Here is a 144,179-nt window from a genome sequence, read left to right as displayed (position 1 = left end):
AATCTTCCATCACAATAAAATATGACTAAAGACCTCATCAATACTCATTTAGCATATGCTTTGGACTGAACCATCTTTTTCTAATACTTAGGAATTCCATTATTTCTTATTTCAGTGAACATGGTAGAAAAAATTAAGTGAAATGGGATTAGGTTTGCCATTTGTCATTTACTCAGAGTAGAATTCCCGTCTGACATGTGGGCACTCATACCAGGGGCTTAATGCTTTTACTAATTATAAGGATCATGTAGAGTATGTTGATTGGTGGGGAAAAAAATCTTTATTAACTGCTCAGAAATAGTTAATTCTTCATTAGTCAGAGCACTGCTCTAGAGGCTGCTGCCTGTGAACCATGGATTAGAGTTTATGATAGTAATAACCTCCATGAAAAAACATTTGTTACTATACTTAATGACCAGATTTTAGTGCATTAACCTTCCTTGGGAGGTCAACTAACAAAATGGATGTTAACTGCTTGTAACAACCAATTCCTCTGAAATTAATATTTAGATGCCTTTGGTGTCAAAAAACCTTCCTTCCATATCTGGGCATTAAAAACACTTCTAAATTATTAATAGCAGGCAGAATTCAATGCCTGAAAGATTTCCATTCCAATGCTGTTTATCCTCAGACTCTTCCCATTTTCTCCAACAGAGTTCTCTTATGCAGGAACAAGAAAGGCATTGAGGAAAATTAGGTCTCAAAAATGCATGTGGGTCAACAATGCACTGCAGTTTTGAAAAGGTCACTCTTTAAGTTCAACAGAAATAAATATACTAGGAGTGTGAAGGCAGCTCTGAGAGCACACTGAGAACCTGACAGGGACAAACTCCCTGCCAAGCCTCAGGCTGCACCGCCACAGCCCTATCACCACCTGTCAGGAACTCCTTAACGACATTTTTGCATCCCTTTTGCTACTGACCTCCTGGCTTGGCTCTCCGGCCCCTCCCCCTCCCTTTAAATTGGAAACAAACCACGCTTATGTCAAAACAACTTCTGAACTAGTTCCTTTCTGAGCAATCCCAGAATATAAAACATGTTCTGAAAAGCTGCACCATTCCCTGGAGAAACTTTATGATTCGGTTACTGCAGCAGGGCGAGCTGCTCCTTGGCCGCCGTAGCCTTGAGTCCATGCCAAACAATGAAGCAACGCTATTATTAGCCTTTCCATTCAATGGCGACAACACAGTCCATGTTTCTATTTTCAGGCTGTTCTCTTCTGGTGCAATAGATATGCAGAAACCTAAGCCTCAGGGCTAGCATCGGACCAATAGGGCAGAGGAGGCACCTAAAGCCAAAACATGCACAGTGGCATGGATGTGAAAATATTTTAATGGTAGTAATTTTCCGCAGAGGTACAATACTGAGAGCTGGCCAAAGTCTTGCCTGCTGAAACCTCTGCTGGTTTTACAGAGGCTTACTGCTGGAGTTGGGATAGAATACCTGGGATCTCTACCATGAAGCTGTCCAGTTCAATAATTTTCTCAAATAGCAACTATGTAGTAACATTTGTGACTCTATTTAAAACTGGCCGGTTGGCTGGGCACGGTGGCTTGTGCCTGTAATCCTAACACTTTGGGAGGCCTAGGTGGGCAGATCCCTGAGCTCAGAGGTTCGAGACCAGCCTGAGCATCATGGTGAACCCCAACTCTATAAAAAAAAATACAAAAATTAACCAGGCACGGTGGTGGGCACCTATAGTCCCAGCTACTAGGAAGGCTGAGGTGGGAGGATCTCTTGAGCCTGTGGAGGCTACAGTGAGATGTGAACACACTGCTGCACTCCAACCTGGGCAAGAGGGAGACCCTGTTGTGAAAAAATAAATAAATAAATAAACTAGCTGTGTGCTGGCACAGAAAGATAGACCAACATTGCACAGAGTTGTGACTTGGATGATACACATGACAAAATAAAATGCCTGTAAGGGTGAATTCCTAATGATGTAATCAGTTACAAGCCCACCAGGATACTTCCAGAAGAGTCAGGCAACTTGTGGGCATTCTTGATTGTTACTTTCTGATGGATTACTTTTGTAATATTGGAAATGTCATGTATGTAGAGGTTCATAACATTTTTGGCCTGTTTCCATTTGTAAATAAGATGTGCAGTCTGACCATTCGAGCAGTGCAAACTCTGTATAATAATGATTTGAATTTAATGGCCAGATTCTTCATTGCATTGGGAATACTGTGCTTGTTAATTGAAAGGTCATTATATCATTATGTATATATTATTCCTCTTTCCTGTTGTAGCTGATTTTTTCCTTGTTTATGTTGGCTTAGGAAAGAAGCATTTGCAAGCAGAAGTAAGCAATTATTTCTTTAAACTATGACAGATTTTGTAGATTTAATTGTTAAAATCTCAGATGGTGGTATTACTTTTATGGTTTGGTGTTTTATTCTTGCATTTAAAAATAAAAATAAGACAATTAGGCTAAATTTATACAAGGAAAAAATGTGATGATATCTTGGTTTCTCAAATCTCTTTTTAGAAATTATTTTTAACTGAGATATTTGGAGAAAGAGCTCTTCCCAAATATAAAACTAAAATATGAACTGTTGACATTTCTTTCACCTCCTCCTCCCCCATTTTCTACGGAAATATCATTTATAGGCTGCTGGAAGCCAGCTTTTAGTCACAGTGTTTTCAATAGCAGGAATGATTAAAATACACTTATTGCCTTGGTCTGCTTTATCTCTAAACTGATAAGATTTCTGAAAGCTATTTAACTGTCATGTGAATCATTAACTTCATTATGTTTACGGAGAATATGTTATTTCCCCTGCTTCTTGGGGACATGGATCCTTCATCATCGACCTGGAATAGCGCTGAATCTGATGCAGGTAACGTACCTGTGCAATTTATTAGTGGCGGTAGAGTTTTAAATCAGGATGTTGATTGTAGTGTTGTTCACTTAATGAACTTCCATGCACTGCTTCCTGAAAACCCTTTTATGGTTTCTGTTGGCTCCATATGGCATTCTGATGAGCTTACACTTCTCCTTAAGTGCTTCTGTATCAGAAAACAAGAGCAAAGCTGAAACAAAGTGAGTCATCTGGTTTTGTCTTTGCTTTCACTGCATGAGATAATGTGGAGGTGTTAATTACAAGACTTCACTGAGTCTTGACTAATAACAGTGTGCAAACAAATGTATGTCAGGCTCAGCCACAGAAAAGCTTCTACTAATAAGGTAAAACTAGCAATTAGAGCTGACAATGAAGTAATACTTTCCGTTGAATATTCATTAATGACGTTCTTGTTTGGGAGAAGGGAGGCTTCTGATTGTTCAGACGGAAACCTAGAATAGGAGCCCTGGTCATTCCTTTTAAATGAATTAAACACCATGTGGTGAGCAGGCATACTGGATTAATTCCCTTTTGTACTAATGCACTGACCCTTTGCTTCAAAAGCAGAGCCTGGATGGCCACTAAGATTCCTCAGTCTGTGACCTTGGCTTAATAGGGACAAATTGAATTCCCAGAAAGAGAAAAATGATAGTGACCATAGAACATCACTAACAATGTGCTGGAAATACTACATGTTTGATTGAAATTCTTCACTGCAGCTCCTAGGGTTGTAAGAAGAAAGAGTTTGATCAGCTCACCAACCCATATCACTGATTCTACTGTTCTCTTTCCACTCCCCTCCCCTTTCCTTCCCTTATCCTTTCCTTTTTTTTTTTTGTCAGAAAGCAGTTTGACATGCATGGTATAATACGAAATACATTTGGTCTATGCCCCTGGTTTCTGTCTAGAGCTCCTAACCCCCCCTGGCATTTCCTGAGTGATAGGAGTATCTTTTGTTGTTCATAATAAGCCCCTTGGATAATTCCTGAGTGTATGCTAATGATTACTTAGGGAAGGGCCCCTGGAAAGCCTCAGGATGGGGCCAGATACCAGAAAAACCAGGTGATTAGAGGATTAGGGGTTTGGAACTTTCAGCCCCACTCATGTATCTCTGGGAAGGAGAGGGCTTGAGGTCAAGTTCTATAAAAACTCTTGAACAACAGGATTTGATGAACTTCCACGTTGCTAAATGTGTGGAGGTGTTTATGGAAGCTCCATGCCGCTTCTCCCATACTTCGCCCTATGCATCTCTTCATCTGGCATTTCATCTGTGTCCATTATAATAGCCTTTATAATTATCCAGCAAATATAAGTGTTTCCCTGAGTTCTGTGAGCCATCTTAGCAAATTAATTGAACCCAAAGAAGAGGTAGTGGCTGTAGCCAGTTGGTCAGATGTATAAGTGGCCTGGATTGGTGATTGGCATCTGAAGTGGGGGGACAGTCTTGTGGGACTGACTTCTTAGTCTGTGGGCTGTGACAATGTCCCCAGTTAGATAGTGTCAAACTTGACTTGACATAGAACATCCAGTTAGTGTCCAGAGGAGAACTGCTTGGTGTGGGGAAAAATCCTCACATAACCAGTCCGAGTTCTGTGTTGAGTGTGTTAAAGTGTGCCCCCAGCTGATGGATGAATTGGACTCCCTGTGGCTAACTGAGGTGCTCAAAATTAAAACAGAATCAAGTGGTCATTGGGTGAGGGTCACATATTCTGTGTCCTTAGAAAGATATTGGGAAAGTGTCATAGGATCTCCTTTTCTACAACAAACCAAACCAGTTTTGGTTGTCCTGTGTTCCATGCCAAGATAAACTGTGGCTGGAACCCTCCCCACCCCAACCCTCCATAGCTATTTGAAAGAAATATCTGACCGAGACTTCTGGTTTGGGTCTTGGAAACTACGCCATCAGGGATTGACTATTTCGGCCAATTAGAACTGAACAAGTTTGAATCCTTCATTTGCATAAAATAGACCTGATTGAGAATCAGGGTGAGAACGTTCACTGTCTAAGCTGAACCTTCCCTTTGATCTTTGGAGGGCTCATTCTCACTTGTACTGAAGGCTGTGTCTCCCCAGTCTGCAGATTATTGTTGTAGAAGATACAGCTCTCTCTTTTCCCCCGAAGATCTCATGATCCTTCGTTAACAAGTGTGAGGATAGAATAAGGAAAAATGGTTTGTGTTTTTTCTTTTACAGTCTGTTTCTTTGAGCACATGAGAGCCTCTGCTTTCAGACCAAAGGAAGCCTTCCAGAAAGGGGAACATTAGGCATCTGTGCCTCTTTCATACATGACATTATTTCCGAAACATGATCACAAGCAAGTTATACTATCTGAATAATGTATATTGTTTTAGTGTGTCAGTGAAGATGCCAAATGAGAGATTCTGTTGATAAAAGCATTTCATAGGTGGTCTTTAATCATTCTGTATGTGTGTGGGGAAATATAAAGGGAATATATTTCTTGGATGGGGCCAACACAAAATCTTCCATCAGAATAAACCCTTAAAATATCTAAATTTTAGAATGGATCATGACCTGTGTGAAATAAAACAATCTCTGTTTCACTCTCTTGACAGCCAAAATCCTGATTTGGTGGAAGTGGCCCTGTGCCCAGATTAAAAAGCCACAGACTCAGACTTCTTTGTAGTCAGAGATGGCAACATAGCACACATCTGGCCAATAGAAGAGGAAGTTACTTACAGCTACTTCAAATAGGACAGAAGCAGGTATAGGTGCATATTTTGCTCTTGTGTGTTCTCCTGTAGTAGCTGGAACCAAGTGGCAGTAGATCATGAGAAAAACGTAAGAGAATCAGCAAGTTGGCAGTGATGGTCCTCTGGGACTGTCTTTATGTAAGCCACCCACTCCCTACCCCAACACACACACACACACACACACACGAGTTCAAGCCACTAATTTACTAATTTCCAGGTCTCTTTTTGTACAGCCAAATGTACTTCCTAACAAATAGAATATAGTATCACAACTGATGAGAATTGTGGGAAGAGGTTCTTCAAGTACTGGAATATTGAATGTCTCATTTCCGTAATGGAAGAAGTGGAATAGTGAAAGCAGTTATTGCAGGCAGGCAGGTAAAAGCAGGTGATTGTATTAAATGGGGCAAAACATTTTTGTAGACTCTAGGAAAACAGTGTACTGACTCACACACAGAATGCTGGCATTTGCTGGACTTTCTTGTTGCTTTTAATAAAGCCCTCAGACAGAGACTACCTTATTCAAGAGACATGCAGTATATAACACAGATATGGAAGAAAATATACTATTAAGATAGGTACTTTTGCCCAAGTCCTGCAATCTAAGTTGTTTGAGAATTCCAAAAGTTGGAGCCTTTTATTTGCTGGGATGTATGTTTGACCACTGGAAAAGAAACCTAAAATACCATGTATAGAAAAGTAGAAGCTTAGTTCTCTCTTAGTAATAGTCTAGGTATAAGCAGGACAGGTCTGGTATATGGCTTCATGTTGGCTTTTCATCTTACTGCTTCTCCATCTCCAAAGTATCGTCCTTATCTCAAAGATCTCAGATAACTCTAAACCATAGGAAGCGGAAAGAGAGAAAGGGCCCATCTTTCCTTTATAGGCATAATCTGGAAGTTGCACACATCATTTCTACATACATCTCTTTAGGCAGAATTTAGTTATAGAACCATCCCTTACTATAAGGATTTGTATTGAAGCTTCTGTATTCTCAGCTAAAAATCACGAATTCTATTTCTGTGGAAGGTGGGAAGAACTGAAATTGGCTCCTTTGGTGTTGAAAAGCCAACAGTTCCTCTACCCCAAGCGGAAACTGAAAGGGGAAGAGTTCTCTTGACTCCCTGCAGGGTGTGCGAAGCTGGAGTGGCCCTCTTCTTCAGTGTTCCAGGGCCCACGCCTCTAGGAGAGCAGACAGACAGGCAGGCTGCGGGGCTCCAACCCCAGAACAGTGTCCGGCGTGAGCGTTCACAGCAGAAGCCCCAGGGAACATGCGTTACCTGGTGCTCCTCTAGTTCAGCGTCTGTAGGTGGCTTGTGTCGGCTCAATTAGACCCCTGCCTTATTGTAAGGTCAGAGGGCTTTCTTTATCCCAGGGGTTCCTGCCTTGGTGTACGGGAGGAATCGGATCACACGTGGGCTTGGAGAATGAGGGCAAGTTTTTTTAAGTGGAAGTAGCTCTCAGCAGATGGAGGAGCCAGAAGGGAGATGGTTTTTCCCTGGAGTCAGGCCGCTCAGCAGCCCGGGTTCTCCCACCCCCCTGGCTGAACTCCACGGCATTCTGCCGGTCAGTGGCCTGCCAACCTGCCGGTGCCTGTTTCTCTCAATGGGCAACCGCCTGTGTGTTCCTCCGCTGATGTGCTCCCAGCCTCCTATGTGTTTGCCCGCTAGGATCCTGGGTTTTTTTACTGGCGCAGGATGGGGCTGTGTCCAGGAAAATGCAACATTTGTCCTCACCTAGATTCGCGGGTACAGGCCCCCGGGTGGAGTCCTAGACAGGGATCATGCCCTCTTCTTCCCAGCACTTCCCTTCCCCCAGTTCTGTATCATTTAAAGGGACCACGCCCATCCCTTCCCTTCTGTATCAAAACCGTCATAGGTATAGGACCATACCATGCTTTCTTTTTCTGTTCTAAAGCAAACAAACAAACAAAGAGCTTAAAAAGCTGTATGTACTGTTCTTGCTCCCTTTGGCTTCATATTTTAAAAAATTATAATGAAATTTTAACAAGATCACAATACATGATATTTGTATTTTGTGTTTCCATTTGGAAAAAGGGTGACGGTGTAGGAATATTCTTTGGCCATTCCAACGAAGAAAAACAACAGCACCTAAAACATCATTTGAAGAAATCGGAGACAGTGGAAATGTCTCAAGGTTTAGTTCTAATCAGCATCTAAAATTGTTTTTCCTTGAGATTCTACTGCACAGACTAAGTTCAGACCTTGCACTCCGAGACATTTCATTTTGTCTTGAATGAGATGCATTGATAATTTGCTACTCAATGAGCGAAAATTGCATTTGTCAAACAGCATAATTGTTCTTAAATAAATATAATTCATAGGTAATTGTTAAAAAATAATTTACTGTTACTGGACTAGATGTTAATTATATTCCTTGACTTGTAGAAGCATCTTATCAAATAGTAGAAAAACTTTGCTAAAATCTACATTTTAAGGAAAATAGGTAATATCCATTTTAGAAACCACGGATCGTACAAATCAGTTGATTCAACTATTATGTAAGCAAATAGGTTTCTACAAGTATGTTCACTCAGGCATTTTTTACAGTTCCAAAATATTTCAAGCAACTTAAAATATCCATCAACAGAAGAATGGTTAAATACAATATTATACAGTTATCTTAAAAAAAAATACACTGTAACCCTCAAAAGAAAACAGATCTACCGAGCAGAACTGAAGGAGATAGAGACATGAAAAAGCCTTCAAAAAATCAGTGATTCCAGGAGCTGGTTTTTTGAAAAGATTAACAAAATAGACTACTAGCCAGACTAATAAAGAAGAAAAGAGAGAAGAGTCAAATAGACATAATAAAAAATGATAAAGGGGACATCACCACTGGTCCCACAGAAATACGAACTACCATCAGAGAATACTATAAACACCCCTATGCAAATAAACTAGAAAGTCTAGAAGAAATGGATAAATTCCTGGACACATACACCCTCCCAAGACTAAACCAGGAAGAAGTCAAATCCCTGAAGAGATCAATAGCACATTCTGAAATACAGGCAGTAATTTATAGCCTACCAACCAAAAAAAGCCTAGCACCATTCAGATTCACAGCCGAATTCTACCAGAGGTACAAAGAGGAGCTGGTACCATTTCTTCTGAAACTATTCCAAACAACAGAAAAAGAAGGACTCCTCCCTAACTCATTTTATGAGGCCAGCATCATCCTGATACCAAAACCTGGCAGAGACACAACAAATAAAGGCAAATTTCAGGCCAATATCCCTGATGAACATCGTAGCAAAAATCATCAATAAATTTCTGGCAAACTGAATCCAGCAGGACATCTAAAAGCTCATCCACCACAATCAAGTCAGCTTCATCCCTGGGATGCAAGGTTGGTTCAACATACACAAATCAATAAATGTAATCCATCGCATAAACAGAACCAATGACAAAAACCACATGATTATGTGAATAGGTGTAGAAAAGGGCTTCAACAAAATTCAACACCCCTTCATACTAAAAACTCTCAATAAACTAGATATTGATAAAATGTATCTCAAAACAATAAGATCTATTTATGACACAACTAATATCATACTGAATGGGCAAAGCTGGAAGCATTCCCTTTGAAGACCGGCACAAGACAAGGATCCCTCTCTCACCGCTCCTATTCAAAGTTCTGGAAGTTCTGGCCAATCAGGCAAGAGAAAGAAAGAAAGGGTATTCAGATAGGAAGAGGGGAAGTCAAATTGTCTCTGTTTGCAGATGACATAATTGTATATTTAGAAAGCCCTATCGTCTCAGCCCAAACTCTCTTTAAGCTGATAAGCAACTTCAGCAAAGTCTCAGGATACAAAATCAATGTGGAGAAATCACAAGCATTCCTATACACCAAAGTGTTGGGATTACAGGGGTGAGCTGCTGTGCCCGGTTTATACTTTTAATCTTAAATTTGCTCTAGTTTTCAATTGAAATAAAGTAATGAAAATCTATTAAAACAACTGTGATCTAATATACATTGTCTTTAAATACTGTTATTGTGCATGGAGTTAATAGCATAAGGAATTACTGAAGGAGTGACTACTTTGAATCCTGCTTCTTTTTGCTTTTTATTGACTAAGAGTCTGCTGCAGGACAAAACTCTGTATTTGCATATGTGCTTAGATAACATGATAACTTGAGACTTATTTGTTTAATTGATACTCTTGTCCTGGAAGCACAGCTATTGCAAAAGGGCACCATACCATCTCTTGGCAATGCATTTAATATCTCACAAATTATTTTCCTTTCTTCTAAATGTAACTTGCAGAAAGAATTTGGGCTTAGTGAAATGTGTCCTATTCGGCAGTTTTGGAACACATGGAGAAAAACAAAAAGTGCTCATTCTGTTAAGCCAAATTTAGTACTTTATAATGGTGCAGCCTTAGGTGGAACCTGCCAAAGAAGAAATCGTTGGTAATTCCCTACCTTATCTGTAAGGTGAAGAGCAGATTAAGGGACCTGATATTCATTTTAACAAGCCAGAAACTTATTTTCAAAATTTTTTCACTTTATCAAAGGAGAAGGGCCCAACCAGAGTTCAGATTTGAAATGAGTAGGAGGTAGATATTATTTCTGCTAATTTTATGAAAGGAAGTATATTCCTCTTACAAGACCATGTGGCTGGAATCGGAAGAAGCATGAATTTGAATCTGCTGTATAAAATCAAGAAGGCCCAACTTACCTAGCCTCTGTATGCTTTAGGGCCTCATAGGGCACAGCAGAGAAGTATTTATTTCACGAGAGGTTACATAATAGCCACACTTCTCATTCTGGTAAAACAAAACAAACAACAAGAAGAAAAAACAGTTACTGGCATCTACTATGTTGTAGGCCTACTGCAGAAAGGGAAAAGACAGAAAACATACTGTCTGAGATTTTATAATCTAGGAGTGGGGGAGACAGCACTTTTGCTGTGGATATAATTCATAATGAAAAAGTTTTATATCCATAGACTACCACATTGTTCATTTGAGTCCTTCAAAAATTGAGAGCTAGTTGTGTTACATGAAGACTCCTCCATGCTAATGTGCTAAAATAATTTTAAAAATCTAATTTGCAAACAGAAGAGCAAGAATTGCTGAATAATAATGACACTTATCATTGATTAAAAACCCACTCTGAGTTTCTTATACAGATATCTTCTCTAAACTTCATATGGACCCTGAACAAATGGATGTTATTATTTTCATTTTGCAGAGTGAGAAACCGAGGCTGTAGAAAGTTAGTGACTGAGTCAGGAGTCAAACCTGTGTCTGCTAGACCCAAAGCACAAGTCCTTTGAACCTCTAAACTACAAGGCTTTGTAATCCTGATGAAGGGAAATGGAGATCGGAAGGGGGTGGGGAAAATCTTCAAATTCTTCTTTTTTTTTTTTTCCTCTGCAACACTTTAAAAAGAGACAGGACAAAAGAAGAATGCATGTTCTATATGCACATTTCTTTGCAGCCCTCTGACGAAGTACCTCAAAAGCTAAGCTCCCATCAATCCTGGAGAGATAGGATCGGCAGAGCATAGTGGCAGGATGAATGGTTTAAAAGGAATAGCAGCGACCAAAGAACTTCTTATGCAGAGAAACCCCAAATCTGGGGCAAAGCCCTCCTGTTCATTTTATCTCCCAGAAGGTAGGTAGTGCTGCCTGTCAAGGTAATGCATTACTACACTATTTGGAAAAACTACAGTTCTAATTAGATGAGCAAATAAATGTTCATTTCAATTTATTAATATAGCTGTAGGCCTTGTTACAATTTATCTCTCGGTTCTGAGACCAATCCATCTCGAGCTGGGAATCATTGTGGTGAAGTAACGGGTTTTAATAATGGATACAGGCGGTGAATTATTCAGGCAGAAGGGAGCAAGCCTTGATGCCTTCACTCACGTCTTTAATTAACTGTGAGATGCTGACGAGTCTGGGCTGTCTCGAGGCTTTCTAAGTTTATCTGCATCAGAACTGTGAATTTTTCTTGGGCCATGGATATGTTGTGTTTTCAAGCCTATGCATAGCTAAGAAAAAGCGACACCAGCTATCACATTCTCATTTTGTCTTTTTATATTTGAATTCTGTGTATGCTTAAATATGATTGTCCTGCAACTTCTTGAGCAATGAACATTTTTCTTGATAAAATTAAAATCTTTACTGCACTTCTGAATAAGACTTCAACACATGAAAATCCAAAATATTTTAATTCTTGTATATGTTTAAGAACTAATCAATAAACCACAAAATCCAGTTCTAGTCACTTCAGTTCATTTAGCTTGGTTGAAAGCCATTTATTTTCATGGCTTAGAAATAAATGAGCTGCTAGAAAAGAAATTTTAGTCTTCATTTGACATAGCATCAAACAAACAAAACTAAAACACTTACCAAAGGCAGGTTTCATTATTTGTGGAGCTTTGCAGTTTGCCCAAGTGGTTTCTGTAAACAAAAACCTTTCAGAGCTTGTCACTAAACAAATGATAGAATATGACCGTGTCCAGTGAGTTTTCTCCTTCGCCTAGCACAGATCTTCTAAGTAGGAAGTGCATCTAGCTCACAGTCTTTGCTCCAGTGTTAATCAATGGTGTTTGCTGTGAACACATTAATAACATGCTTGGATAATTGATTCCCCTTAGTCTGGACGATCTACTTTGCTATTACCTGTGACCATGAAAGTTAAAAGACAAGTGCACATGAGCTGTTCTACAGCAATTTGTTTATGCTGTGACAAGAAAGTTCCTCTTTCAGTGTTGTCACATCAGAGGGAAAGTAAGAATCTGGGGGAGGTCTGAGCTCACTCTTTTAATAGAAATGAAATTCCTTTCTTTCTAGAAATCAAAAGTCATGTTAAAAGCTCTGTGAAGTAAACAATGATGTGTATGAATTAGCAGCACAACCATAGTCAATACAAATCAAAGCGGCTTTATGAAGGTATTGATGTTTTCAGCTCTTCCTAAGGTTGAATACATTTAAGCGTTTATTCCCCAGGGCATTGTTGATCCAAATGAATCTATTCACTTTGAAACCAGACCATAGTTGCAGCTAGAGACAAAACTGCATACACTGACCCAGATATGCTCTTCTCAAGCTGTGGCCAGAGTGCTGGCAGTAAACTGAAATTACATGAATGACACTCAAGGAAAGACACTTGTATTATAAAGAGGCTACATTTCTATTTGGTTTTCTGATGTATTAATTTTTCTAAGTTTGGAATCTCTTCAAATACAATGGAAATGCATGTTCTAAGAATTTGGCCCAGTGGCAGTCGTCTGGATGTGATAACCTGTTTTTTTTCCTGTATCATGATTTAACTTAAACTACTCTTTTAAGTGACTGATTCTGTATTTTCAAGTTACATTAATACATCCTGTTACTGGATATTGATGGTTTCAGTAGGTGCCACAGGCATATCTTGCTTGTCTGAAAAGAAAGTTAATTTTATACTAAGATGCCATCGTTCAAAAGATACTGAAAGCATTCTGTTAGGATTTACTAGATTAGCTAAAGCATGCAAAACATCAGGTTGTAACTGGATGACTACAGGGAAACACACAGGATGTCTATTTCCACAAAAGATCCTGTATCTTTTAACATATTCAAAGTAAAGGTAAGCCATGTATTTTGGCCTTTATGTTGTTCAGAGAAGAGTTCTTTGCACCCTGAATATATGTTGGAATTCATCTCCTTTTCTTCTTAGTGTGTTAGAATATCTCTGTCTTCAAACGGGTCAGCCTCAAATGAGTCAGCCAGAGACACTTACATGCAGACCAAGAAAGAGCTCCAAGAAATGAAACAAACTGATAAGTGGGTGCAAGTCATTCATCTTTTTAAAGCCCATAAAAAGAGAAGTGTAAATTAAAATATCTACAATAGGTTCAACACCTCTGTCTCAGCCCCTCCCTTCCCTTTGTCATGGTACAGCATTCAAGTGTGGGAATGTTTCTCTGAAACATGTGTAAATCACACATTTAGTCATGCCGCACCCAGGAGCACCATACTGAGAAGAACGGGGTAGGGGTGGGGGGCAGGGGGGGAGGCCAAGGATATTAAATAAGAGTCCAGCAGTTTGTTAATGAAACATTTACACAAGCAGTTTATATGGTTGTAATAAAAACGGGGGCCTCTTTCATCGCACCCTTTCATTACCTAGCACAGTCTTTAAGAGGATTAATGTGGAAGGGGGGAAAAGAATGTGCTTATCAGTTGAGTCTCAGGATTGGTAATGCTGAGTTCTTAATAGATTGCCTCTGGATTTAGGATTACTGTGGTGCAAATTCTTCCAGGCTTTCAATAGAATAGAAAGCAGTTTGTTTTCCCCCCTTCAAGGAGAAGGGCTATTGACTTGGTGATGAAATGACCTAGGACTCAGAGTTTATTCAAACCACTGCCTCCTGTTTCTGTCACTTCAGGGAGATTTATTTATTTATTTGGGCTACTGGTAGCCAATACATCAAAATATGCACTCATCCTACCACTACTGTGATGTAGCAGCCGCTAACAATGCACGTTGAACAGCGACCAACTGACTTTTACGATGCTCCCATTAAGGATCTAGTTTTCAAAAGGAAAGAGCAGAGGAGACAGATCTATTTTTTGGATGCTGTGAATTCCCTGCACCTCATTTTCTGACAGGTTTCCTAACAGCTCAGATAAACTACCCATTTTGGAGGACACTGAAGTGAATAAGTGGCCCTTTTATTTTTCTGAGGAGTTAGAGGCAGCTTTTGTTGGCAATCTTGTGAAAGAGCACAGTACTGAGGGATCATGCTGCTTGAGGTCCCGTGACTTCACACTATTTTTAGCACAAGGAAGATGTTAGTTGTAACAGTGTACAATGGGCTAATCAGCCATAATAGAACTCACACTGTTTTTCACTTCACATTGCACTTATTATGTGCCTTGAATGTAAACAGCTCTTTGCTTCTGACAAAGATGGCAGTTTGCCATGGTGGGATTCAGCCTTCTCTAAAGCTCAGCAAACATTGAATAGAGCAAGCCAGAAGACTGAAAAAGCAATTGTTTGAATTTATGTCACTTGCAGCCTGAGACAAAATTATTTTCGTTACTTCCATCCTTTCCTTTCTACCTCCCTCAAATTAGCGGGCATTCACATATGTCAGTTATCAGCGTATAAAAAATTATTTCCATGATTTCTCCACCCACATTTAGAAAATCAATAAATCACATTTTATATAAAGCCTTGAATGATGACACCCCTGCACATTTTATATCCATTGTGAAATCTTTGGAACTTAATATAATAATATAAAGCTTGGTCATGGAAATAGATTGAAGTCACTTTAAGGCATGATAAAAGATACTCTTTAAAATTACACCCAATACCCAAAAGAAGTTTATTGTTTTGTACCATCTGTATGTACCATCAGCAGATTCAATAGTTCGCTCTCAAAACAGATTTAGAGCAATTTACTATAAAGCAAATTGTTGTTGGCTAGGCTTCCTGCATTGTTATCCTATGATTTTCCAGGCATAGGGGCTTATTTAAAAGTTTTTTGAAATTTTATCATAGTAACACATGCACATGATAAAAACAATCACATAGTATAAGAAGGTTTATAAAGAAAAGTACCCCCTCCACACTCAGGCCTATTACTAGCAGCAAAGACCTTTTTGTTTTTTAGTTTTTCTTCTAGAGATTACTTCCTAACTCTAAATAATAGGCTTATAATAGTATTTCTTAAACATTTTAGAAATTATTACTTATTTTTCTTTCAGAAATGGGGTCATGCTCTGTGGCCCAGACTAGAGTACAGTGGTGGGTTCATAGCTCACTGCAGTCTTGAACTCCAGGGCTCAAGTGATTCTCTTGCCTGAGCCCCTCAGCCTCCCGAGTAGCTAGGACTATAGGCATGTGCCACTGTGCACAGCTAATTTTTAATTTTTTTTGAGGTGGGTAGAGTCAGGATCTTGCTTTGTTGCCCAAGCTGGTCTCAAACTCCTAGCTTCAAACAGTACTCCCACCGTGACCTCCCAAAGTGCTGACATTACAGGTGTGAGCCACTGCACCTGGCCTTATAATAGTATTTCTTAACAGATTCATTCACTGATTCAGCAAATATTCGTTGAGTGACTACTATTTGACACATACTGTTCTAAAACAGAGATAAAACAGTAAATAAAACAGACAAAAGTCCCTGCCCTCTGAAGGTTAACATTCCACTGGAATGGAAATGAGGAGAGGAAGATCATAAACATCAATGAATAATTTATATCGTATATCAAAAAGTGAAAAGTGATATAGAACAAAAGAAATGAGAAAGGTGGGCAAAGGGAGTACTAAAGATGGGGAGGTGGTTTGAAGTTCAAAATACAGAGGTTAGGGATGGCCTAAGACTGTGTTACTTCAGCAAAGACATGAAAATACATGAAAGAAGTAATATAGTAACCCATGAGAACATCTTAAAGGAGAGAGGCCAGGGCGGAAGGAGCAGCCAGTGCAAAGACCCTGATGCAGGAGGGTGACTGGAGGGCTTAAGGAACAGTGAGGAGGTCAACTTGGCTGATGTGGAATAAACAAAGGAAGCACACTAGGAGATGGGGCTTGTGAAGTGATGGTAGGAGGAGGTCCATGGGAGTGTAGGAATGATTCAAACAGAGAATTAATTAAATCATATTCAAGTTTTTACTTTATTGAGGAAAGTATGTATGAATGGAAGAAGGAAATTATTTTGGAGTCTCTGTGGTGATCCAAGTGAGACAAGGAAACTCCAAACAGGCTGATGCCTCAGAGGAGCTAAGAAGTAGTCAGATTCTGGGTATCCAGTGAGGCGTACTTGATTTGCTGATAGATTGCATTTATAGAGTATGAGAGAAAGATTTGGCTTCAGCTACTATAAGAATGGAGTGGCCCTTAACAGAGATAAGATAGACTGCAGGTTGAATGGTATTTGGAAGGAGGATTTAGTTATGGATATGTTGAGTTTGAGACGCCGTTAGACTCCACTTGTCTTTTAGTGATAACTAATAGACAAGTGGAGTTCTTGGGGAGAGATACAGAGGCTGGAGTTCTGGGGAGAGATACAGACCTCATATTTACATTTTTTGTGATTAACATAGACATGGAATTTAAGGTCACATGACTAGGTAAACTCACTAAGGGAATGAAGCTAAAAGAAGCCCAAGAACTTATCCCTGGGACACTCTCACATCAAAAGATTGGATAAGAAACTTGCAAAAGGAACTGAAAAGAAGGGAGGTCAGAGGCTACTGGAAGAATGAGAGTTACGAAAGTAGGCTAATAAATATGTATCAATCTTACATGAGCCACAGTGATATTTTCATGTTAGAGAAAGAGTTACGAAGACAATGGTGATCCTCCAGCAAAGTAGAAGACAGCACTTAAATTATAGAATAATGAGACATTAGAAGCATTTCCTTTAGAATTTAGAGTCAGTATTTTAAGTGTCTAGAATAAAGGAAAATATGTATTAAATAGCATTGCTATATACTAGTAATAATCACTTTTTAAGTAGTATGAAACTCGGTGTCAACAGAAACTTTATATAACAATGAATAGCTTTGACAAAAAACATGATAGACATGTATGAATACTTACAATAGTATTCAGAGAGGTGTAAAAATCTAACATGAACAGGTGGACTAGGTGTTGCAAACATGTTTATTTTTTTCTCAAATGTATGAGTTTATCATAGTTCAAAACAGAATTCTGATGGGCACATTTTTGGTACATTAATGATCATAGCAGCACTATTTGTAACAGCCAACAACTAGATACAATCAAATGTCCATAAATGAGTAAATAAAGTATATATTCATTTAATGAAATAATATACAGCAATGAGGATGATTGAACTACAATCACAACTACATAGATGAATCTCACAAACATAATAATGACCAAGGAAGGCAGACACTAAAGAGTATATACTTTGTGATTCCGTTCATATAAAGTTCCAAAACAGATACAAATGATCTATGATGCCTGGAAGGGGTATAAGGGAGTCTTTTACTTTGGTTATGCTTTTCTTTTCTTTTTTTTTTTCTTACTTAGAGGGAACCTTGTTCTGTGGCCCAGGCTGGAGTGCAATGATGCAATCTAGGCTCACTGCAACCTCCTCCTCCCAGGCTCAAGCAGTTCTCCTGCCTCAGCCTCCAGAGTAGCTGGAATTACAGGTGCCCGCCACCATGCCCAGCAAATCTTTTGTATTTTTAGTAGAGATGAGGGCTTCACCAGTTGGCCAGGCTGGTCTTGAACTCCTGACCTCAGGTGATCTGCCTGCCTTGGACTCATTTCTTGATTTGAGTGCTGGATGTGTGTTTTTTTCTAAACATTCTTAGAAATTACATGTATAATTTGTGCCCTCTTCTATATGAATATTTGATACAAATTTAATTTTAAAATATCAATTATTTTTTTAAATGTGGACATACTAATTGAACCATTCATCTGCAAACTAGACAGTTAAAATTAGCTTAGAGACTATTCAAAAAGAAAAGGAATGAAAACTGGTTCTATCATATATAAAATATAGAAAAAAGCAGGAATGAGTGAAGTGCTCTGGCAATATCTAGGGATCAGTGGACAGAATATAACATGATAGAGATGAAAGCATAATTCAACGGGGGAAAGAATGAATGATCAATACATGATGTTGAGTTTTCAAATCCTCCATGCGGCTGGGTACACCCATATGGCCACATTTTGGCTAATGAAATGACAGCAAAATTGATATATGCCACTTCCAAGTCTTGCTCCTTAATGAATTAGGGTTGTGTACCTTCCAGCCTCACTCTGCTGTCTGTTTAGTTTGGAGAAAATGAGATTTAGAACAATTGCCTGAGACCCAGAGATAGGAGCCACTTGTCAAGGATGGCAGAACCGCCTTGCCAGGCATGCGCCGTTAACTGTGAGATGGTTGAATTTTAGCTTAAACAAGCCCTCACTCAAGGAGAGGATTACTTAGAGGCATGAAGGTCAGGAGGCAGAGATGCTAGGGGTTTCTACCACAGGAGAAAAATCAATGTAGATCCTCACTTAACACTATACAAAATAATTTGTAGATGAGTAAGATGTTAAAATGTAAAAAGTCAAGTAATTCCTAAAAATAGAAGAAAATATATGTGGGTGTGGTTTTTGTTTGTTTTTGTTTTGTATCAGAATGGAAAGAATGTTCTAAGCTTAAAACAATAGAAGCTCTCTCACACAGGTTGGGTTCTCCAGGAAGCAGACACTGTAATTGTCCTAGAAATTGAAAGGCTTAATGGTGAGTAATGCTTGTGATGGGAAAAGGAGAGGAAGCAGGAATGGGCAGGAAAAAGTGAATCTGAAAAAAGTCGAGTCGTCCAATGGGGAGCTCTAGAACAAAGATTTCCCATTAGAAAAGTCCCAGGTTGGGCGACACAGCTAAGCCTTGAACCAGTTTCTTGCTCCATAAGTGGCAAAGGGCTGCCCTGAGTATGAGAGCAGCCTCTGAAAGCTGAGGAGAACCCTGAGGAACTAATAGCTGGAGGTTTTCTGCTATCCACATCCTTTAACTGGGCTGCAGGCTTAATTTTGAGGGTGGATCTGAGCAGAGTGTTTCCGTCCATGTCACAATCTACCCCCTGCACTCTGCGAATCCACCTTTCTGTGCACACATAAGGAGTAGCTCCCATGGGGCTCTTCTAGGCCTCCCTCCCCGAGGAGAAACTGAGAAGTGAGAAGTCAATGGGAAGAACTCCATCCCCATCGCTGCAGTTGCTCTTCAGGATGCCACCAGTGCTCATCCTCCGTCTCCTCCATGATCCATGCTAAACCCCCTGCCCCTCAGTTGCCACCTCTGCTGGTCCTGGTGGCTTATCTGAGGTGGGACTCTAACCCTCATGTGAAGGTTTTGAGCCCTGATAACTGACATCTTTAGACTGGTTTTCAGTGATCAAGTGTTCCTCCTGCCTCAGCCTCCCAAAGTGCTGGGATTATAGCATCTGCCTGTTCAGACAAGAAAGTACCAAGAAGCACCTCAGTAGGCTGGTCTCAAACTTTTACGCTCAAGCAATCTTCTGACATCAGTTTCCCAAAATGCTAGGATTACAGGCATGAGTCACTGTGCCTGGCCTCATTATTTCTTGATTCCTATATGACCCCACTCTAACAAGAGGGGCCATAATGACATACCATGTCTCCGAGTTTCAGTGACCACTTGGACTGTATCTAATAGCCCTCAAAGGGTCTGGTTATTCTTACCATATTGGATGTTCACTTGAATAAATGGCCATAGATGCCTTTGGAGAAGAACTTGGAGTGTCAGTGCTCTGTGTATTTGTCTTAGTGTTGGCAGAGTTTTCCCCCTGGGGGCCCAGACACTTCTTTGGTCAATAGATTCCAGGTCTGGAATCGCTCAGGTTCAGGAACTGGGCTAATGATCATGATATTTTTATTGGAGCAGTTGCATTCAAGCTCCAGTGCTGGGTAAAAAATGCCCATTAGAGGGGTCTTGTGTTTGGTGGCAATGAGTAGGCCCTTAAACAACTGCCTTGCTCAGTCATGGCTAAGGACCACCCCCAAAATAACGTGCCCTCAGCTCAAAAGCTAAGTCAAAACCTAACGGAACTAATAACTAGAGGCCACGAGCTAAACACACTCCTACTCAGTGGACAGGAGTTCTTTCTGGAAGGGCAATCTGAGCAGGTCACCTCAATGTCCATCACACAATCAAAAACAAAAATACCAAAAAAATTTTTTTACAAAAAAATAAAATCCTCAAAACAATTTTAAAACAAAGGCTATTAAAAATAATAGGAAGGGTTAACTTTCTAACTAACTTCACAAAGGATTAATACCCTAGCATCATAGCATCAGTCTTTAGGAAAAATCTATAGTACATGAACTTTATATATTTAACAAGTAGTTAAAACTAAACACTTAAGATTCTAGTAAATACTTAGAACAGGTACTAAAACAGAATAAATACGATTAACTAATGGACATGAAAAAATACATAGTCTCACAAGTAGTCAAATGAATGCACATTAAAACAAATACATTTGAAGGATCTATCAAACTTCCAAATTTTTTAAGTTAACAATTCAGTTTTGGCTGGTGAGTGTTACATTAGAGACATCTCACACATGCTTAGCAGGAATGTAAATTTATATTTCTGTAAATAAATTTGGCACTAGGTTTCACGAGGTGTGCAAATAATTTTTTTCTCTTTTTTTCTTTCTGAGATGGAGTCTTGCTCTGTTGCCCAGGTTGGAGTGTAGTGGTGCTATCTTGGCCCACTTCAACCTCCACCTCCTGGGTTCAAGTGATTCTCCTGCCTCAGTCTCCCAAGTAGCTGGGACTACAGGCATGCGCCACCATGCCCAGCTAATTTTTGTATTTTTAGTAGAGGCAGGGTTTCTCTATGTTGGCCAGGATGGTCTTGATCTCTTGACCTCGTCATCCGCCTGCCTCAGCCTCCCAAAGTGCTGGGATTACAGGCGTGAGCCACTGGGCCCGGCCCACATAATTTTTCTCTGCAGCATGGAAAGCCCCCATGCTAAAGATATCTAGAAATGTGAGTCAAATCATTAGCATAACCTCCAGTGTGTCAGAGAGGTCCACCATGAATAACAAAGACACTTCCATCACTTGGGAAATTCCAAGAGTTTAGAGGCTGTGTCACAGGAACCAGGGACACAAGTCAGCCAAATCCTTTATGATACAACTGTTTATGTTTCACCCATTGGCTGTGGCCTTCAATATGGAGAGACCATGACTGTACCCCATACATGGGGTTGGCACCCAGCAGATCTTTTCTTTCACTTAATTTGGCAGTGTAAAAAACTTTGCCTACGGTCTGTTAGTGTGACCTTCACTGTGAGTCCCAATGTGCCACTTTTCAGCTTCTGTAGCCTTGGAAGTTCACTTTCTAGGACTTAGCACTGCGGTAACATTTTGGTCCTTTTAAAATGTAATCCATCACTGCGAACAATAAGACAACAGCAAAAACCACAAAAACGTCTTTATTTTGCCTTGTTTGTATCTCAAAAGAAAATCATTAGCTAGTTTTGAATTAATAAAGAATTAATAGAAAAAAATATTAGCTTTGTGCAAGGAAAGGGCACAAAGAGAAATGCAGGGTTGGCAGTGGCTGTGTTCATGGATGTCTAATTCTGTCACTATTTTGTTGTCAGTCTCAGGATGGCCCAAGAATTAGTTTTTATAGCATCAATATATTATTTGGTGAATCTGACAAATTTATTGATTATATTGATGCTTACTGTTTTATTCCAGAAGCTAATCGTGTCTAGTAGGTGACATGGTTAATGTTTAGGATTGCTTATTTAACCTAGTCCTTCAAGACTTTGCTAATTTGTGTTTCATAGTTTATTAGATGAAAACCAGAATGACTGCCTAGAAATATTATTTTTTAGTTTCAAAGGACTATGTATTACAATTTTAGTCACAGAAAATTGAGTCAACTTTTTTTTTTAATTTTTTTAATTGCATTTTAGGTTTTGGGGTACATGTGCAGGATGTGCAAGATAGTTGCATAGGTACACACATGGCAGTGTTTTGCTTGCTTTCTCCCCTTCACCCACATTTGGCGTTTCTCCCCAGGCTATCCCTCCCCAGCTCCCCCCCGCTGTCCCTCCCCTATTCCACCCAATAGACCCCAGTTTGTAGTACCCCCTTCCCTGTGTCCATGTGTTCTCATTTTTCCTCACCCACATATGAGTGAGAATATGCGGGTGAATTTCATTTTCTGTTCTTGTGTCAGTTTGCTGAGAATGGTGTTCTCCAGATTCATCCATGTCCCTACAAAGGACACAAACTCATCGTTTTTTATTGCTGCATAATATTCCATGGTGTATATGTGCCACATTTTCCCAGTCCAGTCTATCATCGATGGGCATTCGGGTTGGTTCCAGGTCTTTGCTATTGTAAACAGTGCTGCACTGAACACTCGTGTGCATGTGTCCTTATAGTAGAACGATTTATAGTCCTTTGGATATATACCCAGTAATGGGATTGCTGGGTCAAATGGAATTTCTATTTCTAGGTCCTTGAGGAATCACCACACTGTCTTCCACAATGGTTGAACTAATTTACACTCACCCCAACAGTGTAAAAGTGTTCCTATTTCTCCACATCCTCTCCAGCATCTGTTGTCTCCAGATTTTTTAATGATTGCCATTCTAACTGGCGTGAGTTGGTATCTCAGTGTGGTTTTGATTTGCATCTCTCTGATGACCAGTGATGATGAGCATTTTTTCATGTTTGTTGGCCTCATGTATGTCTTCTTTTATAAAGTGTCTGTCCATATTCTTTGCCCATTTTTGAATGTGCTTATTTGTTTTTTTCTTGTAAATCTGTTTGAGTTCTTTGTAAATTCTGGATATCAGCCCTTTGTCAGATGGGTAGACTGCAAAAATTTTTTCCCATTCCGTTGGTTGCCAGTTCACTCTAGTGACTGTTTCTTTTGCCGTGCAGAAGCTGTGGAGTTTCATTAGGTTCCATTTGTCTATTTTGGCTTTTGTTGCCAATGCTTTTGGTGTTTTGGTCATGAAGTCCTTGCCTACTCCTATGTCCTGGATGGTTTTGCCTAGATTTTCTAGGGTTTTTATGGTGCCAGGTCTTATGTTTAAGTCTTTAATCCATCTGGAGTTAATTTTAGTGTAAGGTGTCAGGAAGGGGTCCAGTTTTTCCTTTCTGTACATGGCTAGCCAGTTTTCCCAACACCATTTATTAAACAGAGAATGCTTTCCCCATTGCTTGTTTTTGTCAGGTTTATCAAAGATTGTATGGTTGTAGATATGTTGTGTTGCCTCCGATGCCTCTGTTCTGTTCCATTGGTCTATATCTCTGTTTTGGTACCAGTACCATGCTGTTTTGATTACTGTAGCCTTGTAGTATAGTTTGAAGTCCAGTAGTGTGATACCTCCCGCTGTGTTCTTTTTGCTTAGAATTGACTTGGCTATGTGGGCTCTCTTTTGGTTCCATATGAAGTTCATGGTGATTTTTTCCAGTTCTGTGAAGAAAGTCAATGGTAGCTTGATGGGGATAGCATTGATTCTGTAAATTACTTTGGGCAGTATAGCCATTTTCACGATATTGATTTTTTCTTACCATGAACATGGAATGTTTCTCCATCTGTTTGTGTCCTCTCTTACTATGTTGAGCAGTGGTTTGTAGTTTTCCTTGAAGAGGTCCCTTACATTTCTTGTGAGTTGTATTCCTAGGTATTTTATTCTTTTTGTATCAATTATAAATGGCAGTTCATTCTTGATTTGGCGTTAAGTCTGTTATTGATGTATACGAATTCTTGTGATTTTTGCACATTGATTTTGTATCCTGAGACTTTGCTGAAGTTGCTTATTAGTTCCAGCAGTTTTTGGGCTGAGGTGATGGGGTCTTCTAGGTATACTATCATGTCGTCTGCAAATAGAGACAATTTGGCTTCCACCTTTCCTATCTGAATACCCTTTATTTCTTTTTCTTGCCTGATTGCTCTGGCTTGAACGTCCAGTACTATATTGAATAGGAGTGGTGAGAGAGGGCATCCTTGTCTAGTGCCGGATTTCAAAGGGAATGCTTCCAGTTTTTGCCCATTCATTATAATATTGGCTGTTGGTTTATCGTAAATAACTTTTATTACTTTGAGATACGTTCCATCAATACTAAGTCTATTGAGGGTTTTAGCATAAAGGGCTGTTGAATTTTGTCAAATGCCTTCTCTGCGTCAATTGAGATAATCATGTTTTTTTTGTTTTTGGTTCTGTTTATGTGGCAAATTACGTTTATAGACTTGTGTATGTTGAACCAGTCTTGCAACCCCGGGATGAATTCTACTTGATCATGATGGATAAGTTTTTTGATGTGCTGTTGCAATCGATTTGCCAGTATTTTATTGAAGATTTTTGCATCTATGATCATCATGGATATTGGCCTGAAGTTTTCTTTTCTTGTTGGGTCTCTGCCGGGTTTTGGTATCAGGATGATGTTGGTCTCATAAAACGATTTGGGAAGGATTCCCTCTTTTTGGATTATTTGGAATAGTTTCAGAAGGAATGGTACCAGCTCCTCTTTGTGTGTCTGGTAGAATCTGGCTGTGAACCCATCTGGACCTGGGCTTTTTTTGTGTGGTAGGCTCTTAATTGCTGCCTCAATTTCAGACCTTGTTATTAGTCTATTCATAGTTTCAGCTTCTTCCTGGTTTAGGCTTGGGAGGACACAGGTGTCCAGAAATTTATCCATTTCTTCCAGGTTTACTAGTTTATGTGCATAGAGTTGTTTGTAGTATTCTCTGATGATGGTTTGAATTTCTGTGGAATCTGTGGTGATTTCCCCTTTATCATTTTTTATTGCATCAATTTGGTTGTTCTCTCTTTTCTTTTTCATCAGTCTGGCTAGTGGTCTGTCTATTTTGTTGATCTTTCAAAAAGAGATTTATTGATTTTTTTGAAGGGTTTTTTGTGTCTCTATCTCCTTCAGTTCAGCTCTGATCTTAGTTATTTCTTGTCTTCTGCTGGGTTTTGAATTTTTTTTTACCTTGCTCCTCTAGCTCTTTCAATTTTGATGATAGGGTGTCAATTTTGGATCTCTCCACTCTTCTTATGTGGGCATTTATTGCTATATGTTTTCCTCTAGAGACTGCTTTAAATGTGTCCCACAGATTCTGGTATGTTGTATCTTCATTCTCGTTGGTTTCAAAGAACTTCTTTATTTCTGCCTTCATTTCATTGTTTATCCAAACAACATTCAAGAGCCAGTTGTTCAGTTTCCATGAAGCTGTGTTCTGAGTTAGTTTCTGACTTCTGAGTTCTAACTTGATTGCACTATGGTCTGAGAGACTGTTTGTTATGATTTCAGTTGTTTTGCATTTGCTGAGGAGTGCTTTACTTCCAATTATGTGGTCGATTTTGGAGTAGGTGTGATGTGGTGCTGAGAAGAATGTGTATCCTGTGGATTTGGGGTGGAGAGTTCTGTAGATGTCTATCAAGTTTGCTTGTTCCAGGTCTGAGTTCAAGCCCTGGATATCCTTGTTAATTTTCTGTCTGGTTGATCTGTCTAATGTTGACAGCGGAGTGTTAAAGTCTCCCACTATTATTGTGTGGGAGTCTAAGTCTCTTTGTAAGTCATTAAGAACTTGCCTTATATATCTGGGTGCTCCTGTTTTGGGTCCATATATATTTAGGATCGTTAGCTCTTCTTGTTGTATCGATCCTTTTACCATTATGTAATGGCCTTCTTTGTCTCTTTTGATCTTTGTTGCTTTAAAGTCTATTTTATCAGAGACAAGAATTGCAACTCCTGCTTTTTTTTGCTCTCCATTTGCTTGGTAAATCTTCCTCCATCCCTTTATTTTGAGCCTTTGTGTATCCTTGCATGTGAGATGGGTTTCCTGGATACAGCACACTGATGGGTTTTGGTTTTTTATCCGATTTGCCAGTCTGTGTCTTTTGATTGGTGCATTTAGCCCATTTACATTTAGGGTTAATATTGTTATGTGTGAATTTGATACTGCCATTTTGATGCTAGCTGGCTGTTTTGCTTGTTAGTTGGTGCAGGTTCTTCATTTTGTTGAGGCTCTTTAGCATTTGGTATGTTTCTAGAATGGCTGGTACTGGTTGTTCCTTTCTATGTATAGTGCCTCTTTCAGGAGCTCTTGTAAAGCAGGCCTGGTGGTGACAATATCTGAGTACTTGCTTGTTCACAAAGTATTTTATTTTTCCTTCACTTATGAAGCTTAGTTTGGCTGGATATGAAATTCTGGGTTGAAAGTTCTTTTCTTTAAGGATGTTGAATATTGGCCCCCACTCTCTTCTGGCTTGTAGAGTTTCTGCCGAGAGATCTGCTGTGAGTCTGATGGGCTTCTTTTTGTGGGTGACCTGACCTTTTTCTCTGGCTGCCCTTAGTATTTTCTCCTTTATTTCAACCCTGGTGAATCTGACGATTATGTGCCTTGGGGTTGCTCTTCTTGCAGAATATCTTTGTGGTGTTCTCTGTATTTCTGGACTTGAATATTGGCCTGCCTTGCTAGCTTGGGGAAATTTTCCTGGATAATATCCTGAAGAGTATTTTCCAGCTTGGATTCATTCTCTTCGTCACATTCTGGTACACCTATGAAATGTAGGTTAGGTCTCTTCACATAGTCCCACATTTCTTGGAGACTTTGTTCATTTCTTTTTGTGCTTTTTTCTCTAATCTTGGTTTCTCGTTTTATTTCATTGAGTTGATCTTCGACTTCTAATATTCTTTCTTCTGCTTGGTCAATTCGGCTGTTGAAACTTGTGCATGCTTCGTGAAGTTCTCGTGTTGTGTTTTTCAGCTCCTTCAATTCATTCATATTCCTCTTCAAGTTGTCCATTCTTATTATCATTTCGTCAAATCTTTTTTCAAGGTTCTTCGTTTCTTTGCATTGATTTAGAACATGTTCTTTTAGCTCATGAAAGTTTCTCATTACCCACCTTCTGAAGTCTGATTTCGCCATTTCGTCACACTCCTTCTCCGTCCAGCTTTGTTCCCTTGCTGGTGAGGAGTTTTGGTTCTTTGTAGGAGGTGAGGTGTTTTGGTTTCGGGTGTTTTCCTTCTTTTTGCCCTGGTTTCTTCCCATCTTTGTGGATTTATCCATCTGTCGTCTGAGTAGTTGCTGACTCTTCGATTGAGTCTCTGAGTGGACATCCAGATTGTTGCTGATGAAATATTTCTGTTACTTAGTTTTCCTTCTAACAGTCTAGCCCCTCTGCTGTATGACTGCTGAGGTCCACTCCAGGCCCTGCTTGTCTGGGGTGCACCTGTAGCAGCTGTGGAACAGTGAGGGATGTTATCAGTTTCTTCTTCTGCTATCTTTGTCCCAGAATGATGCCCGCCAAATGTCAGTCTGATCAGTCCTTTTTGAGATGACTCTTTGTATATACAGGGGTCAGGGAACTGCTTGAGGAGATGGACTGTACTTTATAGGAGCTCAAGTGCTGAGCTGTGAGCTCCATTGTTCATTCAGGGCCATTAGGCAGGTGCGTTTAGGCCTGCTGCAGCAGAATTTATAAATCCCCTTTTTATTCCTCAGATGCTCTGTCTCGGGGAGTGAGGGCTTTCTTTATGAGTATCCGTTGCACTGTCCCACCCAGCTAGGAGGCAGTCTAGTCTCTATTTGCCTGCTGAGGCTCCACCCTGCTACCACAGGGTTCGCCCTCTTGCCGTGGGCTCTGCCCTGCTGTTGTGGGCTCTGCCCTGTTGGCAGAGTCTCACTGTTATGGTGAGTTGCCTTGGCAATGGCAGGCTGCATCAGCAATGGGAGTGTACCTCAGTGGGCGTGGAATGCCTTGGTAGTGGCAGACGCCCCTCCCCCACTGAGCTGCACCGTCCTGGATTCAGCTGTGCCCACAGTGAAACTCTCAACCTTGAGTGTTTTGATTCGAATCGCTGTTTTGTTTATCCCTGTAGGGGTGGGACCCACCGAGCCTGATCCCCTGGCTCCCTGCCTCAGAGCCCTTTTTCTCTTTTTTTTTTTTTAAGTTGAACAGTTGACTCTTTCCCAGGTGTTTTAGTCACCTGCTGACAGGGCACTGGGATCTGTGTGATTTCTTGTGCAGTGACCCACTGCACCGGCTCAAATGTTGCTTCCCATGAATCTCCTGGTCTGGCTCTCTGTTCAAGTCCCGTTTAATCAGATGGATATGCTAATCTGCCCTACCAAATCTCAGATTGCCGGTTTAACAGGCACGCAGACCAGCACGTTTTGTGTAGGGTGCCGCTGCGCTGAGGCGCCGGCCGAACAGCTGCGCAAGCTGAGAGGGCTGCGCTGGTGTCCCGTGTCTCTCCTACACCTGGGAATTTCCCCGTTCTGTGGACAACAAAGATCCGTCTGGAAATGCAGCTAGGACTCACCCTCTGCGCCTTCACTGAGAGCTGCAATCCTGAGTTGTTCCTACCACGGCATCTTGGAAATCCCCCGAGTCAACTTTTTTGGGGAGAAAATATTTTACATACAGTCATACCTCATTTTATTGGGCTTTGCTTTATTCTCCACTGATACTGGTTTTTTTTTTGTTTTTTGTTTTTTTACAAATTTAATGTTTGTGACAACCCTGTGTTGAACGAGTCTATCAGCGTCATTTTTCTAACAGCATGTGCTCACTTTTTTAGCATTTTTAGCAATAAAGCATTTTAAAATTAATGTATATACATTGTTTTTTAGACAGAATGCTATTGCACACTTAATAGACCACAGTATAGTATAAACATAACCTTAATATGAACTGGCAACCAATAAATTCATGTGATTTATTTTTAATTAACTAATTTTTTTGAGACAGGGTCTCACTGTGTCATTCAGGCTGGAGTGCTGTGGTATGATCACAGCTTACTGCAGCCTCAACCTCCCGGGGCTCAGGTGATTCTCCCACCTAGGTCTCCCAGGTAGCTAGCCTACAGATGTGTGCCACCAGCCTGGCTAATTCTTCTATCTAATAGAGACAGGGTTTTACATGTTGTCCAGGCTGGTCTTAAACTCCAGGGCTCATACAATCTGCCCATCTCAGTCCCACAAAGTGCTGGGATTGCCAGCGTGGGCCACCATGCCCTGCCAACTTGATTTATTTTGATGCATATTTTATTGCAGTGGTCTAGAACTGAACCTGCAATCTCTCCAAGGTATGCCCATATATATAGCCAAGTTCTGGTCAAAGACAGACTGCACATATGATGGTGGTCCCATAAAATTATAATATCATATTTCTACTATACCTTTATTCTGTGTTTAGATATGTAAGACACCATTGTGTTGCAATTGCCTGTGGTACTCAGTACAATAAATGCTGTACAGGTTTGTAACCTAGGAGCAGTTGGCTATTTGATACAGCCTAGGTGTGAATTAGTTTACACCGTCTAGGTTTGTATAAGAACACTCTATGATAGTTGTACAACATCATGTTTGCTTAATGACGCATTTCTCAGAATGTACCCCTGTTGTTAAGCAACATATATAAGATATACCGATACACATAGTGTGATACATGTGTACCAATTTTAAATGTTTTACCCAAGAACAACATCAGAAGCTCTCGAGCATCACTGATTCACTGGATTTCACTGCCAGGCACATGGAAGTCCCTTTCAGGTGGTGCTAGGGCTGTCTCTATAGGCTTGCTGCTACATGACTCTAGGCGTTGGAGACTGGTCTGATATGGAGACTAGTCTGAACCCTCATCTTTTCTTTTCCTTTCTGTGCAGGCTTGACCCCAGGCTTGTGGGAGAAGACAGAGTTTTCAACAATCTGGATGAATAGAATACCTTCTGTGTGTATTGTATTTGCATGGTCTTCTATTTTTTTTCTGAGGGCGAGGGTCTCCTGTGACTACAGTCACAGTAACTTCTAGGTACCATTGAATGCCTAATACATATTTAAGTTTTCTATTAAAATCAAAGGTTAATTCTTTTACAGTGTTATATAAAGCTTGGAGGAATAACAGCATGTTTGTATATAACAGGATGATGCAGGTGAGAAGGAAAAGCTGATGATTCAGGACTGCGCAGGGGCATTTACCAGAGTGATGTCCTCGAACAGGGCCTTGCACCATGCTCAATATAAAGACAGTGTCCCAGGGAGACATCACATGGTCTACCATATGAAAGGTGCCTCATAAGTAAGGCATCATAGGGGCCTGTCTGCACAGGCTGAAGGGGTTGGATTGAAGGAATTAGCAGCCCACCAAAGTGACATGAAGATTATTTTAAACTGAAAACATCTGAATAGGCAGCAGCCGCAGAAAGAGATATTATATACACTTGAGTAGAACCTTCCCAAAATATAGCTGCTGTTGACCCATCTCTGAGGGACTTTACTATTTGAAGAAAGGTTAACCCTTAGCACTGAGAAGTTTGAATTCAGCTGCCATAACACCCATCCCCTCTGGGGGAAAATTTCCAGCCAGGAAAGAGATAGACTGCCTATTCCCATGAACAATAAAAAGCCCAATAGAACCCTTTATATCTTCAAAGTGAAACGTTCCCCTCCTTTTGTTAGATCATTATATAAACCTCTATCTCTGGCTATTCAGTGAGTTACTCATGACTGAGCAACTCCTGCATGCCCATGAAAATAAACTGTGTCTTTTCTCCAATTAATCTGCTGATGGCTGGATAATTTGCAGGCCTTGGGACTATTCGACGTACATTGATAGAGGAGAAGTTTTTCCTCACAACACGATCCTGAGTACAAGTGGTGAGTTGGTCTTAGCAGGAGCAGAGACACTTCATCCATACTAACAGGATGGAAGGCAGAGGCACTTGTGTGTATTCAACATGTCTCTCATTCTCAAACCTCCTGGAAGTGTCATCTACTCTCAATGATTCATGTCCTCTCTTTCCTTCACTCTTCTGCCTATTCCAGTTTGGCTTCCAGGCTCAATACTCATTGAATCATTCACTCATTCAGCTAATAATTCTTTAATCCTGCTCTATGGTCTGGGCCCTGGAGACTATATCATTGAACAAAATCCCTGCCTTCATGGAGCTGGCTGTGTAGTAGGCACAGTGCATTCACTGGGGATAAGTATGGTATGATGGACAAAAACCAAACACACATGCAAAGCTGGCAGGAAAGTGAGGTTCTTAGTTTACCCATGCTGCTAGAACAGCAAAATACCTTAGACTAGATAACTGACAAACAACTGAAATTTATTGCTCAGCTCTGGACATTCGGTGTCTGGTGAGGCCCCATTTTTCATAGATGGTGCCTTCTATGTCAACTCCCATGGTGGAAGGAGCAAACAGCCTCCCTCAAGTCTCTTTTATAAGGGTACTAATCCCATTCAGGAGGGTGGAGACCTCATGAGCTAATCACTACCCAGAGGCCCCACCTTTTAATACCATCACATTGGGGGTTAGGTTCAATATGACAATTTTGGAGTAACAGAAACATTCAGATGATAGCAGGGAGCTGGAGAGTGAAGATGGCCTCATGGAGAAGGAGATATTTGAATAAAGATATGAGAAGGTAGAAAAAAAACCCTGTGAACAGCGAAGTCTGTCCAGAAAGAAGGAACAGATAAGCAAGAGAGCGAACCTGATAGAGTCAAGGAAAAGCAAGGTCACTGAGCAATGGGAAAGGCGGAGCAGCAGATAAAACCAATGAGGTCATATGTGACCAGATTGTGTGGGAGCTTGTAGTAATTGCCAAATATTTTGACTTTACTCTGGGTGAGATGAGAACTCACTGGAGGAATTTGAACCATCATTCTCAGCAAACTGACACAAGAACAGAAAATCAAACACCACATGTTCTCACTCATAGGCAGGTGTTGAACAATGAGAACACATGGACACAGGGAGGGGAGCATCACACACTGAGGTCTGTTGAAGGGCTAGGGGAGGGACAGTGGGGGGTAGGGAGTTGGGGAGAGAGAACATGGGGAGGAATCCCAGATATAGGTGATGGGGGGATGCAGGCAGCAAACCACATTGCCATGTATGTACCTATGTAACAATCCTGCAGGTTCTGTACAAGTACCCCAGAACCTAAAGTGCAACAAAATATATTAAAAAATAAATTAAAAACCCGAAAAGAAAAAAAAAGAAAATGGACTGAGAGAGCAAGGGTGGAAGTAGGGTGAGCAGGACCAATGCTGACCCTGTCAAAAGATAATGAGCGCTGCTTTGGAAAACAGTCTTGCATTCCTCAAAAGGCGAAGTGCTGAGTTACCATGTGAAACCAGCAATTATATTCCTAAATACATACCCAAGAGAAATGAAAACACTTGTATAAACAAAACCTGAATATTCATGTCAACATTATTCTTAAAGTCCAAAAGGTGGAAACAACACAAGTGAATGTCCATTTGATGAATGGATAAACAGATTGTGGTATATCCACATAATGGAATGTTATTTAGTCATAAAAATGAAGGAAGTATGGATACATGCTACAACATGGATACATTTTGAAATCATTGTGCTACATGGACGAGGCCATTCACAAAAGGCCACATATTGTATGATTCCATTTATATGGAAAGTCCAGAATCAGCAGTTCTATAGAAACAGAAAGTAGTTTAGTGATTGTCAGAAGCTAGTGGGAGGAGGGATGAAGAGTAAATTCTTTTTGGGGTGATGAAAATGTTTTAAAATGGACTGTGGCAATGGTTGCACAACTCTGCAGTTTTTAGTAAAAAAACCATTGAGTTGCACACTTTAAATGGATCAATTATGTGATATGTCAATTATATCTCAATAAAGCTATTAGTAAAAATAAAAAGAGGTAATGAGGCTTGGCACAGGTAAGTTGAAGTGGAGATGGTGAGATGTAGTCAGAGGTGAGAAAACTTTGAAAGTAGAACTAATAGGCCAGGTGCGATGGCTCAGGCCTGTAATCCCAGCACTTTGGGAGGCCGAGGTGGGCGGATCATGAGGTCAGGAGATCAAGACCATCCTGGTCAACATGGTGAAACCCCATCTCTACTAAAAAATACAAAAATTAGCTGTGCGTGGTGGCACGTGCCTGTAGTCCCAGCTACTCGGAAGGCTGAGCCAGGAGAATTGCTTGAACCCGGGAGGTGGAGGTTGCAGTGAGCAGAGATTGCACCACTGCACTCCAGCCTGGTGCCTGGCAACACACAGACTCTGTCTCAAAAAAAAAAAAAGAAAGTAGAACTAATAGAACTTGCTGAAAACTGGGTGAGGGGCTGAGAAAAAGCAAGGAGTCAAGAATGATGCCATATATATTTTTTTGACTGAATGACTTAAAGGTGGAGAGCTGACATTAAGCAAGGTCAGAATGAAAGAATGCTGGAGGAACAAGCTTCAGGAACTCTTTGAAACATGTTAAGCTTGAGATGTCTAGCTGACATTCAGTATGCAACTGAAGATAGGGGTTTGGTGCTCTGGAAAGAACTGGACTGTACCTTTACATTTGGGAGTTGTCAGCATAGGAATGATATTTAACTGGTTAAGTTATCAATGACCTCCCTGTAGCCAATTCTTCATCTAACTTGATTTTTCAATAAAATTGGACATTATTGACTACTGCCTCCATCTAAAACTGTCCCTTTGCTTACTTTCATTAGAGAAATCTTGCTGCTTTCCTCTTCCTTTCTGACCCCTCCCAATTGGTATTGTTTGTAGGCTCATTTTCTTCTACTTAATCTTGTTTGTTTTTTTAATTATATTTTATTTTTTATGCAGGGACAGGGTCTTGCTCTTGTCCAGGCTGGCCTCAAGCGATCCTCCCACCTTGGACTCCCCAGGTGCTGAGATTACTGATGTGAGCCACTGTGCCCTGCCCACCTAATCCTTAGTCAATTTTGTTCCTAAAGTTTTTTACTCATCTTACTCTATACTCTTTCTTTCTTTAAGAGATCGTATACACATTCATAATTTTAATGACTCCCTTACCCAAAAACTCACAGGTGATCTTCGGGTTTTTTAGATAAACACTATTGGATAAATCAAAAGCATCAAATTCAAAAAAAAAAAAAGCATCAAATTCAACCTGTACAACATTGAGCTCATGAGGGCTTCTTCCACTCCCACCCTAAACCTGCTCCTCTTCCAACATCCTTTTAGTTCAGTAAAAAAGTTACTAATTCTTATTTTATATATGCAAACCACAGATCAGAACCCCTTCTTGGTACCTCTTTTTCCAGGGATATCTAACCTTCATCACCAAATTCTGATAATTTTATCTCTTAAAATATCCTGTCTCTACTTCTCTGTTTTTACTGGTGAACAATGCGAATATATTTCCATTGTATAATTTCTTTATGCAACAATCGATGTTGACGGTCAAAGTTTCTACTACTCTTAAGCTTTAAAGGTAGACAAATCACACACAGTGTTGTGGATTTAAAAAGGGGAGGGAATGGATACTTTACACAAGTTTAGGATTTTCATTCCAAAATGTTCCCTACAGTTTTTAAAAACCTCTTGTTTCTTTTCTTTTTTCTTTTTTTTTGAGATGGAGTCTTGCTCTGTCACCAGGCTGGAATGCAGTCGTGCAGTCTCGGCTCACTGCAACATCCACCTCCTGGGTTCAAGCGATTCTTCCGCCTCAGCCTCCCGAATAGCTGGGACCACAGGTGTGTGCCACCACATCCGGCTAATTTTTTTGTATTTTTAGTAGAGACGGGGTTTCACCGTGTTGGCCAGGATGGTCTTGATCTCTTGACCTCGTGATCTGCCCTCCTTGGCCTCCCAAAGTGCTGGGATTACAGGCATGAGCCAACCCCCTACCCCCACCCCGCCCCGGCCCCTCTTGTCTCTTTTAAATCCAAATTATCCTACCAGTTGTCACTCTTCTAATTCTCTTAACATGTAGTTCAGTTCTTTTTCCAGGTCACAAATCTTCAAGAACTGCATTTTACCTAGGAATTTAAGAACAAACTCCAAATCTTAAAACTCTGGGTTTATGATAACAAATTAAAAACCCTCTTTTCTATGTTCCAGTGTTATGAGTAAAGCAGCAGGAGTTGCTGATAGATGACAAATGATGCTTCTTGAAATTGTGACTTGAAAAGCAAGTAAACCATGAATCATCCCAATGTATAAGCTTGTAATCAGAACAATGGAGAAGTGATATATGAATAGCTGCCATTTACTCTGTTCTTAGCAAAACATTGACCAATTCATGGCTATGCATGTTAAATGTTGTAACGTGAACATAATTCATGTTATCTGGAACAGGGAACACTTCCGTTTCCAATTTCCTTTTTTAAAAAATCACATATTTTGAAAAGAAGAGATACCCTAAATTAGCCTAAAGCTATCAGAGTACATCATGCTTCTCCATAGAAAACCACCACATTAACAGTAATTGTACTAAGTATGTGTGGTATTGTATAGTATTTTAAGATGTACAAAATGCATTCTCAATTTTAATAAAATATTTAAAACATTTTTATGAGTTAAATATTTTCATTATCCCACATTTATGAATGAGGAATTATCCTTGATAAGATGAAATGATTTACTTGTGGATATGTCCAGGTAGTACATGGCAAGGAGCCAGTGCATCACCCAAGCCTTCATCTTCACACTTTAAACTCTGTATGGTCATGATTCAGATATTAAGTATAGCACAAGTAAGTCAATCAATGATGCTGATGATGTAATAAAAAAATAATAACAATAGTAAAATTACTTATTTATCTGTTCCTATTACAATGCGAGCTTGATGAGGACAGATGTTTTCTTTTGTTCACTACTGCTCCTAAGTAGCTAAAACAGTGCCTGGCACACAATGGCCTCTCAAGGAAGACTTCCTTATAAATCAAAGAATGATACATTACATTTTCAAAGACATTTCACAAACATCATTTTATTAATTGTCACAGCAATTCCCAGGTTTTCTGACTCAGACTCTAATATTCTTTTTATTATTCCATGTTTTATGAAAGTAAGACTTTAAGGACTATTAAAATTGGTGATGAGGCTGGGTGTGGTGGCTCACACCTGTAATCCAGGTACTTTGGGAGGTCAAGGCCGGGGGAAACACCTTAGGTCAAGAGTTTGAGATGAGTATGACCAACATGGTGAAACCTTGTCTCTACTAAAAATACAAAAATTAGCCAAGCATGGTGGCAGACGCCTGTAACCCCAGCTACTCAGGAGGTTGAAGCAGGAGAATTACTTGAACCCGGAGAATTACTTGAACCCACCAGGCAGAGGTTGCAGTGAGCCGAGATTGCACAATTGCACTCCAGCCTGGGCAACAGTACAAAAACTCCATCACGGAAAAAACAATCAGTACTGAGAGATAAAAAATAAGATACATTCATTCATTAAGACCAGGACTATAGTAGGAGCTCAATAGACCTAATGGACATTAAGTATTAACTTGAATATGTTGATTTTTCCATGGATGGAAGATGTTGAAAGGCATGTAGAGAAATTCACCATTGAGAAACATACACATTTATCAAGGTTAAAAAATAAGTCAAACTTTCTCTATAAAATTCTGGAATACGGGGGAAATTTGCCTTCTTTTCATGAGAAAAGACAGTATTGAAGGTCATCCCCTGTTAGAGATACCAAAATATCTTTATTTACTATTATTCTGGTTTTGGGATTTTTATTTTCTTGCATTTATTATGGAGAATCAAAAACTGTTTGAATTGAAAAATTAGCAAGCATTTTGTTTTGGTTTAAGGGGGTAACAAGGCCCAGGCTCTGTGGACACTCTTCTCCTGGCCTGTTTTGGGGAGAGGATGCAATGAATAGGTGGGATGCATCTCTGCTTCAGTTTCTTGCTGTCAAACAATTTTGAAAACTACTTCTATTTAAAGTACAATGCCAAAACTTTACATAATTTAGGAAGGTCTTCTTTGTTTCTTACTCTCCATTTTGAAGCCACATTCTGTCAGATGTTCAGTAGAGTATTAGTAATGCAGAGGTTGCTTATCTTACTATCTCAGCTAACTGGAACTCAATTAAGAAATGGGAGGGGGGGAAAGAGGAGGACTCACGGTTGGCATAGGCCTCACAAATATGACAACAACATACTCTTCACAATTAGGCTGTTACTCACAGGCAAGTCCTCTGTCTTCATTAGGTCCAGCTCACCCCCAGTTTACCCAGAACACAGTTAGCCTCATCTCTCTGGGTTCTCAGGCCATAATAGCAGTATTGGGATGCTATAGTTTGAATCTTTGTCCCCTCCCAAACTCATTTAATTTGAAATTTAATTGCCATGGTAGTAACAGTGTTAAGAGGTAGGACCTTCTTCTTCTTAATTAATTAATTAATTTTTAAGAAACAGAGTCTTGCTGTCACTCAGGTTGGAGTGAAATGGTGTAGTCATGGCTTAACACAGTCTTGAACTCCTGGGCTCAAGTAACTCTCCCACCGCAGCCTCCCAAGTAGCTAGGACTACAGGTACACACCACTATGCTTGGCTAATTTTTAAATGTTTGTGTAGAGACAGGGTCTTGCTGTGTTGCCTTTGCTGGTCTAGAACTCCTGGCCTCTAGTGACCTTCCCACTGTGGCCTCCCAAAGTGTTAGGATTACAGGCATGAGGCACCATGCCCAGTCAAGGTAAGACCTTTAAGAGGTGATTAGGCCATGAGGGCTCCATTCTCATGGGTGGGATTGGTGCTGTTATAATAGGGTGTGTTTGGCCTCCTCTTGTTCTGTCTCTCTTTGCTCTTCTGTCATGTGGTGATACAATAAGAAGTCCAGATGCTGGCACCTCGATCTTGGACTTCCCAGCCCCAGAATTCTGAGCCAACAAACTTCTATTTTTTTTTTCCCTTACCCAGGCTGGAGTGCAATGGCACAATCTCGGCTCACTGCAACCTCTGCCTCCCAGGTTCAAGCAATTCTCCTGCATCAACCTCCAGAGTAGCTGGGATTGGAATGATTTATATTAGGCTAAATAACTTTAAAGCTTCAGCTGACCCACAACACCTGTGAGTAGAAAAAGGTGCCATCATTGATGTTTGTAATGATGACATGAGTATTTTAAAGATACTTAATATGGTTTCATGTGTTAAGTCCTATTATCATTATCCCATATTTAAAAATGAGGGATTAAATTATATTTAATTTAAGAAAAGGGCGACCTATGTGGTACAATTTTAAAGAAATATTTGAAAAATCTTGGTTGATAAAAGAGAAAACTCTCAGTTACTGGAAAAATCCCAGTATGTGGACCAGCGAATCCCTAAGTGATGATCAACAAAAGAAGTGTTACTTTTCCTAGATGTAACCTTATGCTTAACTACAGGAAGAAATACATGTAGGAAATCAATACAACGTCCACAGATAGTTTTATTTCACAAAGCTTAGATGATAGTATGAGTTTCTGTTATCTTTTCCTTGCAATTCAAATTATTTTGAATAAGTACTTTTAAAACTAGTTATATTGAAAGTAAGCCTGTGATTTAACATTCCATAAATAAATACAATATTTAAAAATGGATTTCTTTCTTTTTTTTTTTTTTTGAGATGGAGTCTTGCTCTGTCGCCATGCTGGAGTGCAGTGGCGCAATCTCGACTCACTGTAACCTTCATCTCCTGGGTTCAGGCAATTCTTCTGACTCAACCTCCCGAGTAACTGGGACCACAGGTGTGTGCCACCATGCCTGGGTAATTTTTTTGTATTTTTTAGTAGAGACGGGGTTTCACTGTGTTGGCCAGGATGGTCTTGATCTCTTGACCTCATGATCTGCCCCCAAAGTGCTGGGATTACAGGTGTGAGCCACTGCACCTGGCCTGGAAATGGATTCCTACCAGGAAACTAATGCTATTATCTACTACTTTGCAAAGGAGTGTGTGAGTGTGTGTGTGTGTTTGTGTGTATAGAAATATATATGTATATATATTATTGTACCTTAAAACTAAATAGTTAGGCTGAGTGTGGTGGCTCATGTCTGTAATCTGAGTACTTTGAGAGGCCAAGGTAGGAGAATTATTTGAGCACAGAAGTTCCGGGCTGCATTTAGCTATGATTGCACCACTGCAATGAAGCCTCGGTAACAGAGAGAGACCCTGTGTCTAAAACTGACTAACTAAAACATTTAGTGTTCAGGCTTTTCAGTCATCTGTTGTATTAAAATACTTTGTTATTATTCATATTACTTATGATCTTAATTCACCTAAAAATTTCTCTCTTAATTTATCAGAGAAATAATTCATCTAATAACATGAGTGAACAGAACTAATCTGGTAGATATAGGCACACACACAGACACATATACAAATTCACACACACACACGCACCCTGTGACACCATCCAAAACCCATAGCAACTAAGATGCCAGCCCAGAAGTAGCAACAATGAGTGAGGAACACAATTACAAAACTGTTCTTTTGAAGAAATATTTCTTTTGCTCCCATCTTTTCTTTAAAAAAAAAAATCACTCTTCCTTGTAAAAAATGCAATCAAACGAGGTATCCTTGAAAAACTCAAGCCTCAGTACACTCTGTATGCAGGAACTAAATCAGAACACATGAAAAAGGCTAGATGTGCTATGATTTAATACAATTGGAAAAAGAATGACTTTTTTCTCCACTTTTTGATGGAGGATTCTGTGAAAGAGTGTGCTGGCAAGAACAAGTTCCTCTAAGTGACATTTCATTTCTTAGCAGCTAGATAGATTAATGCTTGCTTCTTGCAGCTCATGCATTACTAGCCCTAGTACTCCCGAAATGAAAAATCATGTACTCAATTCATTCTTTATTGCATAAATGTTATACGAAGAGAATGGAAATTTGCATTTGGGTATTCACTCCTGTTAAAATATTGCAGTCTTGATAATGGGTTGAGAAATACTACAGTGTCACTGCCCTATCATATTTGGCCTCTATAAAATAGCTTAATGGATTATATGTATAAGGTGAGGAGAAATGAAAGAGTAGAATTATGTTAAATTGCATGGCTTCTAAATAGATTATAAAAACTTTATCCCCTTTTCAAGGCATGACGAAAGAGACCCACCTGTAAATCTACTTAATAGCCAGATCACAGGGAACTAGAGCCGTCTTCAAATTATCAGCCACAGCACTCAGCCAAGGGGCCATTAAGGTGCAAAATTCAAAAGAAAGGCAAAGTCTAAAGAAATATATAGTGAAGAATTCAGAGATCATTGAACAGAATACTTGAAAGCAGATCTAAGAGTCACATCTGATCTCTTCTCATCCAGACAAGAGAAAGCAGTTTTCAGCCAAGTAAGTGAAAGAAGCCAACTTGGATTTTCATTTGTGAAAGTGAACAATTTCTGCCTAAGTTTTCCTGACCCATGAGGTTTAGGCCTAACTTCTGGGCTTACTACTTTGATTAAGCTGAAGCTTTTGTTCTTCAGATATGTATTTTTTGCCTTCATTAGAACACGAGGGCCAGAGTTGGGCTGGTGGGGACATGGGAGAGGACTGGGTTGGAGAGAAGGTGGGGAAAAGGTATTAAACTGCCATTGCCTTTCTGCAATTGTGGAAGTTCCTCTAGTGAGGTTACCCGCAAGAAATCTTAAATACTTTGTAGAAACATGGTTTGAGAGATTAACTGAAATTAAAATAGTTATGGTTGGTAGACTACTTTACATGAGACAGACCATAAAACTGTACAGTTAGGACTATATTTGGAACATGAAATAAGTTCTGGGAAAGTGTAGATATTTCCAACTTATGGGTCAACACAGTAGTCTTGATTTATGAGTCATTTCTTTAATATATTTGATCCGATTGAGGTTTTATCCTGTGATAAATTCAGCCACACAAAAGTTTGGAAAACAGAACCTCTCTGTCTCCCGCAATCTTCATCTGCAACCTCTTTCTTTTTCTTTTTGGAATGGAGTCTTGCTCTGTCACCCAGGCTGCAGTGCAGTGGCGCGATCTTGGCTCACTGCAAACTTTGCCTGCTGGGTTCAAGCGATTCCCTTGCCTCAACCTCCCGAGTAGCTGGGATTACAGACGTGCGCCACCAAACCTGGCTAATTTTTGTATTTTTAGTAGAGACAGGGTTTCGCCATGTTGGGCAGGCTGGTCTCAAACTCCTGACCTTGTGATCCACCCGCCTCAGCGTCCCAAAGTGCTGCGATTACAAGCGTGAGCCACTGCACCCGGCTGGCAACCTCTTCTTTCTACAAACACTCTGGCCTCCAATATGTCCCCACATTGAGTTGAACACTGGAGAATCAATGAGAGCTGGATTAACATATAAAACGAGACAAAAGTTTGTCTGCTGTTTGTGGCCTCATATGCTGCTCTGGAACCTCTCTGAGTTAGACTAAATCTGACACTAAGAAGAAGGCATTGTTTGTGGTGATAACTAAGAGAAAGGGAAACACTTAAGGGTTTAATTGAAAGTAATTTCGGCCTTGGCCCATTGCCAATGGAAAATTTTCAGAAAGCCGGTCTTTTGCAAGGAAGTAAACTCCCAAACAGTTGCAGAAGGAAAACCTTTTTTGAAAAAAAGCTCCAAAACCAGGTAATTGTTTTTAGCAGTTTCCCTCCCATGGGTAAGATCTTTGTATTTTCCAAAACTTTCCTAAAACACAATGTAGAGCAATAATAAAATACAAGGAAATGTAATACAACTAAAACTTCAGTTTTTTTTTTTTTTTTTTTTTTTTTAAGACAGTGTTTTGCTCTTGTTGCCAGGCTGAAGTGCAATGGTGCAATCTCGGCTCACCAGAACCTGAGCAATTTTCCTGCCTCAGCTTCCTGAATAGCTGGGATTACAGGCATGTGCCACCATGCCCGGTAATTTTGTATTTTTAATAGAGACAGGGTTTCTTCATGTTGGTCAGGCTGGTCTTGAACTCCCAACCTCAGGTGATTCTCCCCGCCCCCGTCTTGGCCTCCCAAAGTGCTGGGATTACAGGTGTGAGCCACTGTGACCAGCCCAGTCTTTTTCTTAGAGAAGTTATAGCTATTTACATAGTTCCATAGGCCTCTGCCCAGAAGAAAATCATGGTAATGTGGCAGAAGCACGAAGGAAATGAAACATTCTCTGTAACTCCATTCTGTTCTATTTCTGTTGGCTTTCCCGGAAATTCAGGTAGTCACGCAGAGAAACTGAATACACTTCTTACTGATGTATGAGCGCTCAGAATCAGCAAGGGAGTAGCAAAACAGAGTTAGGATGTGTAGAGTTACAATGTGTTAGTCAAAGGAGCAAGGGGAAACCTAAATGAGTTTGAAAACTTATTTGTTAAAAAAATGTAAAAGCCTTTTGCCTGTCTGGGAGATAAATTTGCTCAAAGGCAAATTAATTTCTAATGACTACTCTTAAATTGTTTGAAAGAATTTGAATGTTTAGAGACCAATGGTTTGATTGGGTAGGCCCAGTGGGTTTGTTGTTATTATTGTTACTTGTGATTGTGTTGCTGTTTTTTGCTTTTGAATGCCTTCAGGTACATTATGTATTTTTCTGTTGGCCATAGGCCCAGCTGCTGCCCGTTATTTTATACATAATCAAATTCAATATATTTATCTTTGTAAATCCTCAGTTAGCAATTTTAGAGGAAGCCTGTTGCTGTCAGGTAATAATAACAAAAGCCATCTTTTTCTAAGTGCCTACAGTTTGTTAGCACTTAATCACCATTAATCTTAACAGCAATCCCATAGGTAGATATTATCATCCCACTTAAAAAGATGTGGAGTCCACGAAGTAGTTATGCTGGGATTTGAACCCATGTAAGTCAGGCTCCAACACCTATCCTCTTTCCATTAAGCCTCAACTTCCTGTTGATTCAGGAATCACAGAAATAACATTATATACCAACTTTGAATATATGCCTCTTCAAACAATATACAGGATAAATGACATCTGTACCTTGTTAAGTTCCAAGATAATAAAGTGCAAGAACCTTGAACCTCAGCTAAAATTCATAAGAGAAAGAATGAGGCATTTGTTCTGGAGAAGACCAGCAACTAGAAAAATACAGCTTTTTGTCTTTTTCTTTTGGTAATACTACCTGAGGGCCCAAAGTGGTCAACCTTTGTCATAATTTATTTGGCAGGCCCGTCAAAGATAGCTCAGTCATTTAGTCTAACAAAATATTTTTTAACAGTCAGGGTACATACCTGATTTGGATCCAGGGACAAATGGCTCTCCAAAGGCTTGCTGGCAGGTTGATGACGCGATGCATCAACTGGATGTATCAGGTCTTAATAGTACTGAACCATGGAGCACATTTAAAAAGCTCACATATGTTCTCAAATATCATGGTATATAACAAATTTCATTGCCTTCGACTCAGTGATATTTAGAGTATGTGCTACATCAGTCTTTCTGCTCTGGGATTTAGTAATGGTCCAAGGTTGTTGTCTTCTTTTCAAATGCAAAAAGCTTAACTTGAAATATGGGTCATTTATCTTGGGCTTGGTTTGAAATGGCATATATTCGATCATGTGGCACTACATAATACCTTATAATTTAACCATGAAGGAAGGTACAGCCACACATCATTTTGTCCAGAATCACTGAGAATGGCGATGCTCCACGTACATACATTTCCTTGAATACCTTTCTTTTACTTTGAAACCCTCCAAAATCACAAAACTAACTTTTATTCATTCAGGCTTGATTTAAACAAAATCAGCACCACAATTTAGCTTCCTAATGAAGTTTTTGTGTAATTAGCTTTTTCGTTACTAAAGGCGGGAAAGGAGCACTGAAAACAGTCTTAAGGGTTTGTGTCTGGACCTACCTTCAACCTTAAGCACTTTAGAGTCAGAAGGTGTTGCTTTTGCCCTGCCTTCTAGTCAGTGATTATGCTTTCTTCTTCTTTTTTGCTTACTCTGATTTTTATCTCAGAAAACAGATATTAAACTTCTAAATAGAAATTCCCAAAACCAGAAACACCAGTCCCATTTACGCTTTTTTCTTTAGTTATGCTTCCTTGTGGAGATGGTTGATTGGAGATGGTTGAAGGTAGGCATGACTATGTATCATGCTTCAGCCAATCATAGATGAGCATCCCTTTGCACCAGAGTATTTACTTCCGGATATTCAAGCCTCAAGTTCCTTCTCCTTTGACCCCCATTCCAAAAAGGTATGTCTACCTCTCAATCTGCAGAGCCTGTGAATATTGCCTTCTCCACAAAAAACGTCTTTGCAGATATAATTTTGTTTCTTCAGAAGAGAAGCTTGTCCTGGATTATCCAAGGAGCTCCTAAATGTAATGACAGGTCTTTATACGAGATGCATAGAGGAGATAGACAGGAGGAAGCCATGTGAAGACAAAGAAAGATGAGTGACCTAGTCACAAGCCAAGGAAGGCTGATAGCCACCGGAAGCTGGAAGTTCTGAGGAACAGAATCTCCCTCAGAGCCTCTGCCCACACACTGATTTAGTTTTTTTGTTTTGTTTTTAACTTTTTTTTTTTCCTTCTTCTGTTTTAGAGATTGAGTCTCACTATATTGCCCAGGCTGGTCTCAAACTCCCAGCCTCAAGCGATCCTCCTGCCTTGACCTCCCAAAGTGCTGGGATTACAGGCATGAGCCGTAGTGGCAGGCCCTGATTTTGGACTTTTGGCCAAAAAACTGAGAAAATACATTTCTCCCACTTTAAGCCACCTAGTTGGCGCTAGTTTTATTTATTTTTCATTTTTTAAATTTTTTATTTTTCTCTTCTTACAAACAGGGGTTTTTTGTGTTTGGTCCACAGTTGGGTTTCACATTATCTTATGGAGCAGGGACCCTGTGTGAGGGCTCCTGTGCAGTACTTGGCGGGTGTGTTGCCCGAGGAGATGGCGCAGTGTAGCTGGTCAGGCCCAGAAGGGGAGGAGGAGGGCTGGGGCTCCTGAAAACCTACTGAGGGGCCAAGCACAGTGGCTCACGCCTTTAATCCTAGCACTTGGGGAGGCCGAGGAGGGGGGGACCACCTGTGGCCAGGAGTTCGAGACCAGCCTGGCCACCATGATGAAACCCTGTCTCTAACAAAAATACAAAAATTAGGCAGCGTAGTGGAGCAGTCCCAGCTACTTGGGAGGCTGAGACAGGGGAATCCGTTGAGCTCGGGAGGTGGAGGTGCTGTGAGTGAAGATTGCCCCACGGCACTCCAGCCTGTGCAACAGCAACAACGGAAAAAAACCCACTGAGGCTACAAGGGGGGCGGGGTAGCATGGAGACAGGGTCAGGCTTGGCTCCAACAACTCTGAATTCCACTTCCTTGTACAGGCCTCACTTTCCCCACCGGGCCCCGGGGCTGGTCTGAGGGTCTGAAGGAAATCCAGCCAGTTGGGAGCCTGAGACATTTATAGCATTGTGGCCAGGCCCCCTTACCAGGGCACTCATTGCCCAGCACCCTCTCCACTGTCCCCGCCCCATTCCTTGGGGTGGAAAAAAGTATTTTTCTTTTGTTAATACTTCCTGAAACTTTTGTGGGTACAGAAACCACAAACTGATCGGGTGACAAAAGTGAGAAGAGACGAGGCAAACGGAAATCTTCAGGGACCGGTTCCTTCCAAGCCCAGGCCTCTTCTCCCCAGCACAGCTCGGCCTACAGCCTGGACGTGCCAGCAGGGACCCTGACCCTACAGGTATCAGGATACGGCCTTGACCCCTTCCCCACCCCAGCCTGGTGGCTCAGTCCTGCAAAGGATCAAGGTAGGGGGGAGGCTTCTTGATCCCAGGAACCACTCATAGACCCTCGGCTGATTGGCAGCACTGAACAGGTTAATTAAAAAAAAAGATGAAAACACAGAAAACCCCAGAAACCCAGACGGGGAGACGGGGAGACGGGGAGACGGGGAGACAACGGCATAGAGAGAGAGCACGCTGGGAGCCTCAGTAGCCCGCCTCCTCCTGGTAGTAAGGGGATATTCAGGGGCCTCCCCTGGGCCCGGGCAGTCGCCAGCATTGGAGGGAGCCCTGTCGGCCACTGTGCCTTGTGTGCAGTACTTGGGGTTGTATATATGCCAGCCCAGGCCGAAGACCTGGCCGCTCTGTTTGGCGCCCTGCGTGTAGCCCATCTGCAGGGGCATGGAGGAGTTATCACACCTGTCAGTTCCCAGTTTGGTGTCATAGATGTGCCGCCGCGTCCCAGGAGCCGTCATACCCACCTGGTTGGCACACTTGTTGGTGCCCATCTGGAGGCTGATGGTTGAGTGGTCTATGGGGGGCAAGATGTGGTTCTTGGGGTCGTAGAGTTGCCTCCTCGTGCCGTACACGGTCATATCCGACTGGCTGGCGCATTTGTTGGTGCCCGTCTGCAGCCCGATGACGCACAGGCCGACCTTCATGGTGGCGTCGTCGAAGTTCGGCTCCTGCTTTTCCGAGTACTTGACGCCAACGTCCACCCCGCTCTGCAGCCTCTTAGTCTTGGCCTTCCCCACCAGGGCGAGAAGAGACATCTGCACCTGCGTCATGTTCCCGCTCTCAAACAGGTCGTTGGCCTCGAACAGGTCCACGGCGTTCATGCCGTAGCTGACCATGGCCTTGATGAAGTTGGAAAGGTTTTCTAGCTCGTGCCAGTTCTGCATGGAGCGGTTGATCTTGGCGACTGAGCCTGGCTGTAGCTTGTTCATGAGTGTGCATAAGATAATCCTGTCCTTCAGGCCCTTCTGGAAGTCGGGGCTGATGGAGAGACCGGTGAGTCCCTGATCCAGCTTCGGAGCTCTGCCTCCTTCTGAGGGTCATACTTGGACAGGAGCTGGTTCTTGACTTCGGCCAACAACTCGTACAAGGGGCCCTTGTTGAACTGCGTGGAGCTCATGGCTGGTGGGCACGGCGGGACCTGGCCGGACCGGTGCTAGTTTATTACAGAAGCCATAGAAAACTAATAGAGGAGGTTTCTGTCTAACTTTTTCAGACTCTGTAGAAGAGCTACATATTGTTGGCTTTGCTTTTTTTTTTTTTTTTAATTGATGTTTTGTTAAATTGTTCTTTGCTCAAGCCCTGTAAACTTTAGACAAATTAAGTGTAACAGAGTTTAATTGAACAAAAAACAGTTTATGAATTGGTCAACACATGCCACACCCTCCCCTCACCCACCAGAGGAAGTTCAGAGTCATTCCCCTCCTGACGTGGTGGTCAGAGAGGATTTGGGGACTGAAAAAGGAAAGTGAGGTAGAGAAAACAGAAGTGAGATACAAGAACAGCTAGATCGGTTACAGCTTGGCGTCCGCCTTGCTTGAACACTGAAAAGTGGGCTGCTTGTGTGTAAAGTATGGCTTCTGTGATTGGCTGTGACTCAGGTACTTGTTACAAGAGTAGGTTGCAGTCCATTTACACATCTAGCCAGGTTATAGCTCTCTGCGGTATGGAGAAACCTCTAGATCATCGTTAAAATTTGTAAGGAGGCAGCTTTGGGTTACACTATTTTGTGTTTTGAGCCAGGGTTTTGCTCTGTCACCTGGGCTGGAACGCACTACTTTGGGAACCTGAGGTGGAAGGCTCACTTGAGGCCAGGAGTTTGACGCCAGACTGGGCAACAAAGCAAGATCCCATTTCTAATTTTTTTTAAAAAAATAGAGGAAGAAAAGGAAAATACCATTACTGCTCCATTTTGAAGGATGCTAAGGAAGCAACTCAGTGTTTTGAAAATTTGTGAGCATGGAGGCATATATCCTGTCTTTCCAAACTGACCTGTACCTCAGAGCAATCCAATAGTTAGCTAAGGGACATTTTTCTTTTTCTTTTCTTTTCTTTTTTTTTTTTTTAAGACGGTCTTGCCCTGTCACCCAGGATGGGAGTGCAGTGGCTCAATCTTGACTGCAACCTCTGTCTCCTGGGCTCAAGCAATCCTCCCACCTCAGCCTCCCAAGTAGCTGGGACTACAGGTGTATGCCACCATGCCCAGCTAATTAAAAAAAAATTATTTTAGAGACAGCATTTCGCCATGTTGCCTAGGCTGGTTTCAAACTCCTGAACTCAAGCGATCCTCTCTCCTCAGTCTCTCAAAGCACTGGGATTACAGGCACAAGCCACAGCACCTGGCCTGGGACATTTTTCTTTATCTACACATTTAGTTAAGAAGTGAAGAAGAAATGATACAACTAGAGCATTACTATTTTGCAATTCGTAATACAAAAGTAGGTCTAGACATTGATGATTAATGTCTGTTAATATCACAAAACAGAGAGAGCCAGATACTATGGCCTCCTAATTCAAGTACATATCATCTAACATGTGTTATTGTAGAAAAAAAAAATTCTTGAATCTGATTGAACTCCAGATCTAACTACTAACTTTCTTGATTGCATCATAAGAATTAGCGTATGCTGAGAGCTATGTAATTAGACTAGGGACAGAGGAGCATGTTAAGCAACACTATGAATATGCAATTAACAGAATGTAGATTGTGGAAATTCTACAGGTCTGAAGACTTATTTCATTTAACAAATATATTTCAAGGAGACGATAAAAAGGAAGAAGCTTTTGGTTAAAAGAGACGAGACACATCAACTAATTGAATTTTTTTTTTTTTTTGAGGTGAAGTCTTGCTCATTTGCTCAGGCTGGAGTGAAATGTCACAATCTTGGCTCACTGCAACCTCCGCGACCCCTTCCCCATCCCCCACCTTCAAGCGATCCTCCTGCATTAGCCTTAGCCTCCCAAGTAGCTGGAATTACCGGTGGGTGCCACCATACCCAGCTAATTTTTGTATTTTTAGTAGAGGCGGGGTCTCATCATGTTGGTCAGGCTGGTCTCAAACTTCTGACCTCAGTGATCCACCCATCTTGGCCTCCCAAAGTTCTGGGATTACAAAAGTGAGCCACCATGCCTGGCCAACTAATTGAATTTTTAACACTGTCAATCTTTATGCAAACTAACTAAAAAAAGTGAGATGATCAGGAAAATCTGAATACTGTCTTAGATATTTAATGATATTAAGGAATTAGTGTTAATTTATCTAGGTGTGATAACGGAATCGTGGTTATACTTAAAGAAAATGGTATTGATCTTTCAGATATGCATCAAAATATCTTGAGATAAAATAATATGATATCTGAGATTTGCTTGAAAGAATTCAGTGGGAAATGATAGGGTGGTGGATGGAAAGTAGGTGTGAATATAAATGAAACAAAATTTACTTGAGATTATAATTGTTGAAGCTGGGTAATGCATAGATAATAAGTAGTTCATTACGCCATTTTCTTTACTTTTGAATATATTCAATTTTTAATAAGAAAAATTATAAATAATTCTCATTTCGAATATGTAAAAACGATGTCTAAAGCAGGATTCCTTGGAAAAAATGACTAACTTCGTATCTGGGGAACTGTACAAAAATTTTTATCATTCCAGAAATGAAGAAAGTTATTGAAGACTTTTGGGGTCATGTTGCAGGGACTAAGTAGTCTAATTGAAGAGGTTCCCACTAATGAAAATAATGGATCTAGACAGTGATTATCAATGGCAGCTAACAACTCAAAAGGAGAAACAACTACACATTAAATGCATCATAATGGAGGTAAACAATACCACCTAAGAATCATTCTTACAAAAAAATGAGTACCTGAAATGATCAAGCTTCTAGCTGTAACTATAGAAAGTATAGGAGACAGAGGAACATATTCAATATCAGTATAAGGAAGCAATTAGCAAAGTCCAGACTGAGAAACTCTATTGACAAATGACCTAGGCTCTTCCCCTCAAATAAACTGAAGGAGAGAAGAGGTTAAGGGGTGAAGAAAGTTTAAGAGAGAGACAGTGAAAGCAGAAGAGAAAGAGGAAATCTATAGTTCACAGGAATCTTAAGAAACATTTTAACAATTAAATGTTATGGACATCTTTTGGATTTTATTCAAAAAGTATTTTGAAAAAGTTGACAATTAGAGAAATTTGAACACTAGATATTTGAAAATATTAATTATGGTCAATTTTTAGTATTTAATGTTATTTTGGCTTTTTAAAAACAAAGTAGTTCTAATCTTTCACGAATACACTCTGAAGTATTGATGGATATAATGATATGAACTGGGATTTATTTTACAATAACCCAGAAGTTGAGTTAGAGCATAAATAAGTAAGATTGACCACAAGTTGATAATTGTTGCAACTAAACAATAAGTCATTGAATGGACTATTTGATTCTTTCTCCCTTTGTACATTTGAAAGTCACATTGTAAAATGTTAATAACAGCAAAACCCCAAAAGCCAAGGCTCAAAGACATTTAGGGGCTTGCCCAGTACTATCTATGTCATTATGAGCAGTTCAGACCTGAAACTGGACTCTCGACTTCCAATCAAATACTCTTTCTCTTATGACAAGCTGTTTTGCAGGGAAGCCAAACTTCTGGGATACCAGATACCTTGCCCAAAGCTTGACGAGTCAATGGGTGAACTGGGAAATACACCATGGTGCTATCAGATACTCATACAAGCAGCTCATCAGCAAGCAGCCAAGTGGCAAATTGGGATTGACTAGGAGTGCAGAGCAGCTGTTGACTTTTGAAGTATTGCCCGGAGCTCTTGGCTTTTCCCCATTTGGTCTTTAAGAGAGCTATTTCAAAAACAGGCCAGCCTTCAGAATGCCCAAACATAGTTGAAAGGCTGCTTAGTCTGTACCTAGACTTTTCTTGATTGCATCATGACAGTGTTTTTGCTGAGATTTATGAGGTAAGACCAATATGATGTCTCATGATGCTAGCTGGGGATACAAGGCCTGGGCATCAGAGGTTAGAGGATAGTCAGGGTGGAATTTATGTCTTATTATTATTTTTTGAAATGGAGTTTCACTTTTGTCACCCAGGCTGGAGTGCAATGGTGTGATCTCAGCTCACTGCAACCTCCGCCTCCTGGGTTCAAGCGATTCTCTTGCCTCAGCCTCCCGAGTAGCTGGGATTACAGGTGCCTGCCACCAGGCCTGGCTAATTTTTGTATTTTTAGTATAGATAGGGTTTTACCATGTTGGCCAAGGTAGCCTCGAATTCCTGACCTCAGGTGATCCACTTATATCCACATTTACTAAGTTGGCTGATTCACTGGACACTAAAATGAAGATCATACTGAAATTCAGAAAGGTGACAAAATAGCAGTGGCAGCAGTACCCAACCAGGAAAAGGGCACACAACTCTTTCAAAGTCAGCAAATACTGAACCAATATTTAAAGGCAGCTGGCTAGACAGATGCTCGCTGCCATTAAATAGCATCCTTACTTCTGGATTTTGTTACAATGCCTTTGGAGGTAGAGGATACCTGTGGTGGGCATTTGTGGGAAAGAAAAGCAAGGCCACATTTTTCTGTTGTCAGTGCTAATATGAATACTCGCAGCTTTTCAAATCGATATTCAAGTACCACATTTCAGGTGGTTGTTCCTAGTGGACATCTATTGCTTTTCCTGTCCAGCGTCCCATTTGTTTTTCTAACGACATCCCATACTTTCTTTGAAAAACAATCACTTCCCCATCATGTGCAGTGCTGGTAGAATTATTAATTAAATGGGCACCTGAGTCAAGTTTTGGTAATCTCACTCTTTCTCACGGAAGTTTGGATATTGCAGTTGTGATTTACCTCAATACTGGTGTCCTAAAAGAGAGTGGTTATTGATGATCATGCTCTCTAGAGTTCCAAAACTTAGCTACTCAGAAACTTATCTTTTTTTTTTGAGACAGAGTCTCGCTTTGTTGCCAGGCGCCAGGCTGAAGTGCAGTGGCACGATCTTGGCTCACTGCAACCTCCGCTTTCTGGGTTCAAGCAATTCTTCTGCCTCAGCCTACTGAGTAGCTGGGACTACAGGTGCATGCCACCATGCCCAGCTAATGTTTGTATTTTTAGTAGAGACAGGGTTTCACCATATTGGCCAGGATGGTATTGATTTCTTGACCTCGTGATCTACCCGCCTCAGCCTCCCAAAGTCCTGGGATTACAGGCCTGTGTCACTGCACCCGGCGGAGTTTCTCTCTTTCCGTACACGAAAAAAGGAAAGGGCACGTGAGATGTGAGTATATAGCGAGAAGGCTGAGGGCATCTTGATTCCAAACTTCTTACCTCTAGAACTGTGAGGAAATAAATTTCTGTAGCTTTAATCCAGCCAGTTTGTGGTATTTTGGTGGCAGCCCTGGAAGACTGATACATTCCCTGACGTGTTCTAACAACACAGGCTATCTCCACATGCCTTTAGACCCCAACACTGATTTGTCGGTGAAGTCAATTTAACATTTTTATTGTTAACTCCAACCAGACAGTCTCGGTTTCTTCCCTTTCTCTATTACGTGCCATTCCCTGCACCCTGCGATTCCGGAGTTCTGTCCCATTGATGCTTCTGGTACTGTGGCAGCAAATCACCACTGCTGTGTTCACGATGCTTAGCTCAGGAAGGTTCCTGGCCTCACCCAGGATGTAATTCAAGGGTGAGCCAGTGGTATTAAACAGTGACTTTTACTGAAGTGGTAGCAGAGGTATTGCTCCTTGCAGAGCAAGGCTACCCCATAGGCAGTGTGCCCAAAGTAGCAGCTCAGATGTAGTTCCACACTCATATTTAAACACAATTTTAATTATATGCAAATTAAAGAGCAGTTTATGCAGAAATTTCTAGGATAAGAGTGGTAACTTCTGGGCTGCTGGGTTTTTGCCATGGAAAGGAGGTATAACATCTGGGTATTGCCATGGAAATGGTAAACTGACATGGCACGTTAGTGGATGTGTCTTATGGGGAAGTGCTTCCTCTCCCACTTGTTTTAGCTAGTCCTCAGTTTGGTCGGGTCCTTGAGCCCCACCTCCTACTTCGTTCTAGCAACGTGAATGGTGGTGCTTACCTGCTCTTAACCTCCCAAACTTTAGGAATTCTGATCTTGGTGCTTGACAGAGTTCCTTGGCATTTTTTCTATAGTTTTGAATTTACGGACCTTTATTCTGTCAGTTCACCTTCCTATTCTCATTTTTTAATTTTACAACTACATATAGCCTTTTTTTTTTCTCAGCTTACACAATCTCTGAGGGTTAGGTCAAAATGTCTCCAACTCCAGCTTCACTCTGTGCTTGGATTCATTGTGCTCCTTTCTTGAGACCTCTTTTTGTATCCGGTCCTCTATGCAGACTCCTTTCTCATCATGGGTTTTCTTCTGCGGGATTTTATTGTTTTTTCTGCAATCTAACCTCCATTGTCCTCACTTGCACCAGTCAGTGTATGTCTTCAACACAGACTGTGAACAGGGTAAAGATTTTGCCCTTGAGTTTGCTGTGACCTGCGCAAATCAGTGGATATATGCTATAAACTGAACATTCCCTCCAAATTTATACGTTGCAACCTCATCTCCAGCATGATGGTATTTGGAGCTGATGCCTTTGAAAGATGACTAGGTCATGAGGTCAGAGCTCTCATGAATGAGATTATTGCCCTTATAAAATAGATCCCAGGGAACTCTCTGGTCACTTCCTCCATGCTGGTGAGGAGTCAGCAAGAGAGCTACATGAGGAAGTGAGCCCTTGACAGACACTGAAGCTGCTGGCACCTTAGTCTTGGACTTCGTAGCCTCCAGAAGTATGAGAAATGAATTCCTATTGTTTATAAGCCACCTAGTCTGTGGCATTCTGTTACAACAGCCCAAACCAAGGCAATACACTAGTCCCCTCGTCCATAGGTGATATGTTCCCAGACTCCCCGGGGGATGCCTGAAACCATGGATAATATATACTAACCCCATATATACTCTGTTTTTTCCTACACATACATAAATATCAGGTTAATTTATAAATTAGGCACTGTAGGAGGTTCACAACAATGCCTAATTATAAAATGGAAGAATTGTAACAATATATTTTAATAAAAGTTACATAAATGTATCTTATTATATACATAAAGTATCTTATTATACTGTATTCACCTATTTTTGGACTATGGTTGACTGGATAAATGAGACCACAGGAAACAAAACTGCTGGGGAGGGAGTTTTGAAAGGTAGTTCAAATAGTAGATAGTAGCTGAAGGGTTGCCGAAGTTTTGAAGCTATCACAGCGAAGCCTCATCTCCAACCAAGTGGTTAGCAGAATCCCTTGTGGCAGTTTTACCAATTGGATTTTTAATATTTCATTCCATTTCAGCTCAGCTTCTAGGACAGAATCTGTGATATAGAGGTGAATAATATATTCAAATGAACGAGGAAGACAGCACTGTCACAGTCAGAGTCCTGGAAAGGGCCTGCTGCCCTCATGCCTGCCACCCATGCCACAGCACCTTCCCCGACACAGCCTGCCCTTCTTCAGCACTCCCACCCAAACTGCTTTTCATTTCTGTGACTTTGGTAATTGCTTTCCCTCGAATTTGTCTCCAGTATCGGGCAGAAATGTTAATATGAGCTCTTACTCTCCTCCCCTGTTCTCTTGGTTTCTTAGAACATTCTAGAGAGTGATAGTGACAGCCTGCGTCTCTGTGTTCCTTGCTTTTCTTCATGTGATCAAATAATACTGAGGAACAGCATCTTGGTCCCTCTTCAGTTTGTCCAAATACCATGTCCAGGCCAACATGGCAGCTTCTACTCTGCCTTTGAGGCAGTCAAGTGGGAGGAGGTCCCTGGAGAAACTCCAACCAGCCTTCCCTCTGAGGTGGAGCCTCCGGAAGTCACAGCCTTTGCAGCGAGGAGGAGCTTGGCCCCGCCTCTTCCTGTTAGGAACCTGGGATTCAAAGGGTCAGCTGGAAGCTCTCCAGCAGGGCACTCTGGCCTTGTCTAAGATCCCGGTTTCTCCGTCCACCCCCCTTTTTTGCCCTTTTCTCCCAATAATAATACCCTGCTTTACTCACCCTGGAAGCTGTCTGCACGCCTAAATTTTCATGGCGGTGGGACAGACAAGAACCCCGTCTTTAGCTAAGCCAAGGAGAAGTCCTGCAACATTTTTGTCATGCAGCGTGGGGGCTGGAGAAGCGGTGAGTGAAATGGGGATTCAAAACCTCTCACTGTTGCTCCTAAGTGTTTTCATCCTCGGACTTCTGAGTGTGGGAGAAACATGGCCCAAACACCGCTGCTCCTGGGGGTCAGGGGAAAGGCCCTTTCGTTCCTTTTTGGGGAGCGACAGGCGAGTTGGGGGTTCCTTGCTCCCCTGTCCTGTCCCTGCCGGCGCTAGGACACATGGCCCAAGAGTCCTGCACTCGTGGCAGCTGCATCCTTCCCCCGTCTCAGTCAAGGGGTTCACTCCGTGGTAAAGTAATTGAGCTAATCTCCCTGGTGGAGGAAACACTTGCATAAGAAGAGGTTCTTCCCCTGGCATTTTTAAACGTTTTTTTTTTTTTCTTTCCTCTTCTCCACCGCCGCAGCAGTTAACCTTTAATTTTTGTTTTCCTTTTTGAAGACGTTTTTACTAGGCCAGGCCCCTTAACTAACACTGTTTGTATTTTCTGCAAAGGTTTGGTTGTGAAATCAAGCCTCCATCTTGTTTTACATCCAGGGGTCATGGACAAAACTGCTTGGCAGGGCTTTGGATAGTGATCCTATCTTAGGGAATAAATTTCTTTCTGGTTTGATACCTGCACGTTCTCCTAGTCCTGTCTCAGGAAGAACCCCATCCAGGGACTGGGTTTTCTCCTGCCTGCTCATGTAGTTATATATGTGTGTGTGTGTATATATGATGTCTGCTAAAAAACACTCTTAATTACTTTGGGCTAAAGAAGGACAAGTGCTTGGATCTAATAGTTTTTAATGGAAAGTGAAAAGCTGTGGAACTCTTCAGTTCTCGGGACTTTAATCTTTGAGAAATAAAAGTAACCCTAAAGACTATTGCTAAAATGCAGATCAGATGCAAGGTTTGCTAAATGTTTTGAGGTTGCAAACTGCTATTTGGGATTTGAGAACTATTTGATAATTGGTAGGGCCTGGGAACAATGGAACTAACCCCGCCCTTAATTGAGAAGAAAAACCTTGGTTGCAGTTAACACACAATTGAAGCAACTTACACAGTTTTACCTTAAAGTTAAAAATTGCTAGGAGTTACCATTATTACATATAATTGAGACTACTGGTAGTAGATTTACTTGCAAGGTGTGTAAGAAAAGTGTGGTTTTTAGTAAAAGGTTATAAGAAGGCATGGAAATACAAACTTTTGCCGAGGTTAAAGGATTGTTTTGAGTTAAATTAGGAAAAAGCTGAAGGTCCAATGAAGTGGTGGAAGAATTGTGGAAATTCATCTTGCAGAAGAGGTTCTCTGTGTGAACATATTAGCTAAATTCAAAGGGGTTGTAAAAGGTTTGTCCTTCTTTAAATTTCTAAATCATTGTGGCAAAATAATTTATGATAATCTGGAACCCTACTTCATAGTATCAAGTGTTTTAAACCTTGAACATTTAACAGACTCTCCAAAATCAAACTTCAATTTCAAAATTGTCTTTTGAATACTTCAGAGGGCCCCTGAAGTGCCCAACAAAGAGAGTTAAATGGGATTATTTTGACAGGTACATGGGATTGCCAAAATGATGTTCAATCTTTAGGTTATATTTTTGGTAAATAATGCTAATACTTATTCCAAAATTGCATGGGATTTCTAGAATTCTAATGTCTGAGTATATGCTATCATAATTAAGGTTATTCTGTTAAATTATTGTAAACCACAGACATAACCAAACTTCTTTGTCAATTGTGTTTTTAACTGTGACTACCCTGGACGTTTTGCTATTCACAGACAACTGTTGTCTTATTTTAATTCTTTTCAAAAGATGGTTTATAATGAGCTCTAGAATTTTAATAGGTGCTCTCAAATACGGGCTTCTGATAACTTTAGAGATTGTAACACTAGAGTAAAGGAAAATGTACAGGACTCATAAAAAGCTGAAATATTCACGGATATCAAGCAAAACAAGACTTAACTACATATAGACTGAATTTAGAAAGATGAAGTTTTTGATTTTTGGTTGGAATATTACTGATCCTTGTTTTTCAGCGTCAAAGAAACTTATTTTGAAGTATTTACAGCCTGTAATAATTAAGTAAGATATATACAACTATGATCAAAATTTGGAGCATGTTTGTTTCTCTCTGCCTGGTTCCTCTAGAATTTCGAAACTGTGAGTATTCTTATGGCAATTAGTTGTTTGTGTCAGTGCAGTAAAAATTCATTTTTCTTCTGCAACAGGACACAATTGGAGAAAGTAGTTATTTTACTACGGCTTTGACTGGAAGGGTGTGCTTCCCTTTAAGAAGTCAAGCTGGACTTACAGAGCCAGTAAAAAGCCCCATGGGGAAACTGGCCTCATACCCTTGTCTATGCAGTCCCTGTACAGGGTTCCTTACCTGTGGTCAGTAAAGACTGTCACTTGCCGGGCTGGGCTTTAAAAGTTCTTATCTGTGATTCCTTGTGGAACACACTTCCGTCAAAGTCAATCCAAAAGGCTTATGTAGAAATAATTGTTCTTGCTGCACTTTATGCAAATAATCAGGCCAAGTACAAGACTGAAGTCTATGTAAACAACTCAGTTCTAGGATCATTTGTGTCTGAACAAAATTGAGGACTGGACAGAGAGAAATTATGTTTCAAAACTTACATTTGTCATTAAATTCTAAACTCACTAGTTGTTTTTAAGTTTTTGCTTACATTTTAGACTAACCCTGCTTGTTCCTGTGAACTTACCGGTAATCTCTGCCTGCAGCTCAGAAAGAACGAAAGGGATGGGTAATGTAGAAATCTGGATCCATATTTTAGTTCCGAGCAGTTATCCTCCAAATCTTGCCAGGTGTTGGAATAAATAGGGTGCCCATGATGTGAAGGGTTCCTTTTTGGGAAAGACCAAGGGAACTAACCAGCGTCAAGCACTATGCCCCCAAATCCCAACAAGCATAAGGATAGCTGCAACTTAAATGGGTGTGTCATAAGACGTCCTTTCCTCTCCCTTGCTGAAGGAGGAATCAGTTCCAGTTTTCATCTTAGCGTTTGACTTATGATAGGGAGTCCGTGCAGCACCCCCAGAGACACAGTTTTGTCCCAGATCCAATTCCAAGCTTTGGGTCAAAGCCCTAGAAAGAAAACGATTTAAGGGATCCAGAGGTTAAAAGGCACAATGCAGGTGAGTGTGGTTGATTCCCACTGATTAAGCCAACCACAAGCTTTCTGTTTCATGGATAAAGGCCACATTAGTATCCATGGCATAAATGAGGTCTAGAGAACTCCAAAGCTACTGATGGTAGGAGGGATAGAAGCATAGGTGAGAGCAGATAATTCCTGTTCTCTGGGCCCTCCCTGCTTCATGGGTGCAAGCCACTTTGGCACTCATGGCAGTGCCAGCCAAGGTTGCCAGGACTCAAGGATGCAAGGACAAAGAGGGAAAGAGGATGCTCTTCCCTCTCTCCCTCATGTACCTTTGGTATGTGCTAGGAAGAGCAGGGAACCATGGATGCCTGCTCCCCTCTTTCTAGAGGGGTGGCCATTCACCTTCAGTCTACCCCTTTCGAATTCATCCTTAACCATTGGGACTCTTTTGGAAAGGCTTTCTTTTCCCTTTCTCCTCCTCAGTCCTTTCTTCAGTTAGGTAATTTTCTTTCCATACTACAGGACACTCCCCTGAGGTGCATCCTCCAAACTGGGAAGAGTTAAATTCCCATACCTTCAGCTGGTTGGCTTAGGATTGGGCTCAAGGGAGGGAAACCCAGAAGCTCAACATGGCAGCACATAGGTAAAGTTGTTTTGCCAGTCGTGCTTTTGACCTCCCTCTCCCTGTGCAAATTGGTAAAAGGCCTCAGATTTTTTGAGCTGCCCTAACCCCTTCCCTTGTTTCATTTTGCTCTATGTTTTCTGATATCCTGGTTTGTCTGTTCTTGCGTTCAGGCCATCAAACTCCAAGCAGTCATGCAACCAGAGCCTTTGACGATGGCCCCTTGTGGCTGTGGACCCTTAGATAGGCCTTGGAGGGTGCTCTGACTGCTGTTTCCCCAAAACAGTGCCCCCGTTAGCAGGAATCAGTTAAGATCTGTCTCCGTCCTTATCCTTGATCTAATGGGAGTTAGATGTACTTCTTCAGAGTGGGGAATGAGACAGCCAGGTGGAGGGGGTCCCTGGAGAAACTCCAACAAGCCTGCCCACTGAGGTGGAGCCTTGGAAGTTGGTGCCCTTTGCAGTGCGGAGGAGTCCAGCCTCACCTTTTCCTTTGTGTAACCTGGGATTCAACTGTCAGGCGGGAGGTACTCTAGCAGGGAACCCTGGACTTGCAGAGGATCCCTGTTTCCCTCTTTTTTCCCCTGTTTCATCCAAAAAAACCCTGCTTTACTCACTCTTTACATCATCTGCCAGCCTGAATTTTTGTGGCCGTGTGATGGACAAGAACCCCGCCTTTAGCTAAACTGAGGAAAAGACCGGTAACACCTTCTTACAGGGAACAAGTTTGTTTTCCAGATGGAAGACACTGCACAATTGTGTGCCTCACACAGGTATCTTGTCTTCCTTTTATAGGTTAATACCTAAAGGAGATAATTACTTAAAACCCATCATTTATTCCTGATGTTCCTTCTCATTTTATTTTTATTATTGACTGATTGATTGATTGAGATGGATTCTTGCTCTGTCACCCTGTCTGGAGTGCAGTGGCTCGATCTCAGTTCACTGCAACCTTTGCCTCCCAGATTCAAGAGATTCTCTTGCCTCAGCCTCCCGAGCAGCTGGGACTACAGCCACCAGGCCCAACTGATTTTTGTATTTTTTTTGGTAGAGATGGAGTTTCACCATGTTGACCAGGCTGGTCTGCAACTCCTGACCTCCGGTGATCTGCCTGCCTTAGCCTCCCAAAGTGCTGGGATTACAGGTGTGAGCCACTGCACCTGGCCATGTTATTTTAGAGAACAGATACATCACTGAAGAATGTTGACAGTACAGGGAAGAAAAAAAAAAGCATTCCCCCTACCTCCTAAGTTCTCTGGGTAATGCCCTATAAATTTGACTGACAAAAGACAGAGTAACATGAGAAAATCATACAAGTTTATTTAATTTAAGTTTTATGTGACACAGGGGTTTTTATAAGGAAATAAAGACTTGAAGAAACAGTTAAGCCTTCTCATTTTTATACTTGATTTGATGAAGAGCAGAAAGTCATGGAAAAACATGACAGGACAAAAGCTTTTGGGCTAAGGGTAGTAACCTGGCGGAAACTTAGCAAGTCCTGTGCATTCACTTTCTTCGTGCCGTCTGTCCATCTCAGAGAGAGGGGTGCTCCTTTTCTGTGAGTACAGGGAGGGCTCTGCTCACAGGAGGGTTTTGTGATTTGCTTCAGGGAGAAGAGGGAGGTCAGTCCTTTCAACACCTGCCGTTTCTCAAATTCTGTTTAGAATATGCAGTATGTCAAGTTACCAGATTTGGGGGCATCATGTTCTGAACCTCATCAACAGATAAAGCAGAGGTTACTTAAAGTGACTCTCCCAGTTTACTTTATCTTTGTCTTCAGAATCAGGTACAAAGACATCATCAACTGAGAAAGCTGAATATTTAATCAATAAGTTTCAAAGAAGTGTAAGTAAGAAAAAAATAATGGTGAGGGTCGTCTCTAAATAAACAGAGTTTCCCATTTGCTTAATTCGTTTCAAATTCTCTAAGGTGAGAATATAAGTATTTACCCCTCACTACTTCATTAAACCAGTTACTACAGGAAGTGCTGCAACTTGTTAATTTGTTGATGTTAAATTAGCATTTATATATCTCTTTTTGTGACGGTTATGTGTCAGTTAAGTAGCACTCAAATATAAATTTCCTCAGCAAGGCAATTTACTTCTATAGGAGGGTGTGTCTCTCAGATGGAGTAATGCTGAGCGCACACTTGGACAAGGGTAGGGAAGGGGTTCTTATTCCTGACACAGGTAGCTTCTACTACTCTGTCGTTCACCTGTTGGCTAGGGTTGGACTGCACAGCCTAAGCTAATTCTGATTGGCTATTTTAAAGGGAGCAGGGATACGAGCCCGAGTAGTGGGGTGGGTAGTTTGGCGGGAAGGACGGTTATGGGACAGGTCAGAGCAGGTGACCAGGATGAGTCAGGATGGAGCAGGGGACCAGGAAAACAGATGTGAACTACTGATTAGAACTGGTAGAAAAGGTTGTTTACTGAAACTACAAGGAAGTTAAACTTTAAAATGGAGAATTGTATGAGAGAGCTGAACATACGGACATACTGATTGTTTAAGATGGAACTTGGGAGTCACTATATCTGATATAACTTTAACAGAAATAATTATTGCATGGAATTTTAGGTTACTGTTACTTGAACTATTTGTTTAAATTTAGGACTATTTTACCTTAAACTCTGGTCCTGCTAGTGGGCCTACTTTTAGTATCTTTTGGCTTTTGTGAGTTGACCGTGTAAGAAACTTGTGTAAACTAAGTAAGTTTTATAGCTGAAACAGTGCTTTCCAAAGCCAATTACTCTAGATTTTTCCCTACTAATATTTATATGACTTTTGGAATTTTACTCTTCAAAAGTATAGATTTGTGAAAGAATCGCAGAGTTTGTTCTGGGAGACATGTCACGTCAAAACCTGTCTCCTCAAGTTACCGCATATAATGCCCACAAAATCCTGCCATGTGAAGCTATTAGGATTATGTTTACTTTAGGTCTTCAAGACAAATTTTTATTTTGTGGCTATGAAGAAAGTTAACATTCCATCCATCTGTTCTTCCTGGCTAACCTGCTCTTCCTTCCCAAATACCTATGCCTGATTTTTAAGAGCCTTTACTACAAATGCTCAGTTTTTGTGGGGAAAATAGATTTTCAGAGAGTGATGGCTCAAAAAAATAATGGATGAATCATTACAAAGTAGTTCTCCTTAACTTTGTCCAAGTTAACATCAGATTTGTCTTTTGAAAGATCATCTGACACTTGGGGAGGACAAGCAGAAAAGGGACCATATTCGTGGTGGTGGTGTTTTTGAAGCAGAGTCTCTCACTCTGTCACCCAGGCTGGAGTGCAGTGGCATGTTCATAGCTCACTGCAGCCTTGACCTCCCAGGCTCAAGTGATCCTTCCACCTCAGCCACCCCAGTAGCTGGGCATGCACCACAATATCTGTCTAATTTCTCTATTTTTTGTAAACAGGGGGTTTCATCATGTTGCCCAGACTGGTCTCAAGCTCCTGGGCTCAAGTAATTCTCCTGCCTTGGCCTCCCAAAGTGCTGGGGCTACAGGCGTGAGCCAGTGCGCCTGGTGTGTTGTTAATTGGAAGGCCATTAGGCTGAGATGGCTTCTGTACCTTGGGTTCCTAGGTAGGCAAACCAAAACCCAATTCAATGTAAACAATAAATGAAACTTTAAGCAATCAAAAACTTGCCAACTAACCTCTAACTAGGATTCTAAATAAGGCAAATGCCTACCTGTTGCCAATCAAGTAACTTCTTTACTCTGCCTCTGAGTTCAGCCTATATAAGGCTGCCATCCGTGTTGCTAAAGCAGACCTCTCCGAACCTCTTCCAGGTTTAAGTGGTGTGTGATTCATACATAAATCCTTAATGCTCAGACAAACGTATGTTAACTTTATTTTATCTAAAGTTTTTCTTTTAACACTACCAAATAAAAAGGTATTGTAACTCTTGTTAAAACAATAAGATAGACTTTAGTCAGGACTGTTGGAATAGATGGAGGGACTTACTGCTATGGGACTTATTGCTTTTGCAGTGGGGAAGTGAGATTGGCCTCAACAGTGAATACAGCAAAGCAGAGTGGGAATTTACAGCCAAGGAGTAGAGGTCTGGGAAGAAGGGGTTCTTTGTAGAAAATTATTATGAGAGTAGGGTAATTTTTGCTAAACTGCCCTAACAGGATTCTTGCCAAAGTCAGGCCAGGGTGATCAGATACCATCTGGAAGAAGATGGGGGATGAGGAATTTGGTCAGAGTATAGAGGGTTATGAAATATTAAGGGACAAAGATTCTAGCTGAACTCACTTGGTAGAATTCTTGCTAAGACTGGGGTCCTGAGGGCATTCCCAAGGACAGGTCCTAATTGAAAAATAGGGCTCGAAGGAGCCATACTTGGTCAAGGAGATAGTCTTAGTCATTAGCACATTTTGAAACACCAATTTGCCAGTACGTCAATGATAAACATGGGGTCTTTCTCAGAAACTGGAGCAATATAAAGAAGCATGGCCTGGTGCAGTGGCTCATGCCTGTAGTCCTAGCACTTTGGAAAGCTGAGTGCTAGGATTACAGACATGAGCCACTGCACTAATGGATTTCTTGAGCCCAGGAATTGAGAGCAGCCAAGGCAACACAGTGAGACCTTGTCTCTACAAAATAAAAAATTAGCCAGGTGTGGTGGTGCACACCTGTAGTCCCAGCTGCTACAGGAGGCTGAGGCAGGAGGATCACTTGACCCCAGGAGTTTGAGGCTGCAGTGAGCTGTCATCAGACTACTGCACTCCAGCCTGGGCAACAGAGCCAGATCTTCCCTTAAAAAAACAAATACAAACAAAAGCAAAAAACAATGAAGAAATATGAGTGACTTTTATCCCTTTTTAAAAATTAGTTTTGGAATTTTCTCATTTTAATACAATGAACACACATTACTCTCACAATAGCAAATGTTAAGAACAGTCTTTTTTTCTTCACAAATGGAAAGCTTATGTCAAAGAACAATGTTGAAAAGCAAAACATGTTTAAGAACAACAGCCGGCCTGGTGCAGTGGGTCAAGCCTGTAAGCCCAGCACTTTGGGATGCCGAGGCGGGTGGATCACGAGGTTAAGAGATCGAGACCATCCTTGTCAACATGGTGAAACCCCGTCTCTACTAAAAATACAAAAAATTAGCATGGTGGCGCGTGCCTGTAATCCCAGCTACTCGGGAGGCTGAGGCAGGAGAATTGCCTGAACCCAGGAGATGGAGGTTGCAGTGAGCCGAGATCGCGCCATTGTACTCCAACCTGGGTAACAAGAGCGAAACTCCGTCCCAAAAAAAAACAAAAAACAAAAAACAACAGCAACAACTTCCTGAGGAAAGCTTTAATCAGTCTTCAATTCTGTGCCTCATCCCATTTCTCTTATAATTAACATTATTTTTTTTTTTTTTTGAGACAAAGTTTCGCTCTTGTCCAGATCGGAGTGCAGTGGTGTGACCTTGGCTCATTGCAGCCTTCACCTCTCGGGTTCAAGGGATTCTTCTGCCTCCATCTCCTGAGTAGCTGGGATTGCAGGTATGTGCCACCATGCCTCACTAATTTTGTATTTTTAGTAGAGACAGGGTTTCTCCATGTTGACCAGGCTGGTCCTGAACTCCTGAACTTAGGTGATCTGCTCACCTCAGCCTCCCAAAGTGCTGGGATTACAGGCATGAGCCATTACTTCTGGCCTTATAATTTTTGAACATTGATAGGAATAATTTTTGAAAGGTGATAGGATGAGAAAGCGATAATATGAAAATTCTGGAAGTTAAGTATGTATTTACTTTTTAAAGAAATAAAATAGTATGGGATGTAGGTAGGGCATGATGGCTCATGCCTGTAATCTCAGCACTTTGGGAGAGAAGGTGGGAGCATCGCTTCAGCCCACAAGTTTGAGAAGACCCTGGGCAATATGTCAGAAAACCCATCTCTCCAAAAAAAAAAATAGAAAAATTAGCCAGGTGTGGCGGCATGCACTTGTAATCCCAGCTACTTGGGGGGCTGAGGTGGGAGGCTCCTTTGAGGCTGGGAAGTGAATATTGCAGTGAGCTGTGTTTGCCACACTGCATTCCAGCCTGGGTGACAGAGTGAGATCCTGTCTCAAGAAAGAAAGAAAGAAGAAATAAAATAGTATGGAATAAAGCCTCAAGTATTCACAGGGGACTGTCTCTCTGACTGATGTGCAGAACAGGCTTAGCCATGCGAAATAGATGTGAGTTCAGATCCCAGACAAGACATCAAAGTGAGTTACAGGGAGAGTGTGGGGAGGAGGATTCAAGGAAGAACTCACAGGGGCTAAAATGCTGGTTTAAAGAGGAGCAGAAATTATCTGTTAAACTGGCTAACCTGCTCCTCAGTTTTACAATGTAAATGAAACTGATAGCAAGGTGAAAAGCTGACATCCACTTGCAGGACAAATCAAGTCTAATAATTATTTTTTAGATTCACTTATGGTAGAAAGCAAGCATTTACTTCCTAGTCCCTAGTACTGATAGCCTCTTGGAATGTTTATTGGGGCTGAGTGAGTGGAAAGTTGAGGGGTGGGTGGAGGAAGGGGGATGGGAGCCTGACAGCCCCTCAGCTTTGCCTTCAGGCTTCCCGTTAGCATTACCAGGCATTTGAAATGGGTGACACAATGAGGATTTACACAGAAGGAAGAACTGTTTGCCTCTCTCTAGGTCCCAGAAGCTTCTGTATCTCAAAATTATTATTCCAAAATGATTTTGCTTTCCATTTACCCACAAGGACCTGACCCAAAAGGTATTTAGTTTTTAAATGGGCATACAAAGAATTCAAAACAAAACAAGCTCTTACAGCAACAAAACCTTATTTAAAATCCCTGGAAGGCATCTAGTGAGAGCAGTCTGTGACTGACGTGGTAAATTAGGGCTGCTGGAGAAAAAAATCAAGACAAAATATGGATTCATTGTTTTTTTTGAAAGGCAGCCATCTTTCCAAGAGAATGTGTACACCACGTTTTATTAAGAAATTACATCTTTCCCCCTATTTTTCTTTTCTCTTTCACATGCTGGCAATGGCAAGCAGGTTGAGCAGATGTGATGAGAGAATTAATACCAGTCTTGGGAACACGTAGATGAAATATTTCTTTTGAAATACCTACCTTTAAATTCCATTAGTTCAATCTGATACTGAAAGAGCCTGGATTTAGGGAAATGATTTACACAGCACAGGTTGTTTGTCCAGACTTAGAGCCCTTTTGTAACATGAAAAACGTGAAGATGAGTTTAGTATTTCTCCACTGAGTTGGCACAGGGTTTGCAATCTTGCTTTGACTGAAATAATGCGTTTGTTTTAGTGTTAATACATTCACCTCGGCGAGTGTTTTTCTTTTTTTTCTTCTAGATTCATTCATAGCTGCTACACATTCATCTCTGTATAAAACCTACTCTCCCCTCTGAAAAAGCAGCATAACCAGTCACAGAACAAGTATATAGGATTAGCACCGTATGAAGAATAAAGAGAAGCTTTCAGCTCTCTGTCATGGATGATATTTATCACATTTTCCATGACTGGCCCTAATAACAGTGCAGAGATAAAATAGGCTTGATGCATCTCTCCTGTACAGAGATTTTTACAACAGCAACCTAAGAAATTCAGGAGATGAAACACACACTTCTCCCCTCTTGCAGTTTTTATTAGTCTTAAAAATGGGAGGTGGGTGTGTGGGGGAGACTATTTCTACAAAAGTGGGCTTGAATTTTCTGTCTGTTATGCTAATGTATTCATAGAAAAAGCTGGTGCTGAGGGCGGTTCTCCAATTAAGACAAATGAGGCACATTGAATTTCTCCCCCAGGGCACAGCAGGGGTGCTGGCAAAATCTACTTTATTCTTTTCTGTCAGGACTGAACTGGAAACAAAAGCATGAAAATTCAACACATCCACTTACAGAATAATAAAGGCTGTTGTTTAAAGCGTGAAGAGTTTTGGCACCCTTCTGGGGCCTTATGCAAATCGCTCTTCCTCTCTACTGCTACCACACCATCGGTCTTGGAAATTAAAGATGTACTTGGTCGGTTAACAGCTGAAAGGAGAAGAGCAGCCTGAAACTCAATTAGATTTGTATTAAGCAAATAAATCAGGACTGACTGATATTGGCTAAACTAAAATGCATTATGGGCTGACAGTGATTCTAATTTGATTGACAAATATCTGTAGTATGTTATTAACAATAAATGAAAGATAAGAATCCCATTTTTTTTTTTAAAGGATTTTGTTCTAATAAACAATCCGCTCTCCCTCTGCACTTACACACAACAATAAACAGAGACTACTGGTGTGGTGCTGTTTATAATCCAGGCTCAAGAACACAGGAAATCTATTTTCTGTTATGTGGTTAGAGTTTGAGACAAAATTATTGTGCTAAAAGACATTTGTTTTTATCGATTTATTTGGTGTAATGTAACATCTCAACACATTATTTGGTGCACCAAGCACGCTATTTTTATTATGGTGTGTAACACAAAAGCACAGACCTGGGATGTGTCTCATTATTTATTCGGCACCCTGTGTAGTACAGGAGGCTTTTCCACACCAGGTCACAAACAAAGAGGCCTCAAATGTGGTTCAAAGTCATGAATGAAGATCTCAATAAAATCCTCCAAAGCATCAAGGAAAACAAAACACTCAACAAATTGCATAAATGTATTGGTGTGTGTGGTTGGATAAGACATTTCCTTTAAAAGGAGAATTTTGGGAGTTTCAACTTATTTCCTTGCCTTTGCTGTTTACACCTTTAGAACTCACAGAGATAGCCAGGTGTGGTGGCTCACACCTGTAATCAGCACTTTGAGAGGCCGAGGCAGGAGAATGGCTTGAGCCCAGGAGTTTGAGACCAGCCTGGGCAACATAGAGAAATCCTCATTTTTAAAATATATTTTTTAACAAACTTAGCCAGGCTTGGTGGCACATGCCTGTGGTCCCAGCCACTCAGGAGGTGAGGCAGAGGATTGCTTGAGCTTAGCAATTTCAGGTTGCAGTGAACTCTAGCCTGGGCAACAGAATAAGATCCTGTCTCAAAAACAAACAAAAAAAAACCTTACAGAGATTTAGGTCATTACATTTAACATACTGCTAAATAATTAAATAGTAACTTAGTACTTTTGCTTTGATTGTAACTATCTTCTATTTTCCTCACCTTTTCCTTCTGGCTATCAGATTAAAGACTTGTTGACTCACTGTTGTCTTTCAATTACCTTTCCTTCTACATTTCCTACCTGGCTCCACTTGCCAAATCCTGCTGCATTTTGCTCTGCATCGTTGCCAGAAATTGTCTGTTTCTCCTCTTTAAAACTTGTCCAAACCTTTGCCCCTGTGTGGGCAGCTTCCTGCCGCAGCTCTTGCCAGTACCTGTTCTCATATCTCCTTGTTGGGGCTCAAAGCAACTCCCCAAAACATGGCGCTTTGGCATGGCTGAGCACTTTGAACTAGAGATCAGAAGGCCTTAGAAGCTGCTTCAGAAGCAAAATCTCTCTCTGACCTTCTCTTGATCTCTTGTCCTCTGCCTCTCCTTCTCTTCCAAAACAAGTTATAGAATCCAGGATTTCTCTTCCCCAAGGCAGGTTATAGAAACTACAACTCCTCTCTTCCAAAGCAAGCCATAAAGAAGACCCTCATGCCAAAGGAGCCCTTCCCTGTAGCCAACAGGAAGGAATGCTACCCGAAGAGGCCAAGGTGAATAGGAACAGACGGGGCTTGCTGGGTTTTCACCCCTTCAGTCATTACCACTGAATCATACCCTTTGTCCAATCACATTTCTACATGGCTGTCTATTCTTCACTGAATATTAGCATTAAAACAGACATTTTTGACTGGGTGCGGTGGCTCACGCCTGTAATCCCAGCACTTTGGGAGGCTGAGGCGGGTGGATCACGAGGTCAAGAGATCGAGACCATCCTGGTCAACATGGTGAAACCTCGTCTCTACCAAAAATACAAAAAATTAGCTGGGCATGGTGGCGCGTGCCTGTAATCCCAGCTACTCAGGAGACTGAGGCAGGAGAATTGCCTGAACCCAGGAGGCGGAGGTTGCGGTGAGCCGAAATCGTGCTATTGCACTTCAGCCTGGGTAACAAGAGCGAAACTCCGTCTCAAAAAAAAAAAAAAACCAGACACTTTTCCCTGGGTCTTTGAGTCGTTGAATCTCAAAGTCTGAGATACGAAGACTCAATCTTTGTCATGTAAAACTTGATTAAATAACTTTGTTATGCCTTTATCTTGTTAACCTGCCCGCCCCTCGCCTTTTTTTTTGTTTGTTTCAGAGGGTCTATGTGCAGATTTGTTAGATGAGTATATTGTATGATGCTGAGATTTGGGGTAGAGATGGTTCTGTCACCCAGGCAGCGAGCATGGTATTCAAAAGATACTTTGCCTTCCTCTAGTACTCCTCAGTGTCTGTTTTTCCCTTCTTTATGTCCATGTGTGCTCAATGTTTAGCTCCCACTTGTGAGAACATGTGGTATTTTGTTTTCTGTTCTGTGTTAATTCATTAATTTACATGGGATGATGGCCTTCAGCTGTATCCACGTTGCAAACGACTTGAGGTTTTTTCTTTTTTGTGGCTATGTAGTATTCCATGGTGTATATGTACTATCTTGTTATAGGCATGTTGGCCATGACCCTTATGATGGATGAGGGAAAGGATCAAAACTTTCTGTCCCACATTCTCTACTGAACGTATCAGAGGTTCTTGGCCCAAACATTTTCCTTGACATTCAATCGCAATTACTCCTCCCCATCATGATCAATAATATTGATATGAACAGAAGACAGGGAAATACTAGGTAGAAAAGGGTGGGGTTTCTGGCAAGGATTTTACCCTCAACCTGGACCTGTGTTCCTAAATGAGAACTTCACATCCCTGTTTTTCTGCCCAAATGTTGCCTTTTGGCCTGCCACCCTATATCCTGTGCCCATAAAATCCCCAAACTCCACTGACAGAGGAGCAGAGAGTGGTGTGGCAGAGTAAAGAGAAGTGTCTGAATGTCAAGAAGAGAAGAGGCAGCTGGACATTGGAGACTACAGTCAGAGGAATTCGACCAGAGGCGGTTGAAGAGGAGTTTGGCAGTCTCCAGCGGAACTCTAGGGGAAGATTATCCTCCCACTCCATTCCCTTTCCAGCTCCCCATCCTGCTGACAGCCACTTCTAGTGCTCAGTAAAATCTCCACATTCATTATCCTTCAAGTTCGTCTGACCTGATTCTTCCTGTATGCTAGGCAAGAAACCAGCTACCAAGAGGGCAGGGTGTAAAAGGCTGTCACTGACCTGGTTTAACACTTAGCCATCTGTGGATGGCAAATGCTAAAATATCGTTGTTTATATTACATGCTCTCTGGGATTCCAGAGGTTGCCAGCAACCCCTAGACACTGGTGGGCCAGTATGGGGTTCATTCCTCACTCCTACACCTGCTAACCTGCATGCTCCCCTTCCTATAAGGGATTTGAGCACAGCGGTCGAGCAAAGGAGATACCCCTGTTTCAAGTCCCGTGAGGGGGTCAAGGGAACTCTCCAGTCTCAATATTCCTCATTGATAATGAGAGCAAAGAACACCGTAGAACGAGACTTCATGAATTGACGTCAAGTTTTGCACACAGTTACTTTCATACCAGATTAAATTCTCTATTTTTAGCTTTTCTAATAGTTTTCATCCCAGACCACTCAACTGCTGCTCTCACTTTTTCTGCAGAGCTGAGCATACGCTATGCTTTTTTTGTCACTCATTTTTTGTTACGTTTTTGCTTTCTGTATTGTCATCTTTAAAATTCATCAGCAAAATTAGTTTATTAAACTCTGACAGCCATTACAGTACTCATATATAATTTGATAGTGACAATGCGTCCACTTATTGTGAGTTTACAATAACTTTGTTCTATAATACTGATGAAGTTCAGGGCACACCAGCCCAAAATATGGCACCTTGGCATATTGAATATTTTAAGCTGAAGGAATGTGAGAAATGTGCTATTCAGGAAGGACTTTTTGACTTTCCCTGAAACAGGTCATGTAAAAGGTGCCCTCCTTATACCTGGAGGAAAGGAGCATCCGTATCTCCAAAGACACAGAGATGCTGAGAGGAATCTGAATGGACTTGTCATTTACAAGAAACTTGTAGTCTATTGTAATTAGCACCTGCACATTTTATGCTATCACATTTCCCCATGACTTTCTACTCTTCATCAAACCTCACATTAAAGCACCCAGTTTTAACCCCTTCTTCAGGTCTTCGTTTTCTATCGAAGGCTCCAGTGTCACACAAAACATATATTTCTATGGTTCTGGCTTTCTGTCTTTTGTTCCAGGAGCCCCAGCCAGTGAACCTAAGATGGGTAAAAAACAAAGGTGTTTTTTTCCTCCCATACAATATTTTATTAATGCCTTTTCAGGTTTCAGACTTTTACCTAACTTTCAATATTGTGAGATTTCTTTAAAACATGAGATTCTATATAATTTCTTAAAGAATTTTGTGTATACCTGTTTGTTCATTTTTGTTTTTTATTACATTTAAAAACATCATAGACTTTTGACATTCACTGGATTGCCCATTCTAGGCCCTTCATAAATCTCAAATTTTGGTCTTTCATTTTTGAAAATTATGATAAAACACATATGACATAAACTTTACCATTGTAATCTCTCTCTCTCTCTTTTTTTTTTTTGAGACAGAGACTTGCTCTGTTGCCAGGCTCTGGAGTGCGATAGTGCAATCTTGGCTCACTGCAACCTTTGCCTCCCAGGTTCAAGCGATTCTCCTGTCTCTGCCTCCTGAGTAGCTGAGATTACAGGTATCCACCACTATGCCTGGGTAATTTTTGGTATTTTTAGTAGAGACAGGGTTTCACCATGTTGGCCAGGGTGGTCTCAAACTCCTGGCCTCAGGTGTTCTGCCCACCTTGGCCTCCTAAAGTGTTGAGATTACACATGAGAGCCCCCACACCTGGCTGTAATCATTTTGAAGTATACAATTCAGTGGCATTAAGAACATTCACAGTGTTGTATGATGTGGTTCAGAACACACTGCCCCAAAATATGGCACTTTGGCATATTGAGTATTTTAAGCTGAAGGAATTTGAGAAACGGCAGGTGCAGGAAGGACTGTGACCTCCCCCTTCTCCCTTGAAGCAGATCACAAGACCTTCATGTGAGAGATGCCCTTGCTATACTCAGAGGAAAAGCGCATCCCTACCTCTGAAGATGGAGGGATGCCAAGAGCAATCTGAGTGAATAGGCCTTGTTGTTTTCCCCAGTTTACTACTGTTAGCTCATAAGGGTAGTAATAGTAATAGCCTTTGTCCTCTGACATTTTTCCCTGACTTTTTACTCTTCATCAAATATAGCAGAAAAATGCACAAGCTTAATTGTTGCTTTGTCTTCATTTCTTTATGAAGACTCCTTGGTCACATAAAACTTACATTAAATACATTTTTATATATTTTTTCTTGTTAATCTGTCTTTTGTTAGTCTAATTTACAGTATCACAGTCAGAGAACCCAAAGGGATAGAGACAAAGAATTTTTTTTCTCTCCTACATGTGCAACAACCACTGTTATTTCCAGAGCTTTTTTAAAATCTCAAATTTGAAAACTGCTTATTAAACAATACCTCCCCATTCTTTCCTCCCAGCCTCTTGTCATCATGATGCTACTTTTTGTCTCTGTGAACTTGACTATTCTAGATATATAAGTGGAATCACACAATGTTGATTCTTTTGTGTCTGGCTTACTTACTTAGCATAATCATAATGTTTTCAAGGTTCATCCATGTTTGCAGCTTGTGATCAGAACTTCATTCCCTATTAAGGCTGAATAATATTCCATTATGTGTATATACTGCATTTTGTTTATCCATTCACTGTTGATGGACATTTGGGTTGCTCCCATCATTTGGCTATTATAATAGTGCTGCTATGAATATGGGTGTATAAGCATCTGTTTGGGTTATTGCTTTCAGTTCTTTTGAATCTCAAGATTTGATAACACAAATGCAGCATATGATTTTTCCCATAAAATGAACACTTTCCTTATCCAAATTTTTCATGTCTTCTTTTCAGTCATAACCCTTAAAGTTCATTTCCTCTGTGTGGCCATTTTCGGCCAAGAAATGAAGCTTTATATCTACTACTGGGCAAAGGTAAGTCAAACCCAGCAAAGTGATAATTATTGTTCCCTTCCCACCACTATGTACCTTGCAACTAGTGTGCAAAGAGGAACACTGCCAAATCCTAGATTTGTGATCAGTTGCCCAATGTAGACCAAACTGTATCCTGCAGGATGTAAATTTTTTACCCTAGACTCATACTAATATTTTTCTGCTTCTTACATAGCTAGGGAAGGAAGCCAGAAGTGAGTGGACTAGATTGACACCTGGGTAATTAGAAGGCTTTGTTCCCTAAAGCCCAGTTTAAATAGTGTTGAGCTATCACTCAGTACTAGCAGAAACAGTTTCCTCTTGCTTTTTTCTAAAATCCACTACTAAATAATGTTAGGGTATCTTTGAAGCAATAATGTGTAATCACTCACAGTTCTTTGAAAGGAGTGTATTTAAGATAAAAAAAAAAAAAAGCCCAAAGGCAGAGAGCTTTAAATAGTAGCCATTTGGCAATAAATACGGTTACTTCCCCTCTTCAGCCTGCTCCACTCCCTCCCCCATAACTCTTAGCACAAAGCTTCAGATTTAGTTTTAGAGAGAGTAAGTACTACAATCACTTGAAGAAAAGTCTTTTTGTTTTTCATTTGTTCTGTTGACTTCACTGTCTTTTAAAATATCTATGTTGTGGAGAACGTACTGAATTCTGAATTACTAAGTAGCATGTCTGTTTGCTGTAGAAATGGATTTCAGTCCAACAGTAAAAGATTTTAGCTTGCCTCTATAGCAGGTGGTCTTGATCCCTAAGACAGGTGAAGATGAGATGAGAGAGAGGCTTGTGATTCCTTGAGGGGCAAAACTACTTACATCTCCTTTGTTTTTCTTGCAGACAGAGAGAAGGGATGGTGATGGTGATGGTGATGGAGAGTCTCCCGGGGAATTACGAGAGTTGTGGTGGTGTCTCACTAGGCATTGGTGAGGGAAAAGATCCTACTCACATGATTGGCAGGGCTGGGCAAAGCTAGTATGGACAGTCTCTAAAGTACTCTCAGATGGAAGTATCCATGGAGCACTTTTGATACGGTTTGGCTGTGTCTCCACCCAAATCTCATCTTGAATTGTTCCCATAATCCCTACATGTAATGGGAGGAAACTAGTGGGAGATGATTGGATCATGGGGGTGGTTTTACCTCCATTCTGTTCTTGTGATAGTGAGTTCTCACAAGATTTGATGGTTTTATGAGGGGCTTTTTCTCCTTTGTTTGGCACTTCTGTTTCACCTGCCACTGTGTGAAGAAGGATGTGCCTGCTTCCTCTTCCAGTATGATTGTAAGTTTCCTGAGGCCTCCCAAGTTATGTTAAATTGTCAATTAAACCTCTTTCTTTTATAAATTACCCAGTCTCAGGCTGTCCTTTATAGCAGCATGAGAATGGACTAATACAAGTTGTCATCTAGACTAGTCTGCTCAAAGCTTTTCTTCAGGCTGGGCACAGTGGCTCATGCCTGTAATCCCAGCATGTCGGGAGGCCGAGGAGGGCAAATCATGAGGTCAGCAGTTTGAGACCAGCCTGGCCAAACATGGTGAAACCCTGTCTCTACTAAAAATACAAAAATTAGTCAGGCATGTGCTGGTGGGCACGTGTAACCCAGCTACTTGGGAGGTTGAGGCAAGAGAATCACTTGAACTCAGGAGGCAGAGCTGAGATCGTGCCACTGTACTCTAGCCTGTGTGACAGCAAGACTCTGTCTCAAAAAAAAAAAAGGCCTTTCTTCAGTCAACTAGGTATAGCCCTGATTCCAGGAGCTTGGCCTAAGGGGCAAGATATAGGGTCTTTATCTTCTGCCCAGGTGGGAGCTCTGTTTCTCTCTGCGCACTTCATGGGGCATTTCTCCTAGCTCCTCTGTGCAATGAGGCCCCTGAATCGGCAGATTGTTTTTCCTTAGTTCTCAACATCATATTTCTTTATTTAATTTCCCAAGATATACTTGAAATGTGGACCTTTTTAAAAGAGGGCATTTTGAATGCCCTCCGTGTGCATCTTAAGGGATTTTCAGAGGTGTGCTTTTACCCTTACCTTACACACACACACACACACACAGACACACACACACACACACACACCTATCTATCTACTTATGTACCTACCTATCAATCTACCTATCATCTATCATCTCTCTATTGTGTGTGTCTACTTTTATATAGAGAAATCCCTGGCAGTGGTCAGTTAGTCAAAAATATTGCCAAGGTAGGAAAACATGAAAAATAATATATATATATATAAAACATCCATCCAGCAATGTGCAAGTAGAATCTTTCCAGATAAGTGATTCTCAAATGTTGGCGTCTGAATTTCTTGGAGGGATTGTTAAAACAGATGTCTTAGCTTCATCCCCTGAGTTTTAGGTGCAATAGATCTGGAGTGGGGCCTGAGAATTTGCATTTCTCGCAGGTTTTCAGGTGATGGTGATGCTGCTGGCCCAGGGATCACTTTTTGAAAATCACCATGGTAGATTTTCATTGTACTTTACAGAAAGCGAATATGTAACCTTTTATAGGGAGAAGAAAGAATGTTGATTAGTAGCAGAGTAGGTTAAGAGAAAGTAGGTTGAGAATGAATATAATTCTATCTCTATTTTATACACTTGATATACAGCAGTCCATGTTCACATGGATTTCTTCACAGGAGTTGCAGAGCACTCTTAAATATCACATAGGATATTGATAATATGCTATAAATAGTTGAGTTTGCAAGGGGGTAAAAAGAGATTCTTTCTGGAAATGATAATGTTCTTTAAAACTTTTTCTCTCTACATGATGAAAGTTAACTTCTCAGTGCTTCTTTACTTACCTGTAAATTGGCATAAACACAATTACATCACAGAGCTCTCCAGAAGACAAAAGGAGATAATATATAGTAGTTTTTCTCAGATGTTTTCACCATGATTTTTCACGATAGGTAGGCGAGGAATTGGGAGAAACCTAAAGAACACATTACAGAACAATATTATTGAGGTCTTCTCTTTTATGTCTTAAAAATGAATCTACAGGAGCCAGAAAAAGGAGAATACATATCCGTCAAAGATCTTATTGTTTTCATATAAAAATACTTTACACAACTTGACAGTTACTTAACCATGTTTATGTTTTGATTTCTGCTATGAAGCACAAGTACCTTAATTTGAGAAACTTAGGAACATGCTTTGAAAACAGTAATGGATTACATAGAGTTTTTCTATTATTAGATTTTGTTTAATTTGGCAAACATGTGAGACACTCATAAGCAGATATACAGGCTTTGACATCTCATTAACAGATTCCTTATGCTGATGTTTGGATTTTCAATGATCAGACATGTGATGAAGTCTTCTTTTCTACAGATGTTGTCTACAATCTTAAAAATTTGCTTCTAAATCATATTTCTGAGATACAAAAAAGTCAAAGCCATTTAAAAAATGCAATTGGCCCATGATTTATTTATCTCTTAATAAAATAGTAGTAGATGGTCGGGGCAGGACAGTGAATTTATATAATAGGTGACTAATGATTCCTGTGTTACATCATTGTAGAATCACTAGCATATTCAAAAAATTAAATGTATATCTTATATTGCACATTTACTTGTACTGTTTTAATGGCATTTCTAACTAAAGCAAGGTAAAATAATATATTCCAATTTATGGATGACCCATTTAACCATCATTTCTTGAACACTTGCAGTATTAACATTTAGCTAGTTTCCACAAGGGATGCAGAGATAAATAAGACACAATCCTGGCCAGGCATAGTGGCTCCAGCCTGTAATCCCAGCATTTTGGGAGACCAAGGAGGGAGGATTGCTTGAGCCTAGGAGTTCCGGACCAGCTGGGGCAATAGAGCAAGATCACCATCTCAAAAAATAAAAAATCCTCAATTTTGGAGAATTTCAGAATTTTCCATTCTGTCAATTGATCACTGAGGTGCTGCACTTTTCCCACTTACAAGAAGTAATCTGCATACAGCTAATAATGTTTAGCAGCATGGACAAAATAATGAGCTGGACAGCTGTGGAATCTGACAGAGCTTCATGTGAATCCCTACCTAGACACTCCTTAGTTAGATGATATTGGGAAGATTTTCTAAATCTTTCTGCTTGTCAGTCTTTGAATCATAAATTAGTGGGACTTGTGAGAAGTGAAAATAATATATTTAAAGAATGAAACTCAGTGATCAACACTTAGGTCTTCCATCTCTGCTTCTTCCTACGTTCTTATCTCTAGCTTGAGTGCATGTGCTGGTCTGATCCCAAGACTGCTCGACATGTGAAGATGTCTGCCTTGATTCGGGCCCCGATCACCATTCAGGGAGCTGTGACTATGAGGGCACAGGCCACTTAAATTGTCAATGAAGAATTGCCTGTGGTAGTTCTTTTGAGAAGAGAGCAGTGAACTTAGCTCCCATTTATGGTGCCACATCCTGTCCTGCTCACAGGTGAAAACTGAAAAGGGAAGACAGTCCATTTGTAGTTGAATACAACTCTAGGTTAACTTTATGATTCAGCTGGGGGCATACCATAGTTTTACATTAGAGTTGGAAATCCAGAATAGGACTTTTTCCCTCATGAAATTTCTACTTTAGGTATTAGAAATGTTTCTCTGTAAGAGAAAGCAAAACATTAAACAAATTTCCTTTCCATTTTATTCTGTGGAAGACTCCAAAAGACAGTTGGGTAATTGACATATGCCTAGGAAAAGTTTACATATACATTTTTTTAGAAAAAAATATCAATTTGAAGTACTAATACTACACTTAAAGACATAAGTCATGCATTGATCCATAAAGATTATATTCTCAGTAGCAAGTCCTCAGAATTGCATGACCAAACCGAAGGCTCATACGTAATTCAACCTATGTAAATTAGATAATGTTGCGAAAAGATTAGAGCTTACCATATACTTTGAGTGTAGTATAGTTCTTTCTTACTCTTCAAAGACAAATGAGAAGCATTAGGTTTGCCTGCATATGTTTTTGTGTGATATGTACACATAGATATATACACACATACATGCATTCCAGATAGATACATATATGGATCTAACAACATACATACTAATTCAACAATTTCTCTTTTGTATTATTGGTACCAAAAAATACAAGGAAACATTTATAAATGTACTAACATCTAAAAGTAGAGTGAGTGTTTTAAAAATGCATTTTTAATATACTATTTTTACTTTGTTTTCTTTTGAAATATGAATAATAGCAATAGATTTTGACCTGCAACCATTCACACCCAAAGCTCTTTGCCTAGAGTATCCCATCGCTATGATTTGGATATGATTCATCTCTGCCAAAACTCATGTTGAAATGTTATTGTCAATGTAATGCTATTAAGAGGTGGTGGGGCTTTTAAGAGGTGTTTGGGTCATAAGGGATCTTCGCACATGAGGAGATTAATGCACTTCTTGCAGTATTGGGTTAGTTCTCCCAGGAGTGTATTGGTTCCCACCAAAGCGAGTTGTTATAAAGTGAGTTTGCCTCTTGTGCTTTGCCCTCTCTTTGCACACAACTTCTCCTCTTCTGTTTCTCCGCCGTGTTTTGATGCCGCGCAAGACCCTCATCAGAAGCTGAGCAGAAGCTAGTGCTGTGCTTTTTGGTCTTAACCTTCAGAAGGCTATTCACCTATTTTCTGTATAAATTACCCAGTCTCAGGTATTCTGTTACAGCAACACAAAATGGACTAAGACACCTAGTAATTATGGAACTGAAAGCAGGCAGGTCACAAATTACATTTCTCAGTTGGCCTCCCTCTTGTGTGAGGCATGATACCTTTCCTCCCTCCTCTCCCTCTTCTCTACTTGCCTGGCCTAAGTCTTGCTGGGATTTTGACTGATAGACTCAGATATAATTCCTGTTCTAATACCGTTTTTAAATAAAATATTAGGATTGGTTGGTCTATGAACCTGGTTACACTGTGCAGAATATAAACAAGTTGTTTATCATTAGTTAAATAAATATAAAACTTTCGGTCCTTTGTTTTCCTAAACAGTTTGTCATCAAAGTCTTTTTAAAACATTTATTTTTTAAATTGACAATTAAAAATTGTGTATATTTATGATGTACAATGTGATGTTTTGATATACATTGTGGAATGGCTAAATGAAGCTGTTTAACATATGAATTACCACACACGCGTTTCGTTTTATCGTTTGTTTGGTGGTGAGAACACTTAAAATCTACTCTCTTAGCAAATTTCAAGTATACAATATATTGCTACTAACTATATTCACCATGATGTACAATAGATATCTTGAACTTATTCCCAGCTCCCCATTGCCCCCACCTCTGGCCTCTGGCGATCCATTTTACTCTTTGTTTCTATAAGTTCAACTTTTTTTTAGATTCAATATGTAAGTAAGGTTGTATGGTATTTGTCTTTCTGAGCCTGGCTTATTTCCCTTAACATAATGTTCTCTAGGTTCATCCATGTGTTGTTGCAAAAGAGAGGATTACCTTCTTTTTCCTTTAAGGCTGAATAGTATTCCATTGTGTACGTAAAACACATTTACTTTATTCATCCACTCACTGTTGGGCACTTAGGTTAATTCTGTATATTGGCTATTGTAAATAGTGCTGAGATAAATATGAGAGCGTACTTTTTCAAAACACTGATTTCTATTTTTTTTTTTTTTTTGAGACGTAGTTTCACTCTTGTTGCCCAGGCTGGAGTGCTATGGTGTGATCTTGGCTCACTGCAACTTCTGCCTCCCTGGTTCAAGCAATTCTTCTGCCTCAGCCTCCTGAATAGCTGGGGTTACAGGCATGTGCCAGCACACCCGGCTAATTTTGTATTTTTAGTAGAGATGGGGTTTCTCCATGTTAGTCAAGCTGGTCTTGAACTCTTGACCTCGTGATCCACCTGCCTCAAGCCTCCCAAAGTGCTGGGATTATAGGCATGAGCCATACCACTGGCCCAAAATACTGATTTCATACCTTTTGGATATATACCCATCAGTGAGATTGCTGGATCATGTGGTAGTTTTATTTTTAATATTTTGAGCAACCTCCATATTCTTTTTCATAATGGCTATGCTAATTTACATTCCCTTATTAATTACCTTTTCTCCATATCCTCACCAACATTTGCCATCTTTTGTCCTTTTTGGTAATAATCATTTTAACAGGCGTGAGGACAAATTTTATTATTGTTTTAATTTGCATTTGCTGAATGATTAGTGATGTTGAGTACTTTTTTCATATGCCTGTTGGTCACTTCTTTGTCCTTTTTTGAGAAGTGTCTATTCAGGTTCTTTGCCCATTTAAAAAAATAATTTTTACAGGATAGAGGTCTCCCTATGTTGCGCAGTTTGAAGGGCAATGGCTGTTCACAGGTAAGATGCCACTACTGATTAGTATGGAAGTTTTAATCTGCTCTGTTTCCAACCTGAGCCTATTCACCCCTCCTTAGACAACCTGGTGGTTTCTTCCTCCCACAAGGTCAACATTGAGGCTGAACTTAGTGTGGACACCGGGTGACATACCGCACTGAAGTCCAGAACTCCTGTTTTCAAGTGATTCTCCTGTCTTAGCCTCCAAGTAGCCATGACTACAGGTACCATGGTACCTGACCCTTTGTCCATTTTTTTTTTTTGAGATGGAATCTTACTTTGTTGCCCAGGCTGGAGTGCATTGGCGTGATCTTGGCTCACCACAACCTCCACCTTCCAGGTTCAAGTAATGCTACCTCCTTAGCCTCCCAAATAGCTGGAGTATAGGCATGCGCCACCATGCCTGGCTAATTTTTATATTTTTAGTAGAGACAAGGTTTCACCATGTTGGCCAGGCTAGTCTTGAACTCCTGACCTCAGGGGATCTACCCACCTTGGCCTCCCAAAGTGCTGGGATTACAGGCTTGAGCCACCGTGCCCAGCCTTGCCCATTTTTTAATTGGCTTATTTTCTTGCTATTGATTTCCTCATATATTTTGGGCGGTAACCCCTTATCATTTGTATGGCTTGCAAATATTTTCTCCTATCCTATAGGTTGCTTTAATCTGTTTTCAGTTGATTTTTGTATATATTGTGAGATAATGGTCTAATTTTATTATTTTTTTTTTTGCATGTGGATATCCACTTTTCCCAGCATCATTTGTTGAAGGAACTGTCTTACCTCCAATGGGTATGCTTGACATCTTTGTCGAAAAGCAATTGGCCATAAACATAAGAATTTATTTTTGTGCTCTATTCTGTTCCATTAATCTGTATGTCTGCTTTTATGCCAGTACCATGCTGTTTTGATTATTACCATTTTATAGTAGATTTTTAAAATTGGATGTTGTGATGCCTTCAGTTTTGTTCTTTTGTTTAAGATTGCTTTGCCTATTTGACATCTTTCATGGTTCCATACGAATTTAGAGGTGTTTTTTATTTTTTTTTTATTTTTGTGAAACATGTCCTTGGAACTTTCATTGCTATTGCATTGAATGTGAAGATTGCTTTGGGTAGTATGGACATTTTTACGTTATTATTTCTTCCAATCTATCAATATGGGATATCTTCCCACTTATTTGGGTCTTCAATTTCTTTCATTTGTGTTATATTTTCAAACAACCTGTCTCTGAGTTCAGAAATTCTTTGCTTTATCAATTCTGCTGTTGATGCCTTCTATTGCATTTTCCATTTCACTTGTATTTGTATTTTTCAGCTCCAGAATTTCTATCATTTTCTTTATAATTTTAATCTCTCTGTTAAATTTCTCATTTTGGTCAATCATTGTTTTCCTAATTTCACTGATTGTGTCTCCAAGGTTTCTTAAAGTTTCATTGATTGTTTCTCTAAAGTTTCTTAAAGTTCACTGAGCTTCCTTAAAACAATTATTTTGAATCTTTGTCCAGTACTTTGTATACCTGCTTTTTTGGGGGTCAGGTGTTGGACAGATATTATGTTCTTTTAGTGGTTTTTATGAATCCTTGATTTTTCATGTTTCTTGTGCCTTATGTTGATGTCTGTGTATTTGTGGATTACACATCTCTTCCAGATTTTATGGGCTAGTTTTGCTGTGGAAAAACCTTCCCCTATAAGTGGAAAGCTACAAGGGGGCTTTCTGAGTAGGGTACAGTGGTTCTGGCACCAGTGAGGGTACAGCTGTATAGTGCCCCTGCAGCTGTGTCATGTCCCTGCAGCTGTATCAGCTGAGGTTGGTGTTAACATAGATTGCAACGATCCTCAGAGGCCAAAGCTGTGGATGTCCACAGTGATGACAAGAGTTGTTGGGCCTTTGGCAGCAGTGGCTGCAAAGGTCCTTCCACGCTCTTTTCCTCCCACTAGGGAAGTTGTAGCTGAGAGGATCCCTCTTAGCATTGTGGGCCTGCTTACAGTGATGATGGCATCAATATTTGATGAGTGGTGCCTGTGAAGCAGCCACAGAGCTGAGACCTGAAGCGTGGTCATGGAGGTACTATGGCTCTAGGGTCTATGGTAGTAATGGCATTGTGACCAAGGCATAGGCACCCCCGCTGCTATATTGCTTGCTACAGTATGCAGGGCATATGTGCTGGTGAAGCTCAGAACAGGAGCACAGGTGTGAGCAGAGTTAAAATGACTCTGGAATTAGAATGGAGCCTAACTCTACGGTGCCTGAGTTGCTGCTGAAGTTTAGGCATGTGGAGTTAAGAGAGTGGCTCTGGGGCCGGCAGTGTGAACCAACTTCCTATGGCAGTGGCTTTGGCGCTTCAGACATGGGTGGGCACAGTACTGGCACAGAACCTGGGTGTACATTGTGGACACCCAGGATGTCCAGGGTGTGGAAGGATGGCTATGGCTTCAGGGTCAGGGAATTTGTGGGGTCGAGAGAGATCATAGCTCTGTTCCTGAAGTGGCTCAACAGTGACTGCTTCTTGGAAGGGAGAGGAGTATGCAAACTGCTTCTCCCTCTCTGAGGTTCCCCAGAAGGAATGCTTCTTTGATACCTCAGTGGCAAAGGACACTGGTGTCCTCTCTGGAGCAGGCTGCTGGGTACTAGAGTGGTTCCTGTTACATGATTGATATGTAATCATATCAATACTAGAGTTATATTCCTGTTACATGATTGACAGCCTCTGCCTCTTTGTTGCTAGCTGATTCCTGGTGCCTCAAGTTTGCTAATGTTATCAGCAGTCATTTCTGTGTGAATATTCTGTTTTTTTTTCACTTGACCGTGTTGCTACAGATTCTTTAGTAGGCCCTTGAGCCCTCTCAATGCTATTTAGGCTTGTGGATAGCTGTCTGTATGTGTTTTTTTTGTGGGAGGATGAAGGCTGGTATCTTCTCCTTTACCATCCTGGTGACTTTTCCTGTCATCAAGGTCTTGATGGGAATAAAACATTATATTACCTCTATGGGAAAATCATATTTGATTTATAGATTTTTTTTTCTGTACAGACAAAATATACCAATCTGCTTTAGTTAAGAGCTGTTTGTGTTGGCTGATAATCAAAGTATTTCTGTTATCCGCCAGCAGCTAGTCTTCAAATATAGCCCTCAAAACATCTAAATACTCTCATGATAATCTGAAATCTTGTAGGCAATACACCAAAGCTAATTATTTACAAATAAGGAGAAGTTACTTGCCAAATTTACGGTTTCCCATGTATGAAATTAATATGTATATGCCAAAACAGTTTTCCACATTGATTTTGGCATAAAAGTTGCTGGTGTAGCATTGAAATGCATTCATGAATATAAGAAAAAATTGATCATTAAAATTTAAGTTAAAAACAAAAATCTAGAGCACTCATTCTATTATAGAACTTTCTTCTTTTTTTTTTTTTTTGGCAAGAAAAGTGTTTCTGAGACGCTCTCTAAAAGCAGCAAGCTACTCTCACTAGATAAAACAAGGTGTTGTGGTTTGGGGTAGTCATTTTGAATTTTATCAAATGCAAGACTCATTTAATCCTTCCACGAAATGAACCACCAGGATAGTTGGTTTAAAAGATGATTCTTTTGCCTTTCTTATGCATACAAAAAACAGAATGAACGCTCAAAACACATTAAAATAAATACTTCGCTGACTGTGGTGGCTCATACCCAATATTTTTGGGAGGCTGAGGTGGGAGGATCACTTGAGTCCAGGAGTTTGAGACCAGACTGGGCAACAAAACAAGATCCTGTCTCTACAAAAAAAAAAAAAAACAGTAAATAAAAAATAAAAAAAATTAGCTGCGCTCAGTGGCAGGTGCCTGTAGTCCCAACTACTGGGGAAGCTGAGGCAGGAGAATTTCCTTGAGCCCAAAAGTTCCAGATTGTTGTGAGCTACAACTGCATTTCAGCCTGGGTTACAGAGTGAGACCCTGTCTCAAAAAAAACACAAAAAAATGCTTGTCATGGATTTTATGATAAGAAAAGATTGAATCCCATAAACTATTTGTAAGGTTTTGAATATGTAGAACCCCCACAAATAATAGTGGTCAAATTCTTCAAATAGAATATGTATTCTTTTTTTTTTTTCCAGACGGAGTCTTGTTCTGTCAACAGGCTGGAAGCACAGTGGGCCGTCTCGGCTCTCTGCAGCCTCTGCCTCCCTGGTTCAAGTGATCCTTCTGCCTCAACCTCCCGAGTAGCTGAGACTACAGGCGTGTGCCATCACGCCCAGCTAATTTTTGTATTTTTAGTAGAGACGGGGTTTCACCATGTTGGCCAAGATGGTCTTGATCTCTTGACCTCATGATCCTCCCACCTCGGCTTCCCCAAGTGCTGGTATTACAGGCGTGAGCCACTGCACCTGGCCAGAATATGTATTCTTAATTATTGTGTCTGCTCAGATTCAGTGTAAATTGTTCCCACATCATTAGAAAGTGCCGTGTTTACACAACAATGGAAGTTTTGTTTATTTTTTTCCATGTGGAACTGAAATTATTCACAGGTCACAGTTAGGAGAAAAAAGAAACATCCAGATGGACGATCCTTTATTTTCTCAGCTGGATGGTGTGTATGTCTGTGGAATGTATCTGTGCAAATAGCAAACTTTTACATTCAGGAAGTGATATTTCAGAACAAGCTTTTGTAAAACAGTACTTTTTGTAGTTTGGGGTGAAGCCAAGGCAAAATTTAGATTCCTTCTATTTCATAAATGAACTCTATAATAAACAAAATGAAGTCTATGAAGTCGATTTACAATATGGTTATTGTATGGGATTTGACATCACTGTAAAGTATTACGTTGGACAAAAATAATGCTGCTGAAAATACTTGCTGCCAGTGGCTCTCAGAATTATAAGGAAAGGCAATTGGTAGTGAATTCTTTTAACTTGGAATTCAAATCTCAGGACTGAATGTTGTCCATTATTGGAGTTCAAAGGCAACTATCTCTAGAATTGTTCTTTTAATGCTTGTTGGATGGTTTTAGTTGTTTTTTTTCTTGTAGGCACACAATTGTTGTCTTGATCTTCGTGATAAAAAGCGTTCTCTGGGTCTTTGTAGTGAACCCAGTTGGCCTGGTAACATGCCTGTAGTCAGAATTCCAAAGTGGGGAAACAAAGGCTTAGAAATTATTGGCTGAGAACTGTTTGTTCAGAACTGTGGGAATCTTACCCTGGCCTGTGGAACCAATGGACTCTCTTCATTAGATCCACATTCATCCAGAAATGCCCCGATTCCTTGCCCTTTTGTCTTTTCCCAAACTAGAGCTTTAACCACAATAAAAACAAATGTGGCAACTTCTTTTGTAAATCAATTCTTACAAAAATTCCCAGTGTGCTGTAATTCTTCCCCTTCATGTCATAATTCCAAAAGCATGGCGTTAGCTTATTCAATGTTACATTTATTTCCATAATAAGGATGTGTCAAGAGGCAAGACATTTAAAGGCAAAAAAAAAAAAAAAAAGCCTGCCTTTAGGCCTAATTGAATGATGATGAGTTCGCTTTCCCCTGTCCATTGACGTTTATTTTCCCAGGTTAATTAAACAAACATATATAGTCCAGCATGACTGTTTTAGACTATGTAGTTTGAAACATTCAATACACATTGAAGTATAATCCAGTAAAATAAATTTCACCAACAAATAATAGAGAAAACATATAAGAGAGAAAATATAGCAATTTTACATTTTTTTTTCTGAGTGTAAAGTTATTCTTAAACCAACTGACACTATGCCATCTGATTACACAATTGTGACTTGGAAATGCCAAGTTTTTCTTTGTGTGTCTAAATAATGCAAGTTGAATTCTTCAGTGTTCATATAAATACTTTAATTACACTGAAGCTTTATCAGCAGGGAGCCATGGGAAGTATGTAGAGCCCTGGATAAACATTTTTAAAAGCAAGAACTATTCAGGTTACACAAAAGACAGGACAGTCCTAACAACAGCAACAACGACAACCACAACAAACGGGGCAAGCTGTACTTTTTAGGAGAGGAGGATTGAATGGTTTTCCTTTTCTTTTTATTTCCCACTATTGTTTTGGGGAAAATACCTAAAAAATGGGAAAGATGAAGCCTGAGCAACCGAAGGGACTGAAGAATTCTAAGTAGTTCTTAGGAGAAAATTAAAAAGAAACCTGACTAATAGTGGTTCAGAGACATTGAAACTCAGGACATTCAGGCTTGGCTATTAGATCTAAAATATAAGAACAAGGATAAGCGTAATTCCTTTTAGCACAGCTTCAATCATCTTTGTTCAACTATGATCGAATGCTTTACCAGTGTGATAGTGCGTACTCACAGCCATAGGTCATTTTGTTTTCTCCATAATCCTAGTTACCTTCTACATTTCCTCCTGAAATTTGCAGGTCCTGAGTAATATGGAATACAAATTTAATGTAGTTTGGCTCCAGGATTGCAGGTCACAGCTATTAATTATTGACTGAGCAGTGCAGTTTAACACAAGAAGGAAAATAATTAATGAGAAAGAAATCATGCCACGTACCTTCACTGAAGCTCATGGTCTACTTGTCTCTTTATGCCCTGGCTGTCAAGGGCTTAGCACCATTTTCAACTTTATTGCTGCAAAGTTGATGAATTGTCATTACCATATTTATGATTCCTTTTCTTGGGTCTTGCTTTCTAACTTTCTTTCTTTTGTTGTATGTGTATATGTATATGATTTTATTGTGTATATATGTGTGTAGATGCTATTTTGATTACATTCTGAAAATAGGTAAAAATTGGATAAGTAGAAATATACACCAACATAGTAAGGAAAGCACATTACGTGTGGAAAATATTTAAACACATTCTTTAAATAATGTCCAGATGGAATGCAGGCAGTGGGGTGAGGAAAGTGTAGGAGAACCGGCACTTTCTGTGGGTAGTGGGCACTTTCTGGGCTTTGGTTGTTTCATCTGCTTATCTTCTTTTTGACCAGATAATCTTTGAGCACCAACAGTCTATTACTCAATAAAATGAGTAGCCCTCTGTGCTACAAATAAGCAAACAAAACTTCATTTTCAAATTCTGTCTTTGAGTAGGTGAATTTTGAAATGTTTTCAGATGCAGACTGTGGTCCCGGTAGTGGATGATCATCAAAATCCTTACAAAATTGTAAGGTACACATGCCCAGGTGTCAACTCAAATATGTTGAATGAAAACATCTTGCAGTGGGGTCTGGAAATTGATGTTTTCAACAGAAATTTTAGCAAAAGTTCTCCAGAGAAATATGATGAATGTCCCAAACTATGTTCCATCCAGTTAGATGCCTTTTGGTTTGGGGTTTTCTTGTCACTGCAACAAGGAAAAGTTCTCTTGGCAGATGCTAAACTCTAAATTGGTGATACAGAGCTTCCATTTGCTGTAACTGCAGACTGAATACTGATCTCAGTTACTTGATAAAATTGTGTGCCTTTTGTGATAACTGTAATTCTTACTTGATACACAAATGCTTAAGCAAACTTCTTCTTCTTTTTTTTTGAGATAGGATCTTGCTCTGTCGTCACCCAGGCTAGAGGGTGGTGGCACAATCATATTTTACTTCAGCTTTGATTTCCTGGGCACAAGTGATCTTCCCACAGTTTCCCAAGTAGCTGGGACTACTTGGGAAGTAGCCATTTCTACTACACCCAGCTAATTTTGTTTTTATTTTTATTCTTTGAGACAGAGTGTCACTCTTGTCACTCAGGCTGGAGTGCAATGGCCTGATCTTAGCTCACTGCAACCTCCTCCCTCTCAGGTTCAAGCAATTCTCCTCCCTCAGCCTCCTGAATAGCTGGATTACAGGCACCTGCCACCATGCTCGGCTCATTTTTGTGTTTTTAGTAGAGGTGGGGTTTTAGTACTTTGGTCAGGCTATTCTTGAACTCCTGACCTCAGGTGATCTGACTGCCTCGGCCTCCCAAAATGTTGGGATTACAGGCATGAACATCCACACCTGGCCTGTTTTTATTTTTTGTAGAGACGAGTTCTCCTCACTATGTTGCTCAGGATGGTCTTGAACTCCTGGGCTCAACTTGTGCTCCCACCTTGGCCTCCCAAAGTGCTAGAATTAGAGGCCTGAGCCACTGTACCCAGCTCACAAGCATACGTTTTATTTTTGTGTCTTATAGTCATTAATTCACTTATTTGATAAATTGATTTTCTTTTCAATATTTTTACTCTTTTATATTTATCTCTGAGATTATCAGGGTTTGTCACCCCCAAATATGCTATATTAAGAATTATTTTTGAGCCAAGACATTGGAGTTTCTGAAATATCTCATCTATCTAAATGCAGAGAGTCCCAGAAGGAACTCAAAGGAATGAAATTGTCAGAAATCCCCTTAGTGGGAGCATCTCTAATCTTTTTTTCTTAGAGGAGAAGTCAGCACTATACCCAAAACCCAAACAGGACATTGTCACAAGACCATCATATCTGTGGCTCCTTTGGCTTTCCAAAATGTCATTTGATTTTCTTTAAGTGCACTTTCTCTCTTCCCTTTTAAGTAAGTTAGGTGTATAGACCTTAAATTCCAACTAACTTTTTGACACATCTGAGAGGTGAACTTGTCAATACAATTGTGTTTTTGATGGTTAATTTGTCATTTGTCAGTACAATTTGTAGGGATCCAGGCAGACACCCAAGAAGGGCAGAGGAAAAAAGGTTTTCTTTCTCTACTTCTCCCATGGAAAAATCTAGGAAATGTATTTCCCTGCCAATTTAAGAAGCTTGATCCCATTTTCCATAGATTCCATAACTGAACCATATTCTTTCAATCTCCCTGCTTTTATGTGTAACACACAATAAGGCTCTCTGTTTGGCAAGCAAGAACCTGTGTTGCAGATTTCTTAGTTAAAAAAAAAAAGGCACAGCCAGGTTAATTTTCTACACGTTTCATAAGAGATGATAAAAGTAATCTTCGGTGGCTGGGTGCAGTGGCTTATGCCTGTAATCCCAGCACTTTGGGAGGCCGAAGTAGTGGATCACCTGGGTCAGCAGTTCCAGACCAGCCTGGTAACATGACGAAAACCCGTCTCTACTAAAAATACAAAAACTAGCCAAGCGTGGTGGCAGGTGCCTGTAATCCCAGTTACTGGGAGGAGAACCCAGGAGGCGGAGGTTGCAATGAGCTGAGATCGAGCCTTGCACTCCAGCCTGGGCGACAAGAGTGACACTGTGTCTCAAAAAATAATTAAAAAGAAAATCATCTGCATTTCATTTTGCATTTCAATGAAGTTGTTTCTTTGAAGTGGGGAATAATTTCAAAGAGTAAAAAATGGGCTCCTTGTTTGTGTGTGTGTGTTGCCATTTATTATTCTTGCTGGTTCAAGCAGAAATTTCTCTGTTGGCCTCATCTTTAAAATATTCAGATAAGCACCTGACTGTGGCTAGGTGTCGTGGCTCACACCTGTAATCCCAGCACTTTGTGAGGCCAAGGCAGGTGGATTGCCTGAGCTCAGGAGTTCCAGACCAGCCTGGGCAACACAGAGAAACCCCATCTATACTAACATCCAAAAAATTAGCTGGGTGTGGTGATGTGCACCTGTAGTCCCAGCTGCTCAGGAGGCTGAGGCAGTAGAATTGCAAGAACCTGGGAGGTGGAGATTGCAGATCATGCCACCACACTCCAGCCTGGGTGACAGAGCAAGACTCTGTCTCAAAAAAAAAAAAAAGCTGAGCCCGGTGGCACCAGTAATCCCAGCACTTTGGGAGGCCAAGGCAGACAGATGACTTGAGCCCAGGAGTTGAGACCAGCCTGGCTAACATGGTGAAACCCTATCTCTACAAAAATACCCAAACCAAACAAAACCAAAAAGCAATTAGCCAGGCATGCCCCTGTAGTCCCAGCTATTGGAGGCTGAACTGGGAGGCTCACTTGAACCCAAAAGGTTGAGGCTGCAGTGAGCTGTGATTACACCACTGCACTTCAGCCTGGGCCACAGAGCAACACTTTATTTATTTATTTATTTATTTATTTGAGATGGAGGCTCACCCTTGTCTCCAGACTGGAGTGCAGTGGTGCGATCTTGGCTCACTGAAACCTCTGCCTTCTGGGTTCAAGCTATTCTCCTGCCTCAGCTTCCCGAATAGCTAGGACTACAGTTGTGAGCCACCACACTTGGCTAATTTTGGTGTTTTTAGTAGAGACAGGGTTTCACCATGTTGGCCAGGATGGTCTTGATCTCCTGACCTTGTGATATACCAGCCTCAGCCTCCCAAAGTGCTGGGATTACATGCGTGAGCCACTGCACCTGGCCAACACTTTATTTCAAAACAAACAAACCCAAACACACACAAAAAGAACAAAGAAATCAGCTCAAAAGAGAGCACTTCTCATATTTCCACAGCTACATTTTATTCCAAGCCACTGCAATTTCTCAGAAGATTACAAGAGGCTTCCTAACTGATCTTCAATAAATCCTGTCCTCATTTCCTACAGCAGCCAGTAAAAAGCATATATCCTATCCTATCCTATCCTATCCTGTCCTGTCCTGTCCTGTCCTGTCTATCCTACCATCCTATCCTATCTTGTTCTTCCCTCCCACTCTCAGGATCCAAACCTTCCACTTGCCTCCCATATCCCTTAGAAACAGAAAGTCTATCATAGCCTGCAAGGGCTTCCATCATTCTGTCTCTGCCTGCTTCTCTTGCTCTCTTGGCTGCAGGCTCACTCTGCCCCATCACGCTGGCCTCCTTGCCGGCTCTACATACATGACTTTACTACTGTCTCAGGCATGGCACTTGCTCTTATCTCTGCCTAGAAAGCTCTTCTTCCAACAATTTTTACAACTCTGACCCTCATTACCTTCATGTCTCTGCTCAAAGAGCTCCACATCAGTGTAATTTTTCCTAAACATCTTCTTTAAAATAGTACCTTTCCCTGTCTTATCCCCATTCTATCTACCTTGTTTTGCTTTATTTTCCTCCATAGCAATACCATTTAATATATATCTATAATTTATTTATTTATTTACTCATGTTCTATTTTTCCCCATTAGAATATAAGACAAAAATATTTTCATTTTATTAACTATACTATCTGCCTCACCTAGAACATGGACTGGTATAGTAGATAAGAAACAATATGTGTTGAATGAATGAATAATTAATCCTAAATATAATAATCAAGAATATTTACTCATTCATTTGTTGAATCAAACAAATCTTGTTTCTGTCTCCAACAAATGCTGGAACCTCCAGGATTACTTCATCATGTCTAGAACACAGGTCAGTTTACAGTTGTGTAAAGTAGAAAGTAATTTGTAGAAAACTGGTAGTAACGCACATGATTTTTTTCTTCAACATGTAAATCAATTATGTCTTGTGAAGATTCCCTATTGTCAAAGAAACCAGCTTTTTCTTTGTTTTTATTTTTGAGACGGAGTCTTGCCCTATCTTGCCCAGGCTAGAGTGTACTGGTATGATCTCAGCTCGCTGTAACCTCTACCTCCCAGGTTCAAGCGATTCTCCTGCCTTAGCCTCCCAAGTAGCTGGGATTACAGGTGTGTGCCACCACACCTGACTAATTTTTTGTGTCTTTAGTAGAGACTGGGTTTCACCATGTTGGCCAGGCTCGTCTTGAACTCTTGACCTTGTGATCTGCCCACCTCAGCTTCCCAAAGTGCTAGGATTGCAGATGTGAATCACTGTGCCCAGCCAGAACACAGTTTTTTATACATTTGTGAATTTATTTCACTATTCTTCATCTATATATGTGTCTGTTCTGTGGATTTTCTTTTGAACTAGTAATCGCTTACCAATTCTCTCAATTGATGAGCTAAATACAGTCTTTGACATGTGTTTATTTTATATTTGTATGAGACTCATGATTTTATCTCTTCAGAAATTCGCTCTTTAACAAATTTAAATACCTTATGCTTGGGTGTGACCTATTTTGTCAAAGCGCATCTTTGGTGAAGTCATTTTAGAGATGGGTGCTGGATGTTTTTGAGTTGGTTTGCTCGCCTGTGATGACTAAGTGAACTGGTGTCTGGGAAGTAGACAGGCATGCCATTAAAGGAGATCTGGAAGAAGATTGGAAGGCCAGGCCAGGATGAGTAAAAATGTGGGAGGAGACTGGATGTTAAACTCTAAAAAAGTGGAAGGAGATGCTGCCTTTGAAGAGGGCATGTATTTGTTAATCAGAAATCTGTTACTTCTTTAAGATCCTTTCTGATTTCACAGGCAGAGGCCAGTTAGGTCTGACACTGAATCAGGACTCTCAGAGCATGAAAATCTTTAGATTTAGGGGCACTCTTTATGATTGCAAGAGTTCATTCAAACATTGGAATTAGTTAAAGATAAAAGTTATACCTAAAGAAAATCAAATATAAAAGGACAAAAAGTGGACAAGAAAAAATATTTAGAGGGGCAAACAATTTTTGAAGATCTAGAGAGTGATAAGATGCAGATACATAAAGTTTTATGCTATATACATTAAAGCTAATGGGAGGGGATGTGGGTATGCCTATTCATAAGAAGAGTATGTAGATAGTCCAGTGAAACTTCGGCTTTCACAGTGATTTTGCCTCTTTGAGATCTGATACCACAAATGCCTTAATGTGACTGGCATTCATGAGAAGGTATGCAACTATTGAGGAAACGTGAAGAACTCAAAATGTCAGGACAGAAGTGGGTATGTCCCAAATATGAGTCATTAGCCAAATTTCTTGACACTGACTGCAGCAGCCATTGGTGCTAAATAGATTTGAACTGGGCCTGGCACGGTGGCTCACGCCTGTAATCCCAGCACTTTGGGAGGCCAAGGCAGGTGGATCACGAGGTCAAGAGATCGAGACCATCCTGGTCAACATGGTGAAACCCTGTCTCTACTAAAAATACAAAAAATTAGCTGGGCACGGTGGCGCGTGCCTGTAATCCCAGCTACTCAGGAGGCTGAGGCAGGAGAATTTCCTGAACCCAGGAGGCAGAGGTTGCGGTGATCCGAGATCGCGCCATTGCATTCCAGCCTGGGTAACAAGAGCAAAACTCCGTCTCAAAAAAAAAAAAAAAATAGATTTGAACTGCTACCACCAGCCATAAAGGACAGATACAACCAGTAGTTCCTAGCAAAGAACACAACCTCAAGGACCAGTGGCCACAGCAGGGAATTATACTGACAATAGATCCATAGTAGCCCTTTGCTCTCTTATTCATTGCCTGTGCAGACAGTTTTTGTTCCTCTCTGGTGAGAAGGAACTGGCTAATGTGGGACTCTGGGGTGGGAATAACATTCTGTCCTTGTTGCTTTGAAAAAGTGCTGCTCATGCAGCTGTTATTTCTATGAAGACATCCAGGTGATAAAAGAATCAAGGGGCCAAACATAATAATTTAAGTATAATTGGCAACCAGATTCTCATAGCCTGAAAAAAGGAAAAATGTTTTGTTAATGAGAGTATAGATGAAAGTCTTTTGTAGGAACATATGCTACATTTCCTTAGTATGTTTCTCGACAAAGCCCATTAGTTTGTAGATTTCTGAGGCCTAAATTACAAATTTGAAGTTGAAGTAGACCCACGTTTGGCATCAAAAATATTCTAGTTGAGTAACAAATCAGTTTTCATGTTACTGTTATGTTTTATTTGCTTGAAAGAGGACACATAAGCAATAGGACTAGGATATGTGTGCATTCCAAGTGCCTGGAGTGGAGAAGATGAGGAATAGAAAGGATACAGATGGAGTTCAAATGGAGCTGGGTATATTAGTTACAGCATATGATTGCTGTCTATCTCGAAATCCAGAAATACATATTCAGGAACAAATCTTATAGTTAATTGTTTACATCCACATCAGTTTGGTATTTGGCATTTACTTACATTTTACACACACACACACACACACACACACACACACCCACACCACATAGTTTATTTGTTAACGTAATTCATTGGACAGAATTTATTAAATCATACCCGGGCTTAACCTTGTATGGTCTATTGATTTCTAGTTTAGTCCTAGATTATTACTTGACCTACTCTTCTGCTAGACGGTTTATAAAAACTGTGAACAAAATTTCACAATGCTAAAAATATAAAAAGCAAATAAAAATCCACCATGCTAAATACTCTCAAGGTAACCTTTCGAATCCAGCTACTGTTACCAGAGAACACCTACATCAAAGACAAGTTTATGACTATGGTCTGCTGCTGCTTATTTGCACAATTTATTGGCCACATAAAATATTTTGTAATTTTGTACTACAGCGAGTTTGACAGAAATGTTCACATATCTTACATAATACTTGACTGGTTCTATTTAAATTTAAATCTAAGTATATTATTTGTAAAGTTTCTAGGTTGAGTGTATACATTGGACTGTATGGAGAAATGGTTAAACCTAACCTAATAACCATCACATTTCTAAGAAATGTATTTTTTTCTTTGAATAAGTAGAAAAAAAAATTCATCAGTACTTATATTTAGGCACATATCAAGCTCCATCCGTTAAGAAATAGAGTATTAATGAACTTCTTTCTTTTATATAAATGCACTTATTTTTACACTGAAGTCCCTCAGCTAACTCATAACAGTTCACATTAATCACAGACACAGATCAACAGAGACTTTGCTTTCATATAGAAAGTAATTTCAAACATTTCTAAATCATCAGTTATTATTGCAGCCAATTTAATTAGCTAATGACAATATCTGTTCATAATCAAAGTAGTCAAAAATACTAAGTTTAGTAATTAGACCATATAATTCCTTAACAATTCAATTTATAATGGAAAAGTACAATGCTTTTAGTCAATGTTCTTCAAATACTCATCTGTATTCAGAATTAGGAATTCCACTGTGTATTCTTTTGACATTTAAAGCTCGAGATGGAGTGTTTAGGTTAGAATCGTAGCTCCCTCCTGTATTCTACCTGAAATTGCTTGTAAGTCACATTACATTCTAAATCCATTTCCCCTCAAACCATGCTGAGGGTATAACATTTACTCTCTGTCACTAATATTCTTTTCTGTAAGACATACCAATATGAATTGTAACAAAATGAAACAATCTTTGTTAGGCAATTTTAATGATTCAATAATTATAGAAAGCTATAGAAAATCATGTTTTCCCCTTTATGAACTCAGAAACTCAGTGACATTTCAATGGCAAAGACAAAAAATAAAAAGAAAAAAAAAAAAAAGGAAGGGGAGAATCGCCTGTATTTTCATTTTAAGAATATCATACTAACAGAAATCTATAAACCAAACATAGACAGTGTCACAAATGCAAACTGACACATGGCATAACCAGTGGCTGTGCAAAAATCTAGCCGGAAAAGTACTAAAATAGGCTAATTTCATTTCTCCCAGCTGCCTGCCTTTCAATTCTTTATCTCAGCTATCAGGTTTGAATAAATTTCATCTCCCACACTACAAGTAATGAGCAGGCAATGACTTATGAGGCACCGAGACCAAGTTAAGACAGAATTAGAATACAATTTTAATGAGACGGAGCTGAGAAAGTGGAAGTGTTACTCCTTTGACAGACTTGGCAAAATACCCAATATTATTTCAAATGCTTGTTCCTTTTTACAAAGAAACTGTCAAATATTAAAATAAAAATTAGGAAAAAAGACTCTGAAGAATTCTTTAGGGGCAGATTATTAATGTGATTATAAGCTAAAAAATAGTTATTAGAGAAGTCATTTAAGGTGTAGAGCAAATGTGACTTACAATGTAAACATGTTAAATATAAATATTCCTGTGAAAACAAACAACGTACTTTGGTTTCTCTGGATAAAAAAAAGTGAACATTCAGGTAATATGCATCTCTTTGAAATGAGGTCCAGAAATTGTTGGGGGAATGGAGAGTAGACAAATATTTTCTTTGTTAGCACTTAGCTGGAGATTTATAAAATAATGTTATTATACAGCTTTGAAATACACTGAAAATAAACTGGTGTAAAAACAAGATAAACTCAGGCATGATTTTTTTTAACATCCAACGTTCAGTACACCAGGTGGTGGGGGCAGTCCCCTGGAAGCATAAAGGGAAGTGGTCTTTGGCTAATAAGGAAGGTTTGAACCACAGTAAAAGCATTTATTTTCACACTTAAAAATCATGGGGAAGGTGTTCTATGGAAAAACCCAAATGCCACAAAATAACAAGAACAACTAAAATTGTTAAGGACTCCAACCTACCAAAAATAATGAAAAGGGATTTTCCAGCCTGATGTCCGCAATCATATTAGGTGACCATATCCCATCCCTCCTTAGATGCCCTGTGCCTTCTCAGCTAAGCTGAGCTGGGGTCTGGGCCAAATTGAGCAGCACAGCCAGGCTACTTATATTCTACACTTTAAATTAGTTCCTCCAAATATCCCCCAAACAGTAACTGGAGACTTTTTTTCTGCCCCTCCCCCTACCTACCCCTTACTGTTTCTGTCTTTCGTTTAGTGATTACTTCCTGTCGCTTTTTCTAGTGCATAAAACATCTGTGATTTGCTGCAGGCACTCAGTATTTATAAGGAGAGCCTCACAGCAGGTGCCACTTACAAAAAAAGGCTCCTGTGAGCATGAGTGCACAAGTGTTATCTCATGACCCGAGGGTCACGCTGCTGTTCCTACACAGTGTTTAGCAAAGGAAGGTTCCTTCCATCAACAACTGATAAACAGTGTTTTGTCTGGTCGGCCAGATTTTTTGTGAAACGATAAGCGAGTGAATGTATCTATGTGTCTTTAAAAAGATACATGGGTGCTTTAAAAATTATATGTAGCTATTCTGACTCTGCGGTGAACAAATGACCAGAAAGAAAAAATCTAGTAATTTTTTAATGCTGATGCATAATTTCATTTGGTGCCCCGGGCTTCCATGCCCGCAATTCACTTCCTTGACTTTGAAATCTGGGTCCCTTAAAGCTGTGAAATTTCCTGGATAAGAAACAATGCTAAGAAAACTTTGTTTCGAGAAAATAAATTTGATAGCCATGGGACCTATAAATGTAGTATGCTTTTAACACCCAATAACAGTGACCAAAAAGAAGTGTGCTACATTTTCCCATAAATGTCTCCATTCTTTAAACAACATGTTCGAAATTCAGTTAAAGGGATTTAATGGGGCTAAATATAGTTGGTGAACCTCTCCAGCTTTCTCCCTCTTTATCCCCCCGAGAACTGTGCAGCATCACCCACTGCAATGCAAGCTTTCCTTAGCCTGGATCTGTCCAGTGATGTCCCTATTCCACAGGCCCCCATCTGCGGATCTATGTAACTTATTGTGAAAATCAGACCCAGGAAATCCAAAGAAAGCCAAAGGCAATACGGGAAGTTTTAAAACTGTTTTCCCAAGTATGGTCAACAAATCACATTTTGGTATGTTTAAGGTAATCCTTTTGGGAGGCCTAATTAAATTGGTAGGAAAATTGTGTGACATATATTTTATATTATTATATATGTAATATAGGTTATATATTATAAGGTTCATCATGTTTTACATTTAAAACATGATACAGGCCGGGTGCGGTGGCTCACGGTTATAATCCCAGCACTTTGGGAGGTCGAGGTGGGTGGATCACGAGGTCAAGAGATCAAGACCATCCTGGTCAACATGATGAAACCCCATCTCTACTAAAAATACAAAAAATTAGCTGGGCATGGTGGCACGTGCCTGTAATCCCAGCTACTCAGGAGGCTGAGGCAGGAGAATTGCCTGAACCCAGGAGGCGGAGGTTGCGGTGAGCTGAGATCGCGCCATTGCACTCCAGTCTGGGTAACAAGAGCGAAACTCTGTCTCAAAAAAAACAAAACAAAAACATGATACAAAATTGGAAGATGTATTTCTATTTCATGAAAGAATGATGAAAGAAGACAAAAGAATGAAGCTTTAGTTGTCTACCATCTTATACATTTACAGTATGCATAGGGGAAAGGTCACTATCAGTTTATATCCAATAAAGATTACTTAAAAAATCTGGATTTTCACAAATAATAGAGTCTTATGCTATCATCTCCCTCTTACCAGCCGCCACCTCTTCGCCCGTCACCAACGTCATTTCTAAGTAAGAACCCTATTTAGTTCTCAATTCAATGATAGAGAAAGAAAAAAGATTCTTGGTCTGTCATTTAGTCAGTTTCAGATACTAATAAGGCAAAAATTAACATGCTAAGTACTACTTACCTTCCCTAAAATTTTAGGAATGTTGCTCACAAAAAGTCAGAGGTGGACCTCGGATACACCCTTGGACTTGGAAGATGGAGAACACACTTGTAATTCTTATCTCCCCTGTTGTAGATACTGTGTCCCATGCATTCCCTCTCCTTTAACTCCTTCCTCCATTTGGGTGTTTTAATTTTTCCTACATGGAACCTTGGGTATACTCCCATGTGGCAGGTAACTTTGTACACAGGCAGCTTTCTCACTAGACTGTTAGCTTCTTTTCTGTGCCTAAGGATTAGGATATTGATGATCCGTTGCTGAAAGGATGAATAATAAGATAATGACTGGGCCGGGCGCGGTGGCTCAAGCCTGTAATCCCAGTACTTTGGGAGGCCGAGGCGGGTGGATCACAAGGTCAAGAGATCAAGACCATCCTGGTCAACATGGTGAAACCCTGTCTCTACTAAAATTACAAAAAAATTAGCTGGGCATGGTGGCGCGTGCCTGTAATCCCAGCTACTCAGAAGGCTGAGGCAGGAGAATTGCCTGAACCCAGGGGGCGGAGGTTACGGTGAGCCAAGATCTCACCATTGCACTCCAGCCTGGGTAACAAGAGTGAAACTCCATCTAAAAAAAAAAAAAAAAAAAGATAATGAATGCAGTTCAGTGATGGGTAGATGGTCACTCAAGAAGGCTGGCTTAGAGTTCTGGGGACTGGGGTTCATAGAGTGGTCATAGAGTGTGAGAACCACTATAGAGTATGAGAGCTGGCAGGAGAAACTAGTTACACTTCTCTCCTTCAGTTTCACTTATGACTTTCCAGAATGGCATAACAAATTAAGATTAGACTGAAGATTAAGAATGAACTGAATCAGACTCTTTAAATTGGAGTTTCACTTCTAATGATGTCAATTCTCTCTTGGCGAAATAGGACAAGTTTTTAACCTCTCAGATCCAATTTCCTCTTTTGGAAACATGGGAATCAATAGTACCCACCTCACAAGATTAAATATCACGTGTTAAACACTCAGTGCAAGCTCAACAAGTCTTCTTATCCTCTCCACTACTTTCATCCCAGCAGTCCTTGCTGCATATCTGACATTTAGAAACTTGGCCTTGTCAATGTTTAAGCAATGATGGTGTTGAGAATAAGTCCTGTTAGAGAGTAATATTTTTCATAGGTTCTCCAGCCATACTTTTCATGGTAAGAGGTTTTTCTGAGGGGTTATTTCTGGCATTCTGCACAAGTAAAAATTATTCAAGACAAAAGCATTGATCATCTTCTCATTGCTTCTTGTTTTCCTTGACCCTTCTGGCAGCTAGCTTTATAAGCATTCTCAATAAATGCCCCATAGAACTTAAAATTGGCTTTTACAAGTAGATAATTCATCCCACTTAGCCCATTTTCCTTAGTTCAAAGGAATATTCCCCTTGATAGTATTTTTTAAATATTAAAAAAATTTTATAATTATGGCAAAAATCACATAACGTAAAATTTAACGTCTTAACAGTTTAAAAATATACAGTTCAATAGTTCTGTTGTACAACAGATCTCCAGAACTTTTTTTGACCTTGCAAAGCTGAAATGCTATCCCCGTTATCCAACTATTTCCCATTTTTCCCTCTCCCAGCACCTCCGGTGATATTTTTAATTGTTGGTTTTGATCAAGTTTCAGATGTGGTGACATAAGAACATATATCTGTTAATTAATTAGAGTAACAACAAAATATTCATTTTTTTCATTGAAAAACATCTACATTCACAAATGCAGTGTTTAAAATGCTCATTTTCTGCTAACATAATGTTAATAATAAGAGTAATCACCCAAGAAATATGGGACTTTAAAGCTCATTCTCACCCTGAAGACACTGAGAGATTATGTTTTTAACCTTGGGCTCTGATTTGGTTACAAATGGAAGATGGTATAATGTGTAAAGACGGTTTTCCTAGAAGATGGTGATTATGTTGAAGACAACTAGATTACACGCTATTTAGCCATGCAAAGTGATTCTTGAAATACTACCTGGATAATTGAGGTCAAAGCGATTTTTTGGCATCTAATCTGCCACTTCTCTGCCTCATTTGGCATATTTAGATTCAGCCTGTACCAGTATTTGAGAGAGGCTTAATTTCTTTGAATAAGTTACAACTTAGAACATTAATTGCTAATGTGAAAAACAAAAAGTGAACAGCAAAGGAAGGAGAATTTTACTTCAGATCCTTAATTCTTATTAAATATGATCATATTCCAGTTTAATTTTCTGACTTGCCCACTGTCAATGTTGATTTCAGCTAAAAATATAAATCCTGAAATCACATCTGTCTGGCATTGCTAGGCTTTTCTTCCTACCTGGTCACTAGATATTTTTCTTTCATCTTCATCCCCCATGTATAAATAAAACACTTTTTAAACATTGAGATTATCTTAAACAGATTCCCTGAAAATGATTTAAAACAAATTCTACATTGTACCTTGGGGAAGAATATCAATTCCATTATATGAGCATATTTCTTTTATAAAACCTCCACTCATTCGTATTAGCACATTTAGTCATGATAACCATAATTAAAATGTCCTTAAATTTATTACTATGCCAGATTTTAAAATCACAATAGAAAGGATTCACTGTTGCGTTTCTTAAAGTCAAATCATTTTGACAAGCTAAGGTCACTTCAGTTCAAACCCCAAAATGTTCCTGTCCCTTAGGAGGCTGGGACATTATTAATATTTTTGTCAAGAAGGACTTGTGAAGGATGCAGTCTTTCTCAGGGATAAAATGAAAGGTGCATTTCACTGTGTGCCGTGAAAGAGATTATATATCTTCCACAGAGTTGGTTGGGGATCAACTGCCAGCTTCTTCACGGTGGGAACTCCTGATTGAAGCACCAGCTGTGATCCAGGGTTTGAAAGAGACCTTGAAAATGGCAAAGCAAGACCCTGTGTTCAGAACTGACAAAACCAAGCTGATGAGAGAAGCAAGTGCTATTCTTTTGGAATGATCATTGCAGAGAATGTCATTGACAAAAAGAAAAGAGTGGGAGAGAGGGAGAAAGGAGGCTTTTGTGTGATACGACCTGACAGACCTGAAATCAAATGATAATGCTGCAAAAATGGGGATTTTCTTCTTTATCCATTATATTGTAGATAAATAATGCCATTATAGGCAAAATATGTAGTCAGAAGAATAGTCAGAAGCAGAAGTAGTCAGAAGCAACTTCTTTCTGAAGTTGCTTCATCAATATAATTGGATTTTATTTGGCTTATAATATTAATTAGAAAGATCTGTGCAGCATTTCTTGGCCTGATAAGAGTAAGGAGATTCCAGAGAGTTCTAAATTATACACAACTGACACCTCATGTAGCTCCAAGTTAGAATTAAAATGTCTTTGTTAACTACCCAGGAATGGAAGTCAGTCATTTCTTCCCTGGGAGAGTTGCTTGTTTCTTCATAATTCTTAGCTTCTGAACACTTAAACATATTTCTCTTTCACTAACCCCAGCCATTAAGAAAAAATGTGAACAGCTGTTGGTATGCCCATTGATGTCCGGTGGAAACTTTCACTTTCAGATGTGGAGGCCTTCTTCATGACCACACGGGGACCTCCTTGATGGTGCCTGAGTTGATCCTTGAAAATCAGCTACGTCCTAATAGCTAACCACGAGACAGCAGTCTACCTAGGAGGTACTTATGAGTACTTATGACCGGTGTTATGAGGAGTGTGCCACACAGTGTACAGCCATTAACAGAATAGCACTGCTCCATCTTTGCCAGAGGACCACTTGGAGAGAAGCGTATTATCCTCAGTCACTATGTACAGTCACAAATAGGTGGTCCCCCGTGGGCTCTAGGACAAGTTGGAAAAGCCTTTGCTGAAGACCAGAACCAGCTGCATTTGAAAACCTGTCCTGCTAAATTTAGTGCACTTTGGACCTTCCTTTTAACCTCAGAGTTACCTCTCTAGATGCTGGTCGGTCAGTTAGACAATGTTTATTTAGTGACTCGAGGCTAAGAAGATGAATATCCTAATACTCAGTTATTTACATAAAGTTAAATAGCAAAGCCTGTGATGTAATAATCAGGTATCTATCTACAAGACAGTTTTGAATGACATGGATATGAAAAGCATTTACTATAGTTTACAGTATTTTTGAACATTGCTTAGCCTCTACGGTGAAAAGATTAATATACATATATTTTTTACTCACTTATATGATAATACTTTTATTTGATTGGCTCCTTATGGCACAACTCTTAGAAAAAGCTGGGATGTCATCATGTGCATTTTCTGCCGTTGAGCCTCTGATGATTCCAGTTGTCTCATAAAGATAGGGCTCTGCCCTCCTGCTTCTGATTTGCTGGCAATAGACCTTCAGCTAATAGTATATCTGCTCAGCTGAAGATGGAGTGCTAATCTAGAGGGACTCAAAATGGCTCTGTCATTTTCTAGATGACAGCTCCTATTTTCCACTGGCTTCTGGCACATGCACTATCATCCATCTATGTCAAGAAGACACTTGCTTATCTGGTTGCTAGAAATGCTTTTGTTAAAAACACGTAACTGCAGTTCATCAGTCTTGTGAGGAAGTTGTTGATTTTGCTAAACTAAGTTTAAACTCCACTGTGGTTTTCTGATATGACATCTATTTTTATTAGATATTGTCATGATTATTTATAGTGTCTTAGAAGTATACTAGCATTTTTTTTTAAATGGCAGGTGAATCAGCTGGTTGAATGGTGCAAAACAAAAGTTTCAAGACCAGGTATGCGCATATTGAATTTCATTCTTCGTTTTCTAGCAACCATGAATTAAGAAATTACTGGCTAAAGAAGAGATAGAAGTTGAATTAGGACCATAACAAATCAAAATTCAATGCAAATAATGTATGTCTTACAACAAATGATGGCAAGTATTAAAAAAATAAACCAGTCATCTAGTTATGAAATACTATCAAACACCAAAGAATATCATTTGAAAATATTCTTTACAATTTGTCGAATAAAATTTCTATTTACACTGGAAAACATTTCTTTTTCTGATATTCTTTTTGTTTTGACTAGTCTGCTCTCATGCTTCTGGTTTGATTAAGACTTGATCAGTCAGAACTTGTGCAAACCCTATCTGACTGATCCTGACTAGTCCTAATTATTCAGGAAGCAGCTGAAGAGTTCCCATTTAGGACAACCAGCTAATATTGGTTCAAATCCTTTTGTCAAATATTAGCTCACAGCCAATAAGGTTGTTAACAGTGCCCAAGGCAAGGGCGTGCCTCCTTATCTCCGAAGAGTAGTCAAAACCAAGTGCTATTTCCAGCTGTCCTTTCTCATACTTGCCTGTTGGAAATACATCCTTGCTTTCTTTTCTCTTTCCTTTTCTTCATCCTAATACAGACTCACAACGCTTTTCACTAGCTGCTGGGTCTACTATGTGGCCTTTTCATGACATGGATTGGGGAGTACCAGATAGGGCACATTTTGTGACGGCCATCTACTTTCTTTCAGCCTTTTAAAAAGCAATGGCTATGACTGTTACCAGCGAGATGGTGGGAAGAGCTGTTTTGAGATTTGCTGCACCTCAGAAGCCTGTGTCTGATGGGGAAATGAAGCCAGGAGCTGAAGCTAGTACCATAAAGCTTTCCTGAGACGTTTGAATTGTGGATGGGAAGTTATGGCTCCTGGGCTTGGAGACAGCCCCAGAGGTCTGTTCTTGGGTCCATTTTCTTTACTTTTCACTTAAATTGATGAAATGGAGGCTGATGAAAGGATAAGAGCCTGAACGTTATTAACATCTGAAATATGTGCATAACATTCGATGTGTAAATAAAGTTTAAAAAATGAACACAGTGATTCAATTGAAAAATTAGGCATCTTTCATAAACAGAAGCACTATTTCTTGAAAGGAAAAAAATACATAGAAAAATGAAGACAGAGAAAACTGAAAATCTGGAATTTGTTTTCTTTTTAGCACAACAAGAACATGTTGGAATAGATTTGTCGTGTTTAAAACGGGTGGTGACATCAATTTTATGATAAAGACATTTCTAAAAACAAAAAGTGCTTCTAATTAATTATGTTGATATTCAAGTAGTTGTAAATTAAAGGGAAAAGATTTGGTATTAAGTTATTTACTTCTTAAAAGAAATTTGCAGATAATATGCTTATTTTTTAAAAACCAAATTTTATGTTGATTATTTTGGAACTTTATGAGCACATATACACACAAGTATTTTTAAAAACATAGCAATTGTTCCTTTTTCTCCTAGCATCTCTGTCTGACTTTTAAAAATACTTGAATCCTTTCCTACAAAGCAGAACAAAACTAACTAAAACTTCAGCCCCACATAACTGAGCAAAACATTTAAACAGTGAATACTTTGGATATTTTATACTAATCCTATTTAACTATTATTTTCCTGTCATTTCTTCAGCTATCTGTATCAGTAAGAAATTAACTCCCTAAAAAAATTTGACAGTAGCATCCTAGATTTTCAGAGAGGTATAGGTCAATATTCTCAATTAAAAAAATTTATCTTTTAATATATGCTTTTATAAGGGAGTGATAACAATGTTTTACCTATACATCTGTGACATACTGGATGAAGGAAGTGCTTTGCTATCTGCAGATGAGGGCTAGGTAGAACTAGCCCTCATCTGTCAAATGTGCTGGCAGTGGCATTCCAACTGTATTCTGACGACAGAATCAGAAGAAATAGGATTAAACTGAGGAAAAAAGATTTGGAGCAAGGAACAGTTTTCCAGATGAGGAGTTAAGAAACAGTGCTTACTATAATAAGACAGTTTTTAATTCTTTTTTAAAGCACCACCATGGGGTGATCTCTGGAGACCAGATTTACAGAGAGGCTTGACAGCCAGTTACATTTTTCCCAGTAAGTATGGAAGTAAATTAGGCTACATATCCGTCCAGGGTGCATGGAGAAAAAGACAGAGCTGGAAGAGAGAGTGCAGAGCTGGTGTTTCAGTCTATACAGAAAGATGTCATACCTCTCTAGCAATTATCGTTAGCCAGTTGCCAAGTTCAGTGCAATGCTGAACTGATCTAAGGTTTACTAGCTCTTAGCAGACCTGCTGTTATTTAGAAAAAGTTGTTTTTTTAAATAAAAGAACTTATAAAGTAAAATAGTAGACTCTACAAGGTCTAATAGTTATGACTTAGATTATGCAGGATAATTTGAAAAATTGAGAAATATCAAATAACGACAAAGAGGAAAATATTTTGATAATGCCCTTTATGTAAAATACAAGTAAGCATCCTACCTAGAAATGTAAGGACTCCGGGGAAGTGAATTAACAAAGTCCAGATAAATATGGGATGAGAGGGGGAATAAACGTGTTTTTATTTCTGTGCCGAATAAGATTCAGTACGTACAGCAGACTAGCAAAGTACCATTAGAAAGTACAATCAGATATCAATGGTCACTTCCTAGCAATGTGTCTTTGGGCAAGTAGCAAGTGCTCTGAACTCCAGCTTTCTTCTCTGTAAAACCTGAGTTGTGTTTACCTCCCAGGACTATTGTGATGATGCCACACCAGGTGACCTAGTGCACCTGCAGCCAGCGCCCCCATGTTTCTCTGGTACTTTGTGGCCATACCCCTATGTGCTTCAGGAGGCCATGTAGCCAGTGTCCAAGAAAATAAATTACAAGGCATTTCTTACTTTAGGAAAATTTTATTATATTGACGCAGAAATCAGCGAGACTGGGAATAACTTTAATTTTCAAAAGCTGCATCAAAGGCCGGGTGCTTTGGCTTATGCCTGTAATCCCAGCACTTTGGGAGGCTGAACTGGGTGGATCCTTTGAGGGCAGGAGTTTGAGACCAGCCTGGGCAATATGGCGAACCTCTGTCTCTACTAAAAATTAAAAAAAAATAAAATAAAATAGCAGGGCGTGGTAGTGCACGCTTCTAATCCCAGCTACTTGGGAGGCTGAGGCATGAGAATAGCTTGAACCTGGGATGCGGAGGTTGCAGTGAGCCAAGATCCTGCCACTGTACTCCAGCCTGAGGGATAGAGAGACTCTGTCTTGGTGGGAGTTGGGGGGTGGTGGGTGTGGGGGGGCAAAACGTCATTGAAATACACACTTTGAGCTTACTTACCCCGAGTTTTTGTTTGCTCGTACTCTTATTTCTTTCTCCTCAGATAGGATGTGTCCTAGTTGGAATATGTTATTCATTTCATGTTGTATTGCCTATTTTTTTCACATCTGGTAGGCAGCAAATGCCTATCATGGAGTTAGGAATTTACTGCCACCTTCCCAGGTGATATAAGTAGGGGACTGTTGAAAGTCACAGGACAGGAACACTTACTCACCTGGGATTGTCTTGTGAGGCTAAGCACCACATATTTTAAAGTTTCGAGATTTTAAGAATATATTGTTTAGGGTAAGCCTAAGTTGACTTTTTTTCCTAGCTAACACTAGATACTTAGTAGCCTTTTGGTGGCAGGTAGCTAGTATTTTAATTATTTTGTTCAGCCAGGCTTTTTTTTTCCTACTTGATTTAAGCTTGTCTGAGGAAGTTGGCCCTGCCATGTCTTCCAAGGAACATTTGGATCTGGCTAATTCATCAAGATACTACCAGTGTTCTGTTCACACACACACACACACACACACACACTCACACACACAGGAGTCTGCCCCTGCTACACCTGTACCTGCCTCTGTGTAATTCTCTGTATATAATCTCCTTTGTGCAGATTTTTGTCATTTGCATATGCTGAAAATGTATGTTTCTAGGTATGGAAACGTTCCTCAGGCACACATTGAGCTCATATTCTCACACTGGCTGAACATGAAGCATCCTTCCCAAGCAGTTTGGTTATAATTCAGTCCTCTGAATCAACATCAGGCCTGATGTGAGTTGTGTACTTCATTGTTATACACAGTTCAATGCCATCAGATGCCCAACTTGGCAAATTTATCAAATTCACTAATTTACTAAAAGTTACTTCTTTTACCTCTTTACAAAGTTTTAGGCAATTCATATGGAAATAAATTGTTTTGGCTGGGCGTGGTGGCTCACGCCTGTAATCCCAGCACTTTGGGAGGCACAGGCTGGCAGATCACAAGGTCAAGAGATGGAGACCATCCTGGCCAACATGGTGAAACCCCGTCTCTACTAAAAATATGAAAAAAAAAAAAAAAAAAAAAATTAGCCGGGCGTGGTGGTGCCTGCCTGTACTCCCAGCTACTCCGGAGGCTGAGGCAGGAGTAGCGCTTGAAACCGGAAAACGGAAGTTTCAGTGAGCCGGGTTCACGCCACCGCACCCCAGCATGGTGGTAGAGCGAAACTCCGTCTCAAAAAAAAAAAAAAAAAAAAAAAAAAAGATGATTTTAACAATTTTTGAAGATTTCTGTAAAATTATATTTGGCTATTGTGAAGTTTTAGTGTAGTTTAATTTTTAATTTGATTTTGGTGGCAAACATTTTACTGTGGTCAGGCAAAGTTTTTATTAGTGTCTGCATTTTTCTGTACTTTCGGTCTCAGGCTTTTGGAAATGCCTATTTGCAGTGTGTTTTGAATTACAAGTATCATGTATATCTTGATGTCAAGGATTTTATAAACAATTGAATGGATTTTGTTAAAATGTATACAATATTCTGTTGCTTTTTTATCACTTAGAATTCATGGTTGTTGTTTTTTTTTCTTTTTTGGTCTGGCCCAATTCAAGCAATGTTTTTCATGTGTTTCAAAAGTTCGTGAAGTGTTTACTGTCTGAGACATGAACTATGCACACAGTTGACATCCGACTTAGAGAGACTAAGAAATTTACTGTACAATTAACTGGGTAAAATGACTACAAGTGAAAGAAAAACTTATACTTAATCTAAAACTAAGGAAAAGCTAAAATAAACATTCAAAACAAAGCCTTAAAGACTGTTGAAATTTCCAAAGCAACTTTGCTGTAAACTTTAAGTAAATAACAAGTATTTGGGAAATCTGTAATTTGGCAATTTTTTCTTTTGGTGCATAGACTTTCAGCAAAAAGGCCTTGGGTGAATTAAGTTTTGATGAACTCTTTTCTGAAAAATAAGCTTTTGGTAAATGAGTGAATTAGAAAAATTTGGCAAGTCAATCATTTAGTCAATTGGCTTTTAGAAAATTGATTTTCAAGGAATTAGTTTCTTCCGCAGTTCCCCAGAAAATGATAAATGGAACAAAACAAGATGGTGTATGGGAGTATCAATGAGGAGTACAATAAGACATCGAGTATATATTTTTTCTGGGGTCTAAGAGTTGTGTGTTGACTAAAGTTGAGGAGAAAAGCCTTAATTTCCACAACTTGTGAAGAACTACAAGCTATTGAGTTTATTAGAGAGCATAACAAAATCAAAACCTGTCCTGCCAAAACTTCCTTTCTTACCCTCGAATATGCCAAGAGTCATAGGGCACAGTCTGGGTGCCGTTTAGAGCAGTGCAATGTTCTTGGAGAAAGTCTACTCCCTTCCCAAAACCGAGGGGAGGGGACTGCAAGAGAACTGCTCTTTTTTTTTTTTTTTTTTTTTTTGAGATGGAGTTTCGCTGGTTACCCAGGCTGGAGCGCAATGGCGTGATCTCGGCTCACCGCAACCTCCGCCTCCTGGGTTCAGGCAATTCTCCCGCCTCAGCCTCCTGAGTAGCTGGGATTATAGGCACGCGCCACCATGCCCAGCTAATTTTTTGTATTTTTGGTAGAGACGGGGTTTCACCATGTTGACCAGGATGGTCTCGATCTCTTGACCTAGTGATCCACCCACCTCGGTCCCCCAAAGTGCTGGGATTACAGGCGTGAGCCACCGCGCCGGGCTAGAACTGCCCTAAAATATTGGTTCTATACACAAGAAGGGAAGACTGGCATTTGTTCCTACTTTGAAAGTCTTTTAAGTCTTTTTGGCCTTTGACCTTGCTGACTCAATCCTGTGCCATTTGGTCGAAGGAAAAGTAATTAAAGAGAGACGGTGTGAAGGACAGACGTTGGAATGGGCTTAGCAGGTTCCCAGTTTCTAAGGTAAGAATGATAGCTCCTGCACACACCAGCAGGTCCTGGAGGTGGCTGCGTTGTGAAGATGAGATCAGAGGCCACCATGCTGATGGGCTCAGTGGCATGCACCGAGCAAAGATGTAGACACATTGGAGGAAGGTAGTAAGTACAGCACCTACTTGGAGTCCATTGGAGGGTCTGGCTGAATCTCGCAGAAGACCATTCCTGTTTAGTGTTGGGCTCTCCACAGGTTCTTATCGAACCCATAGGTATCAGCAGTTGCCACCAACCAAGAAAAGGACTGTACTCTTGCTGGCTTCATAAGGAGATGTTTGTGTTTTTCCCTTGTTCTCCTCCTGACCCTAGCACACTGAAAAAGCTCATCATTTAAAGGAAGAATGTGAGTGAAGAGCAGATGCTTTCGTATCTCCCACCCCTTCTCCAAGCTTTTGGAACTACCAATTCCATGTGTCAATTAAGGTGAACAGGTGATGAACCCTGCCTGGAGTTGGAGATTTTAAAAATGAGTAAAATTGAACCTTAAATAGAAAATAACATTTTTGTAATGAATAATCAAGAAAGTCATAGAAATCTTATATAAAAAGGGGTTTTCAATGGGGGGGCAGTTATTAAAAGAAACAAAAGCCTTTTAGGTTTAAACTCTAGTAAATTAAACTCTTCAGTAATCAGATTATGAAAGTCCGTGGGATAAGTCAACTCAAAATTGATAGGACCAGAGTTAAAGTGTTTCAAAGGGGATGGAGAAAAGGGACTGGGCTCAAAAGAAATTTAGGAGTTAAGATTTGCAAGGTTTGGCAACAGAACCGATATGGAAAGTGAGAGAGTAAGGTGACTTGTAGCTTTCTAATTTGGGTGCCTACTATTGAAGATGAGAGATGGGTGGGGCCTGGTTAGTACTTGGATGGGAGACTGCCTGGGAATACCGGGTGCTGTAGCTTTAAATAAATAAAGAAAGAAAAAAGATGAGAGATGGGAAATGCAGTTGGAGTAAGAGAAGCTAAGAGACATGTAGGATTGCAGTTTGAAGTGCTTGTGGAGAATCCTGGAGTAGATGGTCAGAGGAGTGACTGGATGTTTTTTCTCCCTAATCACACTTAAAGATATAGTTAGGAAAATAACACATACACAGACATACAAATGTGTAGTATAATATATATATATATACACACACACACATGCATATATACATATATACAAATGTGTACAATGAACATTTGTGTTATATATACTACATATACACACATGTGTGTGTATGTTTTATATGTGTAATATATATTATATAAAACAATATACAATGCATAATACATATACACATACAAATGTATGTGTATCATATATATAAAACAACATGAAGCTGTAAAAAGTATGTAAGCACTTGTAAATCATAAGGTACAAAAGGATGTGTAGGTGTTGAAAGAAGTAGTAGAGGCTGGGTGCGGTGGGTCATGCCTGTAATCCCAGTACTTTGGGAGGCCAAGGTGGGTGGATCACTTGAGATCAGGAGCTCAAGAGCAGCCTTCCCAACATGGTGAAACCTCATCTGTACTAAAAATACAAAAATTCGCCAGGTGTCGTGGCGGGTGCCTGTAGTCCCAGCTACTCAGGAAGCTGAGGCACGAGAATCACTTGAACCCAGGAGGCAGAGGTTGCAGTGAGCAGAGATTGTACCACTGCACTCCAGCCTGGGTAACAGAGCAAGACGCAGTCTCAAAAAAACAAAACAAAAAATAAAGAAGTAGTAGAAAGGGCTTTTAAGAGTGGGGTGTTCCTAATGAGGGAAGATGTTGTAGAAGATATATCTTTTATTTAGGTTTTCTCCTGTTTTGCATTTTACATTCAGGTCTATGATCCATTTTGAGTTAATTTTTATGAATGATATGAGATCAATTTCTACATTATTTTTTGCATACAGATATACTTTGTTGAAAGCCTCTCTTTTACTATTACTTTCCCTTTCAGTTTAAAGATAAATACTTTATATTGCTTTATCTTAAAAAATGTCACATTTTTCCTTTTAGAAGACTAATACCTACTCACAGGAGAAAATTTGGAAAAATATAGGCAAGAATGATGATGTTACTTTCCGTTATAGAGACATTTTATTGTGTCTGCTTGAGTAAAAATGTCACTTTTTATCCGGATTATAAGATTCAAAACTGGTTGAAATGAGCTACGGAAGTTGCTGATTTTTGCAGAACATTCCAAGTATAGCGTAATATCAATTTGTGAGTTTGCAGTGTGCATGTCCGTGTGCTGAGCATGGTGTTGGTGGCAGTTATATCAAGTTAATAATGACAGTTTTTGTGTTACTAATATGCAAATAGGAAGTGTGAGTATGTGCCACGTCCATGACAGCATATTATTTTTGTTCACTGGAAGCAGATGTTATGAAGAAATTGAATCAGAAATAATTTGGAAGAAAATATTTTGACTATGTTATATACTGTGTAGAGATGCAAATTCCTCTTCTCTTTTTAGCGGTAACCTCAACTCCTCTGGGGAAATACAAATGAAATATATATTTTTTAATGCAATAAATAATCTAAAAACATGAAAGTAAAATTTAGAGATAAAAATCTGGCACCATCTACATGACTGTAGTCAACTGATCTTTGACAAAGAAAAAAAGGCAGTAAATACAATGGGGCACAGAAAGTCTTTAAAAGAAGATATTGGAACAGTTAGATATTCGTATCCAAAAAAGAACATACAAATAGATCTCATACCATTCATAAAAATTAACTCAAAATGGATCATAGACATGAATGTAAAATGCAAAATTATAAAAATCCTAGAGTAGAAAACAGGAGAAAACCTAAATAACTTTAGATATGGCAATGACTTTTTACTATGACACCATTAGTGTGATACATTAAAGAACTAATTGATAAACTGGATTTCATTAAACTGGAAACTTCTGTTCTATTAAAAAAGTGTCAAGAAAATGAAAAGACAAGCTACAGACAGGGAGAAAATATTTGCCAAAGACACATCTGATAAAGAGCTGTTGTCCAAATACACGAAGAACTCTTAAAACTAAACAACAATTTAAAAACAATGCAATTGAAAATGGGCTAATGACCTTAACAGGCACCTCATGAAAAAAGACATGCATGCAAATTAGAATGTGAAAGATACTCTTCATCATATGCCATCAGGGAAATGCAAATTAAAACAACAATGAAATGCTACCACATGACTGTTAGAATGGCCAAAATCCAGAACACTGGCAAAGCCAAATGCTGACAAGGATCAGGAACATCAGGAGCTCTCATTCATTGATGGTGGGAATGCAAAATGGTAGAACCACTTTGGAAAATAGTTTGGTAGTTTGTTACAAAAATAAATATGTGTATGCAAAACCGTATGATTTGACAATCTCACTCCTTGGCATTTACCCAGAGGAGTTGGAAACTTTATGCTTATACAAAAACCTGCACATGAATGGATACAACTGCTTTATTTGTAAAACCATTGAGGCAATTAAGATGTCCTGCAGTAGGTGAAAGGATAAACTGTGTTACTTCCAGAGAATTGAATATTATTTGGTACTCGAAAGAAATGAGCTATCAAGCCATGAAAAGACATTGAGGATATTACTAAGTGAAACAAGCCAGTCTGAAAAGGCTAGGTATTGTATGATTCCAACAATAGCATTCTGGAAAAGGCAAAACTATGGAGACAGCAAAAGGATCAGTGGTTGCCAGAGATTAGGGGTGAGAAGGAATAAATAAGTTGGGCATGAAGGATTTTTAGGGCAGTGAAAATACTCTGAGTGATACTACAATGATAGATACATGTCATTCTACTTTGTCCAAACACACAGAATGTACAGCAAGGTGATGTAAACTATAAATTTTGGGTGCTAGTGATGTGTCAATATAGATTCATAAATTGTAACAATGTTCTCTCTGGTGGAGGATATTGACAATGGGGGAGGCCATGCATGTGGAGAGGGAGAGGGGACATGGGAAATCTCTGTACCCTCTCAATTTTGCTGTGAATATAGAACTTCTAGAAAAAAATGAAGCCTTAAAAAAAATCTAGCATTCTGGATACTTTCTATGTAGGCCATTTTTTTTCCATTTAAATTGTTTCCTTCCTCACTCAATGTCTGGAACAGAAAAATGAAGGTAGAGCCAGCCAAGAGTGAACTAAAGTGACAGTAGAATCTTTGGTGGTGGGGACACTGAATATTTTTTTCTTCTTTCTCATATCCTCTGGAAAATTCCCCAGGGATTTATTATTTTTACTTTTTTCATTTCAGGATATTTAGACAAATACAGATTTTACCTAAAATGTTTTCTTACTCATTATTTAATCATTGCTTTTTCAAAGTTTTCAAGTCTTAAGCCCTCATGGTTGACAATTCAGTGTAGTTCAATTCAAGTAAATAATGTATCATTCAGGGCTCGGTCAGAAAAGCAGAGTCACTTTGCTGAATGTTATACTATATATGAATCTTTATCTTTCTTTTTTTTTTTTTTTTTTTGAGACGAAGTTTTGCTCTGGTTACCCAGGCTGGAGTGCAATGGTGCGATCTTGGCTCACCGCAACCTCCGCCTCCTGGGTTCAGGCAATTCTCCTGCCTCAGCCCCCTGAGTAGCTGGGATTACAGGCACGCGCCACCATGCCCAGCTAACTTTTTGTATTTTTAGTAGAGACGGGGTTTCACCTTGTTGACCAGGATGGTCTCGATCTCTTGACCCCATGATCCACCCTCCTCGGCCTCCCAAAGTGCTGGGGTTACTGGCTTGAGCCACCTCTCCCGGCCGAATCTTTATCTTTCTATTTATGTATTACCTGTCTATCTATCTGTTTTCTATCTATCTTATTTACCTATCTGTGTATCTATCTGATGTTTTAGCTTTTGTTGTTTAAATCTTAAACTCATTCACAGTTCATTTTGGTCTTAGGAGTGGTGAAGGTAGGAATCCAGCTTTTAAATACCAAGTTTTTAAACATTAAGATTTCATGGCCGAGCGTGGTGACTCAAGCCTGTAATCCCAGCACTTTGGGAGGCCGAGGCGGGTGGATCACGAGAGATCGAGACCATCGTGGTCAACATGGTGAAACCCCGTCTCTACTAAAAATACAAAAAATTAGCTGGGCACGGTGGCGCGTGCCTGTAATCCTAGCTACTAAGGAAGCTGAGGCAGGAGAATTGCCTGAACCCAGGAGGCGGAGGTTGCGGTGAGCTGAGATCGCGCCATTGCACTCCAGCCTGGGTAACAAGAGCTAAACTCCGTGTCAAAAAAAAAAAAAAAAAAAGATTTCAATTCCTTTTTTCCACTTATTATAAGATTCAGTAGTTTACAGGGTATTCTGAAAACTGCATTCTGAATGATAACTTTGTGCCTTTACATTCATCTGTGATAATTTCTCTCAGTTGCAGCTTCACCTTCTATTTCTTTTTATATAAAAAGGTACATGTTATTCATCTCTTAATGCCTTCTCACTTTTACTTGTCTTAGATAAGCTTCCTGGAAGTAGACTCCGAGTGGAGAGTTGCCTACAGAAAGTTTATTGAGTTCTTTTATCAAATATACCTATAATGAAGTGAGTAAGCAAACACAGAGAAAGTAGTTGCAATTGAGGTCTCAGGCATTCCTCTATGGAGCCCTGAAACTGAGGTATCCTTTCAGAATCATCCAAATTGAGGCAAGAGGCTTGACCGTTTATGGGCCACATCAGCCAGTCATAGTTCCTTGATGGGAGGTGTAATCTTGAGTGAGGCAGTTCCCTGTGGTGAGACACAATTTCCAGTAAGGGTCTCAGCTGTGATCCATCAGCAAATGATATTCCCAGCCGCTGAGGGGTTTATGGTTGTCTCTGAAAAGTACTCTAGGTAGGACACCACAGTATCTACTACACTGCTAGACAGAAAGCAGTCGTTCATTAATTTTATTGTCATTCTTACCCTTTGCCCTGATGTAGTTCTGCTTTAGAACTTCCATTCTTGTTGGATTATAATATTGCAATAGGAATTTATGCAACCAGTAGTTATTTTTGGCTATGTTAAGGTTAGCTGTCAGTTTCAAAATTGTTTCTTCATCTCTCTTTGTCCATGGATGAAGAAAGCAAAAATAAATTTGAACATTTTATTTTCTCTGTCTATAGATAACTATATCTCAAATAAACCATTCTGGAATGAAGGATAAAGGAACAAATGAAGGTCAGTTTCTGGAAATTTGTCAGATTTCACTGTAAGATATTTTATGCATATATTGAGTATCTTCCATGGTGCAGTCAGGTGCTCAATGAGGTGGTATAAATCAAGGACACTCTCCCTCAGGAGCCTGAAATTGTATTAGAATGTAAAACAGAACTTGCTCAGCTCTACATGACAGAAAACCAAACCAAATTGGCTAGGCCAAATGTATATTTAATGACTAATATGTAACTAAAAAGTCTATAGCTGTCTGGATCCAGGGATTCGAATAATATAACCTGGATCTAGTATCTCTCCATCTCCCTACGTGGCTTGTATCTCTGTCAGCTCTAAATCTCAGACAAGCCCTCCCATGAGGACCAAGCTTTCTACCAGGCTCGCTTCTTCAATCATGAAAAACTCAAGATGTGGGGCCCTTTTCACGAACAATTTCTAGACAATATCTGGGTCTGACTCTCATTGGTTAAAGAATAGAACACGATGATTAATTACCTTAAGCCTCATGCTCAACAGTGAAGCATGTGATGCCTCTGCATGGCCTGAGAGTCAGGGTAATTTTATTAATGGAAATTGGGGCATGATTGCTGAAAGAGAAGATGCCAGGTAACAAAAAGAAGAAATGCTTCTAAAAAGATCCAGGCTATATGTTTACATTTTCTTTTGATTGGTATTTATTGAATACCTGCTATATCTTGGAAAGTGTATTGGCTGCTGAGATACGGGGGTGAACAAGGTAAAGTGCCTGTTCTCATAGAGCCTGTATTCTAGTGTGCTAGAAACAGAAAATAGATAACTAGAAAAAGTGTTGTGCCAGCTATCCATTTATTGTTTCTCTGAATTCTTACTTCTTTGTCCTGCTTTAAATTCTGGGGCTGGATCCTGTCAACCTTTCTCTATTGTCCACTGGCAGAATGTTAAGCTTCAAAAAGAAGTTATAAGCTCAGGTGGTAGTGGTAGGAAGATACTTCCGTTCTTTTTATTTTGACAGAGTCAGGCTCTGTTGCCCAGGCTCGAGGGCAATGGCATGATCTTGGTTTATTGCAACTTCTGCTCTCCGGGATCAAGCAATTCTCCTACCTCATCGTCTCAAGTAGGTGGGATTACAGCTACATATCACCGTGCCCAGGTAATTTTTGTATTTTTGTAGAGATGGGGTTTCACCATGCTGGCCAGGCTGGGCTTGAACTTCTGACCTTGTGATCTGCCCACCTTGACCTCCCAAAGTGCTGGATTACAGGTATGAGCCACTGCATGAAGCCTGATACTTCCTTTCAAGGATTTGGTCTGTTAGGCTTCCTCACTAAATATAAAAGGTGGAGGACCAGATCCTTGAAAGGAAGTGCCTGTAGGTTACATTTATTTTTTCTATTTCTCTTTAATCCAGCTTGAGTAGGACTTTCACTTATAGTATAATAAAACTTAATAAATGCCTGTGAGTAAAGTAGAAACTTTGCTAGACATGGGGGATGTAGAAGAGAAGAAAAGACCTATGGTCTCAGTTTATATAATCTTCTAATGGGGAAGGCAGATAATAAACTGCATGATCAATGTAATTTCAGATAGTAATCCATGCTTTGAAAAAATTTCGAAAGGTTAATGGAGAAGAAAGTATATATATGTGTGCATGTATAAGTATATAGAGACAACTTCATTTAGAATGTCAAAGAAAGTCTCTAAGGAATTGCCATTGAGATGAGATCTGGGTTGTCAGGGAGCCAGCCGTGTGAAAATCTGGGCCGTGTGTTTCTCAGTAGGAGAAAATACATGTACAAATTCTCTGAAATCTAAATGAGCTTGTGTCCAAGTCTGTAAAGAAGGTCACAGTGAACAAAATTGGTGGGTTAGGCATTATCCGTTCATGTCGCATCCCTTAGAACTTGCTAAGGAGTTTTGATTTAGTTATAATAGTAGGAAACCATTGGTGGCTTTATAGCACAAGCATCAGAGTTTTTTTAGTTGTGGTCCAAAGCAACACTTTTGTATTGACTGTTATAATGAGAATGGACTGCTGCAGAGTAAGAGGAGAAGTGGTAGGGAAACCAGGTAAAAGTGTATTGATCCACGTGAGATATTGCTACGTGGACTAAGGTGGTTATGGTGAAGATAGGGGAGGTGGTTGAAAGCAGGATATATTCTCAGGCACAGCAAGCAGGACACCCTGTTGGATTGGATATATGAGTGGAGGGTGGGAGAGATGAAGAGTGAGTATAAGCAACTGGATGAATGGTGGTGCCACTAAAAGAGATGGAGAAGATCCTCACACCTATAATCCCAGCACTTTGGGAGGCCAAGGTGGGTGGATCACGAAGTCAAGAGATCGAGACCATCCTGGTCAACATGGTGAAACCCCATCTCTACTAAAAATACAAAAATTAGCTGGGCATGGTGGTGCATGCCTGCTACTTGGGAGGCTAAGGCAGGAGAATTGCTTGAACCCAGGAGGCGGAGGTTGCAGTGAGCCGTTATCGCGCCATTGCACTCCAGCCTGGGTAACAAGAGTGAAACTCAGTCTCAAAAAAAGAAAAAAAAAAAGAGATGGAGAAGATCTGTCGAAGAAAAGGTTGGCAGTACTGAGGATGGGATGAGTGGATGGATGTCACAATTTTAATACTGGATGGGCTAAATTTGAACTGTCTCTTGTTTATAAAAGAGCAGATTTTGAGTAGATGCTGGATTTGCCAATATGGAGCTTAGAAGAATGATCTGGGCTGGAGATGTGAATATACATTCTATCTGAAGCCATGAAATATGATGGAATTTGCCCAGGAGCAGGGATAGATACAAAATAGGGATAAAGACAGAGCCCTTCAATATGCCAACATTTAGAATCCGGCAGGAAAACAGGAGTCAGAGGAAGGGATAGAAGTCATAATTATTAAGGTGATATAAAATCTAGTCGATTGTGATATTAAGGGAGTTAAGAAAAGAAAGTATTTCACGAGGAGATAATGTGCTTGGCCATGTCCACTGGGGACTAGCTACTGAGAGTCTAGCAAGGTGAGGACGGAATTAAATACTGGTTTTTTAAGTCGACCTTGAAAAGAGCAATTACACTGGAGTGGTGGTAGAAACGGGAGCTTATTAGTGGTGGGCTGAAGAAAGGTGGAGAAATCAGGACTTAGAGACAGAGTGTGGACAATTCTTTCAAAGGAGCAGAGAAAACAGGGCAGTCATTAGAAAGGAATATGGAGCCAAGGAAAGGTCACTTGCAATCAAGAATCCTGACTAGTACTGCAATATTACCCTCATTATACAGATGAGGGATGTGGGGATCAGATAATATATATAATATGCTCAACAGTAGACAGGTAACATGTGGCAGTAAGTTTTGCCATTCAAAGTCAGGGCTTTGTTGCTGAAGTCCACACTCTTTCATGCTATATGATAGGCTCTGCACACAGTACCTAGCACTAATGGGCAATATTATCAAAAATAATATTTGCAAACACCGTGGGGCATTATATTATTATCACTGTCATTATTATTCTGATTTCCAGGAGTCTTGCACAATTTCGCCGCAGTGTCATTATAATTGCTGTCCATATAAAGTAGAAAAGTGGCAGCAAGTGACATGTATCTTCTTAGAGTCTGGAGCACAATGAAGTTAATGATTTAGCTGATGATGAAAATTTTTAAAACTTAGAATTCTATTTATTATCTATTCAAAGCACAAAGTTCAAAGGTAATCTCTGGGTTCCAGATGTATAAAGCATGTTATTATTTTTTCTAAGATTCATAAAAGCTGTGTTTTTACCTACTTTCTGGAATTTTATAGTTTTTAATGTCAACATTATTTGCTATAGCTGGTAAAGATATACACCAAAATAAGAATGTGTGGGATAGTCCTCTTATAATTCATTGCATAGTCACTTGTCATCTACATTTATATTTTGAATTTCCTCATTAATGACTAACCTTTAAATTCAATGCCCTGTGTGCCTGTTTTCTGAGATACATTTCCTTCCTTGATATCATTAATTTGAATATTTATGACTTTTTCTTTATACCTTTCCTTCACATTATTTGGTTGCATGTAGGTGACCTTGAATTTGTCAGGGATCCTTAACTCTTGTGTAGAAGTTTGACGGAATTACTGTGGTCGAACGGCTTTTTGGGCTAAGCATAACAATGGGCATGAATAAAGTAAAATCTAAGTGCTGTCTTGCTGTTGATTTTTGTGACACTAGAGAAATTGCTGGCCTGCTCAGCTCCCTTCTCCTCCCATGACTGAGCTGGTAATCAACAATCTTCTCTTCCCAGACTATTAGGTTCTGGGCTTTTTGTGATGTGTGAAATGTTGCAATGGTTTATGCAGCTTTTATTTCAGGGGAGGAGTAGCACTTACTAATCTTACAAAAGTGTTGTGAAAATTAATTAGTTAATGTTCACAAAGACTTTGAAGACTAACCACCCAGGGTAAACGCTTATTATTGTTTTATGCACACCAAGAACCTAGCTAGTCAGGCGAACGTGTTTCCCAGAGATGAAAGGATTATGCAACATAGAAAATTGTGGTTTAGTGCTTCAAGGTTGGCAGACAGGTTACTCAGGATTGCATATGTGGGAATTGCTCTCAACAGAGCACAAAGGTCCCAACAAGGCCTGAAATAAAGTCATTTGTTATAAACTAGTGTTGACTTCCAAAGTATTCAAGCCAAGATGAATTTACTCTATGATATTGAGTGTGATGATAAGGTCGATGAGTTTCTCAGGTAGAGATGAAAGCAAAAGGAAGGGGAGCTCCAGGACTCTGAGGAGCTAATGCTATTGAAGAACCCTCATAACCCTATTTGGTGATAAGATGGAGTGCTAATTGACTGGAACCAGGCGTGGTCAATTTCAACATGTTCAGCATGACCCCAGCTGAGGTCAGAGCCATTAAGCAGAGTCTGCAGATCGGGAAATGCATATCTTAATCTTGAGCATGGCTGGTAAAGTTTAAATCAGTACAGTTTTTTTTTGGAGAAGTTGATAACATGTCCCTAAAGCATTAAAAGAGTACAAACACTTTAAGTCAGCAATTTCTCTCTTAGAAATTCATTATCATTAGGGATATTTACTTGTTTACTTTGGTGTTAAACATTGTAAAAATTTAAACAATATAAATGTCCAATACTAAGGGATTGATGAAACAAATTATGGTTCCAGCAGAAAGTGAAATCATTGTAAAGCCATTAGAAATGAGATTCTAGACAGTTGTTTATTAAGAAGAAGCGATCTCCAAAGTACATTGTTAAAAAAATCCAGATAAGAAAGAAATACCATAATGAAGAGATTTTTAAGATTTTGAAGTATATTTTTAATTTTAATCTTTGAGACCGGGTCTCACTCCATCGCCCACGCTGTATTGCAGTAGTGCTGTCTTGGCTCACGGCAACCTCTGGTTCCCCGGTTCAAGCAATCTCATGATGCAGCTTCCCAAATAGCTGGGATAACAGGTGTGCACCACCATGCTCTGCTAATTTTTGTATTTTTAGTAGAGAGGGGGCATTTCACCATGTTGGCCAGGTTTGTCTCGAACTCTTGGTGTCAAGTGATCCATCCGCCTTAGTCACCCAAGTGCTAGGATTATAGATGTAAGCCTTGCCTTAAGTATCCTTTTCTTAAAGGAATACCCAAAATTGCTCAGGCTGGGCTTGAATTCCTGAGCTCAGGCAACCCTCCCACCTCAGCCTCCTGAGCATCTGGGACTATAGGTGTGTGCCACCATGTCTGGCTTTAAAGTGTTTTTGTTTTCTTATCCATTTATCCCTATTTTCTAATTTCTCTACACTGAATGTTTATTGCTATTATAATTAAAAAGTTATTTATGAAAAAGAAAATATACATTCTCATCAGCATTCATGGGGAAGGGAATGTACAAAATAATAAGGCCATAAGATTTCTACAAAACCTTTGGAAAAAATCCAAAACAAATATACAGGAGAAATGAATGATAAAGTAGTTCAGTTGTCTGATAGTTTATCTGGCTTCTTGGCTTTAATTTCTCCTGAAGTCCTTGGCCCTGGGTTTTGCCCCTGCTGGCCTTCATGACCAACTCTTCCTGGGCTCAGGGTCACAACCCAGTAGGGCCTCTCCTTATACCCACATCTAGCTCTTGTCTTCCATGAAAACTGAGGCTTCAGATACTGGGGGTCTACTCTGCACCCACCAGATGTACAAATTAGCAGTACAGGGGAGTTAGTGCCCTCTGAGAAGAGCCTTTGAAGACAGGGCTCAATGGATGTAGTCTCCTTCCTTCCTCTCCCCACCTCACTGTCCTGAGATACAGTAGCTCATATGTCTCTGAAGACTTTACTGCAAGAATGAGCAATTGGTAGCACTCCATACACAGAGGCATCCAGCTCTCCTAAGGCACTTGGGCTCTTCCCTCTTTTCCCCTTTATTTCACTTCTTCTTCCCTGCATTACACTCTCCAATAAAGTGTTAGTGCTCAAGATTCGCCTCAAGTTCTGCTTTCTGGGGAACACCAAGCAAAGACACATGTTGTGAGACACAGGCAAAAATCACTAGATTTCATAGGAACCATTCATTCAATCCAACATAAAATAAAAACTAGCATTTCCTGAATGGCCTCTATGTGCCAGACTGTAGATCTATATTATTAAATCTCCATAACAATATTTACATTTATAATTGAAGAAACTTTGGACTAAAGAGGTTAAGAAACCTACCCAAGGTCCCAGAGTGTGGGGTTTGAACTTAGGTGTGTCTAATACCAGATTTGACGTCCTTACACCATAGGGTGTACACAGTTTAGAAACATGATCTAAAGAATCTTAAGAGATATTTCCTACTTCAAAAATTATATAGTTAGGGGAAGCAGCTACAACTAGGATACATAAAGCATTGATAAAGAATGAAAGAAGGGGTTTAATTAAATGTTAAATTGTATGACACAGACTACAATTGCTATCAAATTTAGAAATACAAGGGAAATTCACGAGGCCTGAAGGAATCCTTATTAGGAGAGATGCTGCACTGAAGCTGAATCTTAAAAGATAGGCATGATTTGAGAAGAGAGAGGGAAGAGCGAGTAAAGCTAGAGGTTCTAACTGAGACTACAGAGGAGAGGGTTAGCATGACATGTTTGTGAAATAGAGAAGTCAGAATAAAAGAAAAATTACCTGTGTGGGACTTAGTAGGCTTGGTTCCTGGGGAGCAGGATTATCATGGTTCTTGAATACAAGCAGAAGAGTTTATGTGTGTTATGTGGGAAGAAAGAGACATTAAAACCTTCTGAGCAGGAGAAAGATATGATAAATCAGTGGATAGAATGATCTTTTAGAGAGGAAGGATGTGAAGACAGGAGATTCCGCTATTGTGTTGAAGTCATGAAATGCTATAATATTTTGTTTGCTAGATGTTGTAAGACTATTGTGTTTATAAAGTAAGCACACACAGGTCTGATGCAGCGATTATAAAATGGCATATCACGTGTCTTCATTTTATGAAAATATGAGTTAAAACTCCCTAGAGTCATCTGTTCCAAAGATGTAAGTTCCTGTTAACAGTGACATTGCATTTAATACTTATGTGCTGGCCACTGTGCTAAGTTCTTTACATGTCATTATTCCTTACAATTCCTCTATTATCTCCCATTTACCCTTGACAAAACTCATATTGAGAGAAGTTCAGTAAGTTGTTCAAGTTTGGTGGATAGTGAACAGTAAGAGTCTGAATTCCAATCTTGATGTGTCTGACTCTGGTTAGAGTCCTGTCTCTCCTGGCTCTTTTGGAAGTCACCCTTCCAAAACCTTTCCCCTGGGAAGCTGCAAGAGTGGCACTTGTTATTTACAAGCATCTACACCAATTACTTAAAATTTAAGAACTTCTCAGGTTATGAGGATTAAAAAAAGTTTTTTTTTACTAAAATTTTTTTCATTTCTCTTTTTGTTTTTTACCTTTTTTTTTTTTTTTTTTGTAGAGACGGGGTCTCACTATGTTGCCCAGGCTGAAGTGCAGTGGCTGTTCACAGGTGCAATCCCACTACTCATCAGCACGGGAGTTTTGACCTGCATTGTTTCCGACCTGGGCCAGTTCACCCCTGCTTAGGCAACCTGGTTGTCCCCTGCTCCCGGGAGGTCACCATATTGATGCCGAGCTTAGTGCGGACACCTGATCTGAATAGTGCACTACAGCCCAGAACTCCTAGGCTCAAATGATCCTTCCGCCTCAGCTTCTGGAGTAGCTGGGACTACAGGCACGTGCCCAGCTGTTATGAGGGTTTTTAAAACTTTTTCCATCAATGTAGTTGGCTGACAGATTCTCTAGTTAAGTTGATTTGGCATTGAGAAAATTTAATTCAGAGCAGTTTCCCATCACTCACAGACTATAGCAAAATTAAATAAATACACTTGCCAGCATACTTATGCTGACATACCTGTTCACGATGAAAAAGCCAAAACTCCCCATGGGAAAAAAATTGTAGCAATTAGAGATAGGAAGTAGTGACATCTTTTAAGAAAAGCAATATGAGTTTTCCTACAGGGAGAGCTTGTTGGACTGACAAAAGTAAGTACAAGCAAAACAAATAAAAATTTGAGTTTTTTTTTTTTAATAGTAAGAGCTATCAAGTCCTCCAATGAGTACATTTCAGTAGGGTAGGTTTGTATTCAGGTAAGCTGGGTGGCAGCCTCCCTGCTGCAATCTGAGGGGTTCTGGAAGAGATTTCTCAATCTAATAGAACTGCACATTCATAATTACAGGTGCTTGCAATTTCAGCAATTAGGTATTCCTTTCTGTCTTCAAATAAAGGCTTTGGGGACTTTCTGAGTTACTTATTAAAATGCAAATACTCCTGGGAAGCATAACACCTTGGATTCTTTTCCGATAACATGTAAAAGAAGATTTAATTTAATTCAGTTCGTTTCAGTTCACTTAACATCGATTTAATTCATTTGAGTTCCTACTAAGTGCAAAGCTCTTTGCTGGATCTTTACTGTGGGAGGAAAAGAGAAATTTTAGTCTTTTGTTAGCTTCTTAAAGGGAAAGATAATAAATATGTTTGGCTTTGTAGGCTATATAATCTGTTTTGTAATATTCAACTCTGTCATTGTAACCAGAAAGCAGCATGTACATCAATGATCATGACTATGTTCCAGTGGAACCTTATTTACCAGACAGGCTGTGAGCTGGATGCCAACCTCTACTCTAGATGCTTATAATCAGGCAGGGATTTACTTAAGCTTATTCTCTGATGAAATAAAACCCGAAGAGGAATTTGTAGGACATTTGACTTAACTGGAAAATCACTGAAATCACTTGGAAAGCCTCCAAAAATAGACAGGTATGGGTCACCCACTCAGGCCCACAGATTCACATAGAATTGGTCTGGAGGTATGACCCGGGCACTGGGATTTTCCAAAGTTCTCCAATATTAGGGTTGCTAATACTTAATAAAGTTTGAAAAGCACTGTTGAGGGCAATATCTGGAAATATTGTCAGATGCAAGGAGGCTCCAGCAGGCAGCATAGGGCTGGGAAATGGGAATTAGCAGAGGCTTGCCATGTGTTTCACTTTCTTGGGAAAAGAATGATTAGGATAAAAATTTTCCCATCACACTGATGAACTCAAAAGAAGTTTAAGAAACTTTATTTGCAGAGAATTCAGCAACTCATGGTATGTAGTTTTAAAAAATCAGAACAGACTGAATCTGGGAAATATTGCAGCCCAAATCCCTTCCATTGGCCCAGCTCTGTAATGGCTATACTTAGATGCTCCCTGTGTTAGTTTCCAAGTTCTGTTCTAACAAAGCCCCCCAGGCTGACTCAATACAATAGAACTTTATTATCTTATGGTTTTGGGTACCAGAGCCTAAAGTCAGGGTGTCAGCAGGGCCATGATCTCTGAAGGATTGAGGGGAGGATCTTTCCATCCCTTTCCCCTAGCTCTGGTGGTTACTGGCAGTCAATCCTTGGTGTTTCTTGCCATCTAGATGCATCACTCAAATCTCTGCCTCCATGATCTCGGGCTGCTCTCCTCTATGTGTGTCTGTCTCTGTGTCTTCTCTCCTCTTCTTATAAAGACACTAGTCATATTGGGTTAAGGGCTCATCCTACTCCACGATGACCTCATTTTAACTTATATTGCATTAAATCTGCAAAGACCCTATTTCCAAATCAGGTCACATTCACTTGTACGAGGTGTTAGGACTTCAACATATCTTCCTGGAGCACAAAATTCAACCTTAAACACAACCTGATGAGCATTTTCTTTATCCTTGTTTGAAGAACAGAAATAACATGGGAGAGTGAAGGAGCTTGAATCCTGAGGCAGAATTTGTGGCCTCATCTGTAAAATTGGACTCAGAATCAGGAAAATAATATTCAGGAGACATGTGAAGATGCTTTTCAAAAGAAAAAGCTCTATAAAATTTAAATTATGAAATATAAGGATAGTTCAGTGAATCAATTAAAAATGTGTATATTATCATGTTATGAGGCAGTCTGGGTTGAATTAAGAAGGACGCTCAAGGCCACATTCATGGTCTCTGCAGAGGTAGTGAAGTCTTGGTCCACAGGGCAAGTTTTAACCACAAACCACTAGAGCTCAGGGTGTACCCTAATCACTCTTAGAGAAGAATTGTGGTTTGGAAAGATGTTGTCCCTTTAATTTCTAGGAAGCAATAAACATAGCTTGTTCTCATTTTGTCAGTTTGTCTCAAAGAGTGGTGGCTCCTCTGGATAAATCACCTACTTCCTTATTTTCTCCATGGAAATAACACATCAGACGCGCCACTTCAAGCACCGAGAAGACTCAGCACGAGGTGTGAAATTGTGTGGCATTGTAGAAAATTGAGAGAACTCATGCCTCCAGCTGGGTGAGACATTGTGCCTCAGTGTCCTCTTCTGTAAAATGAGAAAAGAGACCAATACCAGAGATTTGCTGTGAGTGTTCATTGAAATAAGAGGTGAGTGTCATGACAAATGGTTGGTGGTCAATACGTTAATAAGGCATAAGGACAGAAGATTGGCATTTTAATTCTTTGCAATTCAAAGCCAGCATTAGGATAAGACTGTATTAGCAGAGTTGAAGGGACAAAAGATGCCCTGTTGAATGCTAACATGGCTACTCAAGAAGATCAGTAGTTCTCAGGTTGGACAGAAACAAGTTTTGCTAAGACAGATGAAGTCTCTCTTCAAAGCCCGTATCCTCATGTGTGCAGGATTGAAGGAGGGCCACGGCCCCAGCAGACAGCCTGAGCTGGATGGCCAGAGTCCAGTTGGCACTCTGTCTGCCCAGGTGAATCCTTGCCCAGAGGACCGCCAATAAACAGCAGCAGGCGCCAGCCACAGCCAAAGGCCAGCTTCTACAGAAACAGGGCGGGTGGGTAGAAAGCACTGCTCCATTCTCCCATGACCAGAGCTTAATTTTCATTTGCAGAATGTTTGTATTTGGCATACTGACCTTCCTTTAGTGGGGAATACCAATAAAGCTGGGTCCAGCTGGGGCCTTGAGTCTTCCTCTATGGAGCATTTAAAATTACTCCAAGGATTGTGGTGGGTATCCATAGGGCAACGAAAAGTCTGTTTATTCATTTTTCTCCCTTTTCTCCCTCCCCCAACTTCTTCAGAACTTTTGCCCTCTTTGTCACTTTGTCAGGTTGCCAATCGACCTTCCCTTCTCCTCCTACTTAGAGATGGGGTTTCTAGGTTCAGGCAGTGAGGTTGAGGGAGAATGGGTCAGAGGCACAGATTTTTAGTGGAAGTGAGAACTGATGATTCTGTTTAAGGAGACGATGTCTCATTTATTAGCATTTATGTGTGTGTGTGTGTGTGTGTGTGTGTGTGTGTGTGTTGGGGTTGGTGATGAGAGTGTTTTCAGGCCTGTTATTAGAATGAATCAAGATTAGAGACTTTCACCCAGAAACAAAAAAAGAGGGATATCTGGACTATAAATTACCATCAAGCCAGCCTCTCTCCTCAGCCTTCTCCCATCCCATGCTGCCATGTGGGTAAAACTAGGAGTGTATTAATTGCAGGGTAATTAAAACGCCGTGGGTGAAAGGGTGAGATTAAAGGTTGGAAAGTTGAATTAGCAGGTGCCTGTTTTAAAATGCAGGTGAGCTGTCAGCCCTGAAGCAATCAAGAAAAGAAAACCAACCTACTGCAAACCAGTGATGCATGTCAATTCTCACCCCCTCATTCTAGCCTAACATTTGGATGCAAACCCAACCTAATTTATAGCAGGAGACAGTATGGCAAAGGGGACTGTTTTGGTTTTCTTTTGTTTTGCATCTTGAATATACAACCTTGGATTTGGTAGCCCAAGCCTGAAAAGTGACTAGTTGTCAGTGAGAAGTAAAGCAAATGTGCCCAGAGTTGATTCAGATCTTAAAATGATTAGGGGTGAGTGTTTGCTGAACAATTCATGGCTTGGGAAGATCACAATATGTCTGCCTGACTTGCTGGGTGAATCTCTCATTAAAAGCATTACGCAACCATTGTAAAAATTAAAAATCACATTTTGATTTTTCAGATTTTCATTTAACATCACAACATAGCATTTTATTCTAAATCAGCTATGAGAAAGGTACTTGGAAAGGCACCCAAGGAAAGAAGGGCTGCGGGAATACAAGAATAATGTGACAGGCGAGACGGATGGGTAGCATCAGAAGGGGAGGGGCATGAGCAAGATGGTCTTACATTTCAGGGGGCGGTGAGAATCCTGTTGACTGGAGATCAGGGAAGGCTTCTTAAGAAAGGAACATCAGGGGTTAGGTGTCAAAGAGGAGAAGTGGAGATGGAGCGGAGGCCGCTGGCTTTGGATGAGGAATAGAGGTATAAAAAGAACATGCACGGACTCTGTTGTAATGGTCCTGTAGTCATTTTGGACAAAATACAGGCAAAGACAGATTTCCTATGTCGGTGTTTCTCAGCCCCTGTTGTGCATTATAGAAACCCTAGGGAGCTTCTAAAAACCCCAGTGTCCCAAAGGCCACATTGTAGATCGACTGAATCAGAAAACCAAGGCGTGGGGTGCAGGTGTTGGCATTGTTTAATGGTCCTCAGGTGATTCCAGTGTGCCGGCAAGGTGAGAGACAGCCTGGCTGTAGCTGATCATCACAAATTATTTATTTATTTATTATTTATTTATTTATTTTGAGATGGAGTCTTGCTCTGTCGCCCAGGTTGGAGTGCAGTGGCTCAATCTCGGTTCACTGCAACCTCTACCTCCCAGGTTCAAGCGATTTTCCTGACTCAGCCTCCTGAGTAGTTGGGATTACAGGAGTGTGCCACCATGCCTCTTTTTTTGGGAACCATCATTCTCAGCAAACTGACACAAGAGCAGAAAATCAAACACTGCATGTTCTCACTCATAGGCGGGTGTTGAACAATGAGAACACATGGACACAGGGAGGGGAACATCACACATTGAGGTCTGTTGGTTTGGATTAGGGGATGGACAGTGTGGGGTAAGGAGTTGGGGAGGGAAAACATGGGGAGAAATGCCAGATATAGGTGATGGGGATGGAGGCAGCAAACCACATTGCCATGTGTGTACCTATGCAACAATCCTGCATGTTCTTCACATGTACCCCATAACCTCAAATGCAGTAATATATATAAACAACAGAAAGCAATGCCATTTACAACAAAATTATGCTGCAATTATCCATAAGTGTATAAATATCTTGGTTAAAAAAATTTTAGTAGAGACGGGGTTTTACTGCTTTAGCCAGGATGGTCTCGATCTCCTGACCTTGTGATCCACTTGCCTTGGCCTCGAAAAGCGCTGGGATTACAGGTGTAATCCACCTTGCCCGGCTGGCTACAAATGAGTTCTTCATTCTATTCTCAATTAATATAGCCTGCAGAGAAAAGGTACATTTTTTTAAGAAAACAGCCCATTGATCTATTTTGACTAAGAGATCTAGAAAAGCATTTCTAAATAGCTTTCTTATTCACCCTAGAAAAGAACATGGGGATAGCAGTAGGGAAAGATGGGACTAGAAAAAGAGATGGCTAAGTTACGGATGATCTTAATACCAGGGCGAGAATGTTGTTCATTAGGAAATTCTGTTCATTAGGAAATAGGCAACAGGCAACACTGGCAATTTTCAGTTGTGGAGTGATCAGAAGTCACAGCTGTGGGTAGAGGTGTCTGTATGTTTGGTATTAGTAGGATGGAAATGATAAAGGGAGAGAGGCCAGTTCAGCTGTGATTGCTTTGAGGATGGGAAATAGGTGAACGTGAAATCTTGGAACAACAGAACAAACAGAACGTAGTGTGGCTAAGCTTCTTCCCCTTTCCTGTGGCCAAGTGAGAAACAAGAAGATTAGAAGTGTGGTACATGACTTCTAAAGAAGCCAGAGAGAGTTGGGGCAAATGTCACTTTAGCCTCTGTTGGAGATATTTTACAAGTGTCAGGGGCAAAGACTTGGGGATGAGAGGATACAGATTCTGAATAGAGACCAGATGGATTGGTCTTCTGAAGGGTTTACATTTTTGGGATGTGTGGTTGTATTTGATTTCAGATTTACTGAGGGAAAGGGGGAAGATTTACAGTTTGGGGTCACCCACCTCCCTCCGTCCCTAACCATAGGACTACCTTCATAATCCCCTTTTCTGGCACAAAAGGGAAGAAATAGTTTCATGGTATAGTATGGCATAAAAATCATGAAAGGCATTTTCAGAAAGAGGACATGGTCAGAGCATTAGAGGCTACAAAGAGGTCACAGTGGGTGAAAATCCTGAAGAGTTCTGAATGACAGCAAATTTTTGCGTGAGTGTGCAGAGAAAAGTTAACATGGCAGGCCTGAGACAGCTTTTTTAGAAAGTCCTGCTTGTAAGGCTAACGCCAGACTGGAGTCTGAGAGCTTAAATTTCAGGAAGGTTTTCACAGTTGCCGAACTGATGAGTGGCTCACTGTGGCTGAACTGTGCAATTGACTTAGGCCAAACACATGCTTTTCTTCTTGGAGTATGATATTTTGGTAAGTGCTGGGCAGAGAATGCCTAAGTGACCAGCCTCCAGCAAAAGCCTTGGGCAGAGTCTCTAATAAACTTTCTTCGTAGACAGCATTTCACAGATGTTGTCGTAACTCGTTGCTGAAGGAATTTAGTGCGTTCTGTGAGACTCCATTGGGAGCAGACCCTTGGAAGCTTGTGCCTGGTTTCCTCTGGGCCTCACCCAATGCTCGTTTTTCCTTTGTTAATTTTGCCTTGCCTCCTTTTGCTCTAATAAATCATAGCTGTGACTATATACTGAGTCCCTTGAACCCCAGCAAATCACTGAACATGAGAGTGATGTTGGGATCCCTTGACACAGTAAGAATGAGGAAAATTTCAGAGCATCAATTTGGTCAGAAAGACGGGGAGATCTTGAATGCATAAATTTTTAATAGCTCAGGTAAGTGAGCCTGTGTGCTTTTAAAAGTAATAAGGGAGAAAAATTTGGCTTTACATTTCTTTTTTTTTCTTTTTTGATGCAGTCTCACTCTGTGGCCCGGGCTGGAGTGCAGTGGTGTGATCTCAGCTCACTGCAACCTCTGCCTCCCAGGTTCGAGCAATCCTCTTGCCTCAGCCTCCTGATTAGCTGAGATTACAGGCTCCTGCCACCATACCTGGCTAATTTTTGTATTTTTAGTAGAGATGGGGTTTCACCATATTAGTGAGGCTGGTGTCAAACTCCTGTCCTCAGGTGATCCATCTGCCTCGGCCTCTCAGAGTGCTGGGATTATAGATGTGAGCCACCACACCCAGCTTGGATTTATATGGTTTATCTAAGCTTTCTGATTATGATTAAAGCTGACAGCTGGTGTTTTCTCCTTTCTTTAAAGAAGTAAAAGGTAAATGCAGTGAAAAGAGCATGTTATGAAAACAAACTTTGAGAGGAACAATTACTGAGTCTTTATAGCTGTATAGTGAAATAAAAGAAGTTTGAAACTTTATATTTTGTTTCCTGCTGCATCATGTTGACCTGTGAGCACCTTGCCCAGGTATCTGGGTGCACTAACGTGATAAGGCTGGCCCCTATCACAAATTTTCCTTCACTGCCGTTCCTCAACCATGACTTAGTAACATTCAAATGAAATCCCTTTCTTGTGTACTCCACCCTGACCTTGAGTGAAGGCACCTGAACACAGGGTCTCACTGGCTGTTGGCTCCCCCAACTGCTTAGCTGAGCCAGATTTCTTGGCACTCCTCCCATATGGACCCTCTGTTATGGGAGGAGTGTACTGCATACTGTTAGCATGCAGTAACAGTACCACTAAGTGACATGTATTTTCCCATGTCAAATTTCAACATAATAAAAAAAGCCCGTGATAAATTCGAGCAAAGTAGTGAGAAAGCTAATGAGGTAAATGTGCATGTTTTACCTGCATTAGTCAACCTGGGCTGCCATAGACTGGGTACTTTTCAACAACAGAATTTGTTTTTTCCACAGTTCTGGAGGCCGGAAGTCCAAGATCAAAGTGTCAGGAAGGTCCTGTGCTATTCGGGACACTCTTCCTGTCTCTCAGATGGCCACCTTCATGCTATGTCCTCACATAGCCTTTCCTCTGGCGTGTGACAAGAGAGAAACCCTTATTGTACATAATTAGACTTAATTTACTTAAAATAATGGATCTTCCACCTTCCCCTGAATTGAGCCTTTTTTTTTTTCCAGCAGTCCTGCCTTTTCTCTTCCCTTGGGGAATACACTGTAATCAAAACACAGCAATGAAATCAACTTCGTCACTCTTAATATCTCTTCTTCTTTTCTTCTGCAGTCGTATAATACCTGCTTTTTAACAATGGAATTCCAGACTAAAGGTTATATTTTCTAGCATAGTAGCTGTTGTTTCTCAGTGTATGGTACGATTGAAGGCAGAAAAATTCAACTTGGTTCTTAGGAATATGAAGGGATGCCTTATTAGCTGAATAAACATATTAACACTTGATAATTCCCGGAAACATAAGGGGCTCATGTTTGACTGCATTTTGAATTACTGTGGCTCTCACATCACTTTAGTTTGTTCTATTGTTGTTTCCTTCATTCACTGAGTTAGCATTTATCGAATATGCTTTGGGCTCTGTGTTTACAATGACAGATATACCATGCTTCTTGTTGGGGACTGACTCGGTGGATGACGTCAGTCATACAAACTGTTCATTATAACGAATAGTATATGCAGTGATGCTTTATGCAGGTTACTGTGGGAACACAGGGGCACTTTCATTTCTTGCTAACTTTGTCACTAGTAAGTTGTTTTAAGTTCTCAAGACTTAGGACAGTATTTTCTACTTTTGTTTCCTCCACATAGCGTGGAACAGTTCTGGGACACAGTCAGTATTGATAAAACTCTTACTGATGAATTTACCTGTACCTGTGTTTCAGCCTTGTGATCTGGTGAGTATTCAGCTAATTCTCATGTCTTCTTTTTTTCCCTTTGTTAGGAAAAAATTATACAAATGTAAACCAGGTGAGTTTTACAGTGTGGTTTGATGGCAGCAAGTTTCAGAGGAGCAAAATACTATTGTGACCACCTGCCGAAGTGTCCCGTTGCAACCACTAAAACCAGAGGCTGACACGCAAGGCCTCTTGGACATCTGGAATGAATTCCTTTTGTTCTATGTGTGTGCATGTCTTCTAAGCAAGGGAAGTTCCAGATATTTAAGGAGTGAGAAACTTTTAATCTTATCAGGAAAATGTATTCGCAATTAAGAGGTACTTTGCTCTAGCTGTGGGTCACAGGAAAAGTTTACAATTGGCCACTGAATCTGCACCTTGACTCTTCTTTGTTCTGCAGTCATAATGAATTGCGTTCTTCCTTAGCTCTTGACAGAAGTCACCCTCTAAAGTTAGATTGGGACAAAAAGTCTTAACTGGCCAATAGATCCCAGGTGATTTTTGGTTCACATATGGAGAGCAATTTTGTTATGTCAAATCCCAGCAGTTTAGCCTTGGATCTAACTCTGGAAAAAAATGTTGATATTCAACTGGTAGCGAGTGAAAGCAATTCTACTTTTATGTTGTATGAACTGAAGCTCCTTCTTTTGACAAAACCAAAAGGATTTTAAATTTCTTCTTTATAGATTTATAGAGATATTTATAAATATCTCTATATAAACCTTCTATGGGCTCCAATATATAGAGTTATAGAAACATGTACATTTACACCTGCAGAAGCCACCAATCTCCGCAAATAAATGTATACATAACTACTTACGTACTTGTGCCCAAAGGCTTGCATTCATGAATGGAAGTGGACCCTCGCTGATGGTATTGAATTGGAAAATTTTATGTGCGAGCTTTGAGTCTTTGCTGTTGAGATAGGAATCTAGTTAAATTTTAAAGGTGACTTGGTTAAAAGAAATAAAACATAGTTCACCTTTTCACTTGGGGTAGAACAGAGTATTTAACAATATGCTTCCTCTTGGAACTGGTGTTCCATGGGAGGAATGGCTGATAGTAAATGGAAATGGTGGCTAGAAGAATGGTGTAAGTTACTCCCTGACACAAGTCATTTGGAATCTGTCATTTCCGGGGCAGATATAATTTCACTGGTCCGTTTGTCTCATTCTTTATATCCTGCAGATTTGGCACTAGTTCCTATATTTCTCTGTGTTGACCCTGGTGAAATAGGCTTGGGCTGCATTATTGCTTCTCGTTATTCTCTTCTGTGTTCATTGACTCACATTCTCACTAGATTAAGAATAATACAACCTTTTTTTGGCGTAAAGCATAGCACTTTGACATGCACTATCTCACCGTAGCTGAGCTTCACGGTACACTTGCAAGGAAAGTAGAGGCCACAGCAATATCTCTGTTTGGCATATGAGGAAACTAAGTCTTTGTCTAAGTGAAATCCTAAACTCTCACCACGGAGACCAAAAAGAGCTCCAGCTTGATTCTCGGTCTCAGATTTCAGATGCTTTTTCCAACATAATTTGTTGGAAAGTATGCTGCCATTACTTTTGCTGGACAACTGGCATTCAAACATGTGGTGTGGATAGTTGGTATGTGTGGGACATTCAAATGAACTTACCTAAAGGCAACAGAATAATCACTCGGAAGGACTGACCCAAATAAACATAGCTCTCTACCCGTGTGAGCAGCAGGTTAGAATGTGGGCAGGGAGCCCAGAATGTGTCTCCTCCTGGGCAGACAGTCAGGAATCTCTCTGGAGACTGGCCAGGAGGCCAGAAGGTCTCCCATAGACTCAAGAGGGCTGCCAGGAGGGATCTATAATGATTCCATTTTAGGTTTAAAGGACACTATAGTCACAGCAGGCATATCTAGTGCTATACACGATGCTGACACAAATGCACATATATCGGCTTCTGATATAGATAGATGGTATCTTGCTGTGGAGGGTGAATGAACAGGCAGTTTTCTAGTTTTAACTTTCAGTCAAACAAATCAAAATAAACCAGCCAGCAGCGCATGTGGATGATGGATACTTCCAGATCTTTGCTGATTACACTAGCCGGATAATTAATTTGGGCATAAGTCATGGTTGGACTGCTCTGCCACTGCATGTTCAGATTTTTCCCACGACTGATTATGGCAGAGGCTGCTAATTTTCTACCCGACATCCACTCCATTCTACTTTTTCAGTAATGGGACTCTGTTTTTGTAGAGGACAGCCAGAGTACATACGATTAAAAGACCATTTTCTGCATTTCTACTTTGCAGCCAGGAGTGGCTGTGTGGGTATATTTTAGTCAGTAAAAGGTTTGCAGAAATACATGATACTTTAGGGAGATTTCCTTAAAGAGAAGTGGACTGACCATTCCTTCTTGCTGCCTGAAATGTGGGGTGAGGGCTCATGCTCTAGAAGGTATCTCGTCAGCATGGTGATTAAGGTTCCACTGTAGGAATCTAAGAGTAGAGGACAGGCAGGAGCTTGAGTAATCCAAAACTCCATGAAACTGCTGTGACAGTCCTGGCCTGCTGACCTCTAGACTTATTTTGTGTATAGGGAAATAGGCTTCTATCTTGCTTAATACTAGTATTTGGATGTTTGTGATAATGCAGTGGGGACCTTGCACCAAATGATGCGTAGATGGGCACATGGTGCTAGAAGAGATCTAAAATGCACTAAAATAGAGGTGAAAAAAGATTTTGAAATATAAAGGAAGAAGAAATAATTTGAGGTCTAATGACAAAAGAAAAGAAGCAAGTCAGGTAGCTGGGTGATATTTAACTCCGCTGTTTTCCATTTCTTTCTGCTGCTGCCCTTTGCCCTACTGTTTAAGCCCCACTGCCCTGATGGCAGGAATGATACAGAGAGCAAAGGGTCAAATTCCTGGCTTTCAGAGGTCTGTGCATGCTCTTAATGGTCTATAGCAAAGATCATCATGTTTTTAACTTACGTGACTTTATTATGGAGAATTTACAACTCACTCAAGAGTCGGTGGAGTTATATAGCAAACCTCCGTACTCACCATCTAGTTTCAACAACCATTGGTCCCTGGTATATCCTGTCCCATCCACACCTGCATCCACTTTTCCCTTCTCATTGCTTTTAAAATACATTGTATATTTTGGCATAATTTTAGATTTATGGAAAAGTTGAAAAGATAGCACAATTTTCACATACTCTTTACCTGTTTCTCCCTATCTTACAACACCATGGTACATTTGTCAGAATGAATACATTAGTATTCATATAAAACTATTAATGAAATCTAGACTTTTTCCTGTTTTGCCAGTTTTACCACTAAAATCTTTTCTCTTCTCTGGAATCCAATCCAAGATATTACATTGCGTTTAGCCCCTTATTATTTTGAAGCATCTCCCAGATATCAAGTAGTTTTACCTTTAAATATAGTCTATCCTTTGTATCTATCAGTTCCGCATCCGTGGATTCAACCAACCACAGATTGAATTTTGTGGTTAAAGGTGTTGAATCTATACTGAATGTGTGCAGATCTTTTCCTTGTCATTCTCTAAACAATACGACTATTCACATAGCATTTACATCGTATTAGATAGAAATAGACAGATGACTCAATGTATACAGGAGGATATGTGTAGGTTATATGCAAATACTATACAATTTTATATCAGGAACTTGAGCATTTGTAGATTTTGGTATCTGTGGGCGTCTTGGAACGAATTCTCCATGGACACCAAGGGACAACTGTATTTTAGTATACATCTCTAAAAGATGAGGACTCTTTCTCTTCAATGCAAATACAAAGTCATCGTCACACCCCCAACAAAGCAACAATTCCTTAATATCATCAACATCAAATCAAACATTTTCTTGTAAATATCATGTTCTTTTAAAATGTTTTTTCCTAATCCTGGATCCAAACATGACCTGAACAGTAAGATTAACAAGTATGTCTTTTAAATATCTTTTATTCTATAGGTTTCCCCTCCATTTCTCTCCCTTTTTCTTTGCAGTTTATTTGTTGAAGAAACAAGTTCATTTGTCTTGTAGTTTTCTCATCCAGGTTTATCTGATCATATCCTTGAGAAGTAGGTATATGTGTTACGCGATGCTTTGCATTTTCGTAACTTGACTGTAGAGATTGATTGGATTCATTCATTTACTCATTCAGTTAGTTTTGGTCATAATATATTATAGGAAGTGGCGGGTTGTTCCACCAACAGGCACATACCATACTGTGTGGTTTTTCTCTCTTTTTGGTGTTCGTGGCTGTTAATATCCTTTGTTATAGAGGTTGCAAACTGGTGACATTGTAATTCTAACATTTCTTCTTCATTTATAAGCTGGGATTTTTAAAATAAAGATCATGTTTTCTCCATCTACTTACCATTTGGTTATTGTGGTGTACATCATAGAAGAAGGCCAGATCCTTTATATACCTTATTTGTCACTTCTAAAAATAATGAGTTGATCTACTGTTAGCATCCTCCAACATTGACCAGATAGTTGAGAGTTCATAGTTTGGAAAATAAAGGGTTTCTTATGTAAAAGAGCAAGTGCTTGAGACAGAGAGTGTTTAGAATTCTCAAAATTTGTAGCTTGAGAGAGCAGACACCAAAACTTGGAGAGCTGAGGGCATGGAGAGAGAGATAGAGAGATAGACAGATAGATGCAGAGAGAGAGAGGGAGCGAGCAAAGGGAACCCCTAGATACATTTGGTAGAATCTGAGAGCTGCAGACTTGATGCCTCAGCTCTAAGTTATTATCCTCAAGGCCAATCTGGTACTGGAGCAGCTAGTATTATCATGATAGTAACAATGTCTAAGGCAGGGATTTAGGCAGGGAGTCCCAAGGACAGCCTCACTATGAGCCCAGAGCAGTGCTGAGAAGGTGGGTGAAAGCTCCTGAGTCCCAGTAGGGGCTTAAAAGTGCTGAGAGGACCAACAGGCTGGAGAAGACCTATGGTTGTATGTGAGCAACAGAGCTTAATGAATACTAGGTTGAGAGAATTTCACATCTAAGTCCATGTATAAGGTATAGGGCAACCCATGCCTGCACAGAGACTGATGGGACACAGAGTGGCATGAAAACCCGGCCCTGGAAATTGGAGGCCCAGAGGAGGAAGGAAGATGGGACTGGGGATAGTCCTGCCCTGAATTTGATCTATTATTGCCCAGAAGAGATTAAGTTACGTTCATTTTCTTCAGAATTGAAAAAACTTAGCTCAGAGTTTCAATTTCCTCACATTAGCAGAAAAACTATCTTTCCAATTCAAAGTTACATTCTAGTAAACTGATTTCACATACATAGACATAAAGGAGGTAGGATGATTGCCCATCTAGGATCGTAAATTTAAAGCTCGAGATAAATATATAAGCTCCTCAGTGTTTGAAAGAAAGGGAGTCAGCTGGGGTGCTTGAACTAATCACTCTGGCCTCAGAGATGGAGGAATAGAATGGGCTGGCCCTAGGTTGTTAAGTGGGATGGTGATAGGAGGGGCCTCTATTTAGGGTTCTTGCTGCTTTTCTCTTCAACGGTTTGCTTGAAACACACTGAAATGTCATGAGGACTTTACTTTGTAAAGTAGTGCTCACCTCAGAAACCTCTGGAGACAGTTCTCAGCTGCCACTGTTAGATCTCACCTCAATTGATACCTCCCTAAATCCTGTCTGTGTATGTTGGGAGGAGTGCCTGTTCACCCTACAATATTCATAGGGGGCAACTGGACTGATGACTGTTATTTGCAAGATTCAGGTGTGTAGATTACCTTATATTTCCCTCAGCTTTATCTCCCCATCTGTAGAATGAAGGGAATTTGGACTAAGAAGTGGACAGGATGCACAGCGAGTCCATAAGTCTCAGGTAGCTGCCTCATCGACCATTGCCATATTAAGTAACGTAGCCCAGGGGGCTCTTTCTTGTACAGATACTACAGCTACTGCCACATTGTATTTAGTGAAATAAAACTTTCCCCCAAGGTAGTAGAGAGCTATTGCCGTTCTCGCTTAGCATTTACTCCTTGTTTGAAGGAATTCTTTTTGCCCCTCACTCCAGCCACATTAAGTCTCATTGGCCTGGACACACTCAGTTTCTTGGTCACATGATCCAGCCAAACCACTAAGAATTTTTCCTTGAGGCTTTTTTTGTTTATTTTGTTTTCTTATTTGCAACAGTGGGGAGACAATACTCTCCTCTGGTGATAGAACTGGGAAAATGTAAGATATTGGTAGTCATGAGTACAGCCTGGAGGAAAATCTCATGCAGAGAACCACAGTCAAGAGAAACCTAGACAACCCCATTGCATCTGAGTCCTAGTTCCTGGTAACTCCAAGCCTTTACCACTACTTTTACTGAGATTGGGAGACGTCAGACAACAAAGACCTCTTTTAGTATGAACTAGATATGACTTACTTTTCATTTGTAATCAAAGCAGCATTAATTAAACTGGTTAATGGGATCCAAACCAAAGCCAGGCACCCACGCGGTAGAAACTGGGGAGGCCTGTGGAGTGGTAGTTTACTGTGAATTCCTGGCTCACCACACTGCTCCTTACTGAAAGGCAGAATAGTGGTCCTACTTTCATTTGGAAAAAATGAATTCTAGATAAGCAAAAGAAGTGGGTCAATTGAGTTCAGGTTCCTTCCACAAACGTTTTGAGCTATTGTTCTGTTTTTCCATGAAATCCATGTGTATCCCAGTCCTCAAAGCTCTACGACTAAGACAGATTGTGATAGGTGAAATTCCTTGTATATTCTCCTTTTTTTTTTTTTTTTTTTTAGACAAGGTCTCAGTCTGTTGCCCAGGTTGGGGTTCAGTGCCTCAATCAGGGCTCACTGCAGCCTCAACCTCCCAGGATCAAGTGATTCTCCCAGCCTCCTGAGTAGCTGGGACTACAGACGCATGCCACCATGCCCAGATATTTTTTATAGAGATGGAGTTTTACCATGTTGCTCAGGCTAGGCTCAAACTCCTGGGCTCAAGAGATCCCCCTACTGTGGCCTCCCAAAGTGCTGGAGTACAGGCTGGAGCTGCCATGCCAATCCTGTGTATTCTTTTAATAATCCTGAGTCTGAAGGTAATTTTTGTGTGTCCTCTGGGGCAACTACAAACAAGCCAACAAATATAACCACGATCAGTGATTCTCAGTGGGTACCATTGGTGTCACTCTAAACCTTGTAAAAGACAGAATTTGGATATAAGTGGGTTTGAAAACTCCACAGGTAATGTACAAAATGCATCCTGTTTACAATTCCCATTCCTGGATTTTCTTTCAAATTCTATGATTGTGGAAAAGTTGCTTAGACGGACATTAGGTATTGGTGGGTGGGCAGTGAGCTGTATCAATATATAACTATGTTAAAATACCAGAAAAATGATCAGTCTATAAAGAGCTATCCACCAGGTGAAAACAGTTACTGTCAGCTTGGCTTCCTCCTTCTAAAAAGAGTCATACTTTCAATTTAATATAGTTTTTGGTTACTATGAGGCTTACACAAGACATTTCTTTCTATTTTCCTCTCTGCCTGTTTCTGTCTCACTCTGTCATATTCTTCTGGTTGTAATTTCAGCAGCCCTACATTCCCAACATCAAATGGAGGTTAAGTACCATGTTATTGAAACAAGATGAGTGTATTTGATAATGACTGAGTAAGGAAAGTGGAGGAGGAATAAAGTAGGGAGGAACAGCAACTCCCAACAGGAGGGCATGAGGACCAGTGTCTCAGCAACACCACATTCACAAGTCTGCTCTGTAAAAATACTGCTGACGTCACATTATAATTCATCTCCCTAAATTTTTATGTTTCCCACTTTGGAAAACAGCTATGTTCTGGTATATAATTTCACTCTTTTACTATGACATTTGAGAAAGTAGCAGGACTGGTGAAGTTTAATTACCCCCACCAGGTTATTTTAGACGTCAGTTTCTGCAAGTCATTCACAAATGGGCAGATTGGCAGAAACGTGTTATTCCAGAATGCTCAGGCTTGGGGAGAACCAGAGAAGAACACTGACTTTCTTCTTCGGTGTTTGTGGGGGTGTGAATATACGTTCTGTATTTGCTTTGGTGATCTCAGTGTATGATTTTAGAAGAACCACCAGCGGATCTGTTTTCTCTTTCTTTGAATAATCTGTAAATGTGACACAACTGAGTGTTTTCAGTCAGAGAGAACAAAATAATGGATGTTACCATTGTTTTGAATTCATCATTTACTGTTGTTACTTTCTTTATGGCATTCTTGAAAGTGGGTTTGAAATATTAATTTGTTCTGATTCCATGGCCTCATCTGAATGTGGCAGACGGAGAACTGGAATTTATACTCTGAAAACCTGTGTTCTGCAGTGTTCTTAGCTTAGGTAATGATATATCCTTGGACTGTGGACGTGTTCAAAATGTGCCACATTTGGATATCTCTGGTCACTAGCATAAACCTTTAATTATTGCTTAAATATAGATAAGTGTTTTTCTTTTTTAAAAAGACATATTGTATGTAAAGAATAAAATAAGTATATATATTGAATGGCCTGAGAGCAAAACAAAACACTGAAAATCTTATAAAAGTAGAAAAATTAGTATTCTTTTTTTTAAATAAAAACAGAAGGAAAGAAAGAAAGAAAAAAGGAATGAAGGAGAAGAAGAAAGAGGAAGAGGAAGAGAGAGAGAGAACAAGAGTGTTGCTTTATTCTAAAAATGGGTATTGAAAATCTCTTTTATGCCAATAATTGTGCTTAATAATGGCCAACCAGTATTTCATTTAAACCTGTGAGTAGGTGTGATGTGGTACTAATAAGAGTGTATATTCTGTGTATTTAAAGTGGATAGTTCTATAAACGTTTATTAAGTTTATAAACATTTGTTTATAAACAGATCTGAGTTCAAGTCCTGGATGTCCTTATTAATTTTCTGTCTCATTGATCTATCTACTACTGATGTTGAAGTCTCCCACTAATATTGTGAGGGAGTCTAAGTCTCTTTATAGGTCTTATGTATCTGGGTGTTCCTGTATTGGGTGCGTATATATTTAGGATCGTTAGCCTTTCTTGTTGCATTGGTCTTTTTACCACTATATCTTTGTTGCTTTAAAATCTATTTTATCAGAGGCGAGAATTGCAACTCCTGCTTTTTATTTATTTATTTATTTATTTATTTTTGATCTCCATTTGGTTGGTAAATCTTTCTTCATCCCTTTGTTTTGAGTCTTTGTGTATCCTTGCATGTGAGATGGATCTGGATGCAGCCTACCGATGGGTTTTGGCTGTATCTTTTGATTGGGGGACTTAGTTGATTTAAATTTAGGATTACTGCCATTTGATGTTAGCTGGCTGTTTTGCCCATTAGTTGATGTAAATTCTTCATTATGTTGATGCTCTTTACTTTTTGGTATATTTTTGGAAAGGCTAATACTGGTTGTTCCTTTCTATGTGTAATGCTTCTTTCAGAAGCTCTTGTAAAAATTAGTATTCTTATGACTATATTAAATTATATTTCATAAGATGACATAGTTTGACTACATATTAGGTATGGTGTACACAGCTCGGGTGATGGGTGCACCAAAATCTCAGAAATCACCACTAAAGAACTTATCCATGCAACCGAAAACCACTTGTTCCCCCAAAACTATTGAAATAAGATGTATAAACATTTTGCTTTATTTAGCTTGTTAATAATATACCAAATAAGGTGTGAAAGTTCTAAGATTTTTACTCTATTTGGAAGCTAACAAGTTGTCCTGCCACAGTGTCATGGATGTTGGCAGAAAATATGAGATTCTTGGGTCAGAGACCAAGAACCATTTATTAGTCACAACAATAGCAGTAGCCAGAGCATCAGTCATTGTCCCAGTTCCCTAAGCTCTGATTCCTACAGGGCTGCACAGATGATGCCTGCACTCACAGTGGCTTGTGTTATAGGAGAGGAACCTTGAGTTCAGAAAACCTGAACCTTTTATAATAGGTAGTCTGCCTGACTTTGTCCTGAAGAGAGATATTACCTTCATTTTACTGTAGAAAAACAAACATGCCTTGTTTTCTTTGGAGGGAAACACCATATCTATTTTCAGGGCCTTTTACTATATAGACATCCTTGAAGATATCTGGGCAAAAGGCGGGCCATGGCTCTACTCCCAAAATGTGTACAAATAGGGGGAAGCCAAGAAGAATTATCTCCCAATGGTGCAGTGTACAGAAATGTAAGTTTGTTTTTCTGTAATTAAACTGAACTTAGCTTTTATTATGGTGAAAAAGTTACGCTCGTCAAGGCAAATTCAGTCACTTTAACCTTAAAATGTATTTTCCATTTGTTGTAAATTTCAATTGTTTTGGATTCACATGCTGTTTTTTTCTGCATTCCTCTTAGTAGTAACAATATAGTAGCAAACACTTAAAATAGTGCTTATAACCACCATGTAATGTTCTAAGCCCTTTGTATAAGTTTATTCAATCTCATTTGTAGACTGTATTTTTATCTCTACTTCATGCAGAACGAAATTGAGGCACAGAGAGGTCATATTGCCCCAAATTACCAAAGCAACAGAACTGAGATTCTAACCAAGGAACCTCTAGAGTAGGTGCCCCTTGCCTAAATACGACTTCTCTGCTTTCTAAGTGCTCTGGGGTCTCTATGATCTTGGGGTTACTCGATAATTTTTTTTTTTTTTTTTGAGAGGGAGTCTTGCTCCGTTGCCCAGGCTGGAGTGCAGTAGCACGATCTTGGCTCACTGCAACCCCTGCCTCCTGAGTTCAAGTGATTTTCCTGCCTCAGCCTCTCAAGTAGTTGGGACTACAGGTGACCACTACCATGTCTGGCTAATTTTTTGTATTTTTAGTAGAGATGGGGTTTCACCATGTTAGCCAGGACGGTCTCGATCTCCTGAACTTGTGATCTGCCCTCCTTGACCTCCCAAAGTTCTGGGATTACAGGTGTGAGCCACTGTGCTGGTCTCTATATCATTTTTGCATTGAATCCAAATTTAATCCAGTCCCCTCTTGCTTGCACTATGGTATCTCGTCCCAGAGTATAGTCTCTGTCTTTGTCAGTTCAACTGCTGGGCTCTTGCAAGACTATCTGCTTACTCCCATCTACTTAAAAGCTTCTCTCCAGGGATTCAGAGCTCCATGCTGGCGGGGAGAGATAGCTCTGAGAGGTCTCCATGAACCCTTCCACCAACACCACCCCTCAGTTATAGCTTTTCCATTGCTTAGGGGCCATGCCAAAAACATGGTTTGAATCTCAGCTCCGCCACTTGCTAACTTGACATCTCTGTATCAGTTTTCTACACCTCTGAAGTAGAGACAATAATACTGTATTGCTCAGAGGATTGATGTAAAGGGTGAGTTAATTTATACTTGAGAGGTAAAAGTGCTATGTTAAGTGTCTGTTAATACATTATTACAACTGAGGGAAATGAGAGGAAAAGAGTTTTAGAGTGCGGGATTGACAGAAATGTACAGGAAATAAAACATGTTTTAAGTTAGATGCAGTTGAGTTTTCCTTGACAAGTTTAAATTTTCACCACAAAAAGGAGGCTCCAAAGTTTGAATCAGTTTAGTTACAGAGAAATAAAGGAAGTTTCATTTCTGCATACAGAGTTCTGTGAGTTGTCATTGTCAAGTTTGCTTTGTGGTATAGAATCTCTCAAACCAGAAAAAGGGTACATTAGAAACAATCTCTTTGCTTCTGGTATTCTGGTGCAACCCTGCCGTTTCT

The 144,179-nt window shown here is 40.1% G+C and overlaps 1 long non-coding RNA gene and 1 pseudogene across 3 annotated transcripts; one reads left to right on the top strand and one right to left on the bottom strand.

Annotated features, from left to right (window-relative positions):
- Positions 1-43,792: 43,792 nt before the first annotated feature.
- On the top strand, positions 43,793-85,161 carry LOC118151398 (uncharacterized). 3 transcript variants are annotated; one of them, XR_004739652.3, is made up of 5 exons: positions 43,795-43,986; positions 45,326-45,474; positions 72,486-72,565; positions 73,410-73,495; positions 83,986-85,161. It is a non-coding gene; the product is annotated as an uncharacterized LOC118151398 (long non-coding RNA). The 3 variants fall into 3 exon arrangements; XR_004739651.3 differs by lacking the exon at positions 83,986-85,161 and having other exon boundaries at positions 43,793-43,986; positions 73,410-73,915; XR_004739653.3 differs by lacking the exons at positions 43,795-43,986; positions 45,326-45,474; positions 83,986-85,161 and adding an exon at positions 54,474-54,740 and having other exon boundaries at positions 73,410-73,915.
- On the bottom strand, positions 45,722-46,917 carry LOC108590579 (calponin-2 pseudogene; annotated as a pseudogene).
- Positions 85,162-144,179: the final 59,018 nt, after the last annotated feature.

Source organism: Callithrix jacchus, chromosome 2, assembly GCF_049354715.1.
Source record: "Callithrix jacchus isolate 240 chromosome 2, calJac240_pri, whole genome shotgun sequence".
In the NCBI taxonomy this organism is placed as follows: domain Eukaryota; kingdom Metazoa; phylum Chordata; class Mammalia; order Primates; family Cebidae; genus Callithrix; species Callithrix jacchus.
This window is presented reverse-complemented; position numbering and strand designations above follow the sequence as displayed.